General features: G+C 49.3%; 7 protein-coding genes and 1 long non-coding RNA gene across 24 annotated transcripts in view; 5 read left to right on the plus strand and 3 right to left on the minus strand.

The window, feature by feature from the left end:
* The first annotated feature begins 8,194 nt into the window (after window positions 1–8,194).
* HSPA12B (heat shock protein family A (Hsp70) member 12B) lies at window positions 8,195–25,191 on the plus strand. Of its 7 annotated transcripts, none has more exons than XM_070472369.1 (13): window positions 8,196–8,333; window positions 12,536–12,595; window positions 14,275–14,372; window positions 15,352–15,476; window positions 17,690–17,876; window positions 18,190–18,294; window positions 18,625–18,741; window positions 20,568–20,802; window positions 21,492–21,578; window positions 22,002–22,106; window positions 22,217–22,475; window positions 23,025–23,128; window positions 23,726–25,191. In XM_070472369.1, exons 2-13 carry the CDS (start codon window positions 12,553–12,555, stop codon window positions 24,379–24,381), a joined length of 2,121 nt encoding a protein of 706 aa, XP_070328470.1. In that variant the 5' UTR covers window positions 8,196–8,333; window positions 12,536–12,552; the 3' UTR covers window positions 24,382–25,191. The 7 variants fall into 7 exon arrangements, with proteins under 7 accessions (XP_070328472.1, XP_070328470.1, XP_020732746.2 ...); XM_020877087.2 differs by having other exon boundaries at window positions 20,580–20,802; XM_020877089.2 differs by having other exon boundaries at window positions 8,197–8,333; window positions 20,628–20,802.
* A 390-nt stretch (window positions 25,192–25,581) lies between these two features.
* Window positions 25,582–38,232, minus strand: ADISSP (adipose secreted signaling protein). Of its 3 annotated transcripts, none has more exons than XM_020877093.2 (6): window positions 38,071–38,232; window positions 31,291–31,406; window positions 29,878–30,020; window positions 27,395–27,533; window positions 26,444–26,566; window positions 25,582–26,206 (listed from the first exon to the last, which is right to left on the minus strand). In XM_020877093.2, exons 2-6 carry the CDS (start codon window positions 31,307–31,309, stop codon window positions 26,106–26,108), a joined length of 525 nt encoding a protein of 174 aa, XP_020732752.1. In that variant the 5' UTR covers window positions 31,310–31,406; window positions 38,071–38,232; the 3' UTR covers window positions 25,582–26,105. The 3 variants fall into 3 exon arrangements, with proteins under 3 accessions (XP_020732752.1, XP_070328475.1, XP_020732753.1); XM_070472374.1 differs by having other exon boundaries at window positions 31,291–31,465; XM_020877094.2 differs by lacking the exon at window positions 38,071–38,232 and adding an exon at window positions 37,617–37,715.
* A 126-nt stretch (window positions 38,233–38,358) lies between these two features.
* LOC139036705 (uncharacterized) lies at window positions 38,359–47,942 on the plus strand. Its single transcript, XR_011489539.1, has 3 exons — window positions 38,359–38,569; window positions 41,228–41,412; window positions 45,559–47,942. It is a non-coding gene; the product is annotated as an uncharacterized lncRNA (long non-coding RNA).
* A 3,797-nt stretch (window positions 47,943–51,739) lies between these two features.
* SPEF1 (sperm flagellar 1) lies at window positions 51,740–57,775 on the minus strand. Of its 3 annotated transcripts, none has more exons than XM_020877081.2 (8): window positions 54,998–57,775; window positions 53,878–53,989; window positions 53,373–53,529; window positions 53,156–53,195; window positions 52,948–53,008; window positions 52,613–52,736; window positions 52,411–52,514; window positions 51,740–52,186 (listed from the first exon to the last, which is right to left on the minus strand). In XM_020877081.2, the coding sequence occupies exons 1-8, from the start codon at window positions 55,104–55,106 to the stop codon at window positions 51,862–51,864; spliced, it is 1,032 nt and encodes a 343-aa protein (XP_020732740.2). In that variant the 5' UTR covers window positions 55,107–57,775; the 3' UTR covers window positions 51,740–51,861. The 3 variants fall into 3 exon arrangements, with proteins under 3 accessions (XP_020732740.2, XP_020732741.2, XP_020732743.1); XM_020877082.2 differs by lacking the exon at window positions 54,998–57,775 and adding an exon at window positions 54,772–54,987; XM_020877084.2 differs by having other exon boundaries at window positions 52,093–52,514.
* Window positions 57,776–57,873: 98 nt separating this feature from the next.
* Window positions 57,874–60,728, minus strand: CENPB (centromere protein B). The gene has a single exon (XM_020877055.2). The coding sequence runs from the start codon at window positions 60,501–60,503 to the stop codon at window positions 58,695–58,697; it is 1,809 nt and encodes a 602-aa protein (XP_020732714.2). The 5' UTR covers window positions 60,504–60,728; the 3' UTR covers window positions 57,874–58,694.
* Window positions 60,729–72,292: 11,564 nt separating this feature from the next.
* Window positions 72,293–81,935, plus strand: CDC25B (cell division cycle 25B). Of its 4 annotated transcripts, XM_020877065.2 has the most exons (16): window positions 72,294–72,726; window positions 73,517–73,623; window positions 74,266–74,317; window positions 76,088–76,129; window positions 76,285–76,321; window positions 76,548–76,670; window positions 76,783–76,905; window positions 77,097–77,231; window positions 77,705–77,785; window positions 77,904–78,083; window positions 78,252–78,347; window positions 79,061–79,123; window positions 79,266–79,364; window positions 79,555–79,688; window positions 80,390–80,501; window positions 80,656–81,935. In XM_020877065.2, exons 1-16 carry the CDS (start codon window positions 72,527–72,529, stop codon window positions 80,794–80,796), a joined length of 1,725 nt encoding a protein of 574 aa, XP_020732724.1. In that variant the 5' UTR covers window positions 72,294–72,526; the 3' UTR covers window positions 80,797–81,935. The 4 variants fall into 4 exon arrangements, with proteins under 4 accessions (XP_070328476.1, XP_020732724.1, XP_020732725.1 ...); XM_070472375.1 differs by lacking the exon at window positions 76,783–76,905 and having other exon boundaries at window positions 72,293–72,726; XM_020877067.2 differs by lacking the exon at window positions 73,517–73,623 and having other exon boundaries at window positions 72,558–72,726.
* A 12,349-nt stretch (window positions 81,936–94,284) lies between these two features.
* AP5S1 (adaptor related protein complex 5 subunit sigma 1) lies at window positions 94,285–98,115 on the plus strand. 2 transcript variants are annotated; one of them, XM_020877076.2, is made up of 3 exons: window positions 94,285–94,393; window positions 95,391–95,567; window positions 97,026–98,115. In XM_020877076.2, exons 2-3 carry the CDS (start codon window positions 95,395–95,397, stop codon window positions 97,450–97,452), a joined length of 600 nt encoding a protein of 199 aa, XP_020732735.2. In that variant the 5' UTR covers window positions 94,285–94,393; window positions 95,391–95,394; the 3' UTR covers window positions 97,453–98,115. The 2 variants fall into 2 exon arrangements, with proteins under 2 accessions (XP_020732735.2, XP_020732736.2); XM_020877077.2 differs by lacking the exon at window positions 94,285–94,393 and adding an exon at window positions 94,596–94,951.
* A 23,130-nt stretch (window positions 98,116–121,245) lies between these two features.
* MAVS (mitochondrial antiviral signaling protein) overlaps window positions 121,246–138,942 on the plus strand; it is a 24,993-nt gene continuing 7,296 nt past the window's right edge. Inside the window, exons 1-7 of one of the 3 annotated variants that reach the window (XM_020877057.2) lie at window positions 121,257–121,551; window positions 125,434–125,620; window positions 126,533–126,707; window positions 127,980–128,152; window positions 128,877–129,012; window positions 130,278–130,765; window positions 131,630–133,199. In XM_020877057.2, coding sequence (XP_020732716.2) covers window positions 125,504–125,620; window positions 126,533–126,707; window positions 127,980–128,152; window positions 128,877–129,012; window positions 130,278–130,765; window positions 131,630–132,073 — 1,533 coding nt within the window. In that variant the 5' untranslated portion in view covers window positions 121,257–121,551; window positions 125,434–125,503 and the 3' untranslated portion in view covers window positions 132,074–133,199. Of the gene's footprint in view, window positions 121,552–125,433; window positions 125,621–126,532; window positions 126,708–127,979; window positions 128,153–128,876; window positions 129,013–130,277; window positions 130,766–131,626; window positions 133,200–138,942 lie in introns of those variants that run through there. The other 2 variants (XM_020877056.2, XM_070472376.1) reach the window with 2 other exon arrangements.

Consider the following 138,942-nt stretch of genomic DNA (forward strand, 5'->3'; position numbering starts at 1 on the left):
CAGCAACAAAGACCCACCACAACCAAAAACACAAAAATCATAAATAAAATCCTGTTAAAAAAAGGAAGAAGTCAAACAACTCCATTTAGAAATACGCAGGGAACTCTCTGGTGGTCCAGTGGTTAAGACTTCGAGCTCCCACTGCAGGTGGCCTGGGTTTGATCCCTGGCCAGGGAACTAAGACCCCGTGTGCTGTGAGACATAGCCCCAAAAATAAAAATAAAAAATTAATAAATAAAAATGGGCAAAACATCTGAACAGATATTTCACCAAAGAAGACATAGATGGCAAATAAGCATGTGAAAAGATGCCGAACATCACGTGTCATTGTGATATTGCAAATTAAAACAACATATGTGGTAATGCAAATTAAAACAACAATGAGATACCACTACACAACTATTAGGATAGTGAAAATCCAGAACACCGACAACACCAAATTCTGACAAAGATGTGGAGCAACAACAACTCCCACACACTGCTGGTGGGAATGCAAAATCAGTACAGCCACTTTGGAATATAGTTTGGTGGTTTCTTACAAAGCTAAACATAGTCTTACCATATGATCTATAGTCACACTTCTAGATATATCCCCAATTAAGTTGAAAACTTATGTCTACACAAACCCCAGTACACAAATGTTTATAGATGCTTTATTTATAATTGCCAAAGCCTGAAAGCAACCAAGCTGTCCTTCAGTGGGTGAATGGATAAATAAACTATGTTACATATGTAAAATGGAATAACATTATTCAGTACAAAAAAGAAATGAGCTGTCAATCCATGAAAAGACATGAAGGAATCTTAAATACATATTACTAAGTGGAAGAAGCCAAACTGAAAAGGCTACATGTTGTATGATTCTTACTATTTAACATTCTGAAAGAGGCAAAACTATAGATAGTAAAAAGATCAGGGAGGGGGGATCGGGATGGGGAACACATGTAAATCCTTGGCTGATTCATGTCAATGAATGGCAAAAAACACTACAATATTGTAAAGTAATTAGCCTCCAACTAATAAAAATAAATGGAAAAAAAAAGATCAGTGGTCACCAGGTGTTCAGCAGAAGAATAGGTAAAGTACCAGGAATTTTTAGGGCAGTGAAACTACTCTGTATGAAACTGTAATGGTGAATATGTGATATTATGTGTTTGGCAAAACTCACAGATGCACAACATAAAGAGTGAAATTTAATGTAAACTATTAACTATAACAAATATGTCACACTAATCCAAGATTTTAGTAATAGAGGAAACTGTGTGAGAGAGGGGATAGATGGAAACTACCTACTATCTGATCAATATCTTTATGAATCTAAAACTGAGTTTGAAAATGATATCTATTAAATTGTTTAAAAAGACAGTCTGCTGCAAAGGAAGAATTTAGCAGATATACAGGGAGCAGCAGCAGGAGGAAAGTGGCCAGGGTGATAGCTCTCTGCTGCTGGCTTATTTCCAGTTCCTTGTTTCAGCCCCTTGTGGAGCCCAGCTGCACTCCTCTGCCCCCAGATTCTATAATATACAAACCCCTGTGTCTGTGACGTGAGCTTCTCCTTTACTTACACCACTTTAATGAACTTCTATTACGTGGGTGGCGCTTCTCAAGCCGTCATCCAAGTGGAACAGTCTCAGGTGATGCTGTGACAGATGAGGTCCAGTCTAGCAACCAAAAAAGTAATTTCAACACATTTCAAATTGTGTGTTTTCTTAAACACCACAAAAGGGGTTTTCACAACAACACATTATAAAACCTCTTTTTTTCCTTCTCCAATCCACTTTGCCACACACACCACAGCTGCTCTTAAAAGTATCTCTCCCAAAACTCTTCAAAACAATTCCCCTAATCCTAGTTCATACACTTCTTGTCTTCCCCCAGCCTCCTGCCATCCAGATTCTGCATCATAAAAGCCAAGAAATCTGCTGAGGAGGCAGAACCCTCCTCATGCAATGACATCTGTGTTGGAAGAGGGTGGCTGAAACTGAGCAGCAGAGCCAGGATAGTCATTCTGGGCAAGAAGGGGGCGGACTGCCTTCTGGGAAGGCCTCTTGGCTCTTCCACACAGCATACTTCTGCCTGGGTGATCTCATCACGCTGGTGGCTTCAATTCACATCTCCATGAGAATGACTGCCAAAGTCCTACCCTCAACTCCAAACTCTGCTTGTGCTCCAGATCCATTATCCACCGCCTAGTCAACATTTTTCCTTAGGGTCAAATCAGATAGGATTACATTCTGCTATGAGTAACAGAGGTTGAAAATCAGTTAAGTTCAGTCGCTCAGTCAAGTCTGACTCTTTGCTACCCCATGGACTGCAGCACGCCAGGCCTCCCTGTCCATCACCAACTCCTGGAACTTACTCAAACTCATGTCCATCGAGTTGGTGATGCCATCCAGCCACCTCATCCTCTGTCATCCCCTTCTCCTCCTGCCTTCAATCTCTCCCAGCATCAGGGTCTTTTCCAATGAGTCAGTTCTTCACATCAGGTGGCCAAAGTATTGGAGCTTCAGATTCAGCACCAGTCCTTCCAATGAACACCCAGGACTGATCTCCTTTAGGATGGACTGGTTGGATCTCCTTGCAGTCCAAGGGACTCTCAAGGGTCTTCTCTAACACCACAGTTCAAAAGCATCAATTCTTCGATGCTCAGCTTTCTTTATAGTCCAGCTCTATAGATTGAAAATACAAGGTCCTAAACAAAAGAGTTTCCTTCTTTCACATTTAAACATTTGCAAGTACACAGCCTTGGATGGGCACGGCCTACATGGGCCTACCTACTCTCAAAGAGTGCCAGTCTCTTTGCCAGTTGTTTTCTGCTATCACTGGGGTGTGACTCTCAACCTTACAGTCCAACATGATGGTTAGAGCTCCATCATCCCATCAACCTTCCAGGGAAGATGGAGAAAAGCAGGATAAGGAACATGGACAGTGGGGAGTCAACAGCAATGTTTAAAGGCTGGAAGGTGCCATGGAACATGTCTGCTTTTAACTCAATAGTAAAAACTCAGTCACAAGGCCACATCTAGCAGCAAGAAAGGCTGGGAGATCTATTCCTAATGCTGGGGCATATGCATGGCTGAAAAAAGAAGATTCTATTATGAAGAAAAGGAGACTAAGTAATAGGGCAAGGGCATCCAGCACTGTCTATGGCATTCCCTCCAACTTGACAGGGCTGAAATGAAAGTATTATCTCTCCCTCAACATCTTTTCTTCCCTTAGAGTCTTGGTCCTTTTCTGTACCCCTATACTCTAGCAGAAAGGCTATTCTATGGGACAGGGGTTGACAAGGGGAGGTGTCACTCAAGGAAAGTGAAGGGGTGAGCAGAGAAAGGGTTGTGCAATGCAGCTGAACTCCCAGTGGTCAAAGATCCCAAACAGAAGATGTCCAAGTGGAGCAAGCGGGGTTGAGTTTCCTGAGCAAAGAACAAGGGTGCCTGCTGGGAAAGGAGACAAGGGAGGTTTCTCTGTACTTGAAAGCACCAGGGACACACACACCAGCCCCATCCAGTGCTGAATCTGTTGATCCCCTTCTGCCTCCTGCTCACTCCATCCTCCATGCTTTTGTTTGCAGCTTCCTCCCCTTGGAAGGCCCTTCCTGCTTTTCCACATCAAGAACTCTCTCAGTCATCCTTCAGGACACAGACCACCTCCAAGAAGTCTTTCCAAGGTCCCCGTTTGGAGCCCTAATGACATCACACTGGAGAAGGGGCTGCGAGTTGAGCCGTGTCAGTGCAGAGTTCTGGGAGACCGGGCCAATTCTGGTGCTTTGGGGGTCATTTAGGGCAGGGTATTAGGGTGGCTCAGCACGAAGGGAGAACCCCAGGGCTCTCTTTTTATGTAGGAGAAAGTGCCAGCTGCCCATGAACTGCAGAGGCCGGGCACCATCAGGACTGATAGGCACACACTGGGCCTCCCACGCTCCCATTTCCAAAAAGGGAAATGATGCAGATGGAGGCAGTGGGCCACAGAGAGGAAATCCAGCTGGGTGGGGCAGGCAAAGTCATTCCTGGAAGGAAGCTCACACCTCAGGAATCTTGTAGAGGAACACTCCAGAGCCCTCTGTCCCAGGAGCCACCCACCATCCATCCCCAGAGAAGGGCAGGCAGGACTGGACAACTATTCAGGAAGCCTGACTCTGAGTGCCCAGATACCATCTTTCCTTCATCAGTCTCTTGCAACATGTGGCATTGGCAAGAACACAAACTCTGAGACAGCCCACTGAATCAATCTGTGCCCTGAATCTACAGGGGTCTGAATTGGACAATGTCCTGTTTTCTCTAAGCCTCAGCTTTCTCCTCTGTAGAATGAGGATGGAGAGTCCTTCCTCACCAAGGGTGTTGTGGCAGCATAAACAGCAGGTAGCATCAGCACACCATGAGGTGCAGTTAACAGGGTACTGATGAGAGAAAAAGAAACCCACCTCTGCCCACCTTTTCCTCCCAAGGCAGGAACACCTTCCTTCCCTCTGGTATATGTGGTATGTGCTGTGTGTGCATGTGTGTGTGTGTGGTGTGTCTGTGATGTGTCTGCCTGCCCCAAGCTCTGGGGTGGAGCAAGCAGCCGGACTCCAGCAAAAGGGAGGAGAGACAGAAGTTCTCCCCACAGCCACTCAGTACACATAAGCTTAGCTGGGGAAGGACATGTCCTAAAGACAGGCAGACACGCCCTCTGCCCTAAAACTGCCTGCTGGTGTGCGTGTCAGACACCAGACAAGAGGAACCCTGCTCTTGTCTTCCAAACCCAGAGAGTTTTCCTAAAAACCACTTGGTATTGAGGCAGAAGGTAGATGGGCCACCCGCCAGGGTAAAGCAATTGGAGATTCATTCCCTATTGACTGAAAGTCCAAAGGACAATTAAGGGAGGAGACTGGCCCCTGCTTGGGCCCTCTCTGTGGTGGCTCGGACGGTAAAGAATCTGCCTGCAATGCAGGAGACCCCGGGTTCAATTCCTGGGTTGGGCAGATCCCCTGGAGAAGAGAATGGCTACCCACTCCAGTATCCTTGCCTGGAGATTTCCACGGACAGAGGAGCCTAGAGGGCTAAGTCCAAGGGTTTGCAAAGAGTCAGACGTGACTGAACGACTTTCACATCACTGGGTCCTGCCCAGACCACATGTTTCTCATTCTCAAAGTCAGGAGACCTCCTCGACCATACATACACAGAAAAGCTCCTTGGATGTCCAAGGTAGAATGATGCTAACTAATGCCAGGCTACCATAGTCTTTTCAGTAAAATCCACCTAGGCTAAGAGATGAGTGGGCACACATGGGAGGATCCTGAGATATCCCAGATATGGACTGTGAACCAGGTAAATCAACATGATTGGCCAAAGGGAACTAGGAAGAAATACCCCATAAAAGTAATTCAAACTATCACGAGGGCACAACTCAGGGACTCTCCCTTTAAGTCTGCCTGTGTACCTATCCACACGTACTGTACTCTTTTTTCTCTTAATAAATACTTTACTTGCTTTGTTACTTTCTGTCTTTGTGGGAATTCTTTTCTGCAAAGCCGAAGGGCCAGGGCCCTTGTCACTGGCCACCGACCTAGCGGTTAGGAACTGGTGCTTTTACCGCTGCAACCCAGCCCAATCTCTCACTGGGAACCTGAGCCCTGCTCCAAGGCATTGCAGGTCAAGGCTACCCGAGATCGGTGTGGCCACGGCTGGGGACTCTGAGCAGACACATCACCCACAGAAGTTTCCCAGGGGCCAGTTTTTCCCAAAGAGCCCAAGAGAGGAAGGGTGCTGCCTGCCGAGCAGAGCAGGCTGGGGGCTGGCCCAGGTTTAGAAGCAGAGAAGGCAAGCTGGGCTTGAAGGGCAGCAGATGGGGTTGGACTTTAGGGCTGGAAAAGGGAGCTTGAGAGGTCAGCCAATGGCAGTCCAAGCCTTGGATCACTGGCTCTTCTCCTGTAGGTAAGGGACAGTGTAGGATCAGTGAAGCAGTGGAATCAGATTTGCACTTTTGAAAGTCTCCTCCAGTTGCAAGAAAGAGATGAAGTGGAGGGGCAGGGCTGGGAACAGAATGGAGAGAGGGAGATCCTGAGTGCAGGCCAGAGGAGGGAGGCAAGGCCTGGAGAGAGGCTACTCCTGAGCGGATCCTTCCCTCCTCCTCCCCCACCAGGGAGAAGCAGGAAGCCGGTGAGGTCACTGGGTGCATCTCCATGGCACTGCAAGGGAGAGCAGGGAATGCAAGGGCTCAGAGAGGTCCCTTGCGGGCTCTGTGGGACCCTCATCCATGCCTATCTTGGCCCAAATCTTCTGGTGGCAATTGAATTGAACTGAATCTCCCAGTGGGCAAGGATTCACTGGGATTGTTTGCTGTCCTCTTGCATCTGACTGGAAGCTGCCCAAGGGTGGGACTGCAACACCTGAGGGGTCCTAAAATAGTGGGGAACAGAAGGCTCCTAAACAGAAGGGCACCAGGAGCTAAGGACCCCCACCCACGATTCTTCACTCCCGCTCAAAGCCTGCTGCCATGGCCCTCAGGAATGAGCCAGCCTGTGAAGCTGGGGGTGAGGGTGGAGGAACAAGAAAAACAAGAAGCAGGTTGTGTTTAAGGGGCTAGACCCTTTGCCCCTTCCCCTAATGCACAGCCGCACTTCAACCCTCCCTGGCTTTTCTCAGTCTCTGCCATGAGATGAAGGCCTGCCAGCCCCCATCACATACTTGTCACACACTCACAGACAAATACATACACAAAAAGATGTAAGACACAGACATGCCCATATATAATACATACAGACACACAGGCACAGACACAGTCACACAGACATCCCAAGAGACATACTCACGTATGGACACAAACATATATATATATATATATATGTATATATATATATATATACACACACTCATAGACACAAAAAGACACACACACACACAGAGGCACACCAACAGATACACACACTCTTACAGACACATATGGAGCAGCCAGTGGAGGCTGCCGATTGAGTATCTTGCTGGCTTACTGACCCAGTGCTAACATAAAAAATTGTTTGGTGCTGCACACCCCTCACCCCCAACCTCATTGCAGGGAGCCCTCTAGAGCAGTGGCCCTGACAATAAGGGCCAAAGGTTAGAAAAGATGACACCTTAGCTGAGGAGCCTTTTAGATGGACAGAGAGGAGGAAAGAAAGTATTCCAGGGAGGGAAAATAGGCCATGTCAAGGTTTGGGGGGTGGGGGGTGGGGAGTGGTGGCAACTGATGCCTAGAGAACTACGGGAGCCTTCTTTGAGGAGGGGGCTGAGGGAACAAACAAGAGGCCGGCCCCCCTAGCACAGAGAGACAAGCTGAGAAGCAACCCTTGGCCCTATTCCACCCAGGCTAGCCTCAGCCTCTGTGGGGACACATTGGGCAGAAGGAAATGGGTCAGGCCCAGGACCTACCAGAACCAGGAGGTGTGGGGGGTGGGGCATGGGAAGTTAGCGGCCTTAGAAGGGCCTAGCAACCAGATCTCCACTCTGTCAATCTTCTATTTGGAGGCCAGGTCCCCAGATCCTCACAGAAGCATGAGCTGGGACAGAAGGCTAGGTTAGAAAGAAGGCCGGGAGCCCTCACAGGAAAGGGGCTACGTAATCCTTGTCGAAGCAAAATGAGTTCTGAGTGCTCCCTTTGCTAGGAGGGGGGACCCAGACTGTGAGATCGCTTCCCTCCCTGCCCCAGACTTCAGCATGGACAGACCGAGGGCCCAGTCTGGGCTGGAAGGCCTGTCCTCACCCTCAGATTGGCTTCTTTTCCCTGATCCTTGGAGACCAAACTAGGGATCTTGGTGGGGATGTGGTGCGGGGGTAGGCGTCTGGGTGAAGGGGCTCTGAGGGTCTGTGGCAGGGCCCTCCCTCTAGGCAGGTGGGCTTTCTAGCTGGCCCATGGTAGCCTTGAGGTGGGCAGAGGGCCCGTTTGCAGCCCGGCTGCAGGAGGCCTAGGGGGTGGTTCTGAAATTCCTCTCTTCTACCCTCTACCTCGCCTCCTCAACCTTCTTCCCTCGCGGCCCCCCGGGTGGCTGGGAAGTGGGAGGCGCAGGAGGGGCGCAGGGAGGGGCTGTGGACTGAGCCGGGCGGGGCCCCTCGGCGGAGGCCCGCGCTGCCGGCCCCGCCCCGGCCTCGCACATCTGGGCTGGAGCGCTGGCCCACCCGGCGGCGCGGCGGCGCGGCCATCCGGCCCGGGGGAGGGGGAGGGGAAGGGAGAGGGGTCGGGGCGTTGCAGGGCGGAGAGCGGGGCCAGGGCTGGGCGCACGTCGAGGGCCGTGGCCGCCGCGGCAGGGCACGGCCACCCCACCGGCTGCGGGCCCAGCTTCCAGGCGTCTGGACAGAGGCCGAGCTGTTGGGAGGGCAGAGGTGAGTTCTGGGCAGGGCGCTGCGGGCTCCTAGAGAGAAGGGCGCCGAGATCTGCAGTTTCATCGCGGGCTGGCGGCTGAGACCCCCACCAGAAACTTCCTGACCCTGGAGAACGGGACTGGGACAGAGCTGCAAGCCCCTGTCTCCAGAAGGGCTCTGGGGTTCAGGAAGGCAACAGGGGCAGCGACGAAGGGCTCCCATCCGGACTTTGGGACCCCACACTGGTGAGGGTGGGGATCGGAGGGGAGGGTCAGAGAGGGGCTCAGGAGACTTCTATGTCTGGGCGTCTGCTGTGGGGCTGGGGGCTGCTCCAGCGGAGCAAGTTTGTGGAGGGACAAGGTGCTTAGGCCAGAAGGTGGAGACCCCAGGGTTCAATATGTGTGTACTTTGGGGGTGCCTGCAGGGGGAGTTCCTAGGGCCCCTGGTCTCAAAAGTTCAAGAGTGGCTGGGGTACCACAGTGCCAGACTGTGCACTGGCCTCATGAACAGGGACCTCTGGTTTCTCTCCGTGAGGCCAACTTGGGGGTCCAGGTGGAGTGGGGTCTGGGCTCCCTGTGGGGGCGGTGGAGCCAGGAGGCAAAGCTAGCTTGGGTCGGGGAGAGAGGCTGGGAGGGAGGAAGCTCTAAAATATGGACTCCCTGTGAGAGTGAAGGCAGCCTTGGATCCCCAGAAGGTAAGAGAGGTGATGGACAGCAGGAGAGCTTGGGAGGGGCTTAGGCCCTAGGCTGTGTGGGACAGAGGTTGTTTGTGAACTGGCTGCTCCCTTGATGGGGACCCAGTGGGGTGGGGCAGGATGTATGGAAAGAAAAGCGGAGGACAGGGAGGGGATGCAGGAGGCCTTTTCTGTCGCTCCCTGCCCCAGCCCAGGAGAAGGCAGCTTCCTCACCCCACAGCCTCCCTCTGGTCCCTCGCCTTGAGGGAGCCTCTCCAGAGACAGACAGGGGGCAGCCCTTTGGGTGCCATTTCTCTGTCCCTTGGGCCCAGGCTGGTTCAGTCTCTGGTTTGGGAAAAATGCCTGTGGCTTCTCTTTCTTTGCTGAATGGCAGGATGATGAGAGAGAGCAGTGGATAGGAGAGGCAGGGTGCAGGGGAAAGGCCTGTGGGGGTATGGAGGTGAGCTGTAAAGTTGGGTGGGCTCTTTGCATTCATGGGCAGAAGATGCGTCTGTGTGGTGCCCTGACTCCAGCAGCACCACCTGTCCAAGTGCTCTGGTGGGGGATGGGAAGGGACATAAGGACCCAGCCTCATCACACCCAACTGAGGAAAAGATCCTTGGAGGTTTTTCTCCATTGGACAAAAAGTCCTAGGCTTTTGTAGTCTGGGGAACACTGTGGGATGGGAATCTCCGGTTTCAACTCCCTACTCAGCCACACCCTGTCCTAGTCCCCAGTCAGGCTTATTGGGTCAGGGCAAAGCTGAAAATCAGAGGTCATTATGAGGCCAAGGGCTGTGGGTGAGGTTAAGGGACAGACCAGAGGTGGGATTAAGTGTCTGTCTGTGGGTAGGGCAGGGGTCAGGCTGGGGCCAGGGTTTAGCCTGCTCTTGTAGCCAGGAAATGGTTACTTTCTGTGTAAATCAAACTGCCCCATTCAATTATTCTCAAACCCATAAGCATCACCAGTCTGAAATTAGTGGACTCCTAGGGCAGGGTTCTACCTCCCCGCATTTCCAGCTGCAGACCCTGCCCAGATGTAGTGTTTGGGAGTGGAGGTTGTCCTGAGTCCCATGATCAGCATTCTCCCTAAATGTTTCTGGTAAATGGGTGTGTATGTGTGGTAAGGGTGTCCCAAGGAAATATGGGGCATGGATGCATGCTTGTGTGGGTGCCACCTACTTCTGCCTCCACGTCTCAGAGAATCAGCAGGATCCTCCTTTTTTAACACAAATTAATTCAGGGCCTCCCTCCCTCTCTAAAGAACTCAGAATGACTAGAATAAAAGTCTCAATAAGACCAAAAATTCTGACAAGAGAAACTTTAGAATCCATATTATGAAGGGAAAGAACACTGCTCACATCTGCCTTTTTATCAACTGCCTTTCGTCCTTGGACTTGACCCTCACAAGCCCCTGCATGATCAGTTTTACAGGAAAGGGCACTGAGGCATGGAGAGGCAACAGGATGCACTCCGGCCAGGTGTCCTTAAGGTGCCTAATAGGCCGGTGCTGAGTATCAGAGCACTCAGTGTCACAGGCTCAGAGATAAGGGCTGGGGTAATTATAGACAATGGTTTGGACAAGGAATCAGCTCAGAATGACAACCCCGAGTCTTTTTTTCTTGGTTATTCTAGATTGTTTCTGCTCCAAATACAATATCCTTGGTTGAGAAAATCCATTCATTGAGCAGTGTTTCCCTAGCACTTAGCTGTAGAACCTGGCTGGAAGAAAGGTTCAATGTTTTTGCTGATGAATCGAAACAACTTATAAATACGGCTGCCATCATCTCTCCTGTGGCCTTGATCCAGCCTTTGTTGGTAAATGTTTTTCAGTCCTCTCCCCAAGAGGGAGAAAAACCCATTTTGCAATTTGCCAGCTTGTATGGTGTAATCACCATGGCTGATTTCAAGCTATCAATGTGATGTCAATAAATGCAACATTGAGAAGAGATGCACAGAATCAGCTCTTGGGAGCTGGCGGACAGAAGCTCAAGTTCCTCTCATCTTAGAAAATAAAATCCTGTCCTCCCCTCCTCAAGCTTTATTTTCTTCCAGGTAATACGCACATCACCTCCTGATCTCAGCTGCACTAGCAGGAAGTGCTAGCTGTTCTCTCATCCTCTGCTCCCTCCTTGCCTACCAGACTCCCACCCCACTCCTTCATTCCACCAAAATGCCCTGGGCCTTTAAAACATTAAATCCGGTGTTTCCAGTCTCAGCTAAAAATCTCTGAAGGATCTAGCTTCACGGCCTTCTCTTATCAAGATCTTCATGAAACCATAGCAGGCATCCCTGTCTCCCTGGCTCAACGTTCCTCTGGCAACCTTTATTCAGAGCTTCTCCTCCCTTCCCTTCCCCCACGCTACTCTGCCAAACCTCCTGTGACAATGACTCCAAACACAAATCTCCACCTCGGAATTCTCCCTGACCTCTAGGTCATATGTCACCTGACTCCTTGGTCTGTTTTCCTAGCAGTTTCAAAAACTGCACCCGGAACACTGCCCCTTTCCCCCTGCCAGGTTGCCCTGCTGCAGTATTTTCCATCTGCTTGCTCGGACCAGTCAGTCCAAGAAGAACACCTTCTTTTTCCTAATCTCCCATGTCCAGTCCAGCTAACTTCTGTCAGGCTTGTTGATTTTAACTTCTCACTTAAATGTGTGCACTTATGTCTCAAGACACGCAGTCATCATCTGCTGCCTGGAGCACTATTGGCCCCTGTTTTCATGTTGTCTTGCTGCAGTCCATACTTCCATGCAGCCAGGTGGGATTTTTAAAACAGATTTAGTCATGCGCCTGTCTCCACTTTGCCACTTCAAACCCTTCAGGATTTGCCCTTGTCCTTCATATAAAACCAGATCTAAAATTGAGTCCACCAGGATCTGCCTGCATGGTAAGCCTAGCCCAACCCCTCTCTCCAGCTTTGCCATGCTACCCTTTCTGCCCTGCTTGTATCTGTCATAGCGCCATTTGTAATCTCAGATTCAGGTACATGATTATCTGATTATGAATGATTTCTCCACCAGGCTATGGGCCCCCAGGACAGGAATAGTGTGTCTCTGGGTCACTGATGTCCCACAGCATCTGGCAGAGAGTGGGCACCTGAAAACACTTAGGAGCATCCTGGTTCCAACAAAGCAACTGTTAAAAAAAAGACATTTCTAAGGGACTTCCTTGCAGTCCAGTGGTTAGGACTCCGTGCTTCCACTGCAGCAGGCCCTGGTTCAGTCTCTGCTCGGGGAACAAAAATTCTGCAAGCCAGGTGGTACAGCCAAAAAAAAAAAAAAAATTTTTGAGATAAGCTAGGACTGTGGGATTGAGCACTGGATTAAGGAATTACTACTGATTTTATTGGACATGATAGTGGTGTTGTGGCAATGTCTTTTTAAAAATCCGTATCTGTTGGAGAGATAAGTTAAAGAATTTATAGGTCAAGCAACATGATGTCTGGGACTTGCTTCAAAGGACTCCAGCTGAAAGTAAATAAATAATTATTCAGTAAGGGAACAAAGGAATAAATAAATGCCATTCTGCTTGTCCATTCTTGTTCACAGCTACAGGGCCTGCAAAGATGCTGGCTGTCCCGGAGATGGACTTACAGGGGCTGTACATTGGTAAGACCTGCCCCCTCACCTCCATCTAGGCCCACTGTCCCTGTCACCCCAGCACTCAGACCAACCCCTAGTCTGTCCACCTGCCTCTCTCAGCGGAGGCTCCTGAGAGCCATTCATGAGTGTGTGTGTACGGGGCAGGTTAGTGCAACAGGACTATGTATGTGAGTGTGTGTGTGTGTGTGCACACTCTGTAAGCCTGTTCATGGGACCCCCGAGTGTCTACAAGTATGTATATGCAGGGCAGGCCTGTGTGCACAGGGCTGTATGGGTGTGCATGTGTTTTGTGCAGGGTGTGTGTGTAGTATGTGTGAGTGTGTGTCCCTGCCTGTCTGCCTAAGGGCAGGTCTCTGGGCACAGGGTCTCAAGTGAGAGTGTGTGTATATCTGCACAGAACTCTGTGCATGCACGTCTGGCCTGGTCTGGGAGCAGGCTCTGGGTTTTGTGCAGGGGAGGGAGGCCAGGCGGCAGGACAGACACGCCTCAGGAAGTCCACTCACAAAGACCTGGTGGGCTGGGCCTTCCTTCCTGCCTCCCTTCCCAGGCTCAAGCCACAGCAGCTTGGCCCAAGCCTGCACCGGTCGGCTAAGAAAAAGGGCCTCTGGAAGTGTGACCACCATGTCCTTGCCCCTCCAGCACTGCAAGACAGATGCCAGCCCTGTGCAGGCACTTCCTAGAGTCCCCTTCATGCCCCGCCCCTCACATATGTTCCCAGGGTACCCCAAGGCCAGGGTGGCCTGGGACTTGTCAGGGCCCCATGGCTGTGGCTGAGGGAGTAGAGGCCCCAGCCCTGGCTCAGCCTAAAGCTAGACAGGCCTGTTTGATTTGCCAGTGTGTCCAAATGCCAGACCCCACCAATCTCCCTGGCCAGCCTCCTGTCCCCCCACACAGATCTCAGGGCAGCCCCAGTGCTCTGCACAGGGGCCTCAGCAAAGGCCAGTGTGGTGGTGTTGGGCCACCAGCCCATACCTGGGGGATGTCCAGCCAGGCAGGCCCTCCTGCCTCCTGAACTGCCTGAGCCTCCAAGCCAGCTGCCTTCTGGGGGCTGCACTGCTTCCTCCCACCAAAGGTTCAGGTCTGTGCGTGTTGTGGGGGAGGGGAGCTTGGAATCTGCCCTCCTCCTCGGCTCAGGGCTGCTCAGGGCAGAGCTGGGCCTGTCCATGACCCTTGGGGGCAGAGGGTTGGTAGGAGAGGCAATTCCCCCAGGTCCTGATGAGAACATGAGGCTGAACTTAACGGGGAGAGGGGCTGCTCCACCTCCCACTCAGGTCTGTAGTTCCCCCACCTCTTCCGGTTTCTCCATCCTCACCCAGGAGCTCACCTGCCCCTCTCTCCTGCCCTCTATCTTTGGACTCAGTCCAGCCCACCCCCCACAATGCTTCTCTATCCCTCCCCTTCCCCGCGGTGTCTGACGGGTGCCGAAGAAGACAGTGAGTCCTAGGTGAAGTATGAGTCGCCCTTCAGCAACAGGTCGCCTCTAACTGATAATGGGCCCTGAGCCCAGGTATCCCCCACCCCCACCTCAGTCCTGTCCTTCCTACCTTCCCTCCCTAGTCCTTCTTCCCCAGCAGGGTACCCCTCACCTTGGCCCGGCAGTGACTGATGGAGAACCCCCACACCCAGGACCTAGCCAGCAGCCCCTTACCCTGATTGTACCAGAGTGATCTGTCTTCTCTTTTCAGGCTCCAGCCCACAGCGGTCTCCAGTGCCCAGCCCACCTGCCTCCCCAAGGACCCAGGAAAGCTGTGGCATTGCCCCTCTCACACCCTCCCAGTCTCCAGTAAGCCTAGGGCAGGGCTTGGGATGGTGGGGGGCATGGGTGGTGGGGAGGGTCACACTGGTGTCTAGAAGAGCTTGCAAGTCTGGGCTGGGAATACCACCATGCCTCCTGCCCCTATATACTCATGTTCTCCCCAGACGGGTTAGCCTTAGGTGACCTTGGACTATAGGAGTGACAGTTTTACTGAGATGAACCCCCTCCAGGATGACATCCAGGAACTTTTGCAACTAGCCTGCCTTGGCAGGTGTACTTCTGAGCAACTAGTTTTGTAGGTCCTCAGAGCACTGGGCCTCCCAGACTTGCTTCCCCTCCTGTCAACCACAGCCCCACCTTATTAAAAGATACATCTAGGGAAGAGGAGACACATGGCTAAAAAATAGTTTGGTAACTGCTAGCTTGAAATATCTTAAGACATAACCATCACCCCCAAATTCCCTAAGTCACCCTACCCAGGGTGGCCTCACCCTAGTGATCCAACCTGGGGACCCCCTTGTTCTCAGGGAGCCCAGTCCTAGCCTGGGAGAAGGTAAGGACCACTCTGGGGCACACGCATGGGGTTCTCTTCTCTGCCACAAAACTGGACAGAGTCAGGCTATTTCACTGTGGCCACAAAGAGCAGGAGGGTCTCATATACACAGGTCCACGTGCTCTGAAGCTGCTCAGAGCAGCAGGACTGCTTCCAGCTGGGCCCAGGCTGGAAGTGATGTAAGATGGGGCTGGGGCTAAGGCAGCCCAGGCCGAAGGGCAGGGAAGTAGGAACTTGAGCTCAAAACTTCATGGGGCTACCTGAGAGGCCTTGGGCTTTCTGAGCACTTAGCAACTCAAGGGCTCAGCCTGGAGCTTAGGAGGGGAGAGAAATCAGGCAGGAGGTCGATGGGGGTGGGCCAGGGCTGGTCTGGACCACAAGGGGTGGGGAGGACTTCCACGTACAGCCAGCCTAGCCCTCTGGCTGCTCCCTGACTAGGTCTTACACTTGCAGAAGCCCGAGGCCCGAGGCCCTCAGCAGGCCCCCTTCTCCGTGGTCGTGGCTATCGACTTTGGCACCACATCCAGTGGCTATGCCTTCAGCTTTGCCAGTGACCCTGAGGCCATCCACATGATGAGGTGAGAGTAGTTGGACTGGGAGATTGGTTGGGGGTAGTCCTGCACGCTGGGAGAGACCTAGTCCCAGAAGTACTGTCACTAAGGAGATATGGGGTCTTCTCAGAGAAGCTTTCCAGCCCTAGTCTGGGCTCCCTACTGGGGCAAAAGTTTGGAGGATGGGCCCCAGGTCTGGGCCCTCAGCCCCAGTTGGGGCAGTTCTTTGACCTCTGCAAGAAAATGTTGGGCTTCATTTTTTATTTTCATGTTGGGCTTCATTTTTTATTTTCAATTTTTAATTATTTTTTCTGGGCTAGTCATAGGGATACACATGTATGCACAAATACGTGGTTTCAAAATAAAACATACAACTTGCTTTAAGCTTTCAGCACTAGTTTGTAGATGTCTCATGTGAATATGGAGAGAGCCACCATTTTCTTTTCATTGTTGCACAGTATTCCACAGTTCGGATGTATCATAATTTATTCATTCTTCTGTTGATAGTTTCGAGGAAGTTTTTCCTTCTAAGTTTTCACCATTACAAAAAGTGTTGCAGTGAATACTCTTCCTTGGAAACTTGTGCTGGAATTTCTATGTGGTAGGTTCCTAGAGGCAGTCCTAGGTTCAACATCTCAAATGAAATACAAGGAAATGAAGGACTAGAGAGGTTAGCTGAATTGACAAGTCACATAGTTGTCATGAAAGAGCTGTTTGAAAAAATCCATTCTGATGAATTTTGTTGTTTTGTTTGAACAAAACATTTGTTTGATACCTTCCTTCAGGCCTGATCCTTTGAATGTATCTTAGTAAGACTGTAGCCTGTAGGTGGAAGATGCCAAAGCTCCCAACTCAGACTGGGATGGAGGATCAGCAGGCTTCACCAGGGCCTGGCAGGCTATATTGAAAGACAGCCAAGGGTCACTGCCCCAAAGATACAGGGGACTTGACCTGCATGAATGTGGACTGTCCTTCCCCTTTCTCTGCTCCCTCCACATCCATGTGAGGCCACAAAGGCCCTAGGACCTTAGAGTTCTCTAGGGGCTGAATGGCATCCCAGCTTGTCAGCACACACAGCTGAGGCCACGCTGGGCCTGTTGCTAGCGCTGAGGACACCTGAAGGGATACTGTGGAGAAAACAGTCACAGGAGTGACTGGGGGACATCCTGGCCTCCTCCCAAGCCCTTCCCACTCCCACTAGCCACCAAGCCCCATCATTTCTATCTCCCTAATATCTCTGTAATACCCATCTACTTCTCTCCACCACTTGCACCCCTGAGTTCAGCCCCACCCTCTCTCACTTGAATGGCTGCAATATCCTCCCTAGTTTCTCTTCTCCACTCTCCCTTTCCTCCGCTGTGTTGCTTCATGGGGACCAGAGACATTTCTAAATGTGGTCATGCTTCTTCACTCCCTTAAAACCCACCAAGACAGAATTCTGGTATGACATTTGATACTCCTTAGTTGATCTTAACATTGCTGCTTTGAGTCAACTTATAGCTAGTTCTCCCCACTCGTTGACACCTCTATAAACTTGCACATGCTCTTCCTTCTCCCTGGATTCTTAGTTCCTTCCCCCAATGGATGCAATGGTAAGCTTGACCTAGAGAAGTCAGGGCATCAGAAAAGGCAGAGGAAGGGGAGGAAGGATTTGCCAGGCCAATGACCTGGGCAGTGAGTTGTGGGTGGAGGTCCAGATGATGACTGCATACAGGGAGGTTTGGAATCTCAGGTTTTGAAGGTGCAGTCAGCTGGGGTGTACCTGCTGAGGTGGGCCAGGCAGGAATGATCATAGTGCTTAGCTATGTGGAAGATGGCTTAGAGGAGGGCATCCAGCTGGCTTGGAGAAGGCCTCTGCCAGGGTCCTGGAGAGACACATCAGAAGGCCAGACAAGGCAGATGGATGATAGCCTGCTGCTACTTGTTAAAAGGACAGGGAGGTGAAGTCAAATGGTGTACTTCATGGGAGGGAGCAGAAGCTGAGGATGTCGGATGGGACCCATGGCTCCATGGATAGAGATGATCCCATGAGCAACATTTATGGAGATTTAAGTGGATGCCAAGCACCATATTCACAAGAACCCTAAAAGGTAGGTACCGTTATTATTCCTGTTTTACATATGGTGCCTGGGGAAGCCAAGTGAGCTGCCCGAAGTCACACAGCTGGTCCCAGAGCCAGCACCCAACCCCATGAAGGGAAGATTACTGCTGACCACACTGACAGCCTTCTGCCTCCACAGGAAATGGGAAGGTGGGGACCCAGGTGTGGCCCACCAGAAGACCCCTACCTGCCTGCTGCTGACCCCAGAGGGTGCCTTTCACAGCTTTGGCTATACAGCCCGTGATTACTACCACGATCTGGACCCTGAGGAGGCTCGTGACTGGCTCTACTTTGAAAAGTTCAAGATGAAGATCCACAGTACCACTGTGAGTCACATTCTGGCTCAGGGCCCAGGAAGGCAGGGCTAGGAGGGAAAGCAGGGAGGGAGACCTCATGGAGGGTGGGCAAAGTTAAAAGGTGAGGGGGGCCTGGAGACAGAGTTTGAACAGAAGGGATGGAGGCATGACCACGGGGCATGAAAAGGTAAGAAGAAGGGCTGGGGAGAAGAACTGCCATAAGATTAGAGCCAGAGTGGGACAGTACCAAAGAGGGGAGCACAGGAAATGGGGTTAAATATAAGAGGCTGTCAGGAAATGGAGAGCTGTGGCCTCCGACAGAGTTGCCCTGTGTCCCTGCCAGGATCTCACTTTGAAGACCCAGCTAGAAGCAGTAAACGGAAAGAAAATGCCTGCCCTGGAGGTGTTCGCTCATGCCTTGCGCTTCTTCAAGGAGCATGCCCTTCAGGTGCACTGTGACCCTCTCTGCTTACTGGGGTGGACGACCCCCAGGTCCATCCTTTCCCCTCAGCCCATCCACTGAGTAGCCACTGTCAGAAGACAGGGGTCATCTTCTCCAGTCCTCTGCCTTCCTATCTGGTAGAGCCTGCATCAGCTATCTGGTAGCCCTGCATCAGGTGTTGGGGAGGTGGTGGTGGTGGTGGGAAAGGGGGTGTTAAGATTCTCCCAAGTCAGCTGGGAAGTTCTTCCTCAGGCCTGATTAGCTCCTCCAGCTCCTGTAAGGACACTCCCCTCAGACCAAGCCAGCCCTTCCCTTCACTGCCCCATCCTGCTCCAGGAGCTGAGGGAGCAGTGCCCATCACTGCTGGAGAAGGACACTGTGCGCTGGGTGTTGACCGTACCTGCCATCTGGAAACAACCAGCCAAGCAGTTCATGCGGGAGGCTGCCTACCTGGTGAGAACATGCCGGCAGAGTTGTGGGTGTTGCTCGGAAGGGCCCTGGGCATGGCGCCATACCCTCATTCATACACCACCCTTGGGACCACAGAGCCATCGTGTAAAGACTGCCAACCCCACCCTGCTGGGCATTTTGGAGGGTTGTTGCCACCAAGAGAGGGGGTGGGCCTCTAGGAACAGAGAGCTGAGGGACAAGGGACAGCCCAGGCCAGCTTAACCAGTGTCTTAATGCAGCTTTCCTAGAAGCAGAGTCCAAGATGGGAATTCTTGTGCATGTGGTGTATTGAAGGACTCTCAGGTGAAAGGGGAGTGAGGAAAGCAGGACAGGAGAAACAGCTGAACAGGGATGGATCTCATCTGGAGTCTAGCCTCAGCCTGATCCCATGGAGAGCTCTGGAGGGAGAATGTACCCTAGTGTAAGGCACAAGGAGGCAAGAGGGGTGGCTTTTGGTCCATCCTTATCAGTCTGTCACTGGTAACTGGTTGGGTTAAGCTCCCCCAAGTGAGGTAGTTCCTATTCAGTTGAAGGCAGTTCTCCAGAGAAGGGGCAATGGGGAGCTGATAGGCAACACTCACAGTAGCTGGGCAGGACACCAGGAACATCCACTTTAGCCAGCATCAATATTTTTACCACAGCCCCAACTATTTTAAGTTCTTGAGCAGAGGAAATAAGACTATGAAACTATGAAGGGAGGTGATTTGGGCCAATGTTTGCTGGTCTTCCTACCATAAGAGAGGCCCAAAGTTCTGGAGAAAGGGGGACTGCAGTTCAGGCACCCCCCCCTGCCCCCAGTGGAGATGGGAAGGTTGGAGGGGGACTCATTGTTTGATCCTGCCCCTGAAACTGGGGCCTGGGGCGGGGGGGACACCTGAGGATTTCCAAAAGCAATCTCAGGAATTCCAGAACCCCCAACCCCCAGAAACATACCTTTTCCCAGGTGTCAAATCCACAGGTGCCCTCACTTGTCTCTGGAAGGAGCTAACCCCAAGACCGGTGGGCATCCATCCCCCTTTCAGAGACCAGAGTGAAAGCATGGCCATGCCCAGCCAGAACAAATGCCCCCATCCCAGTAGCCCCCTGCTGGTTTACCCACCCTGCCTCCTCCCACACTGTTCCCTGGCTGTCAGTTCAGAAAGGGCTGGCCCTGGGCAGGAAGTCTTGATACCCACTACCCCATCCCCCCACCTGGTCAGAATCTGAGGAACCCCACAAAACCATAAAGTACTTCCTATGGGGATCCCCTGTCCTGATGCATGAAGTAACAGAAGGTGTCTTTCCCCCCCTAGCTTGCTTGCCTTGGTGCCTGAAATTTCACTGCTAAAGTGTCTTTTCTCCTATATCACATTCCTTGGGAACAAAGTTCTCAAGAGAGTGGAGAAGCCCATGGCCACTGTCCATTACCAGTGAAGAAAGGGCGTTCAGTGAGCTAAAGGGGACTCCCCCACCATCCCCTCTGATTGATGCTCTGGCCATTATACCCCCTAATACACTGTACTGGAGTCTCCACTAACCCCCTCAGCCAGTGGTCAGCTGCTAACCCAGGATTTGTGAAGGGGACCTTCCTGCAGCCCAGGGCCACCTTGGGCAGCCTGGGGCGGATCCCAGGTGCTCTAGGTTTTCACTCAGTCTAAGGTCCCTCCCTGCTGGGCAACCCCATGGCATCCTTGGCCACAGCCATCCCTCCCACCCCAAGCCTGGTCATAGGGTGGCTCTGAGACAGCTCCAAATCTGTGCAGCATGGAAGGGCCTTGAGAGGCCTAGCGTGAGTGCACTATATTGGGGAGGAGATAAGAGCCCCACAAGCCCTGGTTGCCTGCCCTGAGGTGCCATTTCAGTGTGATGCCTGGTCCATGATGCTCCCCAACCCTGCCAACCACCATCAGGCTGGACTAGTGTCGAGAGAGGATGCAGAGCAATTACTCATCGCCCTGGAGCCCGAGGCTGCCTCTGTCTACTGCCGCAAGCTGCGTCTGCACCAGCTCGTGGATCTGAGTAGCCGAGCTCCAGGCAGAGGGTGCCTGGGCGAGCGCCGCTCCATTGACTCCAGCTTCCGTCAGGGTGAGCCAACCCCAGGGGTGCTGCCTAGTGGTGGCCTTGGAGGCAGGCACTGAAGACTATACCATGCCCTAGAGTAGCACTGTCTGAGGATGGTAAGACTCAATCCAACCCTGAATCTGAGATGGGGAGTAGGGGTGGGGGTGGGGCTAGGGGTGGTGACAGCCTACCCTAGGAAGAGGTGCTGGGGTTACTGACAAAGTTACTCTGAGCTGAAGGTGGAGGTCTTCAGCTTTCCCTTAAACAGCTACTGAATCAGTTTTCCCTCCCATCCTGGCATGTCAGCTGTACCCCCATCCCCACCAGCCCCAGGCTCCTGCTGCCAGGACTAAGCACTGAGACTGCTGTAGTCAACCTTCTATGATAGGGACAGGTCTCAGGATCTCCCCTCCTCCCCAGTTCCTCTGCTGCTGCTGCTGCTAAGTCGCCTCAGTCGTGTCTGACTGTGTGTGACCCTATAGACGGCAGCCCACCAGGCTCCGCCATCCCTGGGATTCTCCAGGCAAGAACACTGGAGTGGGCTGCCATTTCCTTCTCCAATGCATGAAAGTGAAAGTGAAATTTCAGTGAAGTCGCTCAGTCGTGTCTAGACCTTCCTAATTCTGATTTTGCCATGGCCTGAGCCCCTCTATGATTAAGGCAAGGTCTTGCAGCCTCCTGACCTCACTGTCCTGCTGTCCCTCAACACTCAGCCCGAGAGCAGCTTCGAAGATCCCGTCACAGCCGGACATTCCTGGTGGAGTCGGGTGTTGGAGAGCTGTGGGCCGATATGCAAGCAGGTGGGGGAGGCAGGGGAGATGGAGGGATATTCCTTGGGCCCTGTGGGATACCAGCTACTGAAGGTGGGAAAACATTCCTGAAGTCAGCTCTATCCTCTAGGAACCCTGCCCCTTCCAACTCCATAGCTATACCTAAGCTGGTAGTCCCCCTCACCATCACCTGCACTCCCACCCCCACTCACAGCCATGCCACTAACCCCCATTCCTCCAGAGGATTCTCTGCAGATGGAGTTGCAGAACCCTGGAGCCATTTTCCCCTCACACCTTGTGCCCCTCCCTGGTGACCTGAAGCCCCTTTCAACCATAACCCCCACAGCCCTGCAGACAGGGCTCAGGACCCGGGGCAGGGCTGAAGGCTGGTTGAGTCTCCAGAGGGTCTAGAGCTAAACGGCCACAAGTGTGTGCTCATGCTCGCCCCCACAGGAGATCGCTATGTGGTGGCAGACTGTGGGGGAGGCACAGTGGACCTGACTGTGCACCAGCTGGAGCAGCCCCATGGCACCCTCAAGGAGCTCTACAAGGCGTCTGGTGAGTAGCCAGGCAGCGCCCTTGGTACCCAGAGCACCCTTGCCCTGCCAGCACCTCTCCTGGCAGTGGAATGAGCACTGTTGCCCTCTTCCTCCCCTGCTGGACGCTAGGCGGGCCCTGCGGCGCAGTGGGCGTGGACCTGGCTTTTGAGCAGCTGCTGGGCCGCATCTTCGGTGAGGACTTCATCACCACCTTCAAAAGGCAACGTCCAGCAGCCTGGGTGGATCTGACTATAGCCTTCGAGGCCCGCAAACGCACTGCAGGCCCACACCGTACAGGGGCGCTCAACATCTCCCTACCGTTCTCCTTCATTGACTTCTACCGTAAGCAGGGAGGCCACAACGTGGAGACGGCCCTGCGCAAGAGCAGGTGAGCGGGGGGACCGCCCCTACAGGGGAAGGCAGTAGGGGATCCACTTGATCTGGCCCAGGCACAAGTCATGCCAGCCCAGGTGAAGGCAGGGGGAGGAGCATGAGTACCGCAGCTGAAATCTGCAGCGCAAACTGAGGCAAGAGGATCCTGAGCCGCCAGGGAAAAGCCAGTATCTATCTCCTGTTCCCCACAGCTGTACACACACACACACACACACACACACACACACACACCCCTACCTATCTAAGCCAATATCTATCTCCTGTTCCCCACAACTGCACACACACACACACCCCTACCTATCTCCTTTTCCCTGCAGCCATACATACACACACACCTGCCAGCCAACCAGTCTGTGTTCCTCTGCTTGAGGCAAAAGGAGACTCCTTTCCTGGGACCTCATGTCTGGACCTGGAACAGACCTGAGTCTAAAACCCCTGCAAGTGTGGTTGGTACAATACAGAATGTGCCCAGGTACTTCGGCCTGGAATAGAAGTAGGACCTGGGCCCTGACCCATGGGCCTGTGCCTCCTTCACCATCTACAGCGTGAACTTCGTGAAGTGGTCCTCACATGGGATGCTCAGGATGTCTTGTGAGGCCATGAATGAACTCTTTCAGCCCACCGTCAGCGGGATCATCCAGCACATAGGTGAGCGCCTGAGCTTGGGTCGTTCTTTCACCTTAGCATACACACCCACATGCGAGCGTATTTCCCTCTATTAGTACCTGGAAACCTCCCCAAATTCATACACTGGATTGAGACCCAGAATCATCAGGAATACCTGAAGGATGTAGTGCCCTGGGGATTAATAGGATGATGTGTAGTCTTGCCAGGTTAAAGTAACTCTAGTGGCTGACTCCCCAAGTAGTATTAGGTCTCTCCCAAACTGTTATCACAGTGATTTAAGTTAAGTTTAAGTATCTAAAGAGTAAGTACAATGTCTTGCATGCAGTAGGCATTTAATACATGTAAATTCACACCCTTACTCAAGGCCTCCACAGTGTAGTGGGAAAGCCAGATAGTATTGAGGAAGCAGAGGCCATGAGGATAGCAGAGTCCCTCATGAAAGTGCTCTGTGTTTTTCTTCATCCAAACCAGGCTAAGGTTTTATAGTGAAATGGCTAGTTTCTTGTTGCCCCAGGGATACAGGAGGGCAGAAGGGAAGCGCCAATGGCTGCGCAGCGGTAGCCTCAGGGGCCCACTCCCCGTACGCCTTCCTTACCCCCTCCCCACCCGTCCCCGCAGAAGCACTGCTGGAGCGCCCTGAGGTGCAGGGTGTCAAACTGCTGTTCCTGGTGGGCGGCTTCGCCGAGTCGGCTATGCTGCAGCACGCGGTGCAGGCAGCTCTGGGCGCCCGTGGCCTGCGTGTGGTGGTTCCGCACGACGTAGCCCTCACGATCCTCAAAGGCGCAGTGCTTTTTGGGCAGGCGCCGGGAGTGGTTCGGGTGCGTAGATCGCCGCTCACTTACGGCGTGGGCGTGCTCAACCGCTTCGTGGCTGGTGTTCACCCACCTGACAAGCTGCTGGTTCGTGACGGTCGCCGCTGGTGCACCGACGTTTTTGAGCGCTTCGTGGCCGCCGAACAGTCGGTGGCCCTGGGCGAGGAAGTGCGGCGCAGCTACTGCCCAGCGCGCCCAGGACAGCGGCGAGTGCTCATCAACCTATACTGCTGCGCCGCGGAGGACGCGCGCTTTATCACCGACCCAGGAGTGCGCAAGTGTGGCGCACTCAGCCTAGAGCTTGAGCCAGCCGAGGGAGGCCCCGACGCCGCCGGAATGCCCCCCGGCCGCCGCGAGATCCGTGCTGCCATGCAGTTTGGCGACACTGAGATTAAGGTCACCGCTGTCGATGTCAGCACCAATCGCTCCGTGCGCGCCGCCATCGACTTTCTTTCCAATTGAGGGCGCAGTGCCAGCAGCCCCTCGGCCCAACAAAACTCTTTTGGCCCAGGGCTAGGGCAGATAAGTCCACCCTGTTTCCCGCCTTCCTGCCCTGGGAGATGAGGTCGCTGGAGGGATGGGTGGGGACACATCCAGAAACTCAGGCTTTGGGATTGGGCCTCAGTCCTCTGACGGAAAGGCTGAAGGGCACTTCCAAGGACTGAAGTCAAGGAGACTTAAAAGGTTTGCAAAGCATCCCCACAGGGAGCACGTGGTCCTGAAAGCAGACTGCACCAGAAGGCTTGACCCTTGGTCTGAACTAGGGGCCAGGGTGGGAGTGGGGGGTGAGGGTGGGGTTACAGCTGCAGGCAGGGCAGCAAGAGGGAGGAGGCTGTGCAGGGTCTGGAGCCGAAGGGCAGAGTGCTCTGACTGGCTCAAGCCTGCATAGGGAGCCAGGCAGGGCAAGGACTGAAGCTGACAGGAGAGGGACAGAAGTAGCAGGACCTACCTTCCTGGGTGTGGTGCTGACCACCCAAGTATGAATGTTAATTGTAGAAAGGGCAGTAGCAGGCTATGAGAAGGGTACAGGCGAGGGGGATGTGGGATAACATGCTGAGGGGGGCTTTCCTTTGGGGCCTGCCTGAGAAGGCCCCAGGGGCAGCCTGGGAATGATCCACATACTCTCAGGTCATGGAGAGGGAAGAGAGCAGGGAGGACAGAAAGAGCACTGGTCGCAGCTCTGACATCAATTTAGTGTACCTGCCCTCCCGTGACATGCAGCAGTCCCACCTGCCTGAGAGCCCTAAGGTGACAATAAAGCTCAAGGTGAAACCATGGCCTCCTGGTATCTCACAAGGGGGGACTCCAATAATGGAGTAGTGGAAGGGGGCTGGGTTCTACAAAGGCAGGTTTTCAGCTGTGCATGGAGCTGGGAAATGACTAGAAAGGAGTGCTGCTGTCTCCCATCAAGCCCTCCAAACAACACCCCACTCCACAAGACCCCTCTGTGACCTGGGTGGAAGGCCCCTCCCCGTGCAGGCTTTGTTGTCTTGGCAGGCCCAAAATGCCACCACCCGCACATACCTCTTTTGGGGTTAGGTGCTATAATACCACAAAGAAACTCTGCTTCCAAAGAGAGTAAATAGTCAAAACTCTTCCTTGTCCCATCTGCAAGGACTGGGCGTTCTCAGGGCCCTGGAGAACAAAAACCCTGCTGGCCTCTGGTATCCACTGGAAGTTTTATTTCTTCAGGATTTTATCCCAACCAGTCATTTAAAAACAACACAGACCTAGGGGGCAGGGATTGGGGACTGCATCTCCCTCCTCCTCACCATGGACAGCAGTGGAAAAAAGGGAGTAGACAGGAGAGGTGGCTAAAGCGAGACAGCAGCAGTAGTAATAGGGACAGCTCTACCACAGAGCCAGCTCCCTCCTCTCCTAGGCTCAGACTAGAGCCCTTATGGCTCGGGGTAGGGGTGGGTATGACCCACCCCCGGCCCTCCTCAGATAGCCTCCTTGGGGGCTCAATCCATTTCTTCCAGCAGGAGGCTGAGGCACACAGGAGAAAGTGGGAGAAGATGTTGGAGAGAAAGGGAGGTGGCACAAATGAGATGAGAGGCCCTTGGACCCTCCACCTCCACACCCACCCTGGGGAAGGGTGAGGAAGCCACACCGTCACGCAGCATTTGGGGAGATGAGGTTGGGTTTAAGGCTGAGGGGCCCTGAGGCAGGTGGGGCCGAGGGCCTCAGTCGAAGCCGTGCCAGTCACTGTGCTCTGAGTCGTATTCTAGCTCAGCACCCACGCACTTGACACCATCTAGCAGCATGGGTGTGCCGTGGTGTCGGTCTGCAAGACAGGTGACAAGTCAGTATGCCAGGTTGGACCCCAGCCCCACCTACTCCAAGGGGACTCCTCTACCTTCCCTCCCAGCTCTGCTAGAGGATGAGGAGAAAGGCACCCACCAAGGAGACTGGGAATGGGCCAAAACAAGGATCCCCTTTTCAGACTTAAGGAGGGTGGAAACTCCTTGAGGCCAAGCTGGTGCCTCTCTCCTCTAGCCAGACCCGGGCCTCAAGCTCTCACCCATGACGCGCGCCTGCACCATCACGCGCACGCAGGTATTGGTGCCACCTTCACAGGCTAGCAGCATCTCCTCCTTGAGGACGCCCTCCTTGTGCGCGGAGTACTCACACTTGACGCTGTAACCTGCCCAGGGCGATCAGCATCTCTGTGGCCTCCTGCTCCCCAGCATTCACGGGTCCCCACCCACCACCAAGACCTCTAGAGGAGCAAGGATGGCCCAAACTACCCCCACCCCTGCCCCCAGGGCTGGGTACACAGGCCTCTGGAACTTGGCCATTCTTCAGTGAGCTCTACATGTAGGCCAGAAGTCAAACTCAGGCTTGCAAGAGGTGGGATTCCCCAAAAACACAGGCAGGCAGAGAGGGTGACGGGGGAGGGAGGGAGGAGCAGGGCAGGGATTGAGCAGATCAGGTGGCAAGAGGCAAAGACCTGAGGAGACTTGCTCAACCCACTTAAGGGCAAAGTCATGAAGCGGAGGTAGGGGGGACATGAAACTGAAGCTGGGGTTTCTGTAAATGGTGAAACTGATTCCCTAGCCTTTGGGAGGAGGGGTGCTGAAGGTGGCAGGGTATGGAAAAGCAGCTTCAGGTCTGGTGGGTGCTGGGAGGTAGCTGCCCAAAGTTCCTGAGGTTCCAGTAGGTTTCCCCTGGCAAAGGAAGGGCTAGAGACCCAGAGCAGTTCCTCAGTAGCTCCCACCATCCCCCTGAAGTAACCATCAGGCAGTGAGCAGACACTGAGCCCGTGGACTTCTGTCCAGGAGTGAGGGCTGGGGCATGGAACCTGCCAAGTTGCCACACAGCAGGCCCATAAAGAGGCATCATGTCTCCTGGTTTCTGAGCTACTCCTCAGCCCTCGATGGGGGGGAAGGAAGTACCCATGCTGTCACTCCTGCTCACACCCAGGCTCTGCTGGAGGAGGGCACGCCTTCAGCACCCCAAGCAGGGGACGCACCTTCTGGGATGGGCATGATGCTGAGGAGCTTGAGGTGCAGGCTGGGGACAGGCGCGTCTCGGACGTCCTTGCTCAGCCTGTGCACTGGGGGTAGGGTGAAGGTGATCTCATACCTGTGCAGGATCTTCAGGAATCCAACCTGCAGCGGGGGGGGGGGGGCAGGGGATGGAGGCGCCTTCACTCTCAGTCTCCCCCTGGGTCCACCAGGGTGCACCACTGATGGTCCTGTGGGCCCTCCACTTGCTTCCTTGACAATCCCAGGGGATTCTGACTCCCGTCATTCTAGCTGGTTCACACTCCTGGCCTGGCAGCTCCAGGCCCTTTCTCCAAGGACCCCACCCCATCACTTGGCCCATATCTGTCTCATGGGCCCTGAAGTTCCTTGGTGGCCCATTTTGTAGATGATAAAATAGAAGCCAGGAAATGACTGGCTGAAGGCCACAGCGTAGTCAAGCTATAGTCCTCCCTGGACCTCTTGGCTACTCCTGCCACACAGCAAGGCACCAGCCAGTGGCCACAAGGAAGGCTCAAAACCCCACGACACAGGCTATCCACTTGCCCCCACCACTATCCGCATGTGCCCAGGGACACTGGTCCTCTAGTCACTCATGGTGGGGCCACCAGCCAACATAGATAGCACAAGATGGAGGGTGGGTCAGAATCATAAAAACAGATACTAGATGAGCTTTGTCAGCCCAGAGCTGGCCCACAAGGCTGGCACCAGTCATGGAACTTGGAATCCAGCCTGCCCTGCTGGCACATGAACATGGATGGCTGCCCATTCAAAGGCTCACTGTGTCCAACAGCCTGATTCACAGCCTGGGCAATTTTTGCTGTTCATACACACAGCTTTGCCATCCTCAGAAACTCAGTTGTGTGACAGGTCACAGGCCAGGGTAGCTGTCAGGCAGGCAGGCTGACTGGAGTGCCAGTCCAGGAGGGGCAATGTGCGTGCAGTTATCCACAGCTCACAGGGCACATGCTCTCCTGCTCAGTTTCAGGAAATAGATGGCCCTGTCCTTTGGGGGAGCATTTAACCTTTCAATAGGATCAGTATGATGTCACTGCATGATAAAGCTCAGTCCCTATGGTTCCCACACTCTGCTAAAAGAGGGCACACCTCTCAAGAGGGCTTTCTGGCTATACCTGCCAATGGTGACCCTGTGATCCAGCTGCACCACTTGAAGTATTTCCCTGGGGAAATACTCAGATGTAAAAAAACAAAACCAAACCATCACTGCCCTATTTATAACAGTACAAAATAGAAACAACTGTAACACCAGGAACAGGGAACCAGCTAAATCAATGATGACAGATATAGTGGAATATCAGGCAGTTGTAAAATCTCATGGAAAATTATTTACTGAAACAAACAGGAGATGGATCACAACAAAAGCAAGCAAAAAACAGTATGTACACTAGTATACCAGCTTTTCATTTTTGGAAAGAAAGCTAGAAAGGAAACTGGAATAACACACATCAAAATATTAACCATAGTTATTTCTGGATAGTATGATTGTAGATACTTTTAAATTTCTTTATAGTTTTCTCTATCTTCCAAATTTTCTCTGCCATGGACATGAATAGATTTTGCAATGGGAGGCAGGGAGCTATTTTTGAAAGTTTGGGTTCATTCTGTTTGCTCCCTTGGGGAAACTATCAGCTCTTGGAGAAAGAGCAAGGGTTTTAGACTTGGGCAGAAATGGCTATGACTCTGGGCCCCTCCTCAGGGTAGTCTCAATAGATCAGACGCCAACCACCATGCTCACCTCCATGCATTCCACAGCTCAACACAGGAGCCCTGGTGTACTGTCCAACCTTAAGGCCTCACTCCCTGTTTCCCTCCAATCCATCCCCTCCAAAGAATTCCTCCTGCCCCTCCCAAATGGATGTGGGATCTAACAGTGTCCCAGCAGTTGGAGGAGCCAAGGGTCTACGAGGTATGGACACTAGAAGAGAGGGAGAAGGGAAAATCATGGGGGTGATAAATACTACTGCAAAGAGCTTAAATCAGCCAGAAGTTTGGCAAAGCAGAGTAAATAAAGTCACACCGTGTTATCAATATAATTAGCCTCACATACATACACCCTTCCATTTCCAGCTCTTTGGGGTGTCAATTGTCTCTACTTCAGAGAAGGAAAACCAAGCTGACCTGCCCAAGGTCACAGAGCCAAAATAGAAGGCCCAGAACTGAACCCAGGCCTGTGACACCAAAGTCTGGACACCTGCCTTCCAATTGCAATGGTTGGGGAGATGCTGATGATAACAGCAGCACCACTCCCATTCAAGTAACATTCTAAGTGCACTCATCTCATCACAGTCTCACACTTCCCATTTTACAGATGGGGAAACCAAGGCCCAGGGAAGGACAAAGATGGAGCCAGCTTAGAGGAAATGGAACAGGCCCAGGAATCTGGGCAGGGCTAGGGAGAAGGTAGAGGGAATATGGCTGATGATTATAAGGGGGAGAGGTATGCACATACCTTGACCAGAAAGCTGCTGTCGCTCTCCTGTGTGACCATGACCACAGAGTCATGCAGCTTCTCATCAAAGTGGACATGACTCTGGGAGCTTTCTGCATCATGGCTTGTTGCAAAGCGGATACTCCGGACTCTGGACTTGTTGCCTACAAAAAGTGGGAGAGGGCTCCAGGGGCTGTTGCCTTCTCGAGCCCCAGGAAACTACTCCACCGCATCGCTGCCCTGCCCCTGTGACTGCCCCTTCATATCAGTCAGCATCCACTGCTGAGCTAGGCCACATCCTACTGGACAGTGGAGATCATAAGGCTTGAGACTCCCATCTGCCCCTGCCTACTTAGTGCTCCCACAGAAAATGCACACCCTGAGAGAAGGTATGGGGGGATTTAGGGATTAGCTAATATGACCCTTCACTTAGAGGGAATGGGGCTGACAGGGAAGAGAGTCCTGACTCTGACCAAACCCCAGGCAGTGCGGGACGCAGCCCCAGTGCTCAGGATACCCTGCCCTGTGCTCTCCTTCACGTTTCCAAGCTCCCCATCTCTCAGGCCTTCTCTTCTAGGTCTGCCAGTCCTGAGGCCCTCTGCTTGCCCCTCCTGCTGACCCCCTTGAGAGGGGAGAAGGGCAGAGACAGGAAGGAGCTTGGGCTCCATGGGACCTGGCTGGGGGTGGGAGAAACAGAGGGTCAAAAACCACACTCAGCCCTCCAAGAAAGGGCTGCAGCTTCCTCTAAAACCTCACTACTGATCATTGGCAGGTAAGAAGAACCCAGGGGAGCTCCAGGCCCCCTCCCAGAGACACCTTTCCTTCCTCCGCTTAACCCCTCACATGGCCCTCAGCTGTCCCTCACTGGGTTAGGTTTTCCAAGGCCAGGCAGTCAGGGAGTTAAGGCAGGCAGATTATTAGGAGCTTAGTGGGGGCCTGGGCCAGTCCTTGCCTGGGTTTTTACACACAATGAAGACTCAATGGAGGCCCAAGGGGTCAACCTGGCATTTCCATGTTTCCCTGCTGAGTGCCTCAGATTTAACCCTCATATCCTACCTCACCTAAAACCTTCTATGAGTCCTTCTGGACTCTGAATGAAACCCAAATTTCTCTCCACAACCTGCTGTAGCCCTACTCACTTCAGAGCCTCAGTGCTCACACCAAGCCCCTTGTGCTCCCAACCTCTACAGTGGAACGGGGAGGCTGGAACATGGGGCCACGAGGGCACACACCTCCACAGGTCAGCACACCAAGGTTCCCTGCTAGGGCCTGGGCGCGCGCGCACACACACACACACACACACACACACACACACACACACACACCACACACACACACACAGAGCCAATGCAGACCCCACATGCAACAATACCCCTTTCCACCAGGGTGCACTAGAAGACTCTACAAACCCCAGCAGACCAGGCAGGCACTCACCCTTGTTGGCTGCAGCCATGGACGCCCTCCTGCCACAGGGTGAGACACGCAGCTCCTGCCGGACACCACCGGTCACACTCAGCAGCCTCCCATGCTCCAGGGACACCAGCAGGAGCCTGATGGGTGGGGGGTGCGGAGGGGAGGGCAAGGGTCAGGGCCACTGATGGGCCTGTGGCTGGCGGGAGAGCAGAGATTTCCCTTCAGGAAGAACCCAAACCCCTGAGGCTCTCAGTAGCCCAAGTGGTACCTGCACCCCCTAAGCAGAGGGGGCTTTTGCCCCCTACTCCTCCACCCACTCCACATTTGCCAAAAGCCCTCGCCCTTGCCTGACACACTACTGACCCACAGCCTGGCCAGTATGTACTGAGCTGCAGTTTCTGGGTGTCAAAGCAGCAGCCCAGAACTCTAGTGCCCAGCAAGACCTGAGGCTGGTGGGAAGAGGCAGCCAGCAAAAGAAGGGGACTTCACTGGCACTTTCCAGGGGCCAGTTTTGGTGCTGGTGATCCAGGAGTTGGCCTAGCCCAGACACACAGGTTGTACCATCATACATCCAGAGGTCACAGTATTCTCGCTGCACAAGTCAATCCAGGTCAGAATTAACAGTATGCTTCGAGGGGGTGAAATACGGGGGCCTATATAATAAGACATGTTCTTAGAGCTTTCCCTCCTGGTTATCAAACAGAACAGGCACCTATGACAGGGTTGCCACCCATCAGAACTCACAGTTCAGACTCTGGCTTGATTGGCAGGCCTTCCAGTTCAGCTCCCCAAGGGCAGCCTCAGGGCAGAGGCAGTGGGAGGCACCCCCAGGAAGCCTGTGTAAGCAGCACAGCTCTGAAACACTGGGCTGGGACCATCTCAACATCAAAGAGAATATTATGCAATTGATGTTAACAGATGGAACTATATAAAATCAGAGCATTCACAGTGATTATGAAAAAAAGAAGAAAGCAAAACAAATCCAAACCCTCATTTGTCACTACCGACAATACCAACACCCTAACTCTCTGCTCTGAAAACCGGCAATCTTAAAGAGAACTAATTCAGTCTGTCTCTTGGTCTTTCTTGAAGCCAAATTGCTCTGGTGGTTAAAGGATAGCTCTTTCTTAACAAAGGAATGACTGAATGCTAAATAATTCTGCAACCCCCCCAAAAACAAATGTTGGAAGCAACACTAATTTAGTGGGTGCTAAACCAGGAAGGCGTGGATGCTCACAGATGCACAAGTACCACTGACAGATGACCTCAGGTTAAAGGGAACAAGTTTACCAAGGAGCAAAGTGACATCAGCCAGTCTTGCACTAGTCAGCCTCCTCTCACTCAGAATGGGACACCGGGCACAAGTGTGCCTACTGATGTGAAGCAGCACCAAGTCACAGCACCACTGACGGGGGCAGTTCTGCCCCAAATGTCTAACCTGCAAGCAGAACCAATTAAATGACTCCACAAGAAAGCAAGGAGACAAACCCAGAAGGCCAGATATTCTGCAAGACAAGTGACCTAATTTTAATAAAAGAGGGAAGTTGCTTTAGATAGGAGATGAGCCAACTATAGCCTGTCAGGCTGCCATTGTTTCCTGTTTTTTTTTGTAAAGTTTTACTGGCATACAACCAAGTACTCATTTGTTTACATGTTGTCTACAATTGCTTTTATTTGTTTCTTTGTTTTGCTGTGCCCTCACGGCTTGCAGGATCTTAATTCCCTGACCCAGGGATTAAAGCCTGGCAGTGAAAGTCCTAACCACTGGACTGCCACCTAAAATTGCTTTTGCACTAAAGCAATCCCTGGTTCAGGAAGATCTCCTGGAGGAGAAAATGGCAACCGATTCCAATATTTTTACTTGGGAAAAAACTCCATGGACAGAGGAGTCTGACAGGCTACAGTCCACAGGGTTGCAAAGAGTCGGACATGACTGAGGACACATATTAAAACTACTCTGAGTAGTTGCCACAGAGGCCACATAGTCTGCAAAGTCTAAAATATTTACTATCTTGCCCTTCACAGTAAAAGTTTGCCAACTGCTGTGCTAAATTAATATACAAAGAGACTAAGAAGGCAGGATACTCTATGGGACAACTGACCTGGTTTTTCCCACCACGTCAGTTTCAAAAAGAAAAATATATGTAGAAGGGGATTTCTAACTACCTAAAAAACAGAATTTGGGAGATAACTGGGAAATAAATGTTAATAAACAGGACTGGATCTTAGATGACATTAAGAAATAAGAGTTGATCAGCTAGGTGAAATAATGGAATTAGATCATGTAGAGAAGTATGTCCTTATTTCCCCTGGAGGAAATGGCAACCCACTCCAGTATTCTTGCCTGGAGAATCCCATGGACAGAGGAGCAGGCCCATTTCCCAGTGCAAAAGCCCACCCAGGCCCAAGCCCCACCTCAAAGGCAGGGCTAACAGCTTGGGTATGAGAAGCACTCCCACTGGAAGCCTCAGGAGGTACAGAGAAGGGCAAACCTAGAGCCTCAGGAATGCAGGAATAGCCGCAGGCCCACACTCTGGGCCAGTCCCAGAAGGGCAGCCCCTAAGGCTGTCTCCAGAAAGTCTGGCCCTTGGAGAGCGGCCTGCCCTACCTACCCGCTCCGGCCACCCCCGAAGCTGCGGACTCAGAGCCTGTGAAACACAGCCAAGAGCAAGGGGACCAGGCCTTCCCCCTACCTTGCGCAGAGGCTGCTCCAGCCACATCTCTACAGCAAGGGGAAAAATGACAAGATCCCCCCATTTCCCAGGCTTCCCACGTGGCTCGGCAGTAGAGAATCCGCCTGCAATGCAGGAGACACGGGAGATGTGGATTCAATCCCTGGATCAGGAAGATCCTCTGGAGAAGGAAATGGCAACTCCCTTGAGTATTCCTGCCTGGGAAATCTCATGGACAGAGGAACTGGTGGGCTACAGTCCATGGGGTCATGAAAGAGTCAGACATGACTTAGTGACTATGCAACAACAATCATAATTTTGTGGCTTCTCAGGTGGTGCAGTGGTAAAGAATCCACGTGCCAATGCAGGAAACTCAGGAGATGTGGGTTCGATCCCTGGGTTGGGAAGATCCCCTGGAGTAGGAAATGGCAATCCTTCCCAGGACACTTCCTGGGAAGCCTGGATGAAACAGTGGCTGGTAAGCTAAGGCTCCTGGGGCTTTTATATGCAGGGTCCTGTACCTGTCTTCCTCCCCTGTCCACTGCCCGTTGCCTGCCTGCCTGCCTTTACCCAATCCATCTGCCTGGAACAATTCTGTTCTCCCATCCACATCTCAGCCTGGGGACCCTTTTCATGGCAGCACAACCCATTCCCACCCCCTCCCATTCCAGGATAGGCCTGAAAATCTTCAAAAAGAATTCCCTTTTTCACTTCTAGGATCATTTAATATCTCTGTCTGCCACCGTGCAAGGGCAGCGACTGTGCTTTTGACAAACCCTGTGTCCCTAGCACCCAGCCCAGCATCTGGCAGGGAGCAGCTGTGTTAGTTTTAAATCCATTAAATGAATGAAGGACCAAACTAAACGGAGCCCAAGAATGGGCCTCAGTGGGCCCTTTAGGCAGACATAGCACATCAGGGCCCAGAGGCTGTCAGAAGAAGAGCTCCCCACCCTGCTCTCTTAGTAACCCCTGCGCTGGAAGGCGTTCCCTTTCCCCCATCTCAGAGTGGTGCCTCCCACAGGGCATCTTCTAGCCTGGCCACAATCAGCTGTTACCTCCCTACTGCCACCACCAACGAGGGCAGGACCTGTGTCTCTTGCACTGCGCAGAGCTCAGTATAGAGCAAACACTCAGGCATTGCCTTGTAACCCTTGGGCACTGAGAACAGAGAACGAGAAGGCCCAAAGAAGGCTGGAAAAGCTCCTTTCCGAGCAGAAAGCCTCATTGGTCGCTGTCCCCTGTGAGCCAGACCCTGTGCCACACACAATTCTTCATTAGAATCGGGAGAAGAGGGCATCAGGCCTCTTCCTGCAGCAGCTGTGTCCAAAGAGAAGCACCAGGCACCCTTGAAGCCCCAGGCTCCTCTTGTGCCAGCCAAATCTTTATCATTGCCCAAGCAGCTCAGCCCCCAAGAGGCAGCAGGGCCATGGTAAACAGCATGAGCTCTAGAACCCCAAAGACCTGGTTTAAACTCAGGCTGCATGGCAGTTACTTCATGCCTCAGTGCCTCAGTTTCCTCACCTGTAGCACAGGAATAAGCAATTGCCTCTTCCTCAGTGGGTCTGGTGCAGCTGGTGCCTGAAGCGCTGTGATAGCACTCCCCACTCTGGCCCCACCTTTGCAGAACAAATCCCCCAAAGGACTGCTTTCTGAAGCAACAGCAATTTCAGCATCAAAGAAGCACTTCAAGTCAATCCTGAGCAGTCAGGAATGGCCCTTAGGGCAGGCCCCAGAGACTCTAGCCTTCTCAGAAAATAGCTCAAGGGTTGAGGGGCCTCCTCTCCCTTCCATCATCCTGCCTCCCCTCTCCCTGACTCCCAGGCCAGCAAGTTCTCCAGGGATTGCCAGAGAGCAGACTGTTGGGAACTCACTGTCCACCTCCCTCAATCAGAAGGACTTATAAAGAAAATGTGAAGAATATATATCCTGGGAAATGCCCTCATTCCAGCAAAAAAAAAAAAAAGACACCCACTCTTTAAATGAGCTGTCAGAGGTGATACCACGGAGAGTCAAGGGATGGGGAGGGTTTGGAAGCTGGAAGAAGGGCCTTGGGGGACTTCTTCAGCTCTCAGATACTCTCTCAGGGAAACTGGCAGAACCTTCTCTATGGGAAACAGAGAGCTCCCCACTCAGGTCCCTCTCAGCTTTAGAGAGACTAGCTGCTTCAAGGTTATCCTACCCAGGGTAGGGCTCAGCCAGGCCCACTGGCGCCTCTGGCATAAGGAACAGAAACAAGGAAATGGCAGCTGGGCAGAGAGACAGTTACACAGAAACTCAGAGTTCTCAACCCCCTAGATTCCTGCTATGCACACAGGGTGCTAGCTGTTACTCCAGACTGTCCCACACTTGGCGTCCAAGGCTGGAGAGTGGGCCAAAGGCAGTCTGTTCATGGCAAAGTAGAGCTCCAGGACCTGCCACCGTCTTGCCCTATACCCCACAGCTGCATGCTCCCAGCACCTCTCTGCAGCCCCCAAGTCCCAGGCATCACAGGACCAGCCCCAGCATGTCCTCTGCTTTGTGGTTAGGTACATGCTTCTTGGGGCCTTGCTTTTCATGCATTCTGCAATTCCCATTCTCAACCTGTTGAAGTATTTTCTGAGCCAGGAACTGTACAGTCTCCTACCTTCCCCACCCCAATTCTGGGCTCAGTCCTGGCTTAAGCACTCAGTCCCACAGAAGCTGTTCCTCAAAGCTCAAGCATGGGGCTGCCCTGGTGGCTCAGAGGTAAAGAATCTGCCTGCCCACGTAGGAGACACAGGTTTGATTCCTGGTCAGGGAAGATCCCACTTGTTGAGGAGCAACTATGAGGCACAATTACTGAGCCCACGCTCTACAGAGCCTGAAAGCAGCAACTACTGAGCCTTCGTGCTACAACTACTGAAGCCTACGTGCCTAGAGCCTGTGCTCTGCAACAAGAGAGCAGTCCCAGCTCACTAGGGCCTGCATACCTAGAACAAGGCCTGGAAAGGCAAGGCTGGAGGTCAGGAGTGGTTGTGGCAGTTTTACAGCAACTCAGTCTCGATGTGACTCCATTTCCTCCTTCCTCCAGAAGGCCAAAATTGCAAGGGTAAGTATGGGTGGTCTCTCTCTCAAAAATGGGTGGAGCAGGGCTGAACTGAAGAAAGGACCCCACCATCTCACATCCTCTTGTCTCCCCCAAGAAATGCTGCCTTCCTCTCCCCAGCATCTCCTCCCCATAATCCCTCTAGCCTGAGGGTGCTTAGACACCTCTAGCCTCCAGAATGACTGCCCCACACAGGCAAGGCCAGGTCCAGGGGGCAACAGCTGCCTCTGACCTGCTTCAGCTCCCTGGGCAGAGAAACGCCTTACCCACACTTCCCAAAGCCAAGATTCGAGAGGGAAAGCAACTGAATGTCTCCCTTCTCAGTCCACCAGGATCCCTGCTCACTAAAAGAAACACTGGTCCAGAACCTAAAGGAAGGCCTCCTGCTCTGTGACAGCGGGGTGGTAAATCACCAAGCTCCCAGAGACATCAGGGGCCTGGGTATATGAATCTGTATCCTCTCTACCCTCCATCCCCATCCTATCCTCATCTTCTAAGGGGACAAATGCGTCTGGACGCCGCCCCCACCCTCCACCCCAAATCACATCCCTCCCGGGCTGCGAGGCGGCGGCTCTGTCTCTCAGAGATAATCCTCTCTGTCCCACCATCACCTCTGCTGACGCAGTAGTTTGGCGAGCCCATACTCCCCAACATCACTGCCCTCCTCCCTGAAGGTGCCGAGCCACGCGAGGTTCAGAGACTACTCGTCCAAGGTCAGCAGCGAGGCGATGACAATGGTGGGGAGGGGGTGCTGGGAGTTGCTGACGGCGCTGACCCCATAGGCCCCCACCCTCACTGTGTCACACGTGCCCTCGACAGCGCCCCGCGGAAAACACTTCAACTCTACCACCTAACGGTCACCTGCGGCCCTGGGGCCTAAAACCTCCCCAGCTCGGGTGCCAAGGAGCCCTCCCTGGCCCGGCCCCGGCAGCGGATCCTTCCTCCAGCTCCAGCCCCAGCCGGAGGGGTCCCAGGCACTGACTACCTAGAACGGTGGCTCGTTTGGGAGGGGATCTCTGTGAGTGGGATGAAACTGGGAGGTGGCAGAAGGAAGAGCAGTCTCACCGTGCGGGAAGCACCCTGAGGCCGCGACGGTCAGGGACGACCGCAGCTGCGGCAGTGGCTGAGGCGGCAGCTCTGGAGACCGCGGCAGCAGCCGGGGCTCAACACCGAACCTGAGAGAGCCCCGCGCCGCCGCCGCCCGCCGCCAGGGCACGCCCCTCCCCCCGCCCGTTGGTCGACGGGGGTGGGGCGGGGCGAGGGAGCTTCGAACCAATAAGCGGGCGCCAGAGAACCGCCAACGGGCGATGCGCCTTTGCGTCAGGAGGCCCTGCGGCTGCGCAGTGAGAGCCCACGCCCCAGGGCCCGAGAAGTTCTCGCGATAAAGTTAGCCCTCGAGTTCGCTGTAGCCAAAGACCGGAATCGCTCAGAAGCCGGAGAAGGAAGAAGCAACTTTGAATGGACTGAACGCGCATCCACTCTCAGCGTTGGGGTTTGCACTTTCCGTCTCCGCTCAACTTGGAAGGGGCGTCCCTCGTGTTCCGCCCCCTGGAGCGGCCGTAAGGTGGGGCTCAGAGCTAGGTGGGGCACCTGGAGGTTGCCTTTTTCCCTAGGCTTCCAAGCCCGCCTGGCAGTTGATACGGGTATCGCTGGGTCCTGACCTGGAGGGGAGGAACCCTCATTCTCGCTCTGCGATCTCTGGTTTCTGCATCTTCCTCTTCCGTCTCATCTCCCTGCCTCGGAGGAAATCTCCCTGCCTTGAGGATCTGAGACGCATGCTTGGCGCCCGGCTGGCCCTGAAATGCCTCAGAACAAAGAAGGCACCGCGAGGTGGGGTTTGGGAGAACCTCTTCAGGCGCCTCCGGGGAACACAGGCTCTGCTCTCGGTCTCTGTGGAGGCAGTCGCAGTGTCAGAAGGATGCACCTGGCTCTGCGTCCCAGGGTGCGCACCTGCACTGAGCCTTCGGAGCAAAAACGTAGCCCTCAGATCTTTAAGGGTTCTAGCCGCTGCTCCGCCTACAGGTCCTTGAACAAACAACACCCCCCTCCCCATTTCGCTGGCTGGAACAGGGTCCCTAAAGTACCCTCGGGGAATGAACCCTTCTAACAACATAACTAGGAGAGAGATGGTATGGGCGGCTGAAGGCCAGCTTCTTTTCAGAAAGACCGCGGTCACTGCTTCTGGGGAGCCTCCAAGGCTCCTACTGTTATGCCCGATGTTCGAATCCCCTAGCTGGAAGAGAGAAGGCCTCCAAGACAATGCAACTCGCAGAAAGGGAAGTTTATTGCTGACTCGAGTCAGGGCTCCTGCCACATCCAACGCAGTGGTGCGGGGTCAGAGAGCCCTGACTTGAGTCAGCAATAAACTTCCCTTTCTGCGAGTTGCATTGTCTTGGAGGCCTTCTCTTCCCGCTCGGGGATTCTGACATCGGGCATAACATCTGGTGGCTCGTCCGGGATCCCTTGACTGGGGGAAGAGAACACTTCCAGGACAGAGGGGAAGGATAGAAAATAGCACCGGTGCTCAGGCAGGACAAAAAGTCCAGCGTAAATCCGAGGCCCTGCTGTGAGGCAGGAAGGTATCTGGCACGGGAGAAAGCTTTCTGTAGGGGATTAGGCCAGCCGGCGTTAAGACCAAGGCCAGTGGACGTGTTGGAAGGCAGCCGGCTCTGCGGGAAGGAGAGTTCCTCTCCTGATCCCGAGTCTGGTGAGCAATGGACGCCATTCGGTAAGGTGAACCTAGTACCGGGGGGGGGGGCAAGAAAACTCAGGGGGCCCGAAAACCCAGCGCTGTGTTGTAGGCTGACATTTGTCTGTGTGTTTGTCTTGGGCTCTCCGTGTTTTTGTGTGTGTGCCGGCATTGTCTATGGTCTCGTTCTCTTCTGGAGCATCGTTCTCTTCTCTCTCTTCTGACTTATTCTCCTTCTCTTCTTCTTCTCTGATCTGCCCTCAACTCCTTTTCTTTTCAGGAGTTTCAGTGAACAGGCGAATGGTTGTGGGGGCAATTGATGAGTCCCAGCCAGGGCTACACTCTGGCGGATTCTGAAGGCCCTACAATAAGTGAGCCTCAGTAACTAGAGCCCGGCCAGGTGAAACTCTCCTTTAACATCCCTAACTGAGAACGTGGTCTAAAATTCTTCGTGTGAGCACTGGTCAGGCACTTAAAGGCCATTAGGGCGCCTGCCACTTGAAGACTCCCATGAGAGGATAAGGGGGTCATGGAACGGGCTAGAAACTCCTAGGGTGCTGGCCCCCAGAAAGAAAACTTCTGTGCAATGACGCAGGCATGTAAAACAGTTCCAAAAGCACACCATAAGCCCAACCTCTTGGCCGCCACCACTCTCGGTAGGATTTTTGGTGGTTGTTCTCAGTGACTTCTTCTCTCTCTCTTCCCTACCATTTATTCTTTGATCATGGGTCAGGGAGAATCCACCCCACTTTCCCTCATGACTGACCATTTTTCGGATGTCAGGGCCAGGGCCCATAACTTGTCTTTGCTAGTCAAGAAAAGTAAATTAATAACCTTTTGCTCTGCAGAGTGGCCCGCCTTCCGGGTTGGATGGCCTCCGGAAGGCACGTTTCAACCGCCATCATATAGGCTGTGAAGGAGAAGATTATGGCTCCTGATCCCTGGGGCCATCAGGGTCAGTTACCCTATGTCATGGTTTGGCAGGATCTAGTGGAAAGTCCGCCTAAGTGGTTAAAACCTTTTGTTCACAAACCTCCTAGTTCTTCGAATTCACAGGTCCTGGTGATGGAGACCCCCCCCCCCCCAGAGGAAACCAAAAAGAAAGAGGACCCAAAACTAGTCTTTCAGGAATCATCCTATCCAAACCTGATAGATCTAGAAACAGAGATGAGGCCTCCACCATATGTACCCCCCTTGCAATTCCCTCCGAGGAGAGAAGCTCCCATGGGTGAACCAAGAGGGCTAAGAGGGCAAACAGGAACCGACCAAGAGGGGGGGACCAGCATTGGGGACCTGGGAGAGAACTAGGGGAGATAGGGGTGGGCAAGACCCTGGAGATCCAAAGTTACCTTCATCCACTGTTCAGGCGCTCCCCGTCTGAGTGGGACCAGCTAACCTGGACAGAGAGCGAACCTATCAGTACTGGCCCTTTTCCACGAGTGACCTGTACAATTGAAAGACCCAAAACCCTCCTTTCTCAGAGAAACCCTAAGGCCTCATTGACCTCTTAGATTCCATTTTGTTCACTCACAGCCCCACCTGGGATGATTGTCAGCAGCTGTTGCAGGTGCTCTTCACCACAGAAGAATGGGAGCGAATTCTGGCAGAGGCGCGGAAACGGGTCCTGGGGGCCGATGGAAGTCCAACCGCCCAGCCTCATCTCGTAGACGAGGGGTTTCCTCTGTTGTGGCCTAACTGGAATTTTGAGCGAGCGGAAGGTAGGGAGCATCTCCGAGTGTATCGCTAGACTCTGATGACTGGCCTGCGGGCCGCAGCAAGAAAGCCGACAAATTTGGCAAAGGTAAATTAGTAAGGCAAGAGCCCACTGAGAGCCCAGCAGCCTTCCTAGAGAGGCTGATGGAAGCCTTTAGGCAATATACACCTATGGACCCCCAGGCTGAGGAGTCACGCGCTGCAGCTCTGTTAGCGTTTGTAAATCAGGCAGTCCCAGATATTAGAAAGAAATTACAAAAGATAGATTGGGAGAACAGAGAAGACAAGATTTACTGAAAGCAGCTGAAAACGTATTTAATAATAGGGAGACCCCAGAAGAAAGGGAAGAACAAATTCGACGGGAGGAAAGGGAATTAGCTGAGAAGATCAGGAAAGAAGATAGGGAACATAGGGCGAGGGAAAACCGGAAGAACCAGAGGGAGCTAGCCCAGATTCTTTTTGCGGGGATAAAAGCCGGAACAGAATTGAGGGAACCTCGAGACCCCTGGACGAGAGAAAAAGAGAAACCAAAGAGGCAGGCCCTAAAGAAAGATCAGTGCGCCTACTGCAGAGAACAGGGGCACTGGAAAAACGAGTGCCCTAAGAGGGACCCAAGGAGAGGAACGACCCAGAGAGAGAATCTCCCCTGGAACTCGAGTTCTATATGTGGGGGAAGACAGTGACTAGGGGAGTCAAGACTCCGCACCCCTCCCCGGTCCTGGGTAACCATACATGTGGAGGGGAAACCCGTTGGCTTCATGGTAGATACTGGCGCCCAACACTCTGTTTTAAATCAAAAACTGGGACCAATGTCTAAGAAAACCAGCTTGGTGCAAGGAGCCACGGGGACAAAAAGATATTATTGGACCACAGAACGAAAAGTAAATCTGGGGACCCACCAGGTGTCCCATTCATTTTTGGTGATACCAGAATGCCCAGCCCCTCTACTTGGAAGAGACTTGTTGACTAAAGTTAATGCTCAGATCCATTTTGACCCTGGGGGAATGTCAGTCACGGATGGACTTGGACAGCCGATACATGTCTTATCCCTAGCCTTAAGAGATGAATACAGACTTTTTGCGCCTAAGCCCTCAGAGACCATAGCACCAGATGTGCAACCGTGGGTCCATAAATACCCATTGGCCTGGGCAGAAACGGCAGGAATGAGACTGGCCAAACAGAGACATCCGGTCGTCATCAAGCTAAAGGCCGAGGCAATTCCTGTAAGGGTGAGACAGTACCCCATGAGCCAGGAAGCTCAGCGGGGGATCACTCCCCATATTTGACGTCTCATGGATGCCGGAATTCTCAAGCGGTGCCAATCCCCTTGGAACACCCCCTTACTGCCGGTCAAGAAGCTGGGGGGACAGATTACAGACCTGTCCAAGACCTGCGAGAAGTCAACAAACGGGTGAGTGACATACATCCCACTGTCCCTAACCCATATACCCTCCTGAGCAGTTTTCTGCCTGAGTACACTTGGTACACTGTATTGGACTTGAAAGATGCCTTTTTCAGCCTACCCCTGGCGGCCCAGAGCCAGGAGATATTTGCCTTTGAGTGGACCAAGGGGGAAGGCCAACCAGTAGTACAATTAACTTGGACCCGCCTCCCACAGGGGTTCAAGAACTCCCCTACCTTGTTTAATGAGGCTCTGAGTGAGGACCTCTATGAATATCGGACTTGCCACCCAGAGGTCATTCTGCTACAATATGTAAATGACCTTATGTTGGCTGGAACCACCGAGGAGGCATGCAGCCGTGCCACCGGGGACCTCTTACAGACCCTAGGCACCTTGGGGTATCGCGCTAGCACAAAGAAGGCGCAAATAGCCCGGCAAGAGGTCACCTATTTGGGGTATAAGATCAGGCAAGGGCAAAGGTGGCTAACCCAGGCCATGAAGGAAACAATATTGCAGATACCAGAGCCCAAGACCCCCCGCCAGGTGAGAGAGTTTCTGGGGACTGTTGGATATTGCAGACTGTGGATCATGGGGTTTGCTGAGAAGGCCCGGCCCTTGTATGAGGGAAGTAAAGAGACCCCAAACTGGACTTGGACTGAGCCAATGAAACAGGCTTTCCAGACACTCAGACGGGCCCTACTAGAAGCCCCAGCCCTTGCCCTGCCTAACCCAAATAAGCCACTCCAGCTGTTTGTAGATGAAAAGCAAGGAATAGGAAAGGGGGTCTTGACGCAACAATGGGGACCGGGGAAGCGGCTGGTGGCATACCTTTCGAAGCGATTGGACCCGGTGGCCACCGGGTGGCCCCCTTGCCTTCGCATCATCGCAGCCACTGCCCTCCTCGTCCGCGACGCTGACTAGTTGACGTATGGACAGCAACTCTTGGTTTACACCCCCCACGCCATTGAAGGGGTTTTGAAGCAGCCGCTGGGTAAGTGGATCTCCAATGCCCGCTTGACACATTACCAGGCCTTGCTGCTCGATGCCCCACGGGTGCGTTTTCAGACCCCTTGCTTCCTGAATCCGGCCACGCTCCTACCTGACCCAGAGAAAGACCGCCCTCTCCATGACTGCAGTGAGATACTGGCTGAGGCCCTGGCGTCACGAAAAGACTTAACTGACGTACCCCTAAACAACAGTGAGTTAGTATGGTTCACCGATGGGAGCAGCTATGTAAAAGATGGGCAAAGGAAGGCGGAAGCCGCCATAGTTGATGATTCAGGACAGACGATATGGGCTGAGACACTTCCCCCAAACACTTCTGGGCAAAAAGCAGAATTGATTGCCCTAATACAGGCTCTGGAGCGAGCCAAAGGGAAGAGAGTCACCATTTTTACTGACAGCTGATATGCTTTCAGCACTGCCCATATTCAAGGTCCAATATACCAAGAAAGGGGATTTTGGACAGCTGAGGGAAAGGAGGTCAAAAATTTGGCCGAGATTTGCAGGCTCCTGGAAGCTGTCCAACTGCCCCGGGCAGTAGCTATAGTACATGCCCCCGGTCACCAGAAAGGAGAAGATCCTAAGGCACGGGGCAGTCGTGCCGCTGATGCGCCGCTCGAGAAGCAGCTAGCCGGGACTACGCCGCCCCCATATTAGCCGTGGGACTTCCACCTCCTGGTATGGGGACCTTGCCACCAGTTCCCAAATATTCCCTCCCTGATCTCGCCTGGATCAACGAGGATACCACCCTCCAGAAGGATGACAAAGATGGATGGTACCGAGATCAAAACAACAACCTGATATTGCCTGCCACCCTGGGTTGTCACCTGTGTGAACACCTGCACACAACTACACACTTGGGAGAAGAAAAGACCCTAACACTTCTCCAGATGGCCTGCCTGAGGTTCCCTCAACAAAATGCAACTGTACGAGAGATAATTCAGGCTTGCAAAGCATGCCAGCTAATGAGGGCAGGGAAGAAGCAGCACACGGGAACGAGGTACCGAGGGGAAAAGCCAGGGCAACACTGGGAGATAGATTTCACTGAGGTAAGGCCAGGCAAGTACGGGTATCGCTATCTGTTGGTTCTGGTAGATACCTTTTCAGTGTGGGTGGAAGCCTTCCCTGCTAAGGGAGAGACAGCAATAGTGGTTGCTAAAAAATCTTAGAGGAGATAGTGCCTAGGTACGGGCTGCCAGTGACTATGGGATCTGATAACGGACCTGCCTTTGTGAGCCAGACTGTACAAGGGCTGGCCCAAGCTCTGGGGACGAAATGGAAGTTACATTGTGAATATAATCCCCAAAGCTCAGGACAGGTTGAGAGAATGAATCGGACCCTAAAAGAAACTTTGACAAAGTCGGCAATAGAGACTGGCAGGGACTGGGTGACCCTCCTACCCTTTGCACTCTTTCGGGCACGTAACACCCCTTATAAGCTGAATCTTACCCCTTTTGAGATTCTGTATGGAAGACCCCTTCCTGTGTGTCCTATTTTTGAAGGAAAATGCCTGCCACCCCCTACTTGGGGACAATTCCAGCAAACTCTGATGGCATTAAGTAAGGTGCATAACCATGTTTGGAAATTGATTTGAGAGATACACGAGGGCCAAAATAAGGGGGCCATCCCCGCACATAATATTGGCCCAGGTGATTGGGTTTGGGTAAAACGACACCAATCTAAAGTATTAGAACCTAGATGGAAAGGCCCTTATGTTGTTCTCCTTACCACTCCTACCGCTGTCAAGGTCGACGGGATTGGACCCTGGGTTCACTGCAGTCACGTGCGTGCGGCAAGCCACACCGGAAGAACAGGAAAAAGCGCGAGCAGAATGGAAGGCGAGTCCTCACCCGTCAAATCCTTTGAAACTGAAACTCGCCCGCCAGGAGGCCTCCTAATTCTCCTGCTGATAGCAGCTCTCATCGACCCAGGAGCGACCAGTCACAACCCCCATCAACCTGCTAAGATCACCTGGAAACTCAACGACGGGCGGACTCATGAGCTGCTCAACGAGACCTCAGGAATCCACCCGCTGAACACCTGGTGGCCGGACCTGAACTTCGACCTCTCAAGCCTCTTCGCAAAGCAGGACGGTCTCTATGACAAGTACTATAGGGATGGGATAAAAAACCATAGGTTGGGGTTCTGGGCTTGCCCGGGCTACGTAAGAAATAACTGGAAAACCTGTGGTGGCATAGAAAGCTATTATTGCAGGAGCTGGAGTTGTGTGACCTCTTGTGATGGACCCCTGAGGTGGGATGTTGGGAACAGAGATCTAGTTAACTTCACCTTCAAGGACCACAGACACCAGGGGCCTCAGGTACGAGTACAATTTAACCAGGAATGGGCGAAAAAGGAAAACCGCTGGACCTCAGGACTGACTTGGGGTTTTCAGCTTCACGTAAATTGGCCCGGCCCCTACCCAGGTGAGCTTTTAATCATTAAACAGGTTATTGAGCCGGTGCAGGTACATAGTTTAGGTCCCAATCTTGTCAAAACATCACAGGGGCACAAGGCAACCCCCAAGCAAACCACCTCCAGACCAAGCTTGCTGGGAACATTTAACATCTCCTCTACCCCGAGCCTCGGAGGCAACCTGACGGAAACCCCTGGCCCTCTGACTGTTACCACTAGCTCAGCAATTCAGGACTCCCTATGGGCCTTAGTGAATGCAGCCTTTACAGTCTTAAACCGTACCAACCCTAATGCGACCCAATCCTGCTGGCTTTGTTATAATCTTCACCCCCCCTTCTATGAGGCCATAGGCCTCAACGTCTCTTACAACTTGTCTTCAGGCCAGAACCCACCCCAATGTCGATGGGAAAAACGCAAGGTTGGCCTCACAATGAATGAGGTTTGGGGACAGGGACTCTGTTTGGGCACAGTACCACGTGATAAAACTCCCCTTTGTGCCCAGACTATTGGTAACCTACACTTACATGGCAAAAATTGGATTGTGCCAGAGGTTGGGGGTTGGTGGATTTGTTCACATACTGGGCTAACCCCATGTTTAAATGTGAAGGTTTTTAACCAGAGTCAAGAATTCTGTGTCCTGGTTGCTGTAATGCCAAAAATCTTATACCACCCTGAAGAGGTTATGTACTCACATTGGGATCGGGAAATGCTAAGACAAAAGAGAGAGCCAATCAGTGCGATCACCATGGCAACCTTGTTCCGTCTTGGGCTGGCAGGAGCAGGGACAAGAATAGCTTCACTATCTCTGCAAGACCAAGGGTTTTCCTCCCTACGAGCCGCTATAGATGAAGATATAACTCGCATAAAAGAATCAATCAGCCACTTAGAGAAGTCTCTGAGTTCCTTGTCTGAGGTGGTCTTGCAGAATAGGAGAAGATTAAATTTGATTTTTCTTCAGCAGGGTGGGGTCTGCGCAGCTCTAGGAGAAGAATGTTGTTTCTATGCAGACCATACAGGAGTGGTAAGAGAATCTATGGCAAAAGTGAGAGAAGGACTGGCGCAACGAAAGAGGGAACGGGAGGCCCAGCAGGGATGGTTTGAGTCCTGGTTTCAACACTCCCCCTGGCTGACCACCTTAGTTTCCACCCTCCTGGGCCCACTTATAGTGCTATTATTAATACTCACGGTTGGCCCTTGTATTTTAAACCGGCTAATGTCATTTATTAAAGAACGTCTAAATACCATTCAGATTATGGTGTTGAAACAACAATATCAGATGGTAGCCCAGGATGAAGAGAAAGATTCCTCTACAGAAACAACAAGACAGGGGGGAATGTGAAGCTGCCAGGGCTAACACCATGACAGGCGGCCCGGACCTAAGTTTAGGTTTCCCCTGAAATGGTAAGATTCCCTACCCCATCAGGCCACCTGGAGCCAGCCAATCAACATGCGCCCAGTAAGAAAAAGGGAACCTATCAGGGGAAAGCTGAAAAAGCCCGCGAACGCCCAAGTTTGAAAAAAGCCCGTGAAAGTTTGGAGCAGTAAAATTGCTTTGCAAATATGTAACCAATCCACTTAAGCCAGCTACCAACTGCTTATGCTCACCCTATAAATTTGTGTAATAGCTTGGGCTTGGGGCTCTCTGACCCTGCACCACTGCGTTGGGTGCGGCAGGAGCCCTGACTCGAGTCAGCAATAAACTTCCCTTTTTTGCGAGTTGCATTGTCTTGGAGGCCTTCTCTCTTCCCGCTCGGGGATTCGGACATCGGGCATAACACTACCCTCTGCTGGATCCCTGTGACCCCTAACCTATCTTCTGGTCTCTGGTTAACACCCTGTTGACAGATCTTCCTGAGCTATCGTTTCCAGTGAATCCTACCCTGCTCCAAAGTGCTCTGTGCTCTGGGAGTGTCCAGAAAAACCTCAAACTTCTTAGCATCATTTTGGGTGAAACGTGAACACTCTGGTGTTTGAGATGACCGATCATCGGGAGATCTCCACATTCTGATCTCAGCCCACTCATTCTTGCTAGATGCTTTCTCTTTATCCAACTCCACCAGTCCATGTGCCCCACTTGTCTCTCCCTCAGTTGCAGTCCTATGTCTATTTTTCAAGGTGGCAGACGATGTGCCCAGAGTAAGCTATAGATGTATTTTGTTTAGTCCATATGGGCTTTAAAAAATTCTAATTCAGACTTCCCTGGTGGTCCAGTGGTTAAGAACCTACCTGCCAATGCAGGGGACACAGTTCGACTCCTGGTCTGGGAAGATTCCACATGCCTCAAGGCAACTGAGCCTGGGTACTGCAACTACTGAAGCCCCCACACCTAGAGCCAGTGCTGCTCCGCAACAACAGAAGCCACTGCAGTGAGAAACCCTTGCACTACTAGTAGCCCCTGCTCAAGGCAACTAAAAGCCTACACACAGCAGGGAAGACCCAGTGCAGCCATACATTAATTAATTAAAGAAAACTAAACTCTTGGAAAAAAAAGTCTAATTCTTCCTCCTTCTCTGCTTGTTCTTCCTCTTATTGATTGAACAGTGTGGATTCAATTCTAGCCTGGCACCAAAGGCTGACACCTCAATTTACCATAGTCCTCACCAGTCCCTATTTTCTGACATTTATTTTACCTCTGGGTCTATGTAGACATCTGAATTTATGATCCCCTCCTTATACTACCTTCCCACCTGGAATGGCCTTCCCGCTCTCTCATAGGCAAAACTACCCTCCTTTCAAGACCAGGTTAATGCCTTCCTGTTATATTTTTCTAGTCAACTTCTCAAAATCATCCCTGCTATGGATTCTTTCAGACATACAGACTAACGACTAACTATTATTTCTTTTTTCTTTCCCTTGGGACTTTTGTCACCTTCTTTCAACAACTATTTACTAAATGTATGTGACAAGCAAGTTACTGTGCAAGGCTCTGGAGTTAAAAGCACTTACAGTTTAGAGTGGGAGATAAAAGACAAAAAGAACTGTGATTTCCTGTCCCTGCCAAACATTCCTCACAGGCACTGGGCAGTCTGGCTAACTGGCCAGTTGAGGGGACCTGCAATACAGAGCTTTCCCTGCCTGGGGATATTACAGGCTCCCAGGGTAGGCCCCAAAGCCACAGTGCAAGTGCAGATGGTTCCAGAAAGCCTCCAGGAGGAAATGAGACTCTTCATGCCAGGAGGAAGTCAGGGTAGAAGGTACCCAGCTGCCCCCCCTCAAAGTCCTGTGTACCAAGAATAGGGTGAGTCAGCAAGGGAGGACTTATGAGCAACTCCAGGTTAGGAGAACAGATTGAGCATATGTAAAGCATCCACTCCAGCTTCAAACACATGGTTTTCTGGACTTCATTATTTTTTTTTTCCCCCTTTTTTCTTCTTCTTTTTTTTTTTTTTTTTGGCTGTACAGCCCAGCTTGTGGGATCTTGCTTTCCCCAAGCAGGGGCTGAAGCTGCACCCTTGTCAGTGAAAACCTGGAGTCCTAACCACTGGGATGCCAGGGAATTCCCTGGACTTCATTCTTTTTAATAAAAATTAAACAGTTATAGCCTCATTGGAAAACTGCTTGGCAGTATCTAATAGAGCGGATAAAATGCCAACCCTGTGACCCAGCAATTCCACTCTTAGTTACACATCAAAAGACATGTATACAAATCTTTGTGGCGGCATCATTTGTAACAGCCCCCAACTGGAAACCACCCAGATGTCCATCAACAATAGAATAAGTCTTCTGCTTTCTCTCAGAAGTAACACTATTCTAGATTTTATCCTTTCATTGTTCCTTCATCTGCATGGTCATGAGCTTTTAAAATAGCTCCCAGTTATCCCTGCCTCTTGGTTTTCACACCTATGTGTACCTCTCCCCTTGAAAGTGGGCTGGACTTCATGAATTATTTATTTATTTTGCTGCCTTGGGTCTTAGCTGCAGCCCATAGGATCTTTGTTGCAGAGTACGGGCTCTCTAGTTGTGGCACCCAGGCTTAGCTGCTCCGCAGCCTGTGGGCTCTTTCCCTGACCAGGGATTGAAATTGAGTCCCCTACATTGCAAGGTGGATTCTTAACCACTGGACCACCAGGGAAGTCCCTGTCTAATGACTTTTAATAAATGGAGTACCACAAATGTGATGGATGTCACTTCTGTGATTACATTAGGTAAGATTATAACTTCCATCTTGCTAACAGACTCCATTAACTCCTTTGCTGGTTTTGATGAAGTAAGCTATCATACTGGAGATGGTCACGTGGCAAGGAAATGAGGGCAGCCGCCAGTCAATAGCCAGCAAAAAGCAAACCCTCAGTCCGTCAGCCCACAAAGAACTTAACTGTCGACAACCAAGTGAACTCAGAAAGTCAATCTTTCCCCAGTTTTCAGATGAGACCATAGCTCTGGCCAACACTTTGACCGCAGCCTTGTGAGAAGCCCTGAACCAGAGGATCCAACTAAGCCATGCCTGGACTCTTCACCCACAGAAAATATGAGGTAATAAATATGTGCTGTTCAAGTCACTAAGTTTGTAATAGAGAATAAATAGGAGTTCTTTTCAGTTCTGCTATTACAAGGAGTGTTGCTATGAACATCGCAGTACATGTGTCACAAAACACAGGAACTTAAGTTTCCCCTGGATATGCTGAATATGTTGGAGAAGACTCTTGAGAGTCCCTTGGACTGCAAGGAGATCAAACCAGTCAATCCTAAAGGAAATTAACCCTGAATATTCATTGGGAGGACTGATGCTGAAGCTGAAGCTCCAATACTTTGGCCACCTGGTGTGAAGGACTGACTCTGGAAAAGACCCTGATGCTGGGAAAGATTGAAGGCAGGAGGAAAAGGGGATGACAGAGGATGAGATGGTTGGATGGCATCACCAACTTGATGGACATGACTTTGAGCAAGCTCTAGGAGTTATGGATGGACAGGAGGCCTGGTGTGCTGCAGTCCATGGGGTCGCAAAGAGTCGGATACGACTGAGCAAATGAACTGAAGTGATGCTGAATATATGCCTAGGAATAGAATTGTGGGGTCCCAGGATATTCAAATGTTCAATGTTACTAGGAGTGTAATGATCAGAGTTAAAGTCACACCAAGGCCATGGTATCTTGGTAAGGGTTGGGAGTCAAGCTTGGTCTTGGTCCATAGAACTTGGCGTCAGTCTGTGGGCAGGGTCGGGAGTCATACACGTTTAGGGGTGAATCCATAAGCAAGGTTGAGGGTGACTCTGTGGCTACATTTGGGAAGAATCTGAAGCCTGGACTTGTGGTTGGGTTTGGGCAATGCTGGAAGTCACTGAGAGTAAGTTTGGGGGTCAGTCTAAGGTCTGACTTAGTTAAGAGTTAAACTTCTAAGAGTTAGTCAGGCTGTCCTAGTGCACAAAACCATCCTCCTACCAAGAAGTGGCCACTGCAGGGTCCAGCTCCCCAAGAGTTGAGACCCAGCCTGGGCCCACAAAGCTCTTTCACTTAAGGGGTGGGGATAACACAAGGGGGACAGGAACTCACTTCCCTCAGAGAAGAGAAAGCAGGCACAGGAAGGACACCATAACTTTAATGGGAACAACTCAGCTCCACATCCCCCAAATATTCTCAACATACACTGTGGGAGTGGAGGACACCTGGAAGGCACAGTCTATGGCTGAGCTCACACCTCACCCCTTCCTCTTCAGCTGCTGTGTTCTCCAGCTTTTAGCTGGGTCCCAGGTGAGTGCCCAGGAAGGGCAAGGAAGCCCCTCAGCTGTCTCGGACAGCCTCCCCTTTGACCCATGGTACAGAGAACTAGCCTGGATGGAGACGCTGCTGTCACCAGAGCTGGGTGGGGACCTGGTTCTAAGGGTGCGGACCAAGCTGGGGGACCACCCCCTAAGGCCCAGCACTGGGAGCACCAAGGCAGAGTCCCTGGTGTCAAACACTGATTTGGGGCGCACGCCAGGTCTCTGCATGTGGCCTCTGGGTTCTGGAAAGCGGTCCATTCTCCTGACCCAGATGGAGCGGAAGGAGTGGCTCAGTTCCTGGGCTCCGCTTGGAGGGTTCCTGTCCCACTGCCCCCCATGCTCACTCATACCCCAAGGGGGCGCTTGTGTCCCAGGAGGCTCACTGGAGCAGCTGGCTCCGCCCACCCATTCGTCTGCCCTTCGAGGTGGGTGCATCAGTTGCGATGTCTGGGCTCTGGCGGATAAGGGGGCGTCTCCCAGGCTCACCGCTGCTTACGCTCTGCCTGCTGGAGCCTCCGGGAGAGGTCTTCTATGCGCACGTTCTTGAGCTGGAGCAAGTGCTCCAAGCGTCTCACCTTCATCTGCAGGACCTAGGCCAAGCCACACAGAAGTCAAGTCCAGTGGCCTGCTGCGCCCTGCCCATATTCCCAGGCCTCAATCCCCCTGCTCCCTCCCAGTGCGCCTTCACCTGCACGGTCTCCTGCGAGGCCAACAGCTCCTGCTCCTTTTCAGCGATCTGGAGGACGAAGCTTGGGTCGCTTTGCACTGCCTGGCTGTACCCTGGAGGCTGGGGCACAGGCAGTCGGCCCTCCCTGGGGTGAGATGCAGCTTAGCTGAGGCTTGGATCTCAGACCTCACCATCACCCTTTCAGTGTCCCTCGACCAAGCCTTCCCTCCCTCTCACTGCCCATGAAATCCCTCCATCCCTGACTTCCCTATCTTTCCAGATGCAACCCTCACCCTGACCTCCCAGGTAGAGAGAATATCAGGCTTGGTAAGGTCAGGAGCTCCCAGCTTCCTTACCTGAGTTGGCCCCGTCCCTGGGGGTCTGGGGCACCTTCCCCTCGGGCCTTCTGGGACAAACCTGAGACAAGGCAAGTATAGGAATAACCCTGAAGGAGTTCTATTTTCCTGTCTTCCCTCTCCCTGTAGTCCCACCCCTTCCCCCACAGGAAGGAAGGACAGGAGAAAAGCTCTTCCTGGAAGGGAAGGGAAGTAAAGGCTACCTTACCCACATCCATGTAGTCAGTGCCATCCTGGGGAGTCAGCTCCTGAAAGAACCGCCCAGAGTTTGCAGTGACCTTGGGCTGCCCACTTCCAGGGACATCCCTCCCGCTGTGGGCTCCCTTTAGCCAGGCACCCTTCTCCCAACTTGTCACTGAGGCAGAGCTTTCTGCTGCCTGGGAAACTCCCCTAGAACAGTGCAAGAAGCTGGAGTGAGGAGGCACCTGTAAGGAGCCGATGCCCTGCTTCCTACGTCTCTGACGCTCCTCTAGGCGCTGCCTCAGTGGAATGAGCACCAGCTCCACCACACCTGGGGCACACTGTGCTATCTTGCGCATCACGTCTTCTGGTACAGAGAAGTTCAGTTTGTTCAGCACCTTCCTGGGGGTAGACACAGGGATGGTGAATTGATTCCTGGGTGGATGAAGTGATGGGTGGGGGGAAGGAAGGAGATGCAGCAGTGGTAGCCCTTCCGTGCACAGCCGTGGGGGAATGGAAGGGCACCCAACCTGAGCCCAGAGCATGTATGTCTCGAGGATCCTTGTCACCTCCCCCAAAGAAGAGTCCCTTGATTTTGTTACCAGATAGATTCTGTCTGCATTGTCCTCCCCACCCCAGCCACCAGCCTGGATTGTGGAGACCATAGGAGGTGGAGGGGCTGGGCAACCCTTGCTCAGATCCCAGACTAGGGGCTAGAAATCCCACTAGTGTGCCCAGGTATTCTGTTACCTGTTCAGGTGACCCCAGTTGCTCAGTTTCTGCTGGAGAGAGTTGGCAGGGACATAATTGTGCATCTCCACCATCTTGGGGAAGTAAAACTTGATGACCTCTGCTACCAGGACTGAGGGAGAGGAGGTGGGAGCAGACATGGAAGGTGTAGAGATGGGTAAGGAAGAAGGAAGAGGGAGAAGGAATGGGTGGGGTGGGAGAATCAGGGGTGGCAGAGTGGTGGGGCCAACAGAAGAGGTAGAGATGTGGAAAGGGGAAGGATAATATGGAGGGGAGGTAAGAGAGCAAGAACAGTGATCAGGCAGAGACAAATTCTCCAGAAGAGCTTCATCCCTTTGCCATTAACTCAGGGCATCTGAAAACTAAGGTCTCTAGTCCCCTATTACAGAATGAGTATCCAAGAGCTATAGGAATTGACATAAATACACACAAACACACAATGATACAGAGGTGTAGAAACACACGCAGACACATAGGGCCATCACCAGTGTCCCAAGAGACAGTTACCAATACACATATACACAGAAACACAAAGAGTCACATATGCATCAATATACACACAGAGAAATGCATACTTCTGTCATTAAAATCCCAGGAGAGAGTCTTCAACACACAGACACCTAAACAATCACAAAGAAACATACGCACACAACACGCCCATTTTTACATATAGGACAGAACATATCAACTTGCATATGAACAAACACATGCTCAGACTCCCACAAGACATATAGAATACTGGAATAAGCATGCACACACACACACACATATGCACAAATACACATCTTAGTCATTAAAGTTCAGGGAAGGAGTCATAGACACATACACACACAGAATACACCCCACACAAAGGATAGAACATGTATACATAAATATGGACACACACATGCTCACATTCCCACAGATGCACACTTCTGCAATTGAAATCTTAGGAGATGGACACCCCTCTCCCTAACCCACACCTAACCCCTCTGCCACAAGCACACAAGCACCAAGAGACATGTATTCACATAGACCCTGTACACACGTACATACAGGACAGAAGGCGTTGACACACAAAGACATACAGGACACACCCAGGCGTGCGTACGGACACACTCACACACGTTGGAGCACACACCTCCATCACTGAAGTCCCGGGACAGATTTCGCTTGGGCCGGGACAGAGGGATGTTGTCTACCCACAGATACAGTTGGTGCAGTGCTTCCTCATCCACGCTGCCCGCCATTGGCGCCCTCGGAAAGGTCAGCCTGTTCCAGCTGTATAGCGTCCAGGGCCAACCTCACGAGCCCTCAAGACCTCTTCTCTCGCCACTGCTGCGACCCAGATCCGCCGCTGCGTCTCTAACCCAGACTCGCCTCCCAGCTGGGAGCGGCCATATTGTTTTCTGAAACCATGGCAACCGAAACTGACTCGCCGGGGAGCAGGGGCTTCTGGGAGTTGTAGTTTTCCCCCCTCCCGCTGCCTCACTTCAGGCCTCACTTTGAAAAGGCAGTTTCTCTTCCCCGCCTCCCAAGAAACCACCTCTGCCAAATGGCCCACTCTGGGAACTGCCGAAGACAACCAGGCCTCCAGAATCCCTGCATCAGTGTCTTCAGAACAGGGATCCCCTTCAGGGTCCTTTAGCAATCAGTCCTAAGTGAAGGCAGCAGCCCAGTGTTTGTCAGCTTTATCTGGGGCTCTGTTGTTAGTCACCAGCTGCTTCACATCTGGACTGTGGAAGGCTGTGTGACAGTCCTTGCCAGGTCCTCCTCAGAGCTCTGTGCTCATAGAGCCATCCCCACACCACTGTCCCTTACCCCCCACCCCCATCCCCAGTAGAGTTCTGGTGAGGCATTTAGTATGTAACCCAGATTCCCAGGGAGAACACCAGACCTCAAGACCAATGTCTTTGCAGGTCATTTAAGTCCTTAACCTTATTTCCTTCTTCATGAAATGGATATGGTTCTCATCTATTTGTCCCAAAGGAGTAATAGGGAGAATGGGAAGGATATTTACAGATCTGTATTTGGGGACTGGGGGAACAGGCATTAGTTATAAGTACGGGAGCTTCAGCTCCTGTAGACACTTCTACACCATTCATCTCCCAAAGCTATTCTACAGTTTAGAAACTGAGTCAGTAACCAGTTCCTTTAGGAAAACAGAGCTAAGAATGTCTTAGTAAAGGGACACTTCAAGATCAGCCTGGGGAAGAGAGCTTGCTTCTCCCACAGACTAGTGATTTGGCTTTGGGCACTTTTCTGTACATGTTTTCTCATGGTTTTACCTACCTCATACGGGTTTCTTTTTTAAAGAATATTTTATTTATTTGGACGCGTCGGATCTCAGTTGCAGCACAGGGGATCTTCTATCTTCGCTGCGGCAAGCAGGATCTTTAGTTGCAGCCTGTAGGATCTAGTTCCCTGACCAGGGATCGCACCCAGGCTCCCCTGCACTGAGAGCAGAGAGTCTTAGCCACTGGGCCACCAGGGAAGTAAGTCCCCTCACAGGAGCTTTGTGAGCATCTAGTGTTTAGCACAGAGGCTGGCACATAGCAAGAGCCCTATTCATGTCGACTGGTGTTATCATTAAAGAGATGATCTCAGTTCGAGCAAGAGGCATTCTTGTTGGCAGCAGATAAATGGAAGCATTTGCCTTGGTATTTGAGGCGAGGGACTTGGATTGGCCAGTGGCATCTAGGGAGAAGACTACTGCTCCCACCCATTTACTCCAGAGCAGGCGAGGGGGTAGACTGGGCTTCTTTGTCTCATCCTCCAGAGCTCAGATGGGGACTAGACGTGGGCCAAGGTGGGGCTGAGAATCCCAGGTACTTTTTGCTCTTAGTTCTGAAGCCTTCAAGGCCTAGAAGGAATCCCTGAGTGCCAGAGGTGTGGAAGGGAAAGTGTGGAACAGCCCCTCCACCTTCCTGTTTAAAAAGATGATGTGGATAAGTGCTCCCCCTGGCCCCCACATTCCAGGGTGGAGAGAGGAGGAACTGCAATGAGGTGGGGGCAGGGAAACAGAGGTGTGATGTGCCAGCCTCAGGCAAGGTGGGAAAACCGGTTTGGGGCCCAGAGCTGCCAGCCTGCTCAAGCTCAGGCCCTCCCCTCACTGGAACTACTGGGGCCTGAGGGCCTCAATGAGGAAGGGCCTGGGAGGGGTGAGAAGAGAAAAGGCAGGTAGGATCAGCAGATCAGGCTGTCTCACCTTTGGATGGGGGGGCCCTCTAGAGGGCATCACACAGGGAGTGGTTAACATCCTCAACCTCTTCGGGGTGCAATGTGTCCCCAGCAATTCCACCTCTACCCTGCCACTGTTTCCAAGGATAGCCGCCAGGACTGGAGATGCCAATCACTGAAAGGCGCAGAGGACTCCCCACTTAAGGTACCATACAAGGGATACCCCTACAACTCCAACCTGGCCCACAGGAGCTGCCCCCAACATTCTTTTCTTTCTGCCCTCCTGCCCGTCTCCTGCAAGGATCTTCTTTAATGGGCCTTGATAAGCCTAGTTCCCGGGCATCTAGCTTAATTTGGCCCTCCAGGGACTGTTGGCTCCCTCCCTCCTATCCTAGCCAAGTGACCCAAAGCTTCCTACCCCTAAGCACTGCAAGGCCCAGCTTCCTCAAACCCACCCCCAGGCATTGGTGCACTGAAGATCCCTCCTGCCCCCAAGCCTGTGCTGACAGTCATGTCCGCCTCTTTGCAACCCTATGGACTGTAGCACGACAGGCTCCTCTGTCCATGGGATTCTCCTGATAAGAATACTGGAGTGGGGTGCCATTGCCTCCTCCAGGGGATCTTCTCGACCCAGGGATTGAACCGACTCTTAAGTCTCCTGCACTTAAGGAGGCAGGCAGATTAGGCAACATTTAAATACAGATGTTGCCCCTCACCCTGGTCAGGGCCTGGGCTGTAGCCACTCTCTCATTTGTCCCACCAGAGCAGGGATCAAAAGGAACCGGGAAAGAAGTGTCCCCAAGACAGACGCAAGCCCAGACCATGAAGGATGCACCCTTGGCTGTTAAAATGTCCACTCCCACAAAAGGGGGGCAGACAGATTTATTGAATTCAGACTGGGAAAGGAGCAGCTGGATGGCTGGACTCTGGGCCCAGCCCCAGGCCCCCTGCCCAGGATAGGGCCCTGCCAGAGAGGAAGGAGAGGCATGGGGCCTGCAGCTGCCCACAAGGGAAGTGCCCATTATCACTCCTCTGGAGGGCCTCTTGAGAACCTCCAATCTGAAAGAAAACCAAGGGCCAAAGTAACATGGACTGGGCCAGAGGAAGGGGTTGGGAAGTGGGGAAGCAGGCTGAGGCAGGCCTAAGAGCCCGTGGTTAGACTGTGCTTCTCAAGGTGGCCTGGGGACAGGGATGTGGGGCTGCCAGCCTTGTGGGGTCCTAGGCTGGACTTTTCTCTGGAGCCCTTCCCAGAATGGCTTTGGGGTCCCCCCCACCAAAGACCTGGTGTGGATGGCAGAGGGGAGAGGCACTCTCTGGCCAGGAGCTTCCAGGGTCCACCCCTGGCTGCTACTGTGGCCTAGTCCAGTGATGGCACGGTGTGGTAGCACCGGACAGCTCCCCATCCTCCCCACCGAGTCCCCCATGCCTAGGGGCAACTGGAGAGGAAAGAGGATTCTGAAAAAGAGGCAAAAAGCAGGCAGTGAGGTTGATGCCAGCCCCAGGCCCTAGAGAGGTGACTGGGCCTGTCACAGGGCCAGGAGAATATCACTAAAGGATGTGGGATTCCCCACTCTGCCTCCATCCACAGCAGTCGCCCAGAGAGTCCTCTGCCCTGGTGCTGCCACATCCAGGTTGGGGGCATGGCTGAGCTCACTGGCTCAGCTTTGATGTCCAAGACCCCTAACTCCTGCCTGCCTGGCATGGTTCTTTCTGGTCACATGAACCAGGTCATGTTCCAAGTGGAGGATGTGGCTTTGCACACGGTCATCGATGGGGAAGGAGGTGAGGTACCTCTTGACCATAGCAAAGTAAGCCATTGCTTCCCCGAAGCTGGGTACAGGCACCTCATCACCATCCTCCTCATCATCTTCATCATCTTCATCCTCCTCATCATCATCTTCCTCTTCTTCCTCACTGTCTGACTCAGAGTCCTCCTCACCTTCCAGGAAATGGAGGGTAGGGCACTGGGCCTCCTCCTGGGCACCGTAACCTCCGAAGCTGCCACCAGCCTCCACTACACCCTGGGCCCAGTCCTCAGCCTCCAAGCCCTCAGAGGAGCTCTCTTCCTCCTCCTCCTCTTCCTCTTCATCACTGTCATCAACATCACCCTCCTCTTCTACCTCCTCTTCCTCCCCGAGCTCCTCTCCTTCCCCCCCTTCCTCCTCCTCCTCACCATCCTCCTCCTCCTCCTCCTCCCCTTCACCCTCCTCTTCCTCTTCTTCCTCCTCCTCCTCCTCTTCCTCCTCTTCCTCTCCCTCACTCTTGAGGGCAGTAGTGATGGTAGCATTAGGGCCACCCCCAAAGCCAGCCTCACGAAAGCAGGCAGCTATGTCGGAAGGTTCCACAGCCTGCCAAGCCGCAGCTACGAAGTGCAGGGCCTCCATGAGGCCTAGCTGCAGGCCTGAGCGATCCTGGCCCTCTAGCGCTGCCATGGCCTTCAGCAGCATGGCCTGGCGGTAGTGGCCCTTCACCTGTTGGACCACGCCACGCTCCAGCGGCTGCACCGTGCCTGGTGGGAAGAAGGCCAGCTGCACATGCCGCAGGCCCGAGGTATCCAGGGACTGGGCAGCCAGGCGGCCAGCCAGCAGCAGGACTCGGCGAGATTCTGCAGCCATGCGGGTGTCCAGGGCCTTCAGGTACTTGGCCAGAGCCTGGGTGGTAACACCACCCTTAGAGTTGGCGGTATAGTCACAGGGCAGGCCAGCTTGGCCTGCACGGGGTTTGGCCGACTTGCCAGCCACAAGCGGGGGCAGCTTCTCACTACCATCGGCGTTGGCACACAGCAGGACACTCAGGCGCTGGGTGGCCCTGCGTGCCCGTCCATCACTGCCACACAGCCCCGCCGCTTGGTCGGGCAGGAAGTCGTACCACAGACTGGTCTCAGTGGCGCTGAACACGTCCTGGGAAGCGTAGCCCTCGGCCACCGACGGTGGCTGCTCCTCCCGAGCGCGCCAGCCCGTGGTACCCCCACCGCTGCCCTCCGAGGGCACTGCGGGAGGGCTGGCGGGCGCCGCTGGGGGCCGGGGGGCAGAGCTGCGCGACCTGGCGCGGGCCACGCCGCTGCAGGACACTACACCGTGGCGCCGGCGGAAGCGGTCCAGCCAGCCATTGGAGGCAGTGAAGTCGTCCATGCCCAGCTCCTCGGCTATACGCAGCGCCTTCTCCTTGAGGATGATGCCCTTGACCGGCAGGCCAGCGGCGCGGATTTGCTGGAACCAGGCGATGAGCAGCCCCTCGAGCTTGTCGTAAGGGGACAGTTTGTTGGTCTTGCGACAGGTGGAGGCTACACCGTACTTGCGCTCCGACGCCAGGATGGCGCGCTTGTTCTTCAGGATGGTGCTCAACGTGGACGGTGGGATGTTGAAGCGCCGCGCGATCTCGCCCTTGCGCAGGTCCGGGTTCTCCTCCACCTCCTGGATGATCCGCGACTTCTCCCGGAACGTCAGCTGCCGCCGCTTGGGGCCCATCCCGGCGCGCCCCCCGCCCCGGGGCCCGGCGCCACCGCCGCCACCCCGGGGCGGGGGGCCCGGGCCCGCGGCGGGGGGCACCTGGCGGCCTCTCCCGCGCGCCCCGCCCGAGACAAAGCGGCTCGCGGGGCGGCGGGCGGGGCGGCGACCCGGCCGGGCCGGGGGCACCTTCGGGGGCGCCGGCGGGCGCGGCGCCGGGCGGTGGGCGGCAGGCGGCAGGCGCGGGCGCGGGCGCGGGCGGGCGGCGCGGGAGCTGAAGACAGGAAGTGTCGCGGCGCGGGGAGCGGGGAGCCGGGAGCGCGGCGAGCAGGGCGGAGCGGGGAGCGGGATCTCGCGGGAAGCGCGGGGACGCCCGGCACCGCCTCCAGCCCTCCGCGCCCACCCCTCTCCCCGCCGCCCGGGACAGACCGCGCGGGGGCGCTTCGGCCTGCCGGAAAGGCCAGCGCTGTGGCGTCTGGTGACCCTCTGGCAGCAGTGAGGGCTGCGGCTGTGTGCCCGGCCTTTGCGCCGGGTGGGCAGAGATTTGCTGCTTTCAAAGAATAACAACCGTGTTTTGTCTTTTTTTTTTTTTTATTAAGATAGAAATATCCCGCTTTTTTTTTCCCCCGGAAACTGAAAAATAATGGAAACTAAAAAAGCACCTTTCATCCCAACACCTGGAGAGATGCACAGCTCACGGTTGGATACATTTTCTCCCAGTCTTATCTCTAGGCGCATGTAGTTTTCTTTTTAAAAATTTATCTCATAAAACGAATCAGACGGTATAGGCATATATTGGCATCTCCTGTTGCTTTTTTGTTGTTCAGTCATTGAGTTGCTCAGCCCTTTGCGACCGCGTGGACTGCAGCACAGTAGGCTTCCCTGTCCTTCACTGTCTCCCCAAGTTTGCTCAAACTTATGTCCATCGAGTTGGTGATGCCAGCCAACCTCCTCCTCTCTCTTCCCCTGCTTCTGCCTTCAGCCTTTCCCAGCATCAGGGTCTTTTCCAATGAGTCAGCTGTTTGCATCAGGTAGCCAAAGATTTGGAACTTCAAATTTGGCATCATTCATATATTCAGGGTTGATTGCCTTTAGGATTGACTGGTTTGATCTCCTTGCAGAGAGTCCCTTGGACTCTCAGGAGTCTTCTCCGCCACCATACCAAAGCATCAGTTCTTTTGCACTCACCCTTCTTTACGGTCCAACTGTCACATCTGTGCATGACTACTGGAAAAAACCATAGCTTTGACTATACAGACCTTTGTCAGCAAAGTCTTTGCTTTTTAAGGCCCTTAAAGAGTCTTTGTCTCTGCTTTTTAATACACTGTCTATATTTTTCATAGCTTTCCTTCCAAGGAGCAAGTGTCTTAATTTCACAGCTGCAGTCACCATCTGCAGTGATTTTGGAGCCCAAGAAAATAAAGTCTGTCACTGTTCCATTGTTACCCCATCCATTTGCCATGAAGTGATGGGACCGGATGCCATGATTTTTGGTTTTTGAATGTTGAGTGTTAAGCCAGCTTTTTTACTTTCCTTTTATACCTTCATCAAGAGCCTCTTTAGTTCCTCTTTGCTTTCTGCCATAAGGGTAGTGTCATCTGCATATCTGAGGTTGTTGATATTTCTCCCAGAAATCTTGATTCCAGCTTGTGCTTCATACAGCCTGGCATTTCAAATGATGTACTCTGCATATAAGTTATATAAGCAGGGTGACAATATACAGCCTTTATGTGCTCCTTTCCCAATTTTGAACCAGTCCATTGTTCCATGTACAGTTCTAACTGTTGCTACTTGACCTGCATACAGGTTTCTCAGGAAGCAGATAAGATGGTCTGGTATTCCATCTTCTTTAAGAATTTTCCACAATTTGTTGTGATCACACAGTCAAAGGCTTTAGCATAGTCAATGAAGCAGAAGTAGATGTTTTTCTGTAATTCTCTTGCTTTTTCTATGATCCAACAGATGGTAGCAATTTGATCTCTGGTTCCTCTGCCTTTTCTAAATCCAACTTGTACATCTGGAAGTTGTCGGTTCACATACTGTTGAAGCCTAGCTTAAAGAATTTTGAGCATTACCTTGCTATCATGTGAAATGAGTGAAATTGTGGGGTAGTTTGAACATTCTTTGGCATTGCCTTTCTTGGGATTGGAATGAAAAGTAATCTTTTCCAGTCATGTGGCCACTGCTGAATTTTCTAAATGCTTCTTTACCTGGCATCAAGTGATGAGAATTTTGCCTTACAGATAAAGTACTGCAAACTTTTTAATGGTTGTATATTGTCCCAACTATGGTTGAATACTAATCAGTGAAGCCTTTTGTTACACATTTAGGTTATTTTTATAAGCAACACTGTAGTTTTAAATCTGTTTGATGATAATCCTACAATCCATATATAAACACTGATAACATCTCAGGGGGTCACTTTCTGTGCTGTTCCATGCATTTAGCCATAAATGTATGTGTTTGCACCTACAGAAATAATGTCATGTATGTACATAAGCATACATACATATATACATACATACAAATCCCTGAAGCCTCTTCCTCCACCAAATGCATAAAAATGACAAGTTCTTAAAGCAATGAATTGTAGTGTTTTTGTTTTTTTTAATCTTTAAGTAGCATGAGGAGTAGGCAGAGAGGAAGGCTGTGACCCAGAGGGACAGGCTGAGGATCTGGAGCTTCAAGGAAACGGGTGTGGACAAAACAGAAAGGAGGACCAAAGACAGTGCCCTGGGTTCTCCAAGGTTAAGGGCTCAAGAAAAGCTAACAAGAAATTTGGGAGGAACAGTAAAGCAGTAGGAGGAAATTCAGTCTTGTATCCTGTCCTGGAAGTTAAGAAAGGTGTAACTCACCGTTCTTTTAGTGTGCATTTCTCTTTTCATATGTGTATTGGCCATCTGAAGCCTGAGAATTTTCTAGTCATATCTTTTGCCTTTGTTTCTCTTGTATTTGTCATTTTGTTGACTTTTGGGAGCTCTTCATAGGCTCTGAACATAAAATCTTTTAGTATATTGAAAATACTTTCTCCCAATCTGCCGCTGTCCTTTAACTTAGCCTAAGAAATCTCACAACTGAGCCACTGAGCAACAAACAAGGAATCTCAGATATGAGAATTTTTAAAAATCTTTTTAAATAGGCAGGTCTGTCAGTTTTTTCCTTTATTGCTTCTGGATGTTATGTCTTACTTAGAGAGGGTTTCTCTCCCTGCCCCCCTCCTCCCATCTCAAGACATAAAAAATATCCTTCTAATCACAAGGTCCAGAAGACAACTTGGGAAACTTTCTCATAAGAGTCAGATCAGTGCTTGGCCCATAATGGGTTTGTGGTCCCTATGCAGGAGTAAATGTAGGTACAGCTAGCTGAGGATGTGCGAGCTCAGTTGTTTCAGTCATGTCTGACTCTTTGCAAGCCCATGGACTGTAGCTCGCCAGGTTCCTCTGTCTGTGGGATTCTCCAGGCAAGAATACTGGAGTGGATAGCAGGGATCTTCCCAACCCAGGTATCGAACCTGCATCCCTTATGTCTCCTGCATTGGCAGGTGGTTTCTTTACCATGAGCGCCACCAGCACTCCTTCCCACAAATCCTCAGGAAACCAAGTCGATGTTTTGGGGGGTTCTTCCATATGCACTTATGTCCTCCTACCCCTCACCCATCCTGGCTTATAATCAATGGATGTTTGGGTGAAATTACTGTGGTTGAGCTTTTTTTTTTTTTTTTCTACTTTGCTGAATTTTCTAAGTTTTATTCAATAGCAAATACTACAGGCTCTTGAAAATGAAAATGAAAAGTTTGCTGAGAGGCACAAAGAATAGTGATGAGCTAAGAGGAATGGGTATAGGCCTGATGGGCAACTTTGAACAGCCTGGGCCAAAAGAAAGGAAGGTGGACTGTGGATTTCCCTAAGGTGGAAAATTGGAAAGATGGCACATTTTCATTACTTTATAAAGGAAGCTCATACTCTTTAGCTATCATCTCCCTATCCACTCCCTGTCCTTTGCCCAGCCCTAAACAACCACTCATTTACTTTCCATCTATAGATTTCCCTGTTCTGAACATTTCATATGAATAGAATCATATAATATGTGTCTTTTATGACTGGCTTCTTTCACTTAGTTTCCTGTTTCAAGATTCATCCATTATGTAGCATCTATTCGGACTTCATTATCTTTTTATGGTTGAATAATGTTCTGTTGTAGAGATTTATGACATTTAGCTTATCAAAATGTCAGCTTGAAGGGCATTTGTGTTGTTTCTACCTTTTGGCAATCATAAATAACTGCTATAAACACTTATTTGCAAGAACATGTGTTTTCATTTCTCTTGGGTATATATCTATGAGTGGTATTGCTGGGTCTCATGGTAGTTCAGTTCAGTCGCTCAGTTGTGTCTGATTCTTTGTGACTCCATGAACCGCAGCACGCCAGGCCTCCCTGTCCATCACCAACTCCCGGAGTTCACCCAAACCCATGTCCACTGAGTCGGTGATGCCATCCAACCATCTCATCCTCTGTCGTCCCCTTCTCCTCCTGCCCTCAGTCTTTCCCAGCATCAGGGTCTTTTCAAATGAGTCAGCTGTTCGCATCAGGTGGACAAAGTATTAGAGTTTCAGCTTCAACATCAGTCTTACCAATGAACACCCAGGACTGATCTCCTTTAGGATGGACTGGTTGGATCTCCTTGCAGTCCAAGGGACTCTCAAGAGTCTTCTCCAACACCACAGTTCAAAAGTATCAGTTCTTTGGCACTCAGTTTTCTTTATAGTCCAACTCTCACATCCATGCATGACTACTGGAAAAACCATAGCCTTGACTAGACGGACTTTTGTTGGCAAAGTAACGTCTCTGCTTTTCAATATGCTGTCTAGGTTGGTCATAACTTTCCTTCCAAGGAGTAAGTGTCTTTTAAGTTCATGGCTGCAGTCAACATCTGCAGTGATTTTGGAGCCCAGAAAAATAAAGTCAGCCACTGTTTCCACTTTTTCCCCATCTATTTGCCATGAAGTGATGTGACCAGATGCCATGATCTTAGTTTTCTGAGTGTTGAGCTTTAAGCCAACTTTTTCACTCTCCTCTTTCACTTTCATCAAGAGGCTCTTTAGTTCTTCTTTACTTTCTGCCATAAGGGTGATGTCATCTGCATATCTGAGGTTATTGATATTTCTCCCAGCAATCTTGATTCCAGCTTGTGCTTCCTCCAGCCCAGTGTTTCTCATGATGTACTCTGCATATAAGTTAAATAAGCAGGGTGACAATATACATCCTTGACGTACTCCTTTTCCTATTTGGAACTAGTCTGTTGTTCCATGTCCAGTCTAACTGTTGCTTCCTGACCTGCATACAGGTTTCTAAAGAGGCAGGTCAGGTGGTCTGGTATTCCCATCTCTTTCAGAATTTCCCACAGTTCATTGTGATCCACACAGTCAAAGGCTTTGGCATAGTCAATAAGGCAGAAGTAGATGTTTTTCTGGAACTCTCTTGCTTTTTTTGATGGTCCATAGGATGTTGGCAATTTGATCTCTGGTTCCTCTCCTTTTTCTAAAACAAGCTTGAACATCTGGAAGTTCACAGTTCACATATTGCTGAAGTCTGACTTGGAGAATTTTAAGCATTACTTTACTAGCATGTGAGATGAGTGTAATAGTGCAGTAGTTAGAGCATTCTTTGGCATTGCCTTTCTTTGGGATTGGAATGAAAACTGACCTTTTCCAATCCTGTGGCCACTGCTGAGTTTTCCAAATTTGCTGGCGTATTGAGTACAGAACTTTAACAGCATCATTTTTTTTTTTTTAGGATTTGAAATAGCTCAACTGGAATTCCATCACCTCCACTAGCTTTGTTCGTAGTGATGCTTCCTAAGGCCCACTTGACTTCGAATTCCAGGATGTCTGGCTCTAGATGAGTGATCACACCATCGTGATTATCTGGGTCGTGAAGATCTTTTTTTGTACAGTTCGTCTGTGTATTCTTGCCACCTCTTCTTAATATCTTCTGCTTCTGTTGGGTCCCTACCATTTCTGTCCTTTATCGAGCCCGTCTTTGCATAAAATGTTGCCTTGGTATCTCTAATTTTTGGGGGGAGATCTCTAGTCTTTCCCATTCTATTGTTTTCCTCTATTTCTTTGCACTGATTGCTGAGGAAGGCTTTCTTATCTCTCCTTGCTATTCTTTGGAGCTCTGCATTCAAATGGGTATATCTTTACTTTTCTGCTTTGCTTTTCTCCTTTTCTCATGGTAACTTTATGTTTAATCATTTGAGGAATGGCCAGATGGAGATCATGTTCTTTTCCGTTCTTTTTTGGCTGCACTGGCTCTTCACTGAGGCACATGCACTTCTGAGTTGAGGCCTGTGAGCTCGTTGTGTTCCTGCATGTGGAATATTCTTTCCCTGAGCGGAGATTGAACCCTGGTCCCCTGCATTGGAAGGCAGATTCTTAACCACTGGACCACTAGAGACATCCTAGTACTTCTTTTATATGTACTTCTTGATTTTTAAAAATTTATTTGTTTATTTTTGGTTGCTGCCTGTGGGATTTCTCTAGTTGCAGCACGTGGTGTCTACTCTTCATTGCAGTGCACGGACTTCCAATTGTGGTGGCTTATTTTGTTGCAGAGCATGAGCTTCAGTAGTTGCCGAGTGTGGGCTCGAGGGCACAGGGGCCCAGTAGTTGTGTTGTGTGGGCTTAGTTGCTCCATGGCATGTGGAATCTTCTGGGACAGGGGACCAGAACCCGTGTTCCCTGTGTTGGCCGGAAGATTCTAATCCACTGTACCACCATGTTCTTTTAATTAATCTAAAAATTACACCTGTTCTTTGGAAGATATTTTAAAATACAGAAAAATTTTAGGATAAACCATTAATTACCATTCATTCCACCACTCCGAGAATACCCTTGTAGGATACTTAGCTGTGCATATTGTTTTTAATGGGACCACACTTGGCATAATATTTCAGCCCATAGTATAAATATTTTCTCATGTCAATATGTGCATCAATGAGATTCAAAATTCTTTTAGTCTAGGAACCCTTTCTTTAAGAGACCATTTTCCAAAAGCCCAGTGGGTAATCATTCCATAATCAGTGGGAAATTCTTAACGAAATGGGAATACCAGGCACCTTACCTTCCTCCTAAGAAACCTGTATGCAGGTCAAGAAACAACAGGACTGGACATGGAACAACAGACTGGTTCCAAATTGAGAAAGGAGTACATCACGGCTGTATATTGTCACCCTGCTTATTTAACTTATATGGAGAGTACATCATATGAAATGCTGGGCTGGATGAAGCACAGGCTGGAATCATGATTGCCGGGAGAAATATCAATAACCTCAGATATGCAGATGACACCACCCTTATGGTAGAAAGCAAAGAAGAACTGAAGAGCCTCTTGATGAAGGTGAAAGAGGAGAGTGAAAAGGCTGGCTTGACACTCAACATTCAAAAAAACTAAAAACAAAGATCATGGCATCCAGTCACATCTACTCCAGGGCAAACGGATGGGGTAACAATGGAAACAGTGACAGACTTTATTTTCTTCGGCTCCAAAATCACTGTGGATGGTGACTGCAGCCTTGAAATTAAAAGACACTTGCTCCTTGGAAGAAAAGCTATGACAAATCTAGACAGCATATTAAAAAGCAGAGACATTATTTTGCAGACAAAGGCCCATCTAGTCAAGGCTATGGTTTTTCCAGTAGTCATGTATGGATGTGAGAGTTGGACTATAAAAAAGCTGAGTGCCGAGGAATTGATGTTTTGGAACAGTGGTGTTGGAGACAACTCTTGAGAGTCCCTTGGACTGCAAGGAGATCAAACCAGTCAATCTTAAAAGAAATCAACCCTGAATTTTCATTGAAAGGACTGATGCTAAAGCTGAAGCTCCAATACTTTGGCTTCCTGATGCAAAGAGCTGACATATTGGAAAAGAACCTGATGCTGGGAAAGGTTGAAGGCAGGAGGAGAAGGGGGATGACAGAGGATGAGATGGTTGGATGGCATCACCAACTCCATGGACATGAATTCCAGTGAGTTCCGGGAGATGGTGAAGGACAGGGAAGCCTAGCATGCTGCAGTCCATGGGGTCGCCGAGTCAGACACGACTGAGTGACTGAACAACAAGGATTATACGGCCTGCCAGGTGCCAAACATCCCTCCCCTCCCCATACCTGTTCTCTTTAGATGCTTCAGGTATTGCATAGTGTAGGGGAACCACCCTCATTGCCCTAGGCCCCTATTGAAGGACACTCAGCTTGCTCTTCATTTTTCATTGTTATTCAATATTATAAACATACATCTGTATGTACTTGTATCATCTTAAGAGAAATTTCTAGAGGTAGGATACTGGGGTTAGAGAGACCAAGCTCAGGCTCGGGCCTATTTGAGGTACTGGGAGACAGGGGAGAAGCAAATGGTCTGCTACCTGTTCTTCAAAAATTCAGTCAGCTTCAGAAAATGAGATTTAGGAAAAGGAAAAGAAGATTTCAATAAAGCCTGTTCTGTCCAGCAGTTTCTCTTTAGGAATTCATTCTGTGCATATCTGTTGCATCATTTAAAAGCTAATAAATGTACAGCATTAGGAAACTGAGTAAATATATCTTCAAATAAAAGAAAGCAAGGTATAAAACACTGTTTTATATACTATTTGTAGATTTATAAAAATATGGTCATACAATTGAATATATAGATACACACTGTTCACTAGAGTAGCCCATGAGGTTACTGAGCACTTGAAATATGGCAGTTCCAAATTGAGATGTGCTGTGTGTGTAAGATGCACATTGGACTTTGAAGGCTTAGTATCAGGAAAAAAAGTATGTAAAACATTTCATTAACAATTTTTATATCAATAACATGTTGAAATGATAACTTTAAAAATCCATTACATTAGGGACTTCCTTGGTGGTCGCTAGCAAAGTAATGCTCAAAATTATCCAAGTGAGGCTTCAATAGTACATGAACTGAAAACTTCCAGACGTTCAAGCTGGATTTAGAAAAGGCAGAGGAACCAAAGATCAAATTGCCAGCTTCTGTTGGATCATAGAAAAAGCAAGAGAGTTCCAGAAAAACATCTACCTCTGTTTTATTGACTATGCCAAAGCCTTTGACTGTGTGGATCACAATAAACTGTGGAAAATTCTTAAAGAGATGGGCATACCAGACCACCTGACCTGCCTCCTAAGAAATCTGTATGCAGGTCAAGAAGCAACAGTTAGAACTGGACATGGAACAATGGACTGGTTCCAAACTGGAAAGGAGTATGTCAAGGCTGTATATTGTCACCCTGCTTATATAACATATGCAGAGTACATCATGAGAAATGCCAGGCTGGATGAAGCACAAGTTGGAATCCAGATTGCTAGGAAAAATATCAATAACCTCAGATACGCAGATGACACCACCCTTATGGCAGAAAGTGAAGAGCAAATAAAGAGCCTCTTTATGAAAATGAAAGAGGAGAGTGAAAAAGCTGACTTAACACTCAACATTCAAAAAACAAAGATCATGGCATCCGGTCCCATCACTTCATGGCAAATAAATGGAGTAACAATGGAAACAGTGACAGACTTTATTTTCTTGGGCTCCAAAATCACTGCAGATGGTGACTGCAGCCACGAAATTAAAAGACGCTTGCTCCTTGAAAGAAAAGCTATGAGAAACCTTGAGAGCCTATTAAAAAGCAGAGACATTACTTTGTGGACAAAGGTCCATCTAGTCAAAGCTATGGTTTTTCCAGTAGTCATGTATGGATGTGAGAGTTGGAAAGCTGAGTGTGAAGAATTGATGACTTTGAACTGTGGTATTGGAGAACACTCTTGAGAGTCCCTTGGACTGCAAGGAGATCAAACTAGTCAATCCTAAAGGAAATCAACCCTGAATATTCATTGGAAAAACTGATGCTGAAGTGGAAGCTCCAATACTTTGGCTACCTCATGAGAAGAACTGACTCATTGGAAAAGACCCTGATGCTGGGAAAGATGCAAGGCAGGCAGAGAAGGGGATGACAGAGGATGAGACGGTTGGATGGCATCACTGACTCAATGGACATGAGTTTGAGCAAGCTCTGGGAGATGGTGATGGACACGGAAGCCTGGCAAGCTGCAGTCCATGGGGTCACAAAGAGTTGGACATGGCTGAGCAACTGAACAGACTGACTGGTGGTCCCTGTGGCTGGGACTCCACACTCCCAATGTGTAGGGGTGATAGTATTGGTCCCCAGTTGGGGACCTGGATCCTACATGCCATGGCTGAAGATCCTGCATGCCACAGCAAAGATCCAAGATCCCAGGTGCTCCAATTGAGAGCTTGCATAACCAAATAAATAACTAAAATTATTAAAAAGTTCTCAAGCTGAAATTAAAAACAATATATTAGGTTAAATAAAATATTAAAGTTTCATCTGTTTCTTGTTACTTTTTTAAATGTGCCTACTAGAAAATTTTAAATTACCTATGTGTCTTCCATATTGGTTAGGACTGTTTAGACTAAACTCGGAAAGAATATGCAACATATTCACTATAGTGACTGGGGAAGAGTCCTGAAGATTTGTCTGGGGTTCATGATCTACTTTTGTCACATCCCCACCTTCCTCATCCCTCTCAGATGGGACTAGGGTCTTCTCATTCCCTCTTCCATGTTTCTCCTGGCCTGCCCCAGCCCCCAGTGCCAGGCCCTCCTTTATGCCACCCCCTCCCACCCCCTGCTACTGCTCCTTGGCCTAAAGGATTGGAGCTGTATGGGAAGGGGCAGCACTGTATGCAGTGCCAGCATTCTTGAGCTGTGACCTGATAAGCTGGAGGCCACCTCTTCCCTGGGAAGATGGGGTGCAAAAACAGCTTACTCCCCACTAGCTTTTGAGTGCAGCCTTCCCACCACAGTCAAGGACAGCAAGCTCACTGGCAGGTGATCAGATAATTAGAAGATGCTCAGTTAAAACTAGTGACAAATTCAGCCTCCCTGATCGAAGAAACACCAATTAAACATTGGCACCAAGTTAGCCAAATCATCAATAGGCATTCCATAACTGGGTTCTGAGACTGCTGACACCCTCCTTTGTCCTCACTGCCAAAACTCATGACTAGACCAATCCTTAGAGCCTCCTCTGGAGCTGCCAGAAGAAACTGGGCGGCTTGGGATCACATCTAACCGGGGACCCCCGGAAACACTGCCTAGTTATGTGTCGGCCCCCACCAAGGGTCCACCTCCAGCACCGGGGGCTCCCCGTGGGAATTACTCTGGGGGCCACCCCAGGAGCTGCCAGTCGCGGGGTCAGGGAAGCTGGGAGAGTAGATGTACCTAGGGTGAATCTCCACTCCACCATCTGCACAATCATGTGACCTTGAAAGAGTTAATGAACTTCTCTACGTCTCACCGTCTCTGTCGGTAAAGTGGAACGGCGAACACAAATCGCATTGCACAACTGTATTCCGCAGATTCTTGGAATGGAGGCTCTCATGATGCCAGCCGGTACTTGTAAGTGATGTTAAAGGGCGGGGTCCCTCTGAGGCTACTCTAGGAAGTTGTTGTCTCTCCTGAGGCCTTATTCGCTGGGGGTGGGGGGTGGGTAGCTCCAAACCACACACTGAGAATCGGAATTTGAGAAGCCCGGCTCCTCAAACCTTGGCTGGGAGGGAGTGCGAGGGTTAATTCCTCGATTTCTCCACCCGACCCCAAGCCTGGAACTGGGCGAGGCCGGGCTGGTCCAGCCTCCGCGCCTTCCACCACACTGGCCCCGCCCTCTGTCCCGCCTCTCTTCTTTACTGCGCCCCCATTGGCGGCGTCCGGCGGCGCGGCCGCTGTTATTTTTCGAATATATAAGGAGGTGGAGGTGGCAGCCTCTGCTGGAGGCTTCCTGGGCTGGTGGCCTGTCCCCGTGTCCCTCCTCCCTTCCCCACCCTCCCCACTTCCCTCTCCTCTCTCGCTCCTGCCCCGTTGCTCTTCCTCCCTCCCTTCCCCTCCACCCCGGGCCGGCTCCCTACCTCGTCCAGGCCAGCTGTGCCCGGCGTCTGTTGGTCGCCCTACGCCAGGCCCGCCCGCCCCACCTCGATGGAGCTGCCCCAGCCGGAGCCCGTGGCAGGCTCGGCTCTCAGTCCGGCCGGCATGCGCGGTGGCGCCCAGCGTCCTGGCCACCTCCCGGGCCTCCGGCTGGGGGCTCATGGCCTCCTGGGGTCTCCGGAGCGCGCGGCCACTTCGTCGCCGGTCACCACCCTCACCCAGACTATGCACCACCTCGCTGGGCTCGGCAGGTAGGGGGCCCCAGGGATGCTCGGGGTGGGGTGGGAGGCCCGCACTAGGGTTTGGTCCCAGGCCTGTCGGGAACCCGGCATGGGTGCCAAACGGAGAGGCATCCCAGACACAGCCTGCTTCAGGGCTCAGAATCGAGCTGCGCTGCTCACACCCTCCGAGTGACTTGTTCTTGGATGCCACAAGCCTCTGGAGACCCTCTTCCCCACCTCCACCATGCTGCCTCCCTAATCTTGGCCCAAATCTCCACCATTTTGCCCCAGGCAGGGGATCCTGAGCCTGGAGGATTTGAGGGTGGTCCTGTTCCCTCCATCCTCAGTTCTTTCCTGGGGTAAAGGGGTTAAACACTGGTCCTGTTCCCTGAGCAAGTCTGCAGCTCCAGGCTGGGTTGTCCTTGAAGCAATAAAGACCAAAGGCTTGGCCATTCCTCCAGAAAGGCTTGTGGGTGGGCAGGGACCTGAAGAGTTTAGGGGATGGCCCTCTAGGGCTGTCTGCTGCCCCACCATTCCCCAGGATGGTCCCAACCCACCTCCTTGCTCTTGCCCTGGGTTCACCTTCCCTACACCCAGGAGAACCTTTAATCAATCAGCAAAGAGAAGACACTTAGGGCCTCTGTAGAAGGCCTGAGAAGAGGGTAGATCCTTGATGCCATTACCTCCCTGGGACAGTGCAGTGACTGGAAGGGCCCTTCAGAGGTTGGGGGGCTGGCGGTGTTGGTGGGAACATGGGCCAGCCAGCCCTTGAGCCCCACATTTACCTTTCTCCTTCCCTGGGTCCCTGCTCCCTTCCCAGCGAGACCCCAAAGAGTCAGGTAGGCAGCCTGCTCACATGCCTATCCCTGTCCCGTCGGGCGTCTGAATCCTCCCTGTCGTCTGAGTCCTCTGAATCTTCTGATGCAGGTGAGGCCCAGGGGTTCCAGGGGAGTTTGGGGGGCTACCTGAGCCTCCCCACTTCCCTGCTGATCAGACTAACATCCTCACCACAACCTGATGGGACCCCAGCAGCCTCCCCCTGCTCACTTCTGGTGGGGCACACCACACCCAGCATGGACTGGCTGAGCAAGGCGGGTGCTGGGTGGGTTCCTCCGAGAGAGATGAGATCTTACTATTTAAAACTAGGTGCAGAAGTCCTAAACCACAGCCCCACCTGGGAGGCAATTAGGCTGAAAGTCTGTCATTTTATAACATTCACTTGCCTTCAGCTTTAACTTTCATTAAAAGCTGTAATCTCTTCTAGAACAAATTATTTTAAATCAGTTCAAGAAAAATGCTTAGCCGAATTTTGGTTTAAAGCCTAAACTTTAGGCTTTATAGTTTCCATAGTAATAGGTGATTCCATAGTAAATAGGGGATAGAGCTCTGTGTAACTTGGCAATGTGTCAGGCCTTGGGGTCTATGGGTGGATTTTCTTTCAGTTTGTAATGTATCAAGACCTAAGATAAAAACAGGTTTTTCCCCCTTCTCTGAATAGGGTTGGGACATGGTAGGGAAAAGTGTGCAGGAAATGCCACCACTTTCAAACCAAGGCACTCTGTCTCTCAGGTCTGTGCATGGACTCTCCCAGCCCTATGGACCCCAACATGGCAGAGCAGACGTGAGTAGAGAAGAGGGACCACACGGTCAAGGAGGGGAACCTGCCCTTGGAAATCTTAGTTCCACCCTAAACTCACTAGGGGAGCTTGGAGAGCAGACAGACCTCTTTGAACCCTCATATAGGGGCATTAATTGACCTTCCCATGTACTGGAATCCTGCTTGTCTCAGGGAAGGGTCTACTATCATGGGAGCAGCTTAGAATGGGTTCAGGACCAGGGTGGAAGGAACAGTAGCCACAGGGAGCCCCTTGCGGGAATATAGGACTGTATGTGCCCTTTCTGCCTATACACAGATTTTTTTTTTCCTGTGAATTATCACAATTTTAAAATATGGTCCAACTAATTCAAAGTTTTTAATTTACTCTAGGCCAAACAAAACAGTTGCTGCAAGCTGGTTTGGCTCTTGGCCCTCCTATCAGTAACCACTGGTTTCAGTGACATTTCACCTGCTGGCCAACCCTTGGACCAGGCCCTTTGTGAAGGAGAGTGGAGAAGTTGGGGGGCTCTGCTCAACACAGTTCTCTGCTTCTTGGTTGTGGGGCATGAGTAGTACCTTGCGGAGCACAGCTGTTCCATCCAGCTGTTCAGGCCCCAGCAGGGAGAGCAGCTGTCAGGCCTTCCTGGGAACAGCAGGCATCCCCAGCCTGGGCTGAGGGACTGAGGATTTGGGTTTAGGGCGGTGGCTCTCTTTCCTCCCATTGCCTTTGATCAGACTGGGCTGGGCTGCAGGTTTGTTCATAAACAGGAAATGAGGAGAGCATTGGGTGATGGTGTGGGGACCGCAGGTTGGGTTTTGATGATAACACAGAGCTGTCCCTGCTTTACCCCTAGGGCCCAGGTGCAGAATGAAAACCAAGCCAATTAAATTGGTCATCCTGGTGCCAGGTTGGCTGCATACAGCCACCCTGCCCCACCTTGGGGGGGGGGGGGTGCCCATCCTCTTGACACTTTAGCCCTCATTTTCCCACCACCAACACTGCACCTGCCTTAACGGTTACACAGAAAGAAGTGTGTGTGTGTGTGTGTGTGTGTGTGTGTGTGTGTACACATAGACACACAAAAGCCCTGCCTGGCAGGTGGTTCCTGGTAACATAGCTAGGCTCAGAAGGAACATCTGTTGGAATTCTTTGCCTGCTGGCCTCTTCTAAGGCAGGAGGGGGGCGGGGGGTGGGACAGAGGCTGGGTCCTAAAATTCCACAGGAGGGAGGAGAGGTTATGACCTTGAACATTTGTCACTGGGGGGTCTGACATGGCAGACCGGGGCTGATCCAGGGATACACTGAACCAGGCCCCTGTCCTGGAGGAGCCAGGACTACCCCACACAAGGGGAGGGAAGCCCTGCCTTGCTGGTATCCAGGCCCTGGAGACACCCCCATTTTCAGGACAAGGGCTGTCATGGGATGGATGGATGCCTTTCCTGGCAGCCATATGGCCCTGCTGAGGTGATTTGCATACAGGTGGAAGGCCTGTGGGCAGGCTGGTGAGACCGTTGCCTTGGTAACTCCTCAGCTACCCCGAGACCTACCCCAGCTGTCTCTGTCACTGCCATTCTTCCGGCCTCTTCCATTTAGGGCAGCTTTTAAAATCCCAGGCTGCCTCTTATCTCCCTCTTCCCCTATACCTGGGCCCTGATAGGTGCTGCATTCTTCCTACCTCCTCTTTCCCCTGGCTACAAGGCTCCCCTGGGCCTTGTGGACTGAGGACCAAAGGCTGGGGATAGGCAATGGGCTGTGAGGAGACCTAGGTTGAATGGGACCCTTCTCTGTCCTAGGTTTGAACAGGCCATCCAGGCAGCCAGCCGAGTTATTCGAAAGTAAGTGCTTTGGCCTTCATTGCACGGGCTCCCCTGCCCCGTGTGGGTGGTATAGGCCCCAGGATGTACAGGGCTCTGTGGTGGAGGGGCAGCCTGCATATTCTCCGTCACAGCCTGACTCTCCAGCCCTAAGGTATCCCTGTTTCCTTCTGCAGTGAGCAGTTTGCCATCCGACGTTTCCAGTCCTTGCCGGTGAGTGTCCTCTGAGGCCCACTGGGAGACTTGGGCCTGCTGGCCAGGATTGTAGGGGGCAGGAGGGACCTGGATTGGTTCTCAGAGGGCAGACTTGAAGCAGTTGGGTGTCCCTTGTCTGGCTATGGGAGCTGGGGGAGTTGGAGCCGGGATGGGAGAAGGTAGGGCCTGGGCTGGCACTCGAGGAATGCAGCCTTCTGTACCTACTGCCCTCCTGGCTCTCTAGGGGAAGCTTCTGGGCCACAGTCCTGTGCTACGGAACATCACCAACTCCCAAGCGTCTGGCACCTGGAGGAAGAGTGAGGCGTGTGACCAAGCTGCCCATGGCTCTGGGGAGGACAAAGAGAATGTGCGTTTCTAGAAGGCCAGAGTCGAAGCACTTCAGGGAGAGAGGGGGGCTTACTGGAGTGTTTTCTGGCATTTGATCATGCACCCCCCCCCCCCCCTCGTATTGCCTACAGAATGGATTTGTCTTCAAGATGCCGGGGAAACCCACACATCCCAGCCACTCCTGTGCTCTTGGGGAGTGGGCCAGCCGCAGAGAAGCCTTTGCCCAGAGGCCAAGCTCGGCTCCCGACCTGATGGTATACCAGGAGAGCTGACCCATGCAGGGCAGGCATGCACGCAGGGCAGGTGCCTGTGAAGGCAGCCCGGGGAACTTGGGGGTGATCCTGAGCCCTGAGGCAGTGGGAACCTTATTTCTCAGAAGATTAAGATGGAGACTTGTCTCAGGACCCCATGTTGAGTCTCCTCTGTCTGTTCGTCACCCATGCAGTGTCTCACCCCTGAGCGGAAGATGGAAGTAGAGGAGCTGATCCCCCTGGCCCGATGCCACTTTTCTCTGACCCCCTCCACAGGGGCTGTTGAGGAAGATGATGGATTCGTGGATATCCTGGAGACTGACTTAAAGGTAAACAACCTTGCCTTGTCAGGGCCCCTACCTCTCCCCTCCTGAGATCTCCTGAAAGAGGTAAGCTCTGAGCTCCTACAGTAAGACTATGAGCTCCTACAGTAAGACTATGACCTCATTTCAATGTCAGAAGAAGAACTGGAGGTAACTGAGTCACAGCCTGACCTCTGGCCAATCAGAGAAGAGGAAGTGACTGGTGCTGCAGTGGAGGGTGGATGGGCAGGGCAAAGGGAAGCCTGGTCTTCCTGCATCGCCATGCTTCTCATAGCTATGCAAGTCCCTCCGGCGAGTGGGGCCCCGCAGTTTCCTGGTCCTGGGGGCTGCCCTGTGTGGAGGTGTGAGCAGGGTCACCAAGGGCTGTTGGCCTGGAGTTTTGCTGGGAGAACTGGGAAAACTGCCCTGGAGGACTCGGGGCCTTAGGGGTTGGACCTGTGCCTGCGAGTGTGACCATACCCTTGCTGATCTGGCCTCAGGAGAATGATGTAGTTCCCCCAGGCATGGAGAGCCTCATCAGTGCCCCACTGGTCAAGACCTCAGAAAAGGAGGAGGAACAGGTGAGCCCCTGGATAAGCCCCTCAAAACTTGGGAGTGGTGGGGCCCTATCCTCTGAGTGAGACTGGGATGGAAAGCAGGGGCTAAGAACGCTGACCCTGGACCTGCTGCCTCTGCCAGGACCTCATCATGTACAGCAAGTGCCAGCGGCTCTTCCGCTCTCCGTCCATGCCCTGCAGTGTGATCCGGCCCATCCTCAAGAGGCTGGAGCGCCCGCAGGACCGGGATCTGCCTGTACAGAACAAGCGGAGAAGGAGCGTGACCCCTCCAGAGGAGGAGCTGCGGGAGGCTGAGGAACCCGTGAGTACCCTCCTCCCTGGCTGGGCTGCCACCCTCCAAGTCCACCCTGTAAGCCCTTCTCAGCTGGGTTTGTAGAGGGGGGCAGGGTGCAAGGAAGGGTAATATTAACCAGATGGGGCACTGAGGGGACAGCCTCACCCCTGACCCTGGCTGCCACTTGCCTCACAGAAAGCCCGCATTCTCCGCTCAAAGTCTCTGTGTCATGACGAGATTGAGAATATCCTGGACAGTGACCACCGAGAACTGATCGGGGATTACTCCAAGGTACCAGCAGTGGGACCCTCAGGAAGCTTGGTCCCTTACCATGTGGCCCCTGAACCCAACAACTACTTCAGTGACTCCCACTCTCCCAGAAGCCCCTCATTTTGTCCTTTGCATCTTATCCTGTATTCTCACCCAGACTGCTCTCTCTGGCTCTCTTTGATCTCTTATCTCAAATCTGTCCAGGGCATCAATGGTATCTCCACCTTGGAGAAGATTTCCATCTTGCTTGGAGCCTCCTGGGGCCTGCTTGGCAAGGCATGGGGGCAGGAGGCATGAAGGGTTCATATCCTCTGCTCCCCACCTTCATTTCCCCTTGGAAGGTTGTTTTCTGGGGATCAGACCCTAGAGGCACTTCTTGGTTGCTCTGGGAACCAGAGCTTAATTTGAAAACCAAAGCAGATACTTCCCTGGTGGTCCAGTGGCTAAGACTCCACGCTGCCAATGCAGGGGACCCAGGTTGGATCCCTGGTCAGGAAACTAGATCCCACATGGTGCAACTAAGAGTTCATGTGCTGCAAAAAATCCCACATGCAGCAGTGAAGATCAAAGATCCCATGCAACTAAGACCGGATGCAGCCAAATAAAACAAATAAATAAATATTTTTAAAAAAAGGGAAAGTCAAGCAAGTTTGGCTTTCAGACTTGAGGAAAAATTCATTTTTCTCAGGTTCCTGCTCTTGCCAATGTCACTGTCTCTCTCCCCTTCTCTTCAGGCCTTCCTCCTACAGACTGTGGATGGAAAGCACCAAGACCTCAAGTACATCTCACCAGAAACGGTATGCAGGGATGAGCTATTTTTCGGTGCCTTTGGGACTTCTGTTTGCTTGTTAACCTCCCCTGGAGTCAGGCTACAAGAGCTGGGTCAGCCCCTACCTGCCAGCCTGAACCGCTGGGACCCACCTCCACGGCCTCCTGCAGGTGGTGGCTCTGCTGACAGGCAAGTTCAGCCACATCGTGGAGAAGTTTGTGATTGTCGACTGCAGATACCCCTATGAGTATGAAGGCGGGCACATCAAGGTGAGACAGGGTGACGGGAAAGGCCCTGAAGACTCATCCAGTTCTGTCCTTCCTCTGCCCAGAGGATGCGCCCTCTCCTGGGGTAGGATCTGCCCTTCAAGAGGTGGAGTCACTCATCTGAAAGATGGGGACCGCACAGGGCAGGGTCAGCCGCGCACATCTGCAGCCTGACCTCTGGCTTCTCTGGCAGACTGCTGTGAACCTGCCTCTGGAACGGGATGCCGAGACCTTCCTGCTGCAGAGCCCCATCACACCCTGCAACCTGGATAAGAGAGTCATCCTCATTTTCCACTGTGAATTTTCATCTGAGCGGGGCCCCCGCATGTGAGTCCTGGCTCCGCCCAGCCAGCGAGTGCTGCTCCTCACCTTCCCTGTTTAGGCTTTCGGGTGCTGGAACCATCCAGTGGCCAAGAGGCATGAGCCCAGCCCCGGTCCCTCCTTGACCTGGGCCTCTTATTTCACCTTGGAGCTTGGAGCAGACCTTATCCCTGCTTCCCCGTGCATGGCACCGTCCTCCTGTCTCCTCTCATCCTTTCGTCAGGCCTCCCATCTTCCCTCTGTCCATTGCTGCCATCCCCACAAAACCTAATTCTACTTCTCCAGCGGTGTCCTTAAAATCCAAAGGCCCTGTCCCAGTCCTCAGTGATGCTGACCCTTCCAGGGTTCGATTGTTCTTTCCTCTCTCCATCTCCTCACAAAGCCTTTTCCAGACCTTCTGACTCTTATCTCTTGAACTTGGTTCACTTGTTCTCCCTTCTGCCTCCACTTTCCTGGCCCAGAAGCAATGTCTCGGACAGAGATTTTGTAACTGTCTTCTGGACACAGAGCCCCTTTGATTTGCTTTTTTCTGTCTCCCCAACCTCTTGTGTACCCAGTTAGCCAGACTGAACTAAAAGTGTTCTTGTGGCTGACATTCCTGCAATCAAGCCTTCTGTGGTTCCCAGAGGAGTGGGTGCAGGGAGCAGGTCCCCTGATCCATCCCACTGCACACCCAGCTCTCACCCCCGCATCCCTACTGGTCCCAGGTGCCGTTTCATCAGGGAACGAGACAGAGCCTCCAACGACTACCCCAGCCTCTACTATCCTGAGATGTACATCCTCAAAGGCGGCTACAAGGACTTCTTCCCACAGCACCCGGTACCACGGATGGGGGTGGCCATAGCCTTCGTGGGAGGGTTGGGCTACAGGGAAAGGGGTTGACTAGGCAGTAGCCCTTGGATAAGGAAGGACAGGGTCCTCCCTGAAGTTGCCCAGTTCCCCATGTTGACTGCCCCATCCCGTCCTGCCCTAGACCTTCTGTGAGCCTCAAGACTACCGGCCCATGAACCATGAGGACTTCAAGGATGAACTGAAGACCTTTCGCCTCAAGACACGCAGCTGGGCTGGCGAGCGGAGCCGGCGAGAGCTCTGCAGCCGCCTGCAGGACCAGTGACGGGCCAGCAGCTGTCCCACCCGCCTTGCTTGCTTTGTGCGGCCTGGCCATCGGCCGCCCTGTAGTCTCCGGGGCTGAGGGTCTGCTGTCCAGGGAAAAGACAGTGAGGGTGTCCTGTCTGTCTGCACCAGCCCTGATCCTCTGTCTCACTCCAGTCATGTTCCATATCCTAGGGACACCCCCACCCTCACCCCGGGAGAGCCCAGCCTGCTGACTAAGTGAAATTGGATTAAGTCTAGCTCAAAGGAAGTATTTGTGTCTAACAGGAGCCTTTTTGGTGTTTTTTTCTTCCTTGTTTAGGTTAACCCTTTGTCTTCCTGTATTTGGAAAAGCCTCTTTTTTTCTAAGAGCTTTGTTTATATGTATGTGGCTGAGAGAAAGCTCCAGCCTCCTAGGAGGAGCCACTGCTACCCTCGGAGTTAGCACTGTGTCCCAGGTGCTAACACACTCCTAAGTATGTGTGCCACACTCCCCTTTCTCCTTCCCGTCTCTCCATGTGAACATCTCTAGCACAGGCATGAGCTCTTCCTCCTTCCTGTTTCAGTGTTAGTTGTATGTTTGATCTCTTTTTTTTCCATCTCAGGATAGTTACAGGCTAAGGTTTAGGTTTTCCCTGTCCAGTTGTTAAAGATACAAACATTCATAACCCACTTGGGCCTGGCTTCTTGTGGCTCGGAAAGAGATGTTATCATCCATCGAGGACCCTGGGTGAGGGTTAAGGCCTGCATCCTGAGCCCACTGGAAACCTAGCCCTCACTGCTGTGAACCCTGGGGCCTGAACCCATGTCAGAACTTGCTACTGTCTCGTCACGGACAGACAGGTGGACGAATGGAAGTGTGGATGGATGGTGGATGCATGGATGGCCATAGACCCACAATGCCTTGTCCACAAACCACTGAACTGAAAGCATTTCAGTGAGCATGACTGCCTGCAGCAGGAGTATACATGTGCCTGTCTGTGTGGACAATATCTTTACACTCTAAGATTTGGAGATATTCAAAAGGAAATGTCATGGAAGCAGCTAAACTAAGGCCAGCCACCTCTGGATTCTGAATCTTGGGAAATGGGCAGGGCTTCTTGAAGGCTCTGCTGAGTCATCTGGAAGGGTCTTGGTTCAATAAAGCACTGAGCAAGTTGAGTAAGTAGCATTGTATCCTGTTGAGCCCTTAATAAGACTATGGCAGACCCTAATGGTGGAATACAGCAGAGGCAAGGCACCGGATTGGGACTGGAAGCCTCCTGGGGAAGTGGCCTCATACCCTCTTCCCAAGTCTTGCCAAGATTTTGGATTCAGCCTTCCTGTTCCCCTCATCTGGCTTCTTAAGCACTTCTGGGGTCCACCTTCCTCCTAAATTCTGCACCAAGAAGGCAGGAATGATGTCATCAAGTCTGTTCCCTACAACTGTCAGTGGCTCACCATTGTCTTCAGAATCTTAAAAGTCTCATAAAGTCCTAAGTCTCTTAGTCCTTAAAAGTCTCTAAGTCCTTTAGGACCTAGACCCTCTCCTGCCTCATTCCTCACCTCTTGCTGAATTAAATCCCCCATAGTTGCTGTTCACATTTCCTTGTCCTTGCATCTGCAATATTACACTCAGGAATGCTCTCCCCAATCTGTTATTTCTCAATTTCAAATTCAATTTCAAGATTCAATTTCAAATGTTAATGCTTCCCAGAAGCCTCCCTGCTCTGTTAGGGAAATGACTTTCATTATCCCCAGCACTCAGCAAAGGTTCCACCACTTAGGAAGTGCCAAGGTCAAGGTAAAAGAGTGGGAAAGGGCGGATCTGGGAGAACCAGAAACCTGAATGTGTCAGGAAATCCCCTTGGAATACCACAGCAAACTACTCTCCCCCACACCAGCCCAAATATGAGCTATGATGGTAGGGGCTCCTTTGCAAATGTACAACTAAGACACGCCTGATAAGACACAGAGTGCTCACACAACATGTCAAGTGTCATTCCCACTTTTTGTTAAAGTTCTTCTACCTTGCCACGATTATTTGCTCCATTCTGCAGGTGGGGAAACAGGCTGTTTTCTTGCCAGAGCAGGAAGAAGGGACTTGAGAGTCCTAGGCTGAGTCTAAAGGACACTTACCCTGTCTCTAACTTGTCCCCCTGACCCCAAGTTTCTTAAGCTCCTTTGTCTTCAATCTTGGTCTTGAGCCTGCTGCAAGGGCACAATAGGTAGGAGGGATGATATTGGGGGATGCTGGGCTTCTACTCAGGAAGTGTAGCCCAGAAGACCCCTCCACTGAGCAGGCAGCTGGCACTAAGCCAGCCTTCTCTGGGTGAGGGGATTTGCCCCAGAAAAGGGGAAATACTTGTGCAGACCCCTGAGAAAGAGGAAGTAGAGGGAGAGGAAAGAGAGAGCGAGCCCTGGGCACAGTTCTGCTGAGATTTGCCTGCTCCACCCTGAGTGCTCAAGTGGTCTGGTTTTATGAGGAGGAAGGCCCCTGGATACTCAAAGGGCACTCACCTGCCCCAAGTCACACAGCAGATACAAGCAGAGTAGGTATTCCAGCTGCCCGGGACTTTCACTCTCCACCTTCCCACCTCCCTAAGAGGCAAGAAGGTGGGGCTAGGCTGCCTGGCTTCTGCTCTAAGAGTCCTCTTACCACCCTGGCCATGTGGATCAGATCACAGCGGGAGGAGAAAGCAATGGGGGTGAGTGTCTTAACACCGCCCAGACTGAGCTAGGTGCTGACAGCTGTGGCCACCTCTGCCCCGCTCATAACCCATCATAGTCAGTTGTGATCACTTAGTCTGCCCCCAGATACTTTTACCTAGTGTCTCCTAAGCACACCAGGTCACACATTTAGCTCATTTTGCAGGGGAAACAAGAGGAAGGGACCTTGATCAAGTGAGGACAAGAGTCTTCCCTCAGAGAAGGCCTTGGTCCCTGGGCCTGGTAGACAGGGTGCTAGGGTTCACCTCCAGTTTGGGTTGGGCCAAGACCTCCCTGTCCTGGGAATTTCATAGGATAGGGCAGAGGTGCTGCAGTCCCTACCAGGAAGAGAAGCTATAACTTTGTTCCTGGATGATCAAAAAGAGGGGTGGATCAGGCAAGGAAGCAGTTTAAAATCCTGGGCTGTCAGCCAGTTTTAAAGGTTGTTTTGCTTATGCCAAGTCAGGGCAGGAATTCCCACCTCTGGCTAGGAGCCTGGGAGCAGCCACATGCAGCCTACTCACATGGTTTAAGAGTCACACAGGAGCCTGTGCTAGACCTGACAGAGTCAGGGGGCTGGGGATCATTGGATTTGCTTGCTATTTGTCATTTGCAATGACAATTTAAAAAATGTTTTCTTTTTAAATTGGGGAAAGACTGACATTTCCTCAAAGGTACATATCTTAAACATAGGGCACAGATGTGAGAAGGTACCACACAGCATCCCGGAAGGTTTCCTCCTGCTCTCTCCCAGTTACCCACACTCGAGTCACCACTAGTTGACCTCAATTGTAGTAGATTAGTTTTACCTGTTCTTGAGCTTCATACACTTTTGTGTCTGACTATTTTTACTCAGCAATGGCAGAAGGCAATGGCAACCCACTCCAGTACTCTTGCCTGGAAAATCCCATGGACGGAGGAGCCTGGTAGGCTGCAGTCCATGGGGTTGCGAAGGGTTGGACATGACTGAGCGACTTCACTTTCACTTTTCACTTGCCTTCATTGGAGAAGGAAATGGCAACCCACTCCAGTGTTCTTGCCTGGAGAATCCCAGGGACAGTGGAGCCTGGTGGGCTGCCATCTATGGGGTAGCACAGAGTCGGACATGACTGAAGTGACTTAGCAGCAGTATTTTCACTCAGCATAATGATTTGAGGTCCATCCTGTTTCTTTTACTAATAATTTATTCTCACTGTATGGATATATTCCTAAATTGAATTATTCCTTCTACTTTTTTTCTTCTGGCCTTTAAACATTGGGGGTTTGGGGGCTTGCCATGCATCTTGCAGGATCTTAGTTACCCAACCAGGAATTGAACCTGAGCCATGGCAGTGAAAGAGCAGAGTCCTAATCACTGGATGCCAGGGAATTCCCCGGCATTTATTTGTTTACTTATTTGGATGCACCGGGTCTTAATTGTAGGATCTAGTTTCCTGACCAGGGATTGAACCTGGGCCCCCTGTATTGGGAGCATGGAGTCAGTCACTGGACCACCAGGGAAGTCCCTCCCTAGTCTTTAAATCTTTTAAAAATTAAAGCAAAGATTTACTCTTTTGTGTATATATTTCTGTGAGTTTTGATGAATGTACAGTTTGGTAACTGCCACCACAATTAAGATATAGAACATTTTCATTCTGCCCTTAGATTATTTGAGACTGTTTGAAAATGTGATGGAACTATACCAGGGGTGGAACTGTTGGATCATAGCGTGTATTTTCCACATAGTTCTCCAAGATTGCTGTACCAACTTATCTCCCACCAGCTGTGTCTGAGAGTTTTGTTGCTCCATATTTTCATTAGGATTGGTAAATTTTCATTTTTCTCTTAACCAGAAAATGTGATTGTTTATAGCAAAGAGCTCTGTTCACTGTCCAGTGCTGCATGCACCTACATACTGTGATATGGCAGTAGCAGGAATTTCAGCCTGTTTTCTGACTCTCCTATGTTGAAACACTAATCTTAGTCTTAATTTTTTCTCAAGTCAGATTCTTTAAAAAGTTAAAGTGACCCTTTAGGTCACTGGCTTGTAGGTCACTGGCTTGAGTCCATCCAGTGACCACAGCTCACAGCCATCTAGAAAACTTAATGATTTTTTAGAAGTCTTTATCCCTGGGATTGAACACACAAGCACCCTACTTTCCAGAAGCAATAAAACTGTTGGTACAGAAAGGAAGGATGTTTAGACAAGAAGGTCTGTAGCAATGTGGAATCTGGAAACAATCAGGAGAGGGAAGTTGAGCAATGATGGAGAAGTTGCTGTTCTGCAGCCTTGAAATTCATGCCTTGAGAGAATGTTGGATAATGTCAAGCTACTCAGCCTATTGTTCAAAAGAGACAGTTGGTTATGAGACAGAAGCTAAGAAGCATTCCCACCCAACCCACACAGGAGTTTGTGTGGATGCCAAGCAATGCTGCTAGGATTGCCTCCTCCCCCACCCTGCCCACACCAGCACTCACACCCGGGGGAAGGGTGGTGACCGCAGCTGCCAGGCTCTGAGTCATCCAGGCCTGGGGCAGCGGGAAGGGAAGGGGCCTCACGTGGATGGGTCTGAGCTGCCTCGTGGGGCCTCCTGGCTCTTAGCCCTGCAGGAAGAGCAGCCTTTTGAAAGGACAAATCACAGACTGCCTAGTCCTCCTGGAGCCCAGCCAAACATGGGGCCTGGGGCTCCCTGAGGGGAGGGTGCTGGAAGGGGCCTTCTGGGTTGGGGTTGGGAATACCAGGGAAGGAGGTTATCCAAACGGGGTAGGAAGGGAGCTCCCAGGGTTAGATTATTGCGGGTAAGCAGGGCTGGGGTTATGGCCTCTAGGAGTTGGAGGTGGGGGCTGACAGTCTCTGTGGTGACCCTGAGGAGATGGGGGAGAAGGGGACACATGGGGAGGGCATGTGTGACCCTGAAATTTGTGGACAAGGACATCTCACTCAGTACATGTGTAGTATCAGTAAAGTTCCTTGATCTCAGGGCCTCAATTTCCTCATCTGCAAAATGGAGATAGTAAAGCCCCTCCATCAAAGGCTTGTGAATTGGATCGAATGAGTTGGTGAGGACAGGGCCTGCCTACACCAAGTGCCAAACAAGAGTCTGCTATCAACATGGGGATTACAAGACCAGGTGGGTAAAAAGGATAATCCTTAAAACATTTAATTAAAAGGAAGGGGCCAACTTGAGGGTTTGAGCCTTTTCTGCACATGGACATGCCCCTAGGTGATGGATTGATACAAAGGAAAAGCCTAGATGCCCTGTGTAGGAGACTGTTGTCCTACTGCACCAGAGAAGCAATTAGGAGGCTGTGGATGGGGTTTGGTACAGACGAAGAGGGAGCTGTCTGGTGACCCACATAGGGCAAGTCATCTCTGAGATGGCCCAGGGAGGTGAAGGGGGATGGAAGTATAAGGCTTGCCTTACTTTGATCCTCTTTATTCCAGGGCAACGATATCCACTCAATATCAGCCTACCTGAACTCTCAGTAAATCTCTTCCTCTTAGTTTCCTCCTCTACAATTTGAGAAACAGCTAAAAATTCTTGAAAGTGAAAGTGTAGTCGCTAAGTCATGTCCGACTCTTTGTAACCCCATGGTCTCTAGCCTGCCAGGCTCCTCTGTCCATGGAGTTCTCCAGGCAAGCATACTGGCATGGATTGCCATTCCCTTCTCCTCCTGGGTTGGGATCTCCTCAACCCAGGGATCAAACCCAGGTTTCCCACATTGCAGGCAGATTCTTTACTGTCTGAGCCGTCAGGGACATTCTTATCAAACATTAAAAAAATCTCAGACATTATTTAAAAAAAATCTAAAATAAATAAATAAATCTACTGCCTGGGGCTGGCAGATTCCATGGAATTGCCTTCCCCTCATCCAGATGTAGGTGATGGCTCAACTGGTCTGGCCTGAGGTCTCAGGGTTTGTAAAGATCATCAGTAAGCGTTCCCAGCTGTCTTGGGGTGGGTTTCCTCTGTCCCGGGAGGTGTGCAAGCAGAACCTGGGGGTTGGTCCTGATGTCTGGGAGAAGCCAGCCTGCCCATCAGTGTTTCAGGACCCTGCAGTGGCTTGGGTGAGTGGGGAATGGAGACTGCTGTCCAAATTGAGTATCAGTCACCACGTGCATCCTGGTGGTGGGCATCAGGGGGGATGGGAAGGGGAAAACACAAGGCTGCCTGCCACTGCGGGGCAGGCCTTACCCAGAAGTAGGCAGAGAGCAGTGCAAAGTGGGAGTGTGGGGAAGGGCTTCAGGCAAACCCCCCAACTCAGAGGGCCGCTGAGAAGAGCAGAGCTGGGGATCAGGGTAATGGGCATCTCTGCCCACAGCCAGAGTAGGGGAAAAGGAAATGATGGGAAAGTAGCTGGTCGCTGCTAGACAGGTGAGTAAGGACTCAAATCCAGCCAGCTGCTTCCTTCAAGTTCCTCTAATTTTTTTATAGTGCTTTATTTATTTCAGTTTTTTTATAGTTGATTTACCATGTTGTGTTAGTTTCTGGTATATAGCAAAATGATCAAGTTATGTATATTTTATATATACATATATATGTATGTATATATATTCTTTTTCATTCTATTCCATTGTGGTTTATTACAGCATACTGAATTGTAGTATTTTATTTCACTTTTCTTCTTCTGAAACTGCCTCCAGACCAGAAGGTTCCACCTGCTTTCCAGTACTGACCAAGTTTCCAGTTTCTGACACCTTCTCCTATCCTGCCTCTGCATTAATGTTTGTCAACACTTACTGAGTGCTGACTATGTGTCAGGCTCCACTCTGTCCACTTCACATGTTGCCTCACTTAACTCATTTGAGTTAGGCTCTACCTGATAGATCATAGCCTCATTGTGGTAAGTAAGTAAGTGTTAGTTGCTCAGTCGTGCCTGGCTCTTTGTGACCCCATGGACTGCAGCCCACCAGGCTTCTGTGCCCATGAGGTTTTCCAGGCAAGGATACTGGAGTGGGTTGCCATTTCCTTTGCCAGGGGATCTTCCCAAACCCAGGGATTGAACCCGGGTCTCCTGTACTACAGGCAGATTCTTTACCAACTGAGCTACAAGGGAAGCCCTGTTGTGGTAAAGGGGTTTGCATAACTCAATGAAGCTATAGGCCATGCCAGGCAGGACAACCCAAGATGGATGAGTTACAGAGAAGAGTTCTGACAAAATGTGGTTCACTATAGGAGGAAATGGCAACCCACTCTAGTATTCTTACTGCAAGAATCCCATAAACAATACGAAAAGGCAATAAGATATGATACTGGAAGATGAGTCCCATAGATTGGAAGGTGTCCAATCTGCTACTAGAGAAAAGCAGACAGCAATTACTAATAGCTTCAGAAAGAAAGAAGTGGCTGGGCCAAAGTGGAAATGACGCTTAGTTGTGGATATGCCTGGTGATGAAAGGAAAGTCTGATGCTGTAAAGGACAGTATTGTCCTGGAATGTTAGATCCATGAATCAAGGTAAATTGGAGGCAGTCAAGCAGGAGATGGCAAGATTGAAGTGAACTATTGACATCTTAGTGAACTATAAGGAAAATGGATGAGAAGAGGCATATTTAATTCAGATGACCATTATATATACCACTGTGGGCAAGAATCCCTTAGAAGAAATGGAGTGGCCCTCATAGTCAACAAAAGAGTACAAAATGCAGTATTTGGGTGCAGTCTCAAAAATGACAGAATGTCTTGGTTTGTTTCCAAGCAAATCACTCAAATTCACAGTAATCCAAGTCTTTGCCCCAACCACTAATGCTGAGGAAGCTGATGTTGAACAGTTCTATGAAGACCTACAAGACCTTCTAGAACTACCACCAAAAAAAATGTCCTTTTCATCATAGGAAATTGGAATGCAAAAGTAGGAAGTCAAGAGATACCTGAAATAATAGGCAAGTTTGGCCTTAGAGTATAAAATGAAGCAGAGCAAAGGAAAACAGAGTTTTGTCAAGAGAACATGCTGGTCATTGCACACATTCTCTTCCAACAACATAAGAGATGACTCTACACATGGACATCACCAGACAGTCAACACCAAAATCAGACTGATTGTGTTCTTTGCAGCTGAAGATGGAGAAGCTCTATTCAGTCAGCAAAAACAAGACCTGGAGCTGACTGTCACTCAGATCATAAGCTCCATATTGCAAAATTCAGGCTTAAACTGAAAGTAGGGAAAACCACTAGGCCATTCAAGTATGACCTAAATCTAATTCCTTATGATTATACAGTGGAGGGGAAGAATAGATTCAAGGGATTAGACCCAGTAGAGAGAGTGCTTGAAGAACTACGTACAGGAAGCTCTTAACATTGTACAGGAGGCAGTGAACAAAACCATCCAAAAGGAAAAGGAATACTAGAAGGCAAAATGGTTGTCTGAGGAGGATTTACAAATAGCAGAGGAAAGAAGAGAAATGAAAGTCAAGGGAGAAAGGGAAAGATATACCAAACAATGCAAAGTTTCAGAGAATAGAAAAGGAGTGATAAGAAGGCCTTCTTAAATGAACAATATCAAGAAATAGAGGGAAATAATAGAATGGGAAAGACTAGTGCTCTCTTCAAGAAAATTGGATATATTAAGGAAATATTTCATGCAAGGATGGACATGATAAAGGACAGAAATGGTAAGGAAGGACCTAACAGAAGCAGAAGAGATTAAGAAGAGGCAGCAAGAATATACAGAACCATACAGAATGAATATACAGAAGAATATACAGAATATAAGACCAAAAAGGTCTTAATGACCTGGATAACCACAATGGTGTGGTCACTCACCCAGAGCCAGATATCTTGGAGTGTAAAGTCAAGTGGGCCTTAGGAAGCATTCAGTTCAGTTCAGTTCAGTTCAGCCACTCAGTCGTGTCTAACTCTTTATGACCCCATGGACTGCAGCATGCCAGGCTTCCCTGTCCACCAGCAACTCCTGGAACTTGCTCAAACTCATATCCATTGAGTCGGTGATGCCATCCAACCATTTCATCCTCTGTCGTCCCCTTCTCCTGCCTTCAATCTTTCCCAGCATCAGGGTATTTTCCAGTGAGTCAGTTCTTCACATCAGATAGCCAAAGTATTGGAGCTTCAGCTTCAACATCAGTCCTTCCAACGAATGAATATTCAGGACTGACTTCCTTTAGGATTGACTGGTAGAAAGCATTAAATAAACAACGCTAGTAGAGGTGACAGAATTCCAGCTGAGCTATTTCACATCTTAAAATATGATGCTATTAAAGCGCTGCACTCAATATACCTGCAAATTTGGAAAACTCAGCAGTGGCCATAAGACTGGAAAAAGTTTTCATTCCAATCCCAAAGAAGGACAGTGGCAAAGAATGATTGTGCATTTCACAAGCTAGCAAGGTTATATTCAACATCCATCAAGCTAGGCTTCAGCAGTATGTGAACTAAGAATTTCCAGATATACAAGCTGGGTTTAGAAAAGGCAGGGGAACCAGAGATAAAATTGCCAACATTCACTGGATCATGAAGAAAGCAAAGCAATTCCAGAAAAATATCTACTTCTGCTTCATTCATCACGCTATCATCTTTGACTTTGTGGATCATAACAAACTGGAAAATTCTCAGAGAAATTAGAGTACCAGATCACCTTGCCAGTCTCCTGAGAACCTGTATTCAGGTCAATAAGTAACAGAACTGGACATAGACGAATGGACTGGTTCAAAATTGGAAAAGTATTATGACAAGGCTGTATATTGTCAGCCTGCTTATTTAATTTATATGCAGAGTACATCATACAAAATGCCAGGCTGGATGAATCATAAGCTGGAATCAAGATTGCCAGCAGATATATCAAAAACCTCAGGTATGCAAATGATACCACTCTAATGACAGAAAGCAAAAAGGAACTAAAGAGCCTCTTGATGAAAGTGAAAAAGGAGAGTGAAAAAGCTGGCTTGAAATGCAACATTCAAAAAACTAAAATCATGGCATCCAGTCCCATAACTTCATGGCCAATAGGAAGGGAAAAAGTGGAAACAGTGACAGATTTTTATTTTCTTGGGCTCCAAAATCACTGCAGACAGTGACTGCAGCTATGAAATTAAAAGATGCTTACTCCTTGGAAGGAAAGGACAAACCTAGACAGCTATTAAAAAGCAGAGACATCACTTTTTCAATAAAGGTCCATATGTTCAAAGCTATGGTTCTTTCAGTAGTCATGTATGGATGTGAGTTGGACCATAAAGAAAGTTGAGTGCCACAGAAGTGATGCTTTTGAACTGCGGTGTTGGAGAAGACTCTTGAGAGTCCCTTGGACAGCAAAATCAAACTAGTTAGTCCTAAAGGAAATCAACCCTGAATATTCATTGGAAGGACTGATGGTGAAGCTGAAACTCCAATACTTTGGCTACATGATGGGAAGAGCTGACTCATTGGAAAAAACCCTGATGCTGGAAAAGATTGAAGGCAGGAGGAGAAGGGGACAACAGAGGATGAGATGGTTAGATAGCATCACTGACTCAATAGACATGAATTTGAGCAACTCACGGAGATAGTGGAGGACAGAGTAGCCTGGAGTGCTGCAGTCCATGGGACTGCAAAGATTCGTACACAACTTAGCGACTGAACAACAGCAGCATCTAACGAAACCCCACACTGCAGTTGAACAAAATAAATATATGTGCTCCTCATTCAACAAGAAGTTTCTGCAGCGTCTTTGGGGACCCAGGCCTCTTCCTGCCTCACTGTCTCAGCACCTTGCTTTGCCCTTGAGGGCACAAGTTGGCCTATGACACAAGCTACCAAAAGTTGAAAATGGCATCTGAGCCTGCTATACTTACCTTGACACCACCTCTATCTGGGTCACCCCTGACCTCCAGAAGCTCAGCCCAGCTTCTCACTGCTGTCTCCCCCATGTACCTCACACTGGCCTGGGACCTGGAGTGGACTTACTGCCCAAGGAGTGGACAGAGGCCCCAGTAGTGTGTTCCAGACATCAGTTGGCCCCCAGCAAACAGTGCCCTCTGCCAGCTCTTTGCTGTAATCAGCTGGCAGACATGAGTCCTGGCTGAGAGTGATAGGGAACAGGAACTGAGCCAACATCATCCCAGTCTATTGGCTGAGGCCCCACTATCTCTGGGATTGCCCCTCCACATACAAAAATGTTTACATATTGCATCTGTGACCAGAATGCCCACATATTCTGGCCAGTACCCAGGCCATCTCCTCTAGCCTCCCTTCTCTGCCTCTTTGCCTGAGTCCTATGGCCAGAGGAGCCCAGTCTGCACACCAGGTTCTCTGCCTGAGCTGTACTGCCCTTCTTTCTTCAGTCACCAAGGAGTGTGTTTGGCCCTGGTGACTGAAACTGGGCATCACAGCCAGGGTGTGTCCCATAGGAGACATCAGCACCCTGGGCAGACCCTCACAGTGGGTGTTAATGGGACAGCAGACTTCTAGACTGCAGTCTAGAAGGAAGGCATCCCCTAAGTTTTGGTCTGAGTACCTTTCGAAGGGCTAATAAAGGGGAGGGAAGGGCTGGCCAGGGCGAGGGAATAACCAGTGTGGGGTTCTGAAGCACACAACATATCTGGGTAGGTTGCAGCAGTTGACCTGCCAGGAAGTAAAATGATTATGTGTGGGGAGGCAGGGGGCTGGGGAGACCAGGGCAAGCCACGTGGCCCAGAGAAGTCTTGCAGGGCCCCAAACACTGCTAGGCCAAGACTTCAATAGGAAAGTACTTAAACACACACACACATATACACACAAGTTTTTTAACATATATTTATTTGGTTGCACCAGGTCTTAGTTGTGGCACACAAGATCTTCCAACGCTTCAGCATGTCCACTCTTAGTTGCAGCACATGAGATCTAGTGTCCTAACAAGGGATGGAACCCAGACCCCCGCATTAGGAGCACCTAGTCTTCATCACTGGACCACCAGAGAAGTCCCCTATATATACTTTTGATAGCCTCCCTCAAAGAGGGGGCAAGGAAGAAGCTTGTTAGAGGCAGGAGTGTTAAAGGAAAAATTAATCGGTCTACTAAATCCTATGGGGCTTCACTGGGGCCCAGTAAAATGACTGAACTGTCAGTGACAGCTGGAAACAGGATTGGGACCGCACTTTCAATCGGTCTACTCCAAGCCAAGCCCTAGTCTTCCCCCCCACCCCCAACCCCCCGCCGCCAACCCACCTCAAGCCCTAGTCTTAACCCATCAGAGGTACATACAACACAGAAGCCCCGCTCCTTCAACTGCCTAAATATGCATATTTTCCCCCAAGCCTTCATTCTCTGGGCCAAAGCCCAGTAACCTGAATTTTAACAGGTGCCCCCAAGATTCCCTGGGGCTTCCCTGGTGGCTCAGACGGTAAAGAATCCGTCTGCAACGCGGGAGTCCCAGGTTCGATCCCTGGGTTGGCAAGATCCCTTGGAGGAGGGCATGACGACTCACTCCAGTATCCTTGCCTGAAGAATCCCCATGGACAGAGGAGTCTGGCAGGCTACAGTCTATGAGGTCGCAAAGAGTCGGACACGACTGAGTGACTAAGAACACATACACACACACCGCGGGTTCCCACGCATGTGAACTAGTTTGAGATCCGCTGCCCTGCACCTTCAGACCCTGCCTCTTCCGGAAGCGCCACAAGCCGGGTCGCTACGCCCCCTCGCGGCCGCCGGGGAAAATGGCCTGGGGCTCGGGGGCTGCAGGACTGCCAGTGGGAACCTCGCGTACTCAGTCAGCGAGTGACCAGCATAGGCCGCGCAGGGAACTCGGGGCTACGGGTTTTTGTCAGACGAGGCAAGTTGCCCACACCCCGCCCTCGGAGCGCATTTCCGGAAATGAGACCTCGCCCACCCCGAGAATGTCACGCTCGGACGCGCGCCCGCTAGTGGCGTGCGCAGGCGCCCAAGTGCCGCGCAGGCGCCCAAGTGCCGCGCAGCCGCCATTTTGCCCCTTTAGCCGAGGGACTTGGCCCGTTATTAGAAGTTTGCAGGCACGAAAGGAAAGGTGAGTACCACTCCCTGAAGACAGCGGCCCGGGGTTGCTGTGCACACTCAGTCCGCCCCACCCCACCCCACACAGTTGGTTAGCTGGGGCAAGCAACTACAACCCCCCAGATGCACTGCACCTCGGGGTTGCGCGAGGCCCGTGGCGAAGGTTGATGACGTAAATCTTCTCGTGGCTAGAGGGTCATGGGAGGTCAGCTCAGGTCTTCGGGCTCGGGTTTTAAAGAACCTTCTGGAACCTTCATTTTTAACTGGTTTAAGCTGGCGATCTCTTCACCCTTAGTCGAAGATCCCTGCTACCTTTCAGTCCCGGGCTGGTCACTTAGCCAGTCAGACATAATTATTTTTTATATTTCATGGTCTTTGTTTTGACATGATCTCAGGCTTACAGATTTCAAGACTGAAAGTTTCTTTCTGTAAACTTTTTATAAAGAACTCCTGGATACGTAATATTCTAATTCAGTTTGTTGCAGATGTGATGCTCCTTTACTTGTGTATTTAGAAGTACTTAAGTGTGTATTTTCTAAAAACAAGGACGTTCCCCTACATTTAAAACCAGGTAATATTGATCAGGACTATTATTTAACCTGTAACCCATATTTAAATGCTTCCAGTTATCCTAATAATGCTGTATATTGAAGCTACCAATTTTTCTGCCAGGGTTGTATTCCTCTGTCCTGTGTCTTCGGCCTTCTTCAATCTGGAGCATCTCCCCAGTGTCTCTTCACTCTGATAACTTAGTTTTAAAAAAATTCCTGGCCAGCAGTTTGTAGATTTGGCTTTGGGGTTGTCCAGGATATCTTAGCCACTAGACTCCGTTGTGGGCAAAGGTGCCGGCCAGAGCTGGCCGTGTGTCTTGGGTGGCTGAGGAGGACCAGTGACCAGCCACACCACCCTCCAGGCGGAGCTAGGCCAAACGCTTTGTGTACTTGCCTCCCTTGCGGGGGTTATACACGCATCTCACTGAAGTGTGTGACTTCTTTGTATCACCATTCCAGAGCCATGGTCCACGCCTTCCTCATCCATACCCTGCGCGCCACCAATGCTGAGGAGGGCCTCTGCCGGGTGCTCTACTCTTGCTTCTTCGGTGCCGAGAATTCACCCAGTGACCCCCAGCCACGCAGTGCTGAGAGGGACAGACTTCTCCGAAAGGAGCAGATGTTGGCCGTGGCCAGGTAACCACACCATCCAGCCCAGCCCCAGGGCTTCCTGGTCAGTGATTATGATAGGTTTTCTGGGAGGGCACAGAGAAACAAGAGGACTAAGAAGCAGAGAGAAAGTTTTTAGAATAGTGCTTTCGAAGAGTCTTCCCAGTTGTTCACAAGTATTATATGAAAGGGGTTTAAAGAAATAATGTTATTATCACGATTATTTATTATAGTTATTTAGCATTTACTATAACTTTTTTGTAGTTAATATTATTTAGCATGTGTGTAGTAAGCATTTTATGTTCTACATATTTCATGTATATGAGCTCATTTTATCTTTGAAACAGTGTTTTGAGATAGGTATATTATCTCCATCTTACAGATGATTATACAGAGTTAAAGGAATTTGAAGATTACAGATAAGCTATAGAGTCTAGAAAATGAAAGAGTTGGGTTTTGAGTGTAAACAGTACAGATTAAACATGCTTTGAGTGCAGGACTTTTCAGGGCCCTTAGTGTGCCTTTAAGCTTTATGAATCTCTAAAAAGGAGAGAGAATGTAGTTTGTGGGAATCTTCACCAAGAGCCTCCTGAAAGCCTTGGATCCAGAGAGTATACAGCTGGGAAGCACTATTCCAGATGGGGTAGCTGGCCTGGGACCCTTTCCTCCCAGACCCAAACTGAAGCAACAGGTGCTAGAGTCTCCTGGCCCCTTGCATTTTGGGTGGATGGTTAACACTCTGGCGCAACCTTGGACCAGCCTCTTGTTACCTCTTTGTTTCTCTGGGCCTCCTTCTCGTTATGTGGCACAGAAAACCAAACAGGTGTCTTTAAGAGCAGCCTGGGACTTCCCTGGTAGTCTAGTGGCTAAGACTCCACACTACCAAGGCAGGAGGCCCAGGTTCCAAGTTCAATCCCTGATCAGGGAACTAGATCCCACATGCCACAACTAAGACTCGGAAGAGCCAAATAAATATCTTAAAAAAAAAATAGCCTGTACATGGCCCAGATTGGAAGGTGATTCATGAGAGGTCAGAGGGTGATTTGAAAAGCCTGGATGTCCAAGTGGAAAGTTTTTCTTTTCTCTTTGGAGAAGACTTCAGGATGGGGTGAGGGTGGGGAGTTTACAGACATCCTGGGTTGGATGTAGTTTTACTCCACATCTCTTATTGAGATGTTGAGGAGGCCTCTGTGAATCAGTTAGGGGAGGGATCTTCTTCCCCTGATGCCCCTTCCCAGCCCAAGGAGCTGTATTCAGAACCTGCCTTCTCTTGGCTGCATAGAGTGAAACGGTTCAGGACCTGGAGGCTGGAGCCTAAATTCCTGTCTGGGCTCATGCTTTCTGTACTGTGGCCCTGGGCAGGGTCACTGCACTTCGTCTTTCCAGGGCTCAGTCTCTACATCTGGTTATGGGGATAATGGCAGCTCCTAGCTCCTAGGGGTGGTCCTGAGGATGACAAGTCCATGACCCACCTATTCTTCCCAGGCAAGTGGAGTCCATGTACCAGCTGCAGCAGCAGGCGTGTGGCCGGCATTCTGTGGACCTGCAGCCCCAGTCCTCAGATGATCCAGTTGCCCTTCATGAGGCCCCATGTGGGGCCTTCCGCCTGGCGCCAGGGGACCCTTTCCAGGAGCCTCGGACAGTGGTGTGGCTAGGCGTGCTCTCTATAGGCTTTGCCCTGGTGCTGGATACTCATGAGAACCTGCTGCTGGTGGAGAGCACGCTTCGATTGCTGGCTCGCCTTCTCCTTGAGCACCTCCGACTGCTGGTCCCTGGAGCCAACCTCCTGCTGAGGGCTGACTGCATCGAAGGCATCCTCACCCGCTTCCTGCCCCATGGTCAGCTGCTCTTCCTCAATGACCAGTTTGTCCAGAGTTTAGAGAAAGAATTCAGTGCTGCCTGGTCCCACTGACCCACACTGGGATGGGAGTCCTCCCAAGGTCAAGGAGATGCTGTTAAAGAGACACACAGTCAAGTAAAGTTTGGCATCCGCCTCCTCCTTCCCAGCCTGCTCTCAGCTCTGGTGTGCTGCCACACCCAGGACAAATGGATGGGACAATCTGGCAGAAAAGGGGTCTGGGGAGAAGGTAGAGAGGAGGAATCAGAGAACATTCTATGCCTGGACCTGCCTTGTGACTTACTCAGAACTCCGCATCAGACCAGCCCTGCTTGTCCTGACCCTACTTTTCCCCATTCCTGCCAGCCAGCCTCCAGTTCACCAGCCCCTAGTGCTGAGGTAGTAAGGAACAGCTACTTGGAACTCGGCCCACTTTCTTCTTCCAAACCATAGTCATCACAGTGCAGAAGGAGCCTCTTGAGACTTTCAGAGTTGGGGAGTTGGCCTCTGCCTTTGCACCTACTTAGGCACCATCATCAAGGATTTTGTTTGTTGGTGTCCAGCCCCACCGCAGTTCACAGAGGTGTGAGTTGTTCAGCAGAGAGGCTCCATTACTCCTTTTGAGCCCAGCCCATGCCCACCATCAGTCTATGGGGAGAGAAGGTGGTGTCAGGTGAATGCTAGAGGTCTGATGATGTTGTTTTCCTTTGAATTAAAAGCACCGAGTGTGTGATTTCACCTTCTGTTTCTGTGAGTTTCATTAATGCACATCTGCTCCTGTACTACCTTGAGTTGGGTGTCTGAGCCTTTGTGGTCAAGTATGTCCTCAGGAGGCTTCTTGGGAGGTCTCTACCTCTTGTCCTTCTTATCACCTTTGTCTCCTTATATGTTTGGATGATAGCAGTTGCTTCCTCTACTACAATGTGGTGGGTTGGTGTGGATCCCTGAGAAGGAGCGCCTGAGACAGGATTAGGTACAAGCAGTTTATGTTGGAGGTGATCACAGAAAGCCCTGGAAGGGGAGGCAGATTATGTATTAAGAGGAGTAGTTGGGGGCTTAGTGCATCAAGTGCTTCTGGGGGCCAGTGCACAACAGTTGCCTCTGAATGACCTCACCTAAGGGTTGAAGGACTGTGGGTGTTGGCCTGGAATTCCCTTCCATCTGGTTGTGAGATGCTCCCAGGGCAAATTCCCTGGTTCTTTCTATACCAAAAAAAAGCCACTGGGCCTGCCCTATGGTCAGGCCCAAAAAGTTATGGGGCAGGCTGCCCATCTACTTGTAAGGGAAACTTTACTCAGCAGTTCCTGATGGATTAAAATGATTCAGTTGAGGTCTTCCTTGGTGTTCCAGTGGCTAAGACGCCGTCCTCTCAAGGGTTCAATCCTTGGTCAGGGAACTAGATCCCACATGCCACAGCTAAGACCCGGTGCAGCCAAATAATTTTTTTTTAAGAGTATGAACATTATCTCTCAACTTAATGAACACCTATTACAAAATAAAATGATTCAATTGGGACAAAACCTCAGTTACATCTATTTTCATGATCTACTTGTGACCTGTGAGGTATGGCTTTCTTACGTTTGCAGAACGGCCCCTCTAACGTGGTCAATCTGCAGGTGTGGGCCCAGCCTCATGTTTGCCAAATGTCAATTGCCCTTTGGCACCCAGGAAGGACCCACCAATATTCATTTAGGAGGCAACATTTGTAGTTGGAGTTTTACCTTTCCAAGTGCAGCCAAGGCCATCAGCCATGCCATGCCTTCCACTGCTACCGTCATGGTTGGGACAAGGCCATGTTCTTCACCCTAGGGTGCCACAAATTACATTCTGACCTTGAAGCCTTGAAGAGATCCCAGTACGTATCTGTGGCAAGCTATGCTATTGGAAATGTCCCAGAGGCCCCCATTATGACACCCCTGCCCCTCCCCTCCAAACTGGTGGTCCTAGTGGAGTGGCTGTATTCTCACAAAAACAGGCCCCTCCAACTTTGGTTTAGGGCTTAAGTGTGGCTGGCCTGAAACTTTTCTGCCTGTTTTTCAAACTGAACTTGAGGACGAATTGTCTAGTTGCTAAGTCATGTCTGATTCTTTGTAACCCATGGACTGCAGCACGCCAGGCTTATCTGTCCTCCACTATCTCCTGGAGTTTGCTCAAACTCCTCTCCATTGCGTTGATGATGCTATCTAACCATCTCATCCTGTCGCCCCTTCTCCTGCCCTTAGTCTTTCCCAAGTGATGTCTCTGCTTTTTAATAGCTGTCTAGGTTTGTCATAGCTTTCCTTCGAAGGAGTAAGCATGTTGAGTTTTAAACCAGCTTTTACACTCTCCTCTCTCACCTTCATAAAGAGACTCTTTAGTTCTTTTCCGCTTTCTGCCATTAGGGTGCTATCATCTGCATATCTGAGGTTGTTTATATTTCTGCTGGCAATCTTGATTCCAGCTTATGATTCATCCAGCCTGGCATTTCACATAATGTACTCTGCATATAAGTTAAATAAGCAAAGTTACAGAGTACAGCCTTGACTTACTCCTTTCCCAGTTTTGAACCAGTCCTTTATTCTGTGTTGGGTTCTAACTGTTACTTCTTGACCTGCATACAGGTTTCTCAGGAGGCAGGTAAGGTGGTCTGGTATTCCCATCTTTAAGAATATTTTACAGTTTATTGTGATCCACAGTCAAAGGCTTTAGCATAGTCAGTGAAGCAGAAGTAGATGTTTTTCTAGAACTCCCTTGCTTTTTCTATGATCCAGCAGATGTTGGCAATTTGATCTCTGGTTCCTCTGCCTTTTCTAAATCCAGCTTGTACATCTGTAAGTTCTAGGTTAGCATACTTTTGAAGCCTAGCTTGAAGGATTTTGAGCGTTACTTTGCCAGCATGTGAAATGAGTGCAGTTGTACAGTAGTTTGAATATTCTTTGCCATTGCCCTTCTTTGGGATTGTAATGAAAACTGAAATGAAAACCTTTTCCAGTCTTATGGCCATTGCTGAGTTTTCCAAGTTTGCTGGTATATTGAGTACAGAACTTTAACAGTGTCATTTTTTTTAGGATTTGAAATAGCTCAGCTGGAATTCCATTGCCTCTACTAGCTTTGCTCATAGTAATGCTTCCTAAGGCCCACTTGACTTCACACTCCAGGATGTCTGTCTCTTAAGTGAGTGACCACACCATGAGGATGAGAGTGAGACCCTCTTCTCCGAGAAGCTGTGGGAAGTTGGGATTAGGTGAGGCTCATTTGTGTCTTATTTTAGATGCCATGTATAAGTGATACCATATGGTACTTGTCTTTCTCTTTCTGACATCACTTAGTATGATAATCTCTAGGTTCATGCATGTTGCTGCTAATGATATTATTTCATTCTTTATTATGGCTGAGTAGTATTCCATTGTGTATGCATACCATATTTTCTTTATCCATTTATCTGTTTGTGGATATTTAGGTTGCTTCCATGTCTTGGCAATTGTAAATAGTGCTGCTGTGAACATAGGGGTACATGTTTCTTTTCAAATTAAGTTTCTCTGGATATATACCAGGAGTGGGATTGCTGGATCATATGGTAACTCTGTTTTTAGTGTTAAGAGGAACTTCCACACTGTTTTCCATTTGTGTGTGCTCAGTCACTCAGTTGTGTATAACTCTTTGTGACCCCACAGACGATAGCCCGCAAGGCTCCTCTATCCATGGTTACAACTTTGCTGTGATTGTTTATTAGTTCCAAGAGTTTTTTGGTTGATTCTTAGAGATTTTCTTCATAGACAATCACAGCAAATGGTAACAAATACAGTTTTCTTTCTTCCTTCCCAGTTTACTCTGGGCTCCCCTGGTGGCTCAGTCGGTAAAAAATCCCCTGCAATGCAGGAGACACAGGAGACGCAGGTTCAGTCGCTCAGTCAGGAAGATCCCCTGGAGGAGAGCATGGCAACCCAGTCTAGTACTCTTGCCAGGAAAATTCCATAGTCCATAAGGTCGCAAAGAGTCGGACACGATTGAAGCGACTGAACACACACCATTTCCTTTACCTTTTATTTCCTTCTCTTATCTTACTGCATTCCTTGCCTTGTGCCTGATCTTAGTGGGAAAGCTGGTTTCTCACCATTAGATATGATGTTTCTTATAGGTTTTTGTAGACGTTCTTTATCAGATTGAGGAAGTTCCCCTCTGTATCTAGTTTGGTGAGAGTTTTTATCATGAATGGATGTTGAATTTTGTAAAATGTTTTTCCCTTGTCTATTGGTATGATCATGTGATTTTTCAGTCTGTTGATGTGATGCCATTAATTAATTTTCAAATGTTGAGCCAGCCTTGCATACCTGGGATAAATCCCACGTGATCATGGTGTATAATTCTTTATACATTGTTGGATTCTATTTACTAATATTTTGTTGAGGAGTTTTGCATCTATGTTCATGAGTGATATTGGTCTGCAGTTTTCTTGTCTGCTTTTGTCAGGTTGTATTTTGGTAATGCTTTTGTCATATTGTATTATGGTCATGCTGGTCTCATAGAATGAGTTAGGAACTGTCCCCTCTGCTTCTCCATCTTCAGGAGCAGATATTAACAAATTCGTGCGTTTTCTTTCCTAAACGTTTGGCAGACTACTGGTGAACCCATTTTGCCCAGTCTTGAATTTAAAAAAAATTTCTTTTTTTAAATTAAATTCTGTGGCTGTGGGAGGGGGGACCGGGATGGGGAATACATGTAAATCCATGGCTAATTCATTTCAATGTATGACAAAAACCACTGCAATGTTGTAAAGTAATTAGCCTCCAACTAATAAAAATATATGGAAAAAAAAAAATAAATTCTGTGGGATTTGCTTCGTGGTTCAGTGGCTAAGACTCTGCACTCCCAATGTAGGGGGCCTGGCTCAATCCCCGGTCAGGGAACTAGATCCCACATGCCTCAACTAAAAAAAATCCCACATGCTGTAACCAAGACCTAGTGCAGCCAAAAATATAAATAGTAAAAAAATTAAATTTTGTTCTCTAAATAGGTAACATGGTTTAGAAATAAAAATGATAAAAACATTTTTATTGAAAAACTTGGCCCTGCCTCCTCATCTACCTAGTTTCACCCTCTGCTTTGTTGGATAATAGCCTTCTAGGTTTCCTGCATATGTTTCTATTTCTCTGTATACAAATATAAGCAAATATGTACATTATGTACATATGTACTAATATGTGTTTTTATTTGATTTAATACTTCCTGCACTGTTTTCTTACACAGTAGGTTGCCTGCTGTATATAGGATTCTGCACTTGTTTGTTTCCCTTAACAGTGTATCCTGGTGATCTTTTTATCATAGTACATAGCATTCTTATTCTTATCCATTGAGTGGATCCCTTGAGAAGGGCATGGCAACCCACTCCAGTATTGTTGCCTGGAGAATCCCCATGGAGCCTGGTGGGCTACAGTGCGTGGGGTCACAAAGAGTCAGACATGACTGAGCAAATAACACACACATTGTGTGGATATATTGTAGTTCCTTTATTTAACAAGCTGAAAATTACTGTGAGATAGTTCAGGTTTATAAAAAAGTGCAGAAGGGGACCCCAGGTGGTCCAGTTGTTAAGACTCTGTGCTCCTACTGTAGGGGGTGTGGGTTCAGTCCCTGGTTGGAGAACTAGGATCCCACATGCTGCACAGCACAGCCAAAAAAAAATTGGTGTTAGTTTTTAAGTTATGGATTTTCCCCTCACTGATGCTTTAGCTGTATCCTATAGAGATTCTGACATTTGATATTTTCTGGAAAATCTACATCTTTAAAAAAAATTTCTTTTTTTTCCTCCCTCTGATTCCCTATTTCTGTACAACTTCTTAAGAACGCTATTCCTGAGTTCTTGTATGTTCAAAACAATTTTTTTGGAGCCTTTATACTTGTTCTTTTTGCCTGAGAGCCTCAAGGATTCTTTGTTTTCTAGTATTTTTTTTTTACTGTATTTGTAATTTTTTTTAAAATTTTCAAATTGTATTTTATTTTTAATTTGAGGATAATTACTTTACAATATTGTGATGGTTTCTAGTATACATCAGCATGAATCAGGGAACCCAAACCCTGTGCTCTGTGACAACCTAGAGGGATGGGATGGAGAGGGAGGTTCAAGAGAGAGGGGACATATGTTTGTTTATGGAATATGTCTTTTAATATAAACATTGTTGTGATTTTTTTCAAATGTAGATTGAAATCCTTTTTTATTTCAGAAACATTTTCCTAAATTATAGTTTTAAATGGCTATTGTATTTCATTGTTTTTATTCCTTTCAGGTATTCCAGTTAGGCACTACTTGGCTCTCTTTTGCCTGTCATGCATAACTATCTTTTTTCTCCATAATCCTGTTAACATGGCAGATCCCAGAAACCACAAACAAGAAAGAGTACCTCCTGAAGATGAATCTCATGTTTCAGTGAGGCAGAAACTGTATCATAGTGGCCTCAATGGACTCAGTTTAGCGTAACCTAGGAGAGAGCCTGCAGACTATGAAGTTCATGAGGCTCACGCATGTGACTCAGATCTCTGCCTTCTGGGTGGTTCCAGGTCTCCCACCCCTGTGGCACTGGTCTGTCCTTTAGTATTCCAATACCAATTGCTTGACGGACTCCTTTTCCAATTTTGAACCAGTCCATTGTTCCATGTCTGGTTCTAACTGCTGCTTCTTGACCTGCATACAGGTGTCTTAGGAGGCAAGTAGGGTGGTCTGGTATTCCCATCTCTTAAGAATTTTCCATGGTTTGTTATGATCCACACAGTCAAAGACTTTAGTGTAGTCAGTGGAGCAGAAGTAGGTGTTTTTCTGGAGTTCTCTTCCTTTTTCTATGATCTAGTGGATGTTGGCAATTTGATCACTGGTTCCTCTGCCTTTTCTAAATCCACCTTGAACATCTGGAAGTTCTCAGTTCATGTACTTTTGAAGCCTTACTTGGAGAATTTTGAGTATTACTTTGCTAGCATGTGAAATGAGTGCAGTTATGCAGTAGTGTGAACATTTTTTGGCATCTCTTTTCTTTGGGATTGGGATGAAAACTGACCTTTTCCGGTCCTGTGGCCACTGCTGAGTTTTCCAAATTTGCTGGCATATTGAGTGCAGCACTGTAACAGCATCATCTTTTAGGATTTGAAATAGCTCAGCTGGAATTCTATCACCTCCACTATCTTTGTTCATAGTGATGCTTTCTAAGGCCCACTTGACTTCACATTCCAGGATGTCTGGCTTTAGGTGAGTCATCACACCATTGTGGTTATCTGGGTCATTAAGATCTTTTTTTGTGTAGTTCTTCTGTGTATTCTTGCCACCTCTTCTTAATATCTTCTGCTTCTGTTAGGTCCATACCATTTCTGTCCTTTATTGTGCCCATTTTTGCATGAGATTTTCCCTTGGTATCTCTAATTTTCTTGAGGAGATCTCTAGTCTTTCCTATTCTATGGTTTTCCTCTATTTATTTGCATGTTCACTAAGGGCTTCCCTGGTAGATCAGATGGTAAAGAATCTGTGTGCAGTGCAGGAGACCTGGGTTGGATCCCTGGGTTGGGAAGATCCCCTGGAGAAGGGAATGGCGATCCACTCCAGTATTCTTACCTGCAGAATCCCATGGACAGAGGAGCCTGGAAGGCTACAGTCGCAAAGAGTTGGACAGACTGAGCAACTAACACTTTCACTTTTCACTTTCACTTAGGAAGGCTTTCTTATCTCTCCTTGCTATTCTTTGGAACTCTGCATTCAGATGGTTTTATCTTTCCTTTTCTCCTTTGCCTTTCACTTCTCTTCTTTTCTCAGCTATTTGTAAGGCCTCTTCAGACAACCATTTTGCCTTTTTGCATTTATTTTTCTTGGGGATGTTTTCTATCACTCCTTGAGGAATATGTCAAGGCTGTATATTGTCACCCTGCTTATTTAACTTATATGCAGAGTACATCATGAGCAATGCTGGACTGGATGAAGCAGAAGCTGGAATCAAGATTGCTGAGAGAAATATTAATAACCTCAGATACACAGATGACACCACCCTTATGGCAGAAAACAAGGAGGAACTAAAGAGCCTCTTGATGAAGGTGAAAGAGGGGAGTGAAAAAGCTGGCTTAAAACTCAGTATTCAAAAACCTAAGATCATGCTATCTAGTCCCATCGCTTCATGGCAAATAGATGGGGAAACAATGGAAACAGTGACAGACTTTTTATTTTCTTGGGCTCCAAAATCACTGCATATGGTGACTATAGCCATGAAATTAAAAGATGCTTGCTCCTTGGAAGAAAAGCTATGACAAACCTAGAGAGCCTGTTAAAAAGCAGAGACATTACTTTGCCAGCAAAGGTCTGTCTAGTCAAAAACTACTGGTTTTTCCAGTAGTCATGTATGGATATGAGAGTTGGACTCATAAAGAAGGCTGAGCACTGAAGAATTGATGCTTTTGAGCTGTTGTGTTGGAGAAAACCCTTGAGACTTGCTTGGACAGCAAGCAGATCAAACCAGTCAATCCTAAAGGAAATCAACGCTGAATAGTCATTGGAAGGACTGATGCTGAAGCTGCAGCTCTAATACTTTGGCCACTTGATGCAAAGAGCCGACTCACTAGAAAAGACCGTGATGGTGGGAAAGATTGAAGGTAGGAGTTAGGGACAACAAATGAGATGGTTACATGGCATTGCCAACTCAGTGGATATGAGTTTGAGCAAACTCCGTGAGATGGTGAAGGACAGGGAAGCCTGGCGTGCTGCAGTCCGTGGGGTCACAAAGAGTTGGACATGATTGAGTGACTGAACAACAGTAACAATTGCTTGAGCCCTCATCCTGCATGAAGTGGGACACTTGGTATTGCCCCAGCGCATCATGTGTCTCATGAGCGTCACTTGTCCTTGTCCTTATCTTCTGCGACATTGTCCATCTTACTTGGGTCTCAGTGCATGTGACTTCTCCCTCTCCCTGCCCTGATATATTTGCTTAGGTGCAGAATACATGCTCTTTGCCTGATGCCACCAAAGAATCAGGTTTTTGGGCACAACAGACTTTTTATAAACTTTGGAGGATAGAGGAGGGTTATCTTATAGAATGACAAAGCAAAAAACTTAAGATTTAGTGTTAGACACCATGTTTCCTGAGTCTCTTGACCATAACCCCCAAGGGGGTCTTATCATTCCTAGTTCCCCCTTGCCCTTGGCCTCCCATCAACTTTCAGACTACTCCCTTCTGCTTTATTATTATTATTTACTGAAAACTTTTTTTTATTGTAAAATATACATAACATAAAATTGAACATTTTAACCATTTTTAAAGAAATTTGTATTTCTTTAAAATTATGAAAGTATAATAACACATTTATAGGAAACTTGGAAAATACAGGACAAGGTTCCACTGTATATTACAGTTGTTTTATTTAAGTAGATAAATTAAGATTTTTAGTTGGAGTTTCAATATCAAACTCAAAAATTAATACGGTGAATATACAGAGAGGTAGAAGGTTATAATAGACCTGAAATGCACTGTGAACCAATACAACATAATGAAGATTTATACAATTTTCATACAACAGGAGGAAACAAATTCTATTTAAGTTCCCATAGACTATAAACTAGGAGATACTGGAGAATATCCAGGGACATAAAATGCAAAATTTTCATCGTCTAAAGGTATTAAAATCATACAGAATCAAAAAGAAATCATACAGAATCTGTTCTCTTCTCACTGTGGAATTATGTTAGAAATCAATATCAAAATATTTGAAAATAACCCACATATTTTCAAGTGCAACGTGACATTTACCAAGAGAGATCTTCAATTTAGCCATTGAAAGCCTCAATAAAGTTAGACGGAAAAAAACACAGAGGATGATTTCAGAGAGGAAAGCATTTAAATGAGAAATTAGTATCAAAATGAGAAATTAATGCTACGAATACTTAAAAAAAAATCCCATGTATTTGGGAATGTCCACTTTTAAATTATGAGTATATCTAAGAAGCCATAACAAGGAAATTAGAGAATGTTTGTAATAGAGTAAAAATGAAAAGAGAATTTATCAGAATTTGTTGCATGCAGCTAAAGCTGCTCAATGCAGTTAAATATAGTGTGGAGTCTTGAATAAGTTATGCAAATAAATGATGGACACTAGCATAAAATTTTATGAAATTTGAACAAAATCTGTACTTTAGTTAATAATACTATATCACTTGTTAATTTCCTGTTTGTTTCCTTTTTTCTTTACAACGTAGTATTTCTAATCCAGTTCTCAGAATTGGATTAGAAGTTTCAAGCCTGATTCAAATTTTTTTTTTAAATCACTAAGATAATAAATTTTCTAGAATTTTAGCAGTAATACTAGATGCCAAAATACTAGAAACTATATCAAAATTTTGAGTGAATATAAATTAAGAATTTAGCATTCTATTCATACCTAATCAAACAAGTGGAATCAAAATGTCAGAAATTTTTTAGGCAAAAATTCATAAATTTTCAAAAAAATATATATGTGAAAGTGAAAGTTGCTCAGTCACGTCCAACTCTTTGTGACCCATAGTCCATAGAATTCTCCAGGCCCGAATACTGGAGTGGGTAGCCTTTCCCTTCTCCAGGGGGTCTTCCCAATCCAGGGATCAAACCCAGGTTTCCAACATTGCAGGCAGATTCCTTACCAGCTGAGCCACAGCGAAGCCTAAGAATGCTGGAGTGGGTAGCCTATCCCTTCTCCAGTGAATCTTCCTGACCCAGGAATTGAACCGGGGTCTCCTGCATTGCAGGCAGATTCTTTACCAACTAAGCTATAAGAGAAGCCCCATACTCTATTATACATGCTATACATATATATACAAAAGCTTTTTTGCTATGCTTGATAAAGGCTTGAGAATGAACAACAACAACAAAAAGAGATGGAGAAATTGGAAAACAAACTGAATGAAATAGGAACACTGAATATGAAATAGAAAAAGTGAAACAAATGAGATAAAAGCAAAAAAATTATCATGTAGTCCAGTTATTTTTAAACATGGATGCTCCTTAGAAACACATCTGGAGATTTGGATAAAAATAGCGATACCTGGGCATTTGTATTTTCAAAAAATTGTAAGATAATTCTGTATGCATCTGGATTTTAAAAAGCAATTACAAGGTTTTCTATTAAATGGTAGTTTTAGTGATAGATAATTCTCTTATTTTCTGTTGACCAATCATGATATTGTGTGCTTAGTCACTCAGTCATGTCTGACTCTTTGTGACCCCATGGACTGTAAGCCCACCAGACTCCTCTGTCCATGGCAGTTCTCCAGGCAAGATACTGGAGTGAGTTGCCATGCCCTCCTTCAGGGGATCTCTCAACCCAGGGATCAGACCCAGGTCTCCTGTGTTGCAGGTGAATTCTTCACTGTCTGAGCCACCAGGGAATCCCATTATGATATTAAGCAAATAATAGGTACATAATAAAAATAGTAATAGTAATTGACAGTTTTTACAGTCAATACCCAAAGAAGAATAAAAGATAGTTACATTGCAAGCCATAATGGAAACATGATTAACCTAGCAATATAAAATAATTACATGCAATTTGAGGGGTTAGGTAGAGTGATGTGGTAAGTGAAAGTGCATACACACACATGTTCTCATCTGCCCAGCTAGTCTACTCTATTGGATGGTGCATTTAATCCATTTACTATTAAGGTAATTATCAATATGTATGATCCTATTACAATTTTCATAATTGTTTTGGGTTTATTTTGTGTAGGTCTTCACCTTCTCTTTTATTTCCTGCCTAGAGAAGTTCCTTTAGCATTTATTGCAAAGCTGGTTTGGTGGTTCTGAATTCTCTTAACTTTTGCTTGTCTGGAAAGTTTTTGATTTCTCCATCAAATGTGAAGGAGAGTCTTGCTGGTAGAGTATTCTTGGTTGTAGGTTCTTCCCTTTCATCACCTTAAATATATCGTGACATTCCTTTCTGGCTTGTAGAGTTTCTGTTGAGAAATCAGCTGATAACCTTCTGGGAGTTTCCTCCTATGTTATATGTTGTTTTTCCTTTGTTGCTTTTAATAGTTTGTTTGTCTTTAATTTTCATCATTTTGATTACTATGTATCTTGGTGTGTTCCTCCTTGGGTTTATCCTTCCTGGGACTCTCTGTGCTTCCTGGACTTGGTTGACTATTTCCTTTCCCATATTTTCCTTGCCCTTTCAGCTATTATCTCTTCAAATATTTTCTGGAGTCCTTTCTCTCTCCTCTTTCTGGGACCCCTATAATGCGAATGTTGGTGCATTTAATGTTGTCCCAGAGATCTTTTAGGCTGTCTTCATTTTTTTTCATTCTTTTTTCTGTACTCTGTTCTGCAGCAGTGATTTCCACCATTCTGTTCTCCAGGTCATTTATCCGTTCTTCTGCCTCAGTTATTCTGCTGTTGATTGCTTCTAGTGTATTGTTCATCTCTGTTTGTTTGTTCTTTAGTTCTTCCAGGTCTTTGGTAAACGTTTCTTGCATCTTCTAAATCTTTGCTTCCTTTCTTTTTCTGGGATCCTGGATCATCTTCACCATCATTATTCAGAATTCTTTTTCTGGAAGGCTGCCTATCTCCACTTCATTTGGTTGATTTTCTGGGATTTTATCTTGTCCCTTCAAAGATCTTGGGCAAAACCTTTTGCTTTTTCATCCTGATTAGTTTTCTGTAATGTGGTTTTGTTTCTAGCTGCTGCAGGATTGTGGTGGTTCTTGCTTCTTATGTCTGCCCTCTGTTGGATGAGGCTAAGAGACTTGTATAAGCTTGCTGATGGGAGGGACTGATGGTGGAAAAACTGGGTCTTACTCTGGTGGGCAGGGCTATGCTCAGTTCAGTTCAGTTCAGTTGCTCAGTAGTATCTGACTTTGCGACACCATGGATTGCAGCTTGCTAGGCTTCCCTGTCCATCACCAACTCCCGAAGCTTTCTCAAACTCATGTCCATCGAATCGGTGATGCCATCCAACCATCTCATCCTCTGTTGGTCCCCTTCTCCTCCTGCCTTCATTCTTTCCCAGCATCGGTCTTTTCCAGTGAGTCAGTTCTTCACATCAGGTGGCCAAAGTATTGGAGTTTCAGCTTCAGCCTCAGTCCTTCAAATGACTATTCGAGATTGATTTCCTTTAGGATTGACTAGTTTGATCTCCTTGCAGTCCAAGAGACTCTCAAGAGTCTTCTCCAACACCACAGTTCAAAAGCATCAATTCTTCAGCGCTCAGCTTTCTTTATAGTCAAACTCTTAACATTCATACATGGCTACTGGAAAAACCATAGCTTTGACTAGATGGACCTTTGTTGGCAAAGTAATGTCTCTGCTTTTTAATACACTGTCTAAGTTTGTCATAGCTTTTCTTCCAAGGAGCAAGCGTCTTTTAATTTCATGGCTGCAGTCACCATCTGCAGTGATTTTGGAGCCCCCAAAAATCAAGTCTGTCACTGTTTCCATTGTTTCCCCATCTATTTACCATGCAGTGATGGGATTGGATGCCATGATCTTAAATTTTTTGAATGGTGAGTTTTAAACCAACTTTTTCACTCTCCTCTTTCACTTTCATCACGAGACTCTTTAGTTCTTCTTCGCTTTCTGCCAGAAGGGTAGTGTCATCTGGGTATCTGAGGTTATTGACATTTCTCCCTTGGCAATCTTGATTCTAGCTTGTGTTTTGTCTAGCCTGGCATTTCTCATGATACATTCTGCGTATAAGTTAAATAAGCAGAGTGACAGTATACATCCTTGACATACTCCTTTCCCAATTTGGAACTGGTCTGTTGTTACATGTCCAGGTCTAACTGCTGCTTCTCAGTAAAACTTTAATCCAGTTATCTGCTGACTGGTGGGGTTGTGCTCCCTCTCTGTTAGTTCTTTGGCCTGAGGGGCCCAGCCCTGGGCTCTATGGTAGGATTAATGGTGACCTCCTAGAGGACTTCCACGAAGGGGCCCCTTCCAGGACTGCTGTTGCCAGGGCCTCATTCCCATGGCAAGCCACTGCTGACCCAGATCTCTATAGGGGACACTCAAGCACTAGCAGGTAGGCCTGGTTCAGTCTTCTATGAGGTCACTGCTCCGTTCCCCTGGGTCTTGGCACACACAAGATTTTGTTTGTGTCCTCCAAGGGTAGAGTCTCTTGTTTTCCCCAGTTCTTTGAAAGTTCTGTAATCAAATCCCACTGGCTTTCAAAGTCAGAGTCCCTGGGGATTCCCCGTCCCTTTGCACGATCCCCAGGCTGGGAAGCCTGACATGAGGTTCACAATGGTGGGAGAACTTCTTTGATAGCACTCTTCTCCAGATTGTGAGTCATCCACCCAGCTGGTATGGGATTTTATTTTATCATGTTGGGCCCCTCCTACTATCTTGTTTCAGCTTCTTCTTTGCCCTTGGACGTAGTGTATCTTTTTTTGGTGGGTTCCAGCATCCTTTTGATGGTGGTTCAATAACTAGTTGCAATTTTGGTCCTCTCACAGAAGGAAGTGAGCACATTTCCTTCTACTCCGCCATCTTGAACTGGAAGCCCTGAACCATTTTTAAGTGTCCAATTTAGTGGCCTTAAGTACACTCATATGATTTTTTTTTTTTTTTTTGCCAAGCTACACATGCGGGATCTTAGTTCCCTGACCAGGGATTGAACCCGTGACCCCTGCAGTGGAAGCACAGAGTCTTAATCACTGGACTACCAGAGAAGTCCCTATTATATTTATTTTTAGAAGGTTTTCTTCATTAAAATAGGAATTCTGTACCCATTAAGCAGTAACTCTCTGTGCTCCCTTCTATACCCTCTGAATCTCCAGCACCTCAATTTTTTTCCTGTTCATTCCTTCTTCCTTGTTCATATTAAGCAGTTTAGGTCTCCATCCCCATCCAACTTGGTTCCACACCTAACTGTAATAGCGTAGCTGTGCCCACCTAAAAATGAGAAAGAAAAAGACTGTTCTGGGGATCCATCTTCAGCAGCTCAAAGCATATTTTGAATTCTGCTTTGAAATCCCAAACTCTTATGGGATGTGACTAAATTCTCAGGGAAGACTTCCTTTGTCACTAATGTATGTAAGCTGAAGAGGATCATAGAGAGGTATATCTTCGAGAGATGAATCATGTGTTATATATTCCCCTGAAGGGGCAGGTGTAGCTGTAATATTTTTTTTTTTTTGGTTTGCATCACAAGCCATTCAGAATCTTATTTCCCTGACTGAGGATCCAACCAGTGCCTCCAGCAGCAGGAAGCATGGGGTCTTAATAGCCGGACCACCAAGGAAGTCCCTGTATTAATTTTTACTAGCTTTGTTCACTCCACTCCAATTGCGTGTTTTATTTGTGTGTTTTATAGCTTAATGTTTCTTTTTCCCATCATGTTATATAACCTCCAAGAGGGTTTATATTGTGTCTCTTGTTTTCTACATTATACTTATACCTGGCACATAGCAGCCACCCAGTATAGAATGAATGAATGAAAATTGGTTTACAGAAATCTCCTTGGGCCAGAAATTCTGCAACATCGCCATGTAACAACTTTTGGGGGCCAGAAATTCTGCAACATCACCATGTAACAACTTTTTCTTTCTCCTGGGGAGCATAGAGAAACAATAGACTGTGTCTGATATCTCTCAAGTTTGGTAATGCCCAGGATCAAAGGTCCCTTTCACAGATGATAAGCTGCTTGTTACAGCAAAGGAAACATCATGCAGCATCTGCAAGTTTCGTGCTGCAAGGTCCCTTGTGTTCAGAAGTTCTACTGACTTGCTTTCACATTTCTGTTAAGGAATAGGAGTTTTTCCCCTCAGTGTTTTGAAAGAGGTCAGAGTTGTGATCGACTGTTACTACAGGCCTATGATTTCTGTCTCTAGGAAAAATGAGTAAAAAGGTGGGCAGAAATCCTCTTTCTGAGGCACCAGGAGGTGGCTTTGTCCACCCTAGTTATACAAGCCACATCAGCTTGAGGGCCCAAAAGTCTTTGGACCAGTAGAGACTCCACCTTCAGCTGGAGCTGGGAGCAGAGCATTTACTGTCTGGACATTATTTGCGATTGATATTTAATCAGAAGCAAAAGGGCATTAAAACCCTTTGATAGGTCTCTGGCTCACATGGTCCCTTAATATCCATGATCCAGAGAGGTCCTAAGATATGTGGTGGATAACAAAAGTTATCAGTAAGAATAACTTCCCTATGTCCATGAGTAATGAGTTAGTAAATGTAATGAAAGACAAGATCTCACTCAGGATAAAGAAAAAATTATAAAATGCCTAGATCCAATATAATTAGAAATGCATTTGTCTGTACAAAGAAAATGTATGAACTATGTTGAGATGCTATTATAAAACTGTTGGTGAGGATTCATGAGCAACAGGATTTTTATGTAGCCTTTCTATTAATTGCTTATTGTTACAAATGAGGAAATAGTAAATCTATAGTGGGGAAACTGGAGGACACCCCCTTTATCAAGTGACCGAAGTGGATATCCTTAGTAGTGGGAAAAATGGACATCCAGTGCCTCCTGATGTGCAGGAAGGACACAGTGTCACTTCTGAGCATTAGGAATGCTTACCCTGAATCTGATTAGGAGGATAAAACCATACAAACCCAAGTAGAGGAAAGTTCTGACATACAGTCTTCGAAAATATCAAGGCAAGGAGGGGGTATCAAGATGGGGAATACATGTATATCCATGGCTGATTCATGTCAATATATGACAAAAACCACTACAATATTTTCAAGTAATTAGCCTCCAACTAATTAAAAAAAAAAATCAAGGCAGTTAAAGTCTGAGGAACTGCTTCGTCTAAAAGGAGAAAAAAGAGACATGACAACTCAAGGCAATGGGTGATCACAAGTTGGATCCTGAATCTGGAAAAAATTGTTATTGTCAGGGCATTATTGGGACAGTGATGGGATCTGGAAGCCCAGGACTCTCAATGGATCCATGGGTAGAATTCATGGGATCCTGCAATTCAGATGAGGAAGAAATGCATCTTTTTCACTAATTACTAGCTAAAATTAAGTTTTAATTGGTCTTTTTTCTATGTTATCATACAAAATGTGTGAGGTGCTGCCCAGACTTTGTAGTGTCTCATGAAGTACCTGCATGTTTTTAACTGATTGCGTTTTCAGTGTTTTCTCTGTCCTCGGTGTTGGTGCATAAAGGCCTTTCTGTTGGTGGGATTCCTTATTTCCCCAACACTGCAGATATTTAAAGTGTGCAATTTGATGAGATTTGACATATGTATATATACCCATGAAACAGTCACCACAAACATGATAATGAACATATCTATCACTCCTCCCCAAAAGTGTGCTTTTTGTAATTTCCTTCCATTTAGAATGTTGGCTATAAATGACAATGCTATTAGCAGGATCTAAGACTTGGTCACCAAAAGAAATTATGGGTATTTTAGTATTATGATAGAGTTGATGCAGATACCTGAGATTATCATCTATGCATGACACTGCTGACATATTTATTTACTGAAATAATTGTTTAATACTTTAATGTATTTCAGTAGTGAGTTTTTTTTTTTTTGTAACCCTATATATCTTTAGATGCCTTTAAAAACATTTTTCTGGCCTATGAATGTTACCAGACAGCTCAAGGAATCACTGGCCCACACCAAGTTAAGTGCTCATATTCTAAAGATGAGCAGCCCCATGTGTAAGACCCTCCTGTTCTGGCCTGTGTGACTCATCCGCAGGCCAGTCCCTACCTGGCTCCTTCAAAAGCAAGCTAACCTGTGGATGTGCACAGAACTTTCCTGATGCTTTTTATTGACTCGCTCTTTTCTTAAAAATATTTATTAATTTGTCTGTGTTGAGTCTTAGTTGTGGTACTGGGACTTACTTGCCCTGTGGCATGTGGGATCTTAGTTCCCCAACCAGGGACTGAAGTCACAACTCTTGTACTGCAAGGCAGATTCTTAACCACTAGACTACCAGGGAAGTGGTGGTTCATCTTAACATGAGCAAAGTTCACCAGACATTTGGGGAAAGCCTCCAATGTAAAAGAGAAACTTTATTTAGTTTTTTGTAAATAGCAAGAAATGGCTTCAGAGAAAAACCATGTAAGAACATAAAAGAATTTTTTTTTTAAAGAAGACCTTCTAATTTTTCTTCTCAGTAATGAGATTTAGGAAGAGATCACATCCATTAAACAACACCAGGAAGAACAATTAATAAGTTCTCAATAAATTTTTATTCCTTAAATTAAAAATCAATTAGAAGATTTAGAAAATAAGGTTAAGGAACCTAAGGAAAATGATACAATAAAGGGACAGAAAAAGATAATACAGGGAATCTTGTTGCTTTGCACAAAAGAGAATCCAGATATTTGGGATTTGCTGGCTAGTTCCAGAAGTGGGAGACATGACGGGAGCTGTGGACTAGTGTGGTAGATTACCCTAACTTTTCAACCCACCATTCCCACCCTTGCAATGTGGCTTTACATCAGTTTCTGGAAGAGGTGGAGTCTATTTCCTCTACCCTTGAATTTGGGTTAATCTTGTAACTTGTTTTGATCAATAGAATGTGGCTGAAGTGATGTGCCATTTGGAGCCTAGGCCTAAAGAGCATTTTGCTCTCTCTTGGAAACCTGCCCAACCACCATAAAAAAACAAGCCTAGGCTAACCTGCTGGAGGATGAGCTACCAGGTGGAGCAGAGATGATCCATTTCAGCAGAACACATCCAAAACAGTCAGTTCCCAAAAGACTGGCAACTGACTGCAAAGTCATGAATGAGCCAAGATAAGAACTACCTAGCTAAGCCCAACCTCAAATCACCAACTCACGGAAATGTGAGCTAAATAAATAGTTGCTCGTTTAGTCTAACATTTTGGGGGTAGTTTTTTAATCAGCAAAAGCTAACTGATAAAACTGGCTCCCTCTATCTCATAGAATGTTTTCCTATATTGGGCAGAGGCTACAAAGTAAGAAACTACATTTTCCAGATTCCTTTGCAGCTAGAATTAAGAATATTAAGATCTGACAATTAGATGCCCCACCAGAGATTGGGGTTGGGGGGAAGAGGCCATTTTCTTTCTGTCACTTATGCTCACAGCAGGAGACAGAGAGGTGAGGGTCTTGAGCCAGTCTCAGTTGCCAGACTCAATCAGATTTTGAGACAGAGCTATGCGGAGCTGGAGGTGGCAGCCCTGGCCTTCTTGCTTCCGACCATGGTTATGGTGATGTGCTCTTGAACTCAGTTACTCCAGTGGCAGCCTTCTGACTCCTGCTCCTCCAGTCCCCTTCACTTATTTTGCACCAGCTAATTCCTTGCATGAAATTCCTTATTGTGAAAAAATTGAGCATGTCAAGTGTTGATGAAGAAGCAGCCTGGAGCACCAGGAACCACTGATATACTTGCTGATGGTAGTGTAAAGTGGTGCACCCACTTTGGAAAGTTGATTGGAAACTTCTAATAAAGTTAAACATACCCTACCCTATTGTCCAGCAATTTAAAAAATAATTATTTACTTTTGTTATTTATTTTTGACTGCGCTGAGTCTTCATTGCTGTGTGTGGGCTTTCTGTAATTATGATGCGCTGGGTTCTTCTTGTGACTTCTCGTTGCAGAGCTCTAGGGTACAAGGGTTCAGTAGTTGTGGCTCACAGGCTTAGTTGCCTTGCAGCATGTGGAATCTTCCTGGACCAGGGATCTAACCCATGTCCCCTGCATTGGCAGGTAGATTCTTAACCATTGGACCACTAGGGAAATTTTAACCACTGAACCACCTGTCCATCAATTTTTAAATGAGTGCATAACTCCACAAAAAGACTTACATGTGAATATTCACAGCAATTTTTTTATATATAAAGCATTTCTATTAAAAAATATTTATTTATTTGGCTGTGTCAGGTCTTAGGTGTATCATGCAGGATCTTTTGTTGTGCACAAAGTCTCCCATTCTGAGGGATTTCTGTTTTCTTCACTGAGCTCCAGATCCTGGAGGAAGGGCCCTAGGAAAGCAGATGGCAAGAGGGCCTGAATGCAAGTTGGGCACCAAGAAGTGTGACAGAGGGACTTCCCTGGTGGTTCAGTAGTTGAGAATCTGCCTTCCAGTGCAGGTGATGTGGCTTTGATTCCTGACCAGGGAACTAAGATCTCACGTGCTATGAGGCAACTAAGCCTGAGTGTCCCAACTATAGAGCCCTCACCACAACAGAAGGTTCTGCACGCTGCAAGGAAGATCCTGCATGCCAATTAAGACCTGAAGCAACCAAAAAATAATAATAAATTGATTTTAAAAAAAGGAGGGTGGCAGGAAGCTGGGTTCTTGGAGGGGTGTGTCTCCAGAGGGCCAGGGAGTATCTTCTGCATTGGGAGATGTGCATGAATTTTAGGAACTCCAATATTTAACTTCAAAGGTATGTCCTACCCATGCACTCATTTTCCTGTTTTTGCCACAACTCCAAGTAAATGTCTGTTGCCACAACTTATGTCAGTAGTTCTCAGAAAGGAAGGGCAGGATGGCAGCCTCTGAGTGGCAGGTGATGGATGAGGAACATAATGTCCTGAGCTTGATGAGACCACACTGACCATAGGGGGCTGGATATACCCGGAGGAGCTTGGCTGCAGGAGGGAACTGACCCGTGAGCTGACACAGACCAAGCCCCTGCCTTCTCCTGAGACCCTTGAGAGGTAAGGTGGATTCAAACTAGACCCTTTTATGTCCTTCCTATGTGGCTAGGTGAGGCAAGGGTGATTCCAGAACTGAGGACTCAGAGGTCTCATATTGTAGAAGAGAAAATACCAGAAGAAAAGACCCCAGAGTGTCACCAGCAGTTTTTTTTCTGGGTGGTGGCTTTATGAGTATGAATTTTGATTTTGTTCATCAAATATTTCTGGTTTTCTCCATACTAAATATGTAAGCATATATTAATTTTTTAACAAAATTGACAGTGTGAAAAAATAGTTTAAAGAAATGCAGTTTTAAAACTTATTTGAAACGAGATTGTAAAGGCAAGGATTGTATTTTGTTTTTCAGTTTGGAGAGTCCCCTGAAGGGACTTAGACATGAAAAATGTTCCTTTTTGGGGCACTCTGGAACTATCTTTGGGTTTGACTTTGCTCTCTGGTGGGAAACATGAGCTGGGTGGTTGTTGACTTATCACATGTGAGCCATAGCCCTCCTTGGATCACTGGTTTGGAAACCTGGGCCACTTTTACTGTGGAAGGGGCCTCCAAGAATGCTGTCTGGACTTGCCTTTCCCCTATTAAATGGAAAATGATCAATAAGTCCTATTCATGAAATAGGGTGGGATGCAATCAACAGTAAAATATAAATAGCCAGCTAGATGATTTTTAAATTTTATTTCACTTAAAATTTTCATTTTGAAATAATTTCAGACTTAGGAACAGTTGTAAAAATAATACAAATGTTCACATCTTATGTAACCACACAGTACAATGACCAAAACCATAAAATTAACTGTAATAGAATATTAACTAATCTAAAGGCTTCCATAAGAGTCCATTTGTCACACTGATGTACTTTTTCAGTTTCAGGGTCCGATCAAGAATCCCACATTGCTTTTAGCTGTTCAGTCTCTTTATTCTCCTTTAATCTGGAGCAGTTCCTCAGTCTTTCTGTGTCTTTCATGGCCTTCACATCTTTGGAAAGTTGTTCTGTAGATGTTCTGTACAAAAAATAATAATAAAATAAAACCTAATAGAACTCTGTGATGATATAAATACTCTCTATCTGTGCTGTCCAATATGATAGCCATTAGCCATGTGAAAATAGTATTTGAAATGTGGCTATTAGGGTTGAGGAACTGAATTTTACATTTTATTTAATTTTGATTAAAATGCATGTGTATGTATGTGTGTGTGAAAGTCACTCCATTTTGTCTGACTCTGGGACCCAAAGGACTATACAGTCCATGGAATTCTCCAGGCCAGAATACTGGAGTGGGTACCCATTCCCTTCTCCAGGGGATCTTCCCAACCCAGGGAAGGATTGAATTGGGGTCTCCTGCATTACAGGCAGATTCTTTACCAGCTGAGCCACCATTAATTTTATTTAATAGTAGCAACTGGCTACTGTAGTGTATTGGACAGCTGTTGAATGTTATTTTGGGTTTGTTTACTGTTTCCTCATAATTCACTTCAGATTATAAGTTTTAGTAAAAATACCATAGATGTGCCCCTTTGGTTCCAACAAAGGTGGCAGGAAACCACCTAGATCTGGATTTTTTGTGTGTGTGACAAAATATATGTAATGTAAAATTTACCATTTTAACCATTTTTGATTATGAAGTTCTGTAGTATTAAGAACATTTACATTTTGTGCATTCCATCATCCATTTCCAGAACTTTTTCTTCTTCCTCAGCTGAAACTCTCTACCCATTAGACACTAACTCTCCATTCTCCATTGCTTCAAGGCACTGGCAACCACCACTCTACTTTCTATTCTATGAATTTGACTAGGTTTCTCCAGAAGGCCCTCTTGTATGCAACCTTTTGGCATTCCCCAGAGGTAACCAGTGGTATGAATTCTGTTTATATAGATGAGTTTTGCATGTTTTGAACCTTATCTTACTTTGTGACTGGGAACAGACAGCATGTTCTTTTTGTACTTAGCTTGGTTAGCCATGTGCTTAGCTTGGTTAGCCATAGTGCCCATTCATCCTGTGAAGATTCATCCTGTTGTTTGTATCAATAGTTCTTGTCCTCTGTTACTTTCCACTGCTACTATACACCAGGGTTTGTCTCTCCATTCTGTCAATGGGCATTTGGCTTGTTTTCAGAGTTTGCCTATTGTGAATAAAGCCACCATGAACAGTATAATGCGTGTTTCTAGGTGGACTCATAGGTCAACCAGGAGAGGTTGCTGGGTGATAGGGTTGGCATATGTTTAAAAATTGCCAAACATTTCCCCAAATCTTTAAATCTCTCTTTAAAACAGGAAAAAATAAACTTCTATGTGGTTATTTTGAGAATATTTAATGGACCCTAAGATAAAAGAAATTCAAAGACGCTTACTCCTTGGAAGGAAAGTTATGACCAATCTAGACAGCATATTAAAAAGCAGAGACATTACTTTGCCAACAAAGGTGCGTCTAGTCAAAGCTATGGTTTTTCCAGTGGTCATGTATGGATGTGAGAGTTGGACTGTGAAGAAAGCTGAGAGCCTAAAAATTGATGCTTTTGAACTGTGATGTTGGAGAAGACTCTTGAGAGTCCCTTGGACTGCAAGGAGATCCAACCAGTCCATCCTAAAGGAGATCAGTCCTGGGTGTTCATTGGAAGGACTGATGCTGAGGCTGAAACTCCAGTACTTTGGCCACCTCATGCGAAGAGTTGACCATTGGAAAAGACCCTGATGCTGGGAGGGATTGGGGGCAGGAGGAGAAGGGGATGACAGAGGATGAGATGGCTGGATGGTATCACCGACTCCATGGACATGAGTTTGAGTAAACTCCAGGAGTTGGTGATGGACAGGGAGGCCTGGCGAGCTGCGATTCATGGGGTCGCAAAGAGTTGGACACGACTGAGCGACTGAACTGAACCTGAAGATATAAGACTTTAAGTCTGTACCTGGAACAGGGTGGGCACTCAGTAATTGTCCTTGGCCCAGCAGCGGAAGGGCGAGCACTGCCGGGAGATACCGCCCTAAATCCTTGAGCCTAGAGGCCTTTCCCACGCAGCACTCAAGGCCCACACCCTGCGCAGAGCGAGCCAACCTTGGCGCCCTTGGCCTGCATACACCTACACATCCCGATCCTGCCTTCTCAGGCCCAGAAAGGGTGTCACTTGGTTAGGCACACGAACCCTTGTGACACCCAACATTTACCGAGCACTGACTGTATGCTAGGCCCTGTGAGTCCAGGAGCGAACGACATAAAAGCCCTCAACCTTCAAATTACTCCTCGGAGGAGGGTAGATTCGCGTAGGAAGCGTTGGGACTGAGCCCGCCGCGGTTTCTACTTGGTTTCTAGCCAGACCCTAGACATCCCCCTGGAAGCTGCTCGAGAGAAAGAAGGAAAGATCATCTGTCCCTCCGATCACGCAGTAGAAAACCGCATCAGTTCCCATCCTAGGTCCAGCGCCGCCAGGCTTGCCAACGGAGGTCAAGTGTCGGCCCGCGCTGACCAGCCTCCACAGCTGGCCGCGAAGCCCCGCCCCCGCGTCTGGCCAATGGCCGCGCGGTCCCGGCCTCTCTCCTCCCTCCCAGCTAGGGAAGGTTCCCTGCAGGCGCAGCTGAAGGCAGGTCGCCGGGTCGCGGCTGCCCAAGGTAAGATCGCCGACTCAGGAGCTCGGTCCTCTGGGCTCAGGGAACACTGACGCCTTTCGGGGAGGTGGTCCGTGGCGCAGAAGCCGAGTGGGACTCGGAGTCCGCGGTGGGGCTGGGAACAGCGGGTCCTAATGCACAGCGAGGTTCGCGGCAGCGAGAGCTCCGCGTGCCGCATCCAGCACCCGGGGCTCTGGAGGTGGGTGGCGCGTGCCTCTGCCCGGGCTGGAGGGGAGGTTGGGCCGGAAGGAGATGGGCTCCGGTTACTGAGCTTCCTCCTGCCGTCCTCAGGCCCAGGGTGACCCCAGGGCGAGGCCTAACTCGGGTGCGCCAGTCTCAGCAGCAGCGCCTTTAGGGGTCGCGACCGCTGCCCTCCCCGGGTCTTGGCTGTTCTCGGCGATGAGTCGGCGATGACATCTACTCAGAACAGCCTCCTGGCCCTCAGCGGACCTGACCCTGGCCCAGGAATTCTGGATTCCGAGCCGAGGTTGTGAAGCCTCGCCCCTTCCGGGATGGGGGTGCTCTCAGAGCCTCTGGTGCCCTCCTAGCGGCGACCGTCAGGAACACTCCAGAACACTCCGCGCACAATCTTCTCTGAGACCCGGAAGGAGGTGCCAGGAAAACTTTGGAAAAAACAAAACGGACATCCTTATTTTAAGAACTCAAAAACATCTGGAAGGACCTGAGAACCGGTTCCTGTGGAGGGCAGGGCTAAAACGTCTTCAGACCTGGCCGAAAGATTTCCATTTCTCACAAGAGAAGGAACTAAATATTGCGTATTAGGCACACTCTCACTCATGACCTCTCCTCACCCAGGCAGTGCCCTTCGCCCCTCCGAGGGCTTGAAGGCAGGGGGCTGTATGAGTCTCACTTGCCACAGAGGTCTCTGTGCCCTCAAGATGTATGGTGAGACATGCAATGAGGCAGCAAGTCCTGGGTTCCAATTCTGTTAGGCCACTGGTCAGCTGGATAACTTGGCATCTCCTCTCCTCTTAGGATTATGGCAAGAATTAAATGAAAGAAATTTAGGGTGTGCCTGCCTATAGTAGACGACTGAAGTGACTTAACAGTAGCAGCTGCCTATAGTAGAGGCATGATAGCTCAGCTGGTAAAGAATCTGCCTGCAGTGCGGGAGACCTGGGTTGGGAAGATCCCCTGGAGAAGGGAAAGGCTACCCACCCCAGTATTCTGGCCTGGAGAATTCCAGTCCATGGGGTCGCAAAAAGTCGGACAGGACTGAGTGACTTTCACTTTCACTTTGCCTGTAGTAGACCTTCAGTAAGTGTGAACAAATATGAGCTTCCTTTCTTTTTGGTTGAGACTATTTCAGACATCCATACTTCCCAAACTCTATGCCTTGAGGGCTGAGGCTGGAATGCAAAAGAATGTATCACCTGACTCTCTCCTGGGGCCTCCCTGGATCCTGTGGGAGGGAAGGAGGGATCTAGTCACCACCACAGAGTTCTCTGTTCCTCTGTTGAAGGCTCAGAGGACCTCTGCCCCACCTCCCTGATCCTCTTGACTTCTGTTTTTGATTCTCGCGCCACAAGAGGTATAGCCCTTGTGGCTGGCAAAGGAAGTCATGCAGCATGCGACCATGGGGCCAGTGGGCAGCAGGTAGGCAGGACAGCTGCACCATTTCCCAAGTGGCAGGGGACTGGGAGCCTCAGCAACTTCTGGGCACTCTCTGCTTTGCAACACTGTCTCCTAGAGGTCTCACCAAGCTTGACACCCATGTTTCGACTCCAGTCTTCCCCTCTGTCTTCTACCCACTTCGCTCCCTGAAAACCCCTTTGAATATCCGATAGCATCTCAAGCTTCACTTGTTGAAAATGGAGTTCTGGAGTCTTCTCTGCACCACCGCTTCTCCCCTGGATTTTCTGGCTTGCTAAGTGACACCCTCCATCCACCCAGTGCCTAAGGAGTAATCTTTGATTCTTCCCTCTCCTTCACCTCCCATATCCACAAAATATCAGAATCCAGTCACCTGTCGCCACCTCCATGGTTATCATCCTGGCCATACCCGTCATGTATTCCCTGCTGTGACCTCCTGACTTGTCTCCCTGCTTCCAGCATGACCCCACACAGTCCGGGGTCCTTACAACCACCACAGAAGTCTTTAACATATATCAAATCCTCTCCTTTTCCTGCTTAGAACCCTCCAACGGCTCCCTCTTTGACTCCAAATAAAACACAAGGTCCTTTCCTATAATGTCCTACATTAGCAGTCCTTCCCAACCTTCTTGACCTTGATATCTGCCCCTCCCCCTCGTTTTCTAAACCTGGACAACTCCAGTCTACTTTCTATTCTTTAAACATGTCAAGCTTGTTCCCACCTTAGGACTTCTAACTTGCTGTGTCTTATGCCCAAAATACTGATCTCCTTATAGCCAAGAACCATTCAGCTCAAATGTCAATTCAAAAATGCTTCCTTCGCCACCCCAGTTCAAGAAGCATCCCCATCTTCAGGGACTGTCTCATCTGCTTTATTTTCTCTATAACCTTTATGCTATCTGAAATCGTTATTTATGTATATTTTTACTGATTTGTCTGTCCCATTCCAGTAGAATGTAAATTGGATGATGGCAGAGATCTTTTCTGTCTTATTCCTTGCAGCTCTCTCCCATGAGAAAGGCAAATAGGAAACAAGCGGGCACTTCCCAGTGCCACTTCCCACTTGGCCCAGTGGTTAAGACTCCATGCTCCCACTGTAGGGGACTCAGGTTTGATCCTAGCTGGGGAACTAAGATCCCTCATGCCGCTTGGTGCAGCAAAAGTAAATAAAATAGAATTTTTTTTTAAAAAGGGAGCAAGCAAACAAACAGATTTATAATTGAAAATTGTGGTAAGTGCTACCTAAGCAACCGGCAGCAATTGATTGTATTTGGAGTTCTTTTATGTGGTTGTTTTTTTTTTTTGCCACACCTTGTGGCATGTGAAATCTTTGTTCCCACCAGTGACCCCTGCAATGGAGGCATGGAGTCTTAACCACTGTACTGCCAGGGAAGTCCCTGGGGCATTTAAAAATTTCAGGCTTATAAGACTGAACTACTGTATTTTCAGAACAACCTCTCTGAGCCATTTTAGGGGTGAGGATAAACCTGGGAAAGGCTGATAACTTTCCTGGAGTCACACCCAGCAATGGAACTTAGCCTCATACCCTGAAAGTATGTACGTGGAAAGTTTTAATGTAATGGTGGGCCTGCAGTTATGTTCTGGGAAGAACCTGATCCCAGATCCTAAAGACCTCAGTTCTTTGCTCTTCTACAAACTAGCAAGCCCCCTTAATTCCTTGGTACTGCATTTTCTTCATGGTAAGAATAGGATAGATCCTATTATGATGTTCGGTGCCTTGTTCTTTCTCCTCCCCTATTTCTTCCCCCTCCTCCCTGTCTTCCCCTTCCCTCTCAGTATTCTCCAAAGAAGCAGCACTTCTGGGTGGTGGCCTGTTGCTATCAGCAGCTGGGGGCACATTCAGACCTGGAGATGATGAGGCAGGAGCCAGAGCTCCTCCCAAACACTGACCAACCTGAAGGGCAGACTTGGGCCCTAGGTCTTCTGAATCTGATTTTTTTTCTCCCCATCAATTTGTTTTTAAGCAAATTCATTGACGGCCTCTGATACTAAGACAGAAATAAAGTAGGACTTCCTTGGTGGTCCAGTGGTTAAGAATCTGCCTTCCAATGCAGGGCTTGTGGGTTTTATCCCTTTTCAGGGAACTAAGATCCCACATGCTGTTACTAAAACCTGACGCAGCCAAATAAGTAATAAAGTAGGATGATTAAAGAAAAAAGCAAACGTTCCAAAGAGGTGGAAAAGAAAGAATTGCCTTTTGTTCAATCCGACTCCCAACTTGGTTGCCATGTATGCTGTGTTTTCTTCCAGCCTTTATTCCTCTCAGTCCGTCCACCCTTCATGGGCCAGAGCCTTCTGCCAGTTCAGAAGCCAGACAGTGATGACGTTTGCCGAAGACAAAACTTATCATTATATCCGCCACCATCACAGCAATTTTTGCAATATTCATGTTCTGGATATTCTGCCTTACCTGTCCTGCCTCACAACAAGCGACCAGGTAAGCCAGGGCCTGACAGCCAGGCACTGACTGGGCGCAGGGTTGTGGAATTCAGAGCTTCTCCCAGGCCAGGATCAACTCCTTCCTTCTCTGTTGTCTGTATTCTGCTTCCCATTGTTGACAGTTTTCTAACCTTCAGAATGACGTGTGGCTCAGGGTGTCCTTTCCAATCCTACTGAGGTTCTTGTGTTGTTTTGGTATAGTGCTCCAAAATATAGCACTGAGATTTCTGGGCTCAGGGCCCCTTACTCGCTTTCACTGGAACATTCTCCATCTCTTGTCTTTATTCCTGCTTAGTCTCAATTCCTTTCTCCTGGTCGTGGGACCCATTCTAGCAGAGTCCCAGGGCTCAGCTTTCAGAGTTCTTGGGAGCCAGTTGGTGCTAGCCCCTTTGGCACTTGCTGTGGGCTCCTAGTGAAGTGAGCCCAGCCCCTCCCAGTTTTAGCTGTCTCCACATTGAACCCCGAGGCCCCCCTCTGCTTCCTGGATGCAGATACTGGTGGTATTTGAGTTTGTAGCTGGTACAGTTTGGCTCCTCTCTCTTGTATTTTGGTGTTTGCAGGAATACCTTATCATTTAGTTCCGCTGTAAATGTTTTCTGTGGGTTTCTGCTATCTGGTCACTTGTTTGTATGTGCTAAGCCTCAAGTTTCCTCATCAGTAGAGTAGGGATAATAAGAGCATTAAATAAGACAATTCACACAGAGCCCTGAGAAGAGAGCCTGGGACACAGTAAAGACCTATTTCATGAGTCTGGGAACTTGGGCTCAAAACTCTGGCCTTGTCCTGGGCTGTGACCCAGCTTCAGATGGCTGCCTCCATCTTGTAGCTTTCCAGGTACCTCCACTTGCAGCCGTGGGGAGGGGGTCAGGGCTACCTGACTTGGTCTGGGTGGTGGGGCTGTGTCTTTCAGGACCGGATTCGGGCCTGCTATGAGCGCTGGGGGAACCAGGGTACCCTCTGGGAACTCTTCAACAGTCTTCGGCGGAGGAACGGCTGGGTGCAGTCCTTCATCGAGGCACTGAGGGCCTGTGAGCACACTGGTCTCGCTGATGAAGTGTCCCGTGTCTACCAGAGCAACCTGCCACGTGAGCACCTGCCCTAGCCCCTCTTCTGGAACTCCTCTCTGATTCCCCTGGCCTTCGCACTCCCTCTCCCCTTACCCTATACCTGCTGTCTTCCTCTGTCACCCTCTCTCCCATCACTCCTGGGCAGTGGGCAAACCTGAGTGTAGATCCCTGCTTATTAATCTTTATCAACCCTTTGACCAAACCCCTTCATTCCCTAAACCTCAGTCTTCTCTGTAAAATGGGACTAATGGCAACATCTAGCTTGTAGGGCTGCTGTGAAAACTTCAGGATGATGGCATGTTGAGCACTTAGCGGGAGCTGGCACCTTCCACGTGCTCAGCAAATGGAGCCTCCTCTAATTTTTGTGGCTATGATGTTTGCCTCCCACACTTTTCTCACTTTTTCCTGTCTCCTCTCCCTTGGCTCACCTTCCCTCTCTCTGTTCATCTCTTCTCTCCCCGCCCCTTGACTGTCTCTCATTTCTTCCTCATGGGCTTCTTCCTTCCTTTCCCCTCATCTCTTCCCCTCCCCCTGGCTTCCCCTAGAGCCTCCTAACCACCCGCTCCCTCCAACCCCCCAGTTGCCCCGTTATCCCTCAGTCTCCCTCAATGCTCCCTGCCAAGCCAAGTACTCAGAGGGGGTCCGCTGAGGCCAGGGTCCCAGGGCTTGAGGCAGGAGGAAAACTCACACAAGACCTGTTTATATTTCAGATAGAGGCAATTCCTGACACACTGCTCAGATTCACAGCCTTAAAAATATCACCGTGTTTGCCCTTCTTTCTCCCTCCCCCCACCACTTCTTTCCTTCCTTCCTAACTCGTCTCTTCACTCGTGGAGATGAACAATTTGTGATTTCCCCAGATACAGACAGCTATGGTAGGACCAGGCATGGTTGGTGGGGGCAAAGGGAGGGGTTGAGGAAGCAGCTTTAGGTCAAGGGTCAGTTAGTGGTGAAAGCCACCCACGATGAGGAGAGAAGGCCACCGTGTCCAGAATGCCTGGGGACAGAGAATTGGTGACTGCTGATGCAGGGTGGTGAGAGGCCTCTGAGGTCCCCCCACACTCTCCCCTCCCCTGCCTCTGCCTCTCCTTGTCCTCTCCATCTCCACTCTCCCTCTAGTAGCTGCCTCCCACTTGGTGACACAGGTCTCCTCTGAGGGGTGCCTTCCACCTCAGGGTAGCTTTGGATGCTGTGGGGAAACCGATAACCATGACCTGGGAGCACCCAGGCCTCTCCTGTCCCTGAGAGTCTCCAATTCCTCCTTGACATCACTTTATCTTTATCCTTCAGGGAATCCAAACCACCCTCCAGTCCCACTGGAGCCACCATCAGTTCCTGCTGAGATTCCAAGGCCCTCCACACCTGATGTGGCCCCCAGCATCCCTGGCAACGGCTGTGCGGAGTACAAGCCAAGTTACCCTCTGCCTGTCCAGGATAGCCAGCCACCAGAGCCCCTGGGAGAGGTGCGTCCACACACCTCCTGCTTTTGTGTTCCTGTCCTCTCACTTCTGCCCACCCAGCCTTCTGGAAGCCCCCCACAGATCCTGTCTAATCTCTGCTCAGAATCCCAAGCTCTCGCATTGTGGATCTGCCCCAGACCAGCTGCCAGACTATTGACCAGGTCTTTACCACATGGCAGCCTCACCCCTCTGTCATCAGTCAGCTGTGAAGTCACAATTTTGAGGTCTTTGCAATGGTCCATGTGAGATCTCAGTTGAGCTGAGTCAAGGGATCAGGGTATGACCAGATGGGGGAGTGAGGGAGCAGCAGATGGTGGGGTAAGGGATGGATGGTTGGAGCTGTAATCATCACCAGTAAAGCCAAGTTTGGGGGAAATATGGCTGATTCTATTGGGATATGATGAATGGGCAGTGAGGTGTCCAGGAGACACCAAATCATGAACTTGAAGCCTAAGAAAGGGTCTGTGCAGTGTCTGCAGAGAGGGAGACTTTTCTTTAGGGCCAGACAGATGAATAGGGACTCCCCCATATGATGATTTTCTATGAAGTAGGTTCACAGTCACCTGTAGACAGAAGTTCTGGCAATGGCCAAAGCCGAGGTAAAGGCTTCCTTGGTTCTATGCTCTGTGGCATGGACTGTGGCCTGTAGGCGCTGTCTCAAGCATAAGTTGCCCTTTGCCAGCTTCTGGAAGAAGCGACTGCCTTATTCCTATATTCCCTCTTGCAGAATTCAGAGAAAGCCCCACAACCTTCCCATTCTGGGGCTGTCCTGGAGCCCTTGTCTGACACGGTGGCCCTCAGCACTCTGACCTCCAGTGTACATCAGGAGCGGGATACAGGACTGGGCAGTACCCACACAGCAGGTATGCACATTGCTGAGGGTGTGGATACAGGTAAAAGAAGTGAATTAGGGCCATGTTTACACTGTGCCTAAGGGACATATAAGGGATCTGCCAAGACCTAGAGGACAGTGTAAGGTGAGTAAAGGGCTGGGCCAGCTGTTGGCAGGGAGCACTGCCCCATCCCAAAGGGGTCTCCAGCTCCCAGCAAATCACTCAAACATTTCAGTCTCCAGAGGAAGTATATTCTTCATCAGCCAAGGGCCTGGACCCTCACATCAGACGTCTCAGGAGTATAATACTGTCTACTCTGATCTTTCAGGCTGGCATATTTCCTCAATTGAGTTCCATATAACATTGGTGCCCATAGCCTCCAGTGCTCATGGAACAGCCACAAGGCCCATTAGCAGTTAAAGGTTCAGAGAAGCCATCCTTAGTGTTCCATGCTCCTGTCACTTTATCCCAAGCATCCTTTTGCACGTGGCAATGACAGCTTGCTCTGGAACACCTTTTCAGGAAATACTGCTGTGGACCAGGGAGACAAAGGGCTTTGATTTCAGTATAAGTATGGACACAGGTTCCATGAGATGTTATGGTGGTAGATTTGGGGTAGGGGTGGGGTGGACATTAGAATCACTCCTGACCTTTGTCAGATGTAGGGCCTGGCATGTGTGTTTTCAGAGTTCCGTGGCAAATCCTTGTATAACTGCCTTTATGGACCATCACCACCTACTCCCTCCTGCTTCCCCCAGTTCAGGCCCTCCTCCCAGGGATGGTTTTGTCCCTGCACCTGCAAGCCCTTAGGCCTCCTAGAAGTGGGGCGCTCACTGGGCCTCTGGTGCCATATGACTGGTGTGAGCTCTTCTGCTTGAGCCATCCTGCTGCCCCTTGCCCTAGCCTATGATTGTTCCTGCTGAGAAGAAAGATGGCAGTGGGAGAAACATCCAGAATTCTACTAGTCTAAGAAGAGGTTGGAAGAGGCAGACAAGAGAAAAGAGGGTGTCCCAGGCAGGAGAAGAAAAAACAGAGAGGAAAACTAGTAATGATTTTCAGGCTCCTAAACCCTGTTAGAGGTTAGGGACTGAGGAGGGACAGGATCAAGGATTTATCTGCAACCATTAGGCCTTCAGCCCTGGAATCTGTGACTAAAGGGACTGGAGACTCCTCCATGGGTGGGAGGTTGGATGCAGTAGGAATGGTGTGAGTTGGGACAGAGAGACCCTATCCCTCTGATCCAAGGATAACGCTCCTGTGGGTTTGTGTTTCTCATTTTCTTTCACCACCTGCAGGCGTGGTCTCCAGTTCCACGTCACTCCATGGGCCTGTGTCTCCAACTGTCTCCCGTCCTACCCCCAGGGCAAGCCGCTTGCCTGGACCCTCAGTGTCAGCTCCATCTGTCAGCACCTCCTCCTCCTCCATTGGCTTGACCTCTGCAGGAGGTGCTGGTGACCAGGCTGAAGGTACCATCTGCTCCAGTGGGGCAGGGGTGCCCAACAACCCTATGACTGCCAGCACAGTACCCTCCAAGGTGCCCACCAACTCAGCATTTGGCAGCTCAGTGCCTTCCAAATTGCCCACCAGCTTGAAGTCCCCTGGTGCAGTGCCTACCAGTCTAGCACCATCCAGATTGCCCATCAACTCAGTGCGTTCTGGCATGGTGCCACCCAAAGTGCCTACTAGTGGGATACCTGACCACAGGATACCTGCAAGCACAGTGCCCAGTAAGGTGCCTACCAACACAAGGCTCAGCACCAGGAGCAGCAATAGACTCGTGAAGGTGAGTTCTTACCCTGCCTAGCAGTGATCCGAGCCTCTCTCCCCAGCCCTTCTCCAGTCTCCCTTCTGACTCCAGCCTCATCCAGGGCTACTTTTTGAGGGAATAGGGAGAACTGAGACCCAATCTCATCCAGACCTAACACCTGTTCTTTAGAATAATAATAATCAATCATTAGAGCTGTCAAGTGTGGATGCTTCAGGGAGGGTCAGGCTTGCTAGACCAATTTCACTGGTCATGGGCATTAACCCATTTAGAGCTCACAGCTCCCCTTTAAGCTCAGCAGTGTTATTTTGCAGATGAAGAAACATTCCTGTTTGCCTCAACACCTTGTTCTTCCCCACTGGGATATCTGGCTTGCCCCACCATGACCAAGGTTTTACAAACTCTAGTCCCAGCCCATCTACTCTGACCCAGTAGCCCCCAGAGTTGCCTCTGAGCCTGCTTATCTAACCCTCCTGCTGCTGTCTGCCTGGAGGGACCAAGTCCATGGCCTAACCTCTGACCCTGTGGATGCCATGGCCATCAAGCCCAAGGCAGAAAGTCAAAATAGAGTGGATCACACATGACCAAGGGCTCCCTGGGGTAGAAGTGAGCTCAGAAGCAGGCCAGTGAGTAGAGCTCTCAGCTCTGGAGAAAGTCTTACCACTGATGCTCCTGCAAGGCCTTAGTCCCCTCTTCCCCGACTGTCTTCCTGCACCATCAGTGAGTTGAATCCCCTAAAAGAAGATTGCCTTTTGGCACTGTGGGCTGGCTACTGAAGGGTTGGGGTGTCAGTTTTTGGCCTGTCCTGGGAGTGGGGCTACCCAACCTGGCTTGTCCCCTACCATCCTCAGTCCCTCTAGTTCCTCCTTTCTTCCCCAGGAGACTCCAGCATCACCAGTGCCCACAGGCGCTGCCACTGGAGGCACATCACTTTGTCCAGACAGCAGCTCTGACTGCTGGGGCTCAGAGCTGGAGCTGAGCAAGCCTAGCAGGCTGGTATCTAGGATGGACAGCCAGCCGTTCTCAGGCTGCTCCGCGGACCTCGCCATCAGCCACAGTAACTCCCTGGGAACGGGGCCTGACAATGCCCCGGAGGAGAACGAGTATGTGTCGGAAGACCCCATTAGGATCCATGAGAACCCCAGCACCTCCATCCTGGGGGACAGCCCCGGGACACACAGTACCCTGGAATTCCAGGCAGAGGATAAGTTGGAGGAAATGCCTGTGGTCAGGACCATGCCCTGGGCTCCGTGGCTCGGGATGGCCATGGCTGGGGCACTTTTAGCGCTCCTGGCTTCACTGTACCGGCGGCGCCTACCCCAGTGAAGCTCCTGGGTCTTTCTTGCCGTTCATCTTTCTCTTTCCCATGGCACATCTGCCCAAGTCACAGAGATGAGCTGTCTCGCCATCCTTGACCCTTTTTCGGGGCTGGCAGAAGCTGGGTCAGAAGGGAGGCAGGGGGCCACAGGCCTAGTCCTGGGGGGCAATATTTCTGTCCCATCTCATGCCCTTGGTGGCTGCCTCACCATCCTTGGCTTACTGGGCCCTGGGCTGCTCCTGGTGCCCCAGTCCTCACCCAGCTGGCCGTCTGGTTGTTGCCCTTAACCCGTGTGCCCTTAATCCCATCTAGGCCTTATCCCTCTTTACCCAAATGCAAGAATCAGGAGGTGCCACTGGGGACCACAGTGGGTCGGAAACCTTCCCCATCCTGCCTGGTCCCTGCAACCAATAGATGGGGTAGGGGACATTGCTCTAGCCCCCAGTGGCCCAGTAGCCCCCTGCAGAGCAACAGGGAGGCCCATCTTTAAGGACTTGGTCCCCTGTCTGTCTGATTCCCCTCCCTACCACACAAGGATGGGAGGAGATCCAGAGATTCCCATGGACCCCTGGGAAGCCTGATCAGGTGCTAGACCTGAGGAGCACCTAAAGAGCCCCTCTCCAGCCTCCTCATCCTAATCTCTGTTCTCTTCAGCTCCCTATGGGGGTTGGAGAGGGAGAACCTGCAGGATTTCAGCTCTACCTCTTTGTGGGCTGTGTGGCCTTGACAGATAATCAGACTTCTCTGATCTTGCTTACCCATGTGGACAATGAGAATTGCATCTCATCCTTCACTGAATTCTCCTGAGATTGGAGCATACAGATCTTTGTCAAGTGCCTGGTCCAAAGCAGGTGGCCTTAAATGCTCCTCTCACCTTTCCCTGCCTAGCCAGGTAGAGATGAGGGCATGAGAGGCAGAGTGCCCAGTGGGTAAGTATGCACTGTTGCAGTGTAGGGTAAGTTAGGCCCGTGTCCTGTTCTGTCTCTTACTAACTCTGTGCTCTTGGGCAAGGTGTTAATCTCTCTATGCCTCAGTTTTCTCACCTGTATAATTGGGATGAATAGTAAAATTATATAGATATACATGTCCTAGTATTGTGAGGATTAAATGAGTTTATCTATATAAACCGTAGAATGGTTCCTGGCATTTTACTTACTGAGGTTTGCATGCATGTTGGTTTTGTCAGTATTCAAATGTGGAGGGGCTGGAGCACTTGGCCACACATTTAGGAGCTGACCCAGCCCCTAGTGCCTATGCCCCTTTCATATTTGCCCCTTTGTTCCATGCATTGGGGATTGTTGGGGAGTGAGGAGGGAGACATGTCTGCTGGGGCATCTGTGCAGGGTGGGGGCCAGGGTGCCCCCCTCAGCAGCCAGGTGGATTAAAGGATATCCTTGTGAGTGCTTTCCAGGCAGCCATTGCTGGACAAGGGCCAGGCACAGGAGCCTCAGGAGTTACCTTCATTTCTGGGCCCTGCAAGGGACAGGGACTAGAGCTCTAGGGAGACATAAGAGTTAGGGGGTCACTGTGGCCCACCCCCAGGCTGTTGGTCTGCAGAGTCCTGCACCCTGCTTTGGCTACTACAGTCTTTCTTTGCACTGCCCTCAACTTCAGCAACCTAATGGCTTCTACCTCTACCTCTGAACTTACCTTCAGCCCTCTCTCCAGACCGAACCACCTGTACCTTGAAGCCAGGAATAGTCCCTAGTGAGGCTGTCTGCAACCACTCTGTGTCACCTTTACTCTTATCCAGGCTTCTGGGCTCCTTCTTCCTAGGTACTTAGGTCAGTGAACAATTCATGAACAGGTATTGGTTTTAATGTGTTACCCTCCCAAGATAGCTTTGGAAAAAAGTATCTCCAGAAAGCAGTTTGTAAACCCAAAGTAAATTGTAGGATTTCGAACAGAGTGACCACCTGTTTTGGAGAGATCCGTGGATAAGTTGTGTAGGAAACTTTCAGGGACTGCCCTGGCACTTTTCAAATGATGCTGCCCAGAAGCCCTGACTTAGCCTGCATTGTGCAGCATTCCTATTTTGGCTGCTGTCACTAAAGTGCCAACTTCAGGCAGGATTGGGATTGGCTGTTGGCAAGGAGAGGGCTTGGGGGAGTTGATGAGATGCATCAGATCTCGAGTCCTGGGTTTGGAGTGTGGTTTCAGCTGCAGGAGGTTGCATGTAGGAGGGAAACCCAGGCAGGTCACCATGGCCTGGATGATGTGAAGGGAGTGAGAAAGGACCTCTACCCCCAGACAGGGGTCTAGTCACCTATAGTTGGAGATGGGAAAGTACCCTTCACCTTAGGGTAAAAGCAGGGGTGAGGTCAGAGGGCCCTTACCTAAGGACTTAGGGCAGACTTAGCAGTAGGTATCTGCATATAAATCTCTCTCCATCTTTCTCTCTCCTGTTGAAGCATTTCCTTCAAAGCCCAAGAGTCACCACTGCTTCTCTTTCCCTGGGAAACACCTGCCAACTTTGCTTGATGACCCACTGAAGGCAGACTAATACCACATTCTCACCTTGTTTCCTTGGTTGGACATGCTCAGATTTAGTTGATTCAGGGGAATTTCTAGTCAGAGAGCAGTATGCCCTTTACTTTTTCAGGCCTTGGGTTATTCATAGTTTCTTTTATGAAATTTTTTTACTATGGAAAACTTTTAAGGACACAGAAGTATAGAAAATAGAATAATTACTTCTCCCCTCCATATGCCTGTTGTGCTATGTACTGTCGCTTCAGTCATGTCCAACTCTTGTGACCCCATGGACTGTAGCCTGCCAGGCTCCTCTGTCCATGGGATTCTCCCAGGCAAGAATACTGGAATGGATTGCTCCTCCTCCAGGGGATCTTCCCAACCCAGGGATCTAAATTGTCTCCTTCATTGAAAGGCAGGTTCTTTACTACTAGTGCCACCTGGGAAGGCCATATGCCCATTACCCAGCTTCAATAATTATGGACTCAGGACTTCCCTGGGGGGCCAGTAGTTAAAACTCCATGCTTCCGTTGCAGGGAGCATGAATTCAAACTGTGGTCGGGGAACATGCTGTGGTCATGGTGGTGGTTTAGTCACCAAGTCATGTCTGACTCTCTGCAACCCCATGAACTGTATCCTGTCAGGCTCCTCTCTCCCTGGGATTCTCCAGGCAAGAATACTGGAGTGGGTTGCCATTTCCTTCTCCATGGGATCGTCTCCACCCAGGGATCAATCCTGGGTCTCCTGCATTGCAGGTGGATTCTTTTTTTTTTTTTTTTTTCATTTATTTTTATTAGTTGGAGGCTAATTACTTTACAGTGTTGTAGTGGTTTTTGTCATACGTTGACATGAATCAGCCATGGATTTACATGTATTCCCCATCCCGATCCCTGCTCCCACCTCCCTCTCCACCCAGTTCCTCTGGGTCTTCCCAGTGCACCAGGCCCAAGCACTTGTCTCATGCATCCAGCCTGGGCTGGTGATCTGTTTCACCCTTGCAGGTGGATTCTTTACCAACTGAGTCACCAGGGAAGCCCCTACATGCCATAGGGTAAGGCCAAAAATACTTTTAAAAAATAATTATGACTCCTGTCTTGTTCATCCCTGCCTGATCCCTCATTTTTTGTACAAGTTCTTTTTGTAAGTCAGAAAGTAAAGAGTTCAGAAAGTCAAGGGAAAGACTTAGGACAGGAGGATTTTGTAGCCAAGGCCCTATTTTTAAAAATTTTTTTCCCCAAGGCATTCTCCACTTATCTTTTTAGCCTCAGTGGGTGACATCTCTTTTGAACCAGTTCAGAGTATGAGCAGCACTGGTTCGCTGTCTTAAGAGGAGAAAACCAGTTCCTTCATTGACAAGCTCCTTGAAGGTGTTTGGCTACTGCTCCTGTCCCAGAGAGGTGGGGACCAATGGGTGTGTCCAATGGCAGTTTGCCCCATTGCATTAGGGGTCTGCCCCATTGCATTAGCGGTCTGCCCCATTGCATTAGGGGTCTCCTTTAGGCTTTCACAGAGCCCTTCCACCTGGCAGAAATTCCCATCCTTGGCCAGATTCAAACTTCACAGCATGTCTTCTGATCTATAGGCGTCTCCTTGGGATGGAGTCATTCAGGCCTTAAGGTCCCTTTCTTTCTACCAGTGCACTACGGTAGTGTTCAGGATGCCTGGGCTAATCTATGCTGTGATAACTCATTATAGGTGAAAAGCACATGCTCCCTTGTGCTCCCCTTTCTTCCCTTTTTCCTACAGCCCAGGGTCATGAAGTTCACATTTGCTGCAAGGCATGGTCACTCAGCATTCCTCACTCCTGCTGCTGCTGCTGTTAATAACATCAAAAATAAAAAGGGCTACCACTTACCCCATACCTTGTTGCATGCCAGGTGCTAGGCAAAGTGCCTTGCATGTATTAACTTGTTTAGTCCTCACAATGACCCTATGAAGGGGATATAATTGTGACCCAATTTACAGCTGATCTGCAAGACTGAGAGGGAGGAAGGATCAGAGGGGACAATGCAAGGGAAAACTGGCCCCTGAGCCTGAATTGGATGTTCCCCATGCCCCTGACCCTTAGCTGATCAGGTGTCTAGAACTTGGGGCCCCATTTCAAGTGAGATTTCACACATCTCTTCCTGGCGTTCCAAGGACTGCCACCTGCAATAATAGTATAATATTCAATATATAATTTAATATAGTCCTAAGGGTTTGTGACAGTATGAATATAATCATATGTGTGTCCAGGCTTAATGGCCTGAGGCTGCATGAGGCGAGGCAGCAGGCACAAGCCTGTCCTCTGGAGGCCAGTTTGGTTTAATAGATGTTGTTAAAGGATTCCCGTGTGCCAGGTTGAAGGCCTAAATTGAGTAAGTCACTTATACCCTCCAGAGGTCAGGAGTGACTCACAAAGTATGGTGGAAACAAATAGGCTTTCATGTCATTTTTTTTTCATGTATTTACAACAAATATTTATTTTGTTCCTACTGAGTGCAGAGTATGAGGATAGGCCTTGGAGACACACAGTAATAAAGCAAAAAGCCTACCTTCAGTGCCCTCTTCTATTACTTACTGTCTTCAATTTAATTGTGAGTGGCTTAAAAGTGTGAGCAGGAGTGGGGTGGAGGGAGAGAAAAGTGTTGTTTTGATTAGTCATGTACTATTAACAGTTACAACAATGAAATCCAGGAAAGCAGTAAAACTTAGAGCCTCTAGGGACCAAGAAAAATATTAAGTATAAATTTATAGACAGCTACCAGAAAGGCTAAAATGAAAGTGTCTGACAAGATCAAGTGTTAATGAGGACCTCCCTGGTAGTCCAGTGGTTAAGAATCCACCTGCCAATGCAGGGCACATGGGTTCCATCCCCTAGTCCAGGAAGATCCCACATGCTGCAGAGCAGCTCGGCCCGTGTGCACAACAGCCCGTGCACTTAGAACCTGTGCTCCACAAGAGAAGCTACCAAGATAAGCCCGCGCACCCCAGTGAGCCCCTGCTCACAACAGCTGGAGAAAGCCTGTGCCAAGGAATGAAGACCAGCATTTAAAAAAGATCACCTGTTGATGGAAATACAGAGCAATTAAAACTCTTAAACTTTAGGAGGAATGTACGTTAGTAAAACCCTGTTGGAAAATTGGCAGTATCTACTAAAGCTAAACACATGTATAACTTATGACCCAGCAATTCTACCTTGGGTGTATCCATGACAGAAACAAGAGCTCATGTCTACCAAGATATGCGCAAGAATTTTTCTAACTGCACTGTTCATAATCGCCTCAAACTGGAACCAATCCACAAGACCTATCCATAATAGAATGTGTATATAAGTTGGGGTAAAGTCATAGAGCAGAATATTGATGCTCAGTCGCAAAGTTGGACAAGACTCTGCGACCCTATGGACTGCTGTATGCCAGGCTCCCCTGTCCTTCACCATCTCCTGGAGCTTGCTCAAACTCATATCCATTGAGTCGGTGATGCCACTCAACCATCTTATCCTCTGTTGTCCCCTTCTCCTCCTGCCTTCAGTCTTTCCCAGCATCAGGGGTCTTTTCTAATGAGTCAGTTCTTCGTATCAGGTGGCCAAAATACTGGAGCTTCAGCTTAACCCTCAGTCCTTCCAATGAATATTCAGGGTTGATTTCCTTTCCTGGTTTGATCTCCTTGCAGTCCAAGGGACTCTCAAGAGTCTTCTGCAACACCACAGTTCAAAAACATCAATTCTTCGATGCTCAGCCTTCTTTATTGTCCAACTCTCACATCCATACATAGCTACTGGAAAAACCATAGCTTTGATGATATGGACCTTTGTCAACAAAGTAATGTATCTGCTTTTTAATATACTGTCTAGGTTTGTCATAGCTTTTCTTCCAAGGAGCAAGTGTCTTTTAACAATGAGTATGAATGACAATATTGCTACACACAGCATGGGTATACCACAGACATGATACTGAGAAAAAGAAGTCAGTATATACAGAATAGAATATGTGATTCTACTCCTATAAAAAATACAGAAATAAACAAAACTGATCTATGGCATTGAAAGTTCACTTTTGTTACCTTTGATTTGGGTGTCAACTTTCATGAATACTTCGAGTTTGTGTCCAGACTCACTGTTAGAGATAATGGAGGTAAACCAAGGTCATCCAAGTGAGAATAAACAGAGGCTGTTCATTCTGAGCTTGCAAAAGCAGCTACCATCATTTGCATTTGGTAGGAAGGGAATTAAAGACAGGCAAGAACTAGGAAAACATGGTGAGTGAAAGAAAGGGAAGGCTTCAGAAGTGCTATGATTGGAGGTTTTTTGCCTGGGACACTGGAGGTTGGCAAACTAGAGGAGAGGCATTTATATGATTTGTTGAGGAGCATATTTGGCTTTCTCTGGCTGGTCCTGAATTGGAAGAGGGAAGAGGTGGTTGTAGAT

Source organism: Odocoileus virginianus, chromosome 9 (genome assembly GCF_023699985.2).
Source record: "Odocoileus virginianus isolate 20LAN1187 ecotype Illinois chromosome 9, Ovbor_1.2, whole genome shotgun sequence".
Classification (NCBI taxonomy): domain Eukaryota; kingdom Metazoa; phylum Chordata; class Mammalia; order Artiodactyla; family Cervidae; genus Odocoileus; species Odocoileus virginianus.

Coding starts and splice junctions, on each gene's coding strand:
- HSPA12B (XM_070472369.1), top strand. CDS start 12,553: ATGCTGGCTGTCCCGGAGATGGACTTACAGGGGCTGTACATTG. Junction 12,596..14,274: donor CTTACAGGGGCTGTACATTG/GTAAGACCTGCC, acceptor TTCTCTTTTCAG/GCTCCAGCCCACAGCGGTCT. Junction 23,129..23,725: donor CGGGATCATCCAGCACATAG/GTGAGCGCCTGA, acceptor CCGTCCCCGCAG/AAGCACTGCTGGAGCGCCCT.
- ADISSP (XM_020877093.2), bottom strand. Junction 27,534..29,877: donor ACAGCAGCTTTCTGGTCAAG/GTATGTGCATAC, acceptor CCCCCGCTGCAG/GTTGGATTCCTGAAGATCCT. Junction 26,567..27,394: donor CATCATGCCCATCCCAGAAG/GTGCGTCCCCTG, acceptor CGCCCTGGGCAG/GTTACAGCGTCAAGTGTGAG.
- SPEF1 (XM_020877081.2), bottom strand. CDS start 55,106: ATGGCGGGCAGCGTGGATGAGGAAGCACTGCACCAACTGTATCTGTGG. Junction 53,530..53,877: donor AACTGGGGTCACCTGAACAG/GTAACAGAATAC, acceptor GTCTACCCCCAG/GAAGGTGCTGAACAAACTGA. Junction 52,515..52,612: donor CCTCGCAGGAGACCGTGCAG/GTGAAGGCGCAC, acceptor GGCTTGGCCTAG/GTCCTGCAGATGAAGGTGAG.
- CENPB (XM_020877055.2), bottom strand. CDS start 60,503: ATGGGCCCCAAGCGGCGGCAGCTGACGTTCCGGGAGAAGTCGCGGATC.
- CDC25B (XM_020877065.2), top strand. CDS start 72,527: ATGGAGCTGCCCCAGCCGGAGCCCGTGGCAGGCTCGGCTCTCAGTCCG. Junction 76,322..76,547: donor GACGTTTCCAGTCCTTGCCG/GTGAGTGTCCTC, acceptor CTGGCTCTCTAG/GGGAAGCTTCTGGGCCACAG. Junction 80,502..80,655: donor ACTTCTTCCCACAGCACCCG/GTACCACGGATG, acceptor GTCCTGCCCTAG/ACCTTCTGTGAGCCTCAAGA.
- AP5S1 (XM_020877076.2), top strand. CDS start 95,395: ATGGTCCACGCCTTCCTCATCCATACCCTGCGCGCCACCAATGCTGAG. Junction 95,568..97,025: donor CAGATGTTGGCCGTGGCCAG/GTAACCACACCA, acceptor TATTCTTCCCAG/GCAAGTGGAGTCCATGTACC.